The sequence below is a fragment of the Schistocerca cancellata genome, chromosome 3, assembly GCF_023864275.1.
Source record: "Schistocerca cancellata isolate TAMUIC-IGC-003103 chromosome 3, iqSchCanc2.1, whole genome shotgun sequence".
In the NCBI taxonomy this organism is placed as follows: domain Eukaryota; kingdom Metazoa; phylum Arthropoda; class Insecta; order Orthoptera; family Acrididae; genus Schistocerca; species Schistocerca cancellata.
The window spans coordinates 378497834-378642012 of record NC_064628.1 but is presented as its reverse complement, the minus strand read 5'-3'; the positions used below and the strand labels follow the sequence as shown (position 1 = coordinate 378642012).

The window sequence follows — 144179 nt, the reverse complement described above, 5'->3', positions numbered from 1 at the left end:
AGATATATATTTTCGAGCAATTCTTCCTCGATATCATACAGATATCTGATACCAGTAGAGGCCGTTTATCGAAGAAAACTTTTGTCCTATGACGGAATATCACTGCTGCGGAAAATATCCTTGCTTCGACCATCCTGTGTAAGCTTGTTTCCAAGAGAGGAGAATTTATTTATTTCTTCCACTTTTGCGTTGTTGCCAAAATGTTAAATACTTGGTTATTCTTCTTTCCGCTACGCTTGATCATCATCTTTGTCTGAAGTGCAGTATGCTGTTCTCTTGCCATCGGTGCCTGTTTTCGTTGCTCTTCAATTACTCTTCTGAAATTTTCTTTCTGTTACTGCGAGTAATAGAAGTACAGCTTGAACAACAGCAGCGATAAATTGCAAACGTGCCTCGTACCTTACTGAACACAAACTTATCTTCCTTGAACCATTGCTTTTATTATTTGGAGTTGCTTACTGTATATCATTATTTTGCGTATGTGCTTTCCCGTCTATCTTCGTAGGACTGTAAACGTCTTATTCCAGCTTAAAATTGTAAAAGGTCTTCTCTAGATCCATAAACGCTGAGAGCATATCGTGATTTTTCTTCTGTCTCCTATTACTAAGCACATGTCAGAATGCTGTTTTGACGCCTTATCGCTTCAGGAAACCAAAGTGATCTTTGTTCTGTACGTCTTCAGCTTTTTTACTGTTCTTCTGTGTTATTCTTGCCAGTAATTTTGCGAGCGAGACGTGTAAGAGTAATCATCAGAGCCGCAGAAAAGTCAGGTCGCACATCGTCGGACGTAGGTATAGATAATGTCTTCACTACTATTATGTAAACAGATTTTTTTCTCATAAAACAATTGTTGTGAAGCCATCATACAACCGTGAGGACATCAGCACGGAGATAATAACGCAACATATATCGATAATGTGTAATTCACTCGACACATGTTTCTGGACTACATTATCCCATCATAAAGTTTTTAAAATTAATACGCCATCATGTACTGTCGAAACATAATAAATAAGCAGCAAGCATGTCTTTCCAAACACATCTCATGGCGCCAACAGATACGTAGGAAGAGAAGCATTTAGAAGTTGCTAGAACTGAAAAAGGCAGGCTGGATTTTTTCAACAATTCTCACAATGAAGAAAGTATATTTAATGAATGAAGGTCCGTGGACAGCCTGCATTTCGGTTTTTAGATTTTACTTCCGATACGTACCGTAAATGAAATCCAAAATTTAATCTGTTTGTTTTCGGTTTTTTTTGTTTCACTTCCTTGCTTCGGCAATAAAAATTGAAAACCGAAATGCAGTCAGCGGCCTTTTTATTTATAAAATATCTATGTTTTACTCTTTCTATGTGCCACATGAAAACATTAGTGATTCGTTAAAAAACGAAACAAGTGCCTCATTCCTTGTACCTTTATTGCTACGCTCCTCCCACGACGTGCCCCACAAACATCTGCATTCTTCAGACTTCTCCAGAAGATCTTTCAGTAAAGTTTCGTCTCCCTTGCGCTCGTTCACGTTAGCCATATTTGAGCAGCTTTTATTCCGGCGAATTAACGTCGAGCGGTTGGCACGACAATGCCGTTCTGAACACACTCCACAATTTGTTGGGTTTAGTGGTAGTGGGGAGGATGAGGTGTGGTGGTGGTTGGGAGGGGGGGAGAGGGAAGTCGGCTATCGGGTGTCCTTACCCAGCTGACCAACCGACAAGCAAAATGGATCTCGGTCTGTCTGGCCGCACGGCTGATAAATTTATGCAGATGTAGGGCCATTAATCCGATCGCGTATCGATTTTACGAAAGTCAGTTGTTTCATATAAATGGAATCTATAGCTCAACTGTCTGATTTCGTCTGCTCGAAGAAGTAAGCTTGTCAGTAGTTTATTCAAGAACAAGTGTTTGAGAATCTTACTTACGATGATTAATGCTTTAGAAACTTTTATTTAGGCGGAATGTGTAAAAAGAGTTCGACGTGATCGCTGAGGGAAGATTATTCTGTTTCAATTTTTTGAAGTCTTTCAGACGAGTAAAGACACAAAGTATTGATTGTGTCCGAGGTCTTTGCCACTAAAAGAGGGAATGGATACAGCAGTTTACAAATTAGCCAGCTACGAGCAGTGTAGGATTGATGCCAATCATTATTTACATCGCTTCATTCATGCATCCTTTACCACCTAAGGAACGGTAAGTAGTTATCTTCAAACAAATAAAGAAATGAATAACTTCCAGCTCGATTGAATAATCCTTCTTTTCCATCACAGCACATAAAAATTGATTCGTCTGAATTAACTAACATTTCTAAAAGCAAGCTGAACAACGAAGCATGTTTCAAAAACAGTTGAATGCTTAGATGGGAGCGAATATCGATTGTAGAATAGGATAACTGGCAGATAGTATTTCCAGATCGATGTCGGAGTTTTTAAATAACCAGCTAGGAATGGTATTGGGAAATCGGCTGACGAAAATGGATTAGTGAGTTCCACGTAGTAAATGTTAACTGCTGAAGAAATCTGTTAAGTATCAGCTAAGCAGGAAGTACCACCTAACTATCTAACACTTTCACTTACCGCAAGAACTATCTGGATTTCCGTGATGGAAAGCGCGCTTTAGGGCAGTATTGTTAAATTCACGAAGGAAGTATGAGGGGTTGTACTATTCTTGTGGCCAAATGCTTTAAGTGCACAATTTTTCGCACTGAAATTTTGGCGGTTTACGGCTAAACGTATTGTCGCGTCCAGCCGCAATGAAATAGTGCGAACGATTTTACCAAGGCCGCACAAGACGTTGGGAAGTCCAGGCCTTGTACCACGCAATATCCACCTCTTCCGTAAGCTGGAAGAGCTCGCCCGGCTAGCCGCGCGGTCTAACGAGCGGGAAGGAGTGCCGGTCCCCGGCGGATTAGTGTCGAGGTCCGGTGTGTCGGCCACCGTATGGATGGTTTTTAAGGCGGTTTTCCATCTGTCTCGGCGAATTCGGGCTGGTTCCCCTTAATCCGCCTCAGTTACACTATGTCGGCGACTGCTGTGAAAACAGTCTCCACGTATGTGTACACCATAATTACTCCACCACACAAACATTGGAGTTACACTCGTCTGGTATGAGACGTTCCCTGGGCGGGAGGGGGGGGGGGGTGTTTTGTGGGGCCGAACAGCACAATAACCCTGTGTTCGGTGTGGGGCGGCGGTGGGGTGGGTGGACTGCTGAGGCCTGTTGTGGGGTGACCGCGACCGAGGAACGGATTTTTATCGTCGAGGAATTCTATGACTGGTATAAAGTTCCGATCCTTGTTTACAGAGCCTTGGTGACTGTGTTAAAAATAGTGTTATGTATCTGCGTCACTTTGAAGTATTACAACATTCAATACAAGTTATTTGATCTGTCATAATAATGTCTAAATTATTATTTGAAGTCTTCTCGCAGTAATTTGTTTGTCGGCTGGAGAATCCAGAAGGATGTTGCCATCATTCTTAGCTTCTAAACCAGCCAATCTCGTTTAGGCGTTGCGGCTTTCGAGTAGCAATATCTATAGAGTGAGCAATCAGAGGCACAGAACATAGAGTATACTCTATGACACAGAACAGGATTTTCGTCGTCGACATCGAAGGGTAAGTGAGTTTGTGGTACTTGCCTCCGAACTGTCGTACTTCGATTTGTTTTCATGGCCGTGACAATCACTCGCCAGTGCTATTATAATAAATAAACGTGTAATAGCATTACAAATACGTATAATACGACACTTTTTTGTCTTGGAGCAAAATGTAAACAAATGGCGTTACATGAATTTTAAAATTTTCCCGGCGAATTGAATTTTCAGACAAATTTCGGGCCTGCAGCCGGTCGTCGGTCAATACACTCCACAATATCTGAACTGGGTAGCTGCCAGTAAAATCTTCCTTACTTACAATGGCATCATTGTATTGCACATTGAAGGTGTGGCAGTGGGATCTGAAGTGCCGTACCACACACCGATGCTGGGAGTTCAAAGCTCTGCTGGTAGTAAGGGAAGAAGTGACACAGCTACATAGGATAGTGATGATCGTAAGACCAACTGACTGGGTTGCGTCTCTCTCTCTCTCTCTCTCTCTCTTTTTTTTTTTTTTTTTTTTTTTTTTTTTTACACACGCGGTAGAACGACGTGTCATCGTCTACGACGATCCAGACCTCTCATGGTGATAGGTAAGTAGGTGCTTGGGTTCACTATATTCTGGATAAACTTTTGAGATCACCTTCTTAGGGCCTGTACATCGGTCTGTAAGATACTGCCAATTGTTGGAATGGATTAGGATGTCGTAGTACCAAGGAACGTGGTAACTTATATCGATGCCATGGGAGAGGTATTGTACTACCCAGAATTCTTATGTGGTACACCGAGTTTTGCAAAGTGCCTACTTTATTCTGCAGGGTCGTCGTCCGTTTGCGAACTGCTTCAAGTACTGTATCCATATGGAGGACTGTGTGCAAGTCAAAGATGCGAGTATAGCGGCTGGCTCGAAGTATCCATTTGAGTGCCATAGTTTGTAAAACTTGTAGATGGTCAGTTAGTGTTGGACTGGCAAGACCCCAGATGGTTCAAATGGCTCTGAGCACTATGGGACTTAACTTCTAAGGTCATCAGTCCCCTAGAACTTAGAACTACTTAAACGTAACTAACCTAAGGACATCACACACATCCATGTCCGAGGCAGGATTCGAACCTGCGACCGTAGCGGTCGCGTGGTTCCAGACTGTAGCGCCTAGAACCGCTCGGCCACCCCAGCTGGCCAAGACCCCAGACCGAGCTGCCATACAATATCTTAGAGAGAACCGTCGCTTTATATAATCGAAGCATTGCTGTGTTATTGAGATCAGTACACTTGAAAAAAGGGAGGAGTTTCTTGGCCATACTAAAAGGTTTGTTCCTGAGAGAGTCAGTATGTTTATGGAGGAAGAAGAGTTTGTCCAAGGTGGCCCCCAGGTAAGTCACCGTTGCTCTCCTATGCAGTCTCAAGTTCGTAAGGATCGATGAGCGTTTCTTGCTGAAATTGATGGCTGTCGTCTTGGCGGGATTGAGTTTTACTTTATTGGTTTTGCACCAAGCAGCTATGGCATCTAGATGGTACTGAAGGCTTCGAATATTGGCGTGCGTATGTCTTCCGCTGGTGAAAAAGGCCGAATCATCGGCAAACTGTGCAGTTTTGTACCCCTGTGACAGCTGACATTTCATTTACATAGAGATTAAATAGTAAGGGGGATAAAACGGATCCTTGAGGCAATCCCACCTGTGCCAGTTGGGTATCAGACGATTGGCCCTCTACTTTAACAATCATCTTTCTGTCTGTCAAAAAACTAGCGATAAGTTTCACATAACAATTGGATATCGACGACAGTTCATTCAGTTTCCGAATTAGTTGTTCCCTCCATACCTTATTACAGGTCCTTTCAACAGCTAAGAAGACCGCTGAAGTAGCACTAGAAACATCAAAATTTCTGGTAACATGTTCAAACAGACAGAGTTGCAGGTCTGCGGATAGTTTACGTTGGAAATTATACTGTTCTTCCCCGGTTGTACCATCTGGCACCATTTCCAAAATGCGGGCCTGGATGACTCTCTCGAAGGTTTTGCCCAAACCACTAAGAAGACTAACGGATCGGTAATTCGTGGCCAGCGTAACGTTCTTCTAGACGAAGAATTATTTTTTTCCTTATTATCATTTCATTCCCCTGCCCCATGGAAGGAGACGGTGACTGGCAGCGGCAAAATTCGCCGCTCTTCAGCCAAGAGACTACGCAAAATATCATAGAAGAACATTACATGTATAAAATACAGGGATAAATGAAGAAATGTACACATGGGAAGGGGGAAGCAAGTGGAATTAAAATGTTCAAAAAAGGGGTAGTTGGATGAGGTATGTTTATGTAAAATCCACTTAGTTAAAATGGTACTGGAAGAAGATGTAGCACGTTAACACTAGCGGGTGAACAGCATAATTAAAAACGGTGTTCACAGCATGAGACGACTACACTGAACACGCACTGTACTGATGTGATATACACGGCGAACACCATAACATAACAAAGTAACTGCAGTAAAATTTGAAGGGCCTGTCAAAGAAGTAGAGGTCAGAGAGGAGGGAGAGGAAGCAGAGATGAGGGGGTTGATGGAGGAGGGGAGGGGCAGGAATGGGGTGGAGGAACGGAGTCTGTAGCACACCAAGGGGCTGGAGATGGGGAGGGAGCGCTAGGACTGGGAAAGGAGAAGTAGAAGGACAGGGGGGAGGAGGGAGATGACAGCAGAGGGTCAGAGGAAGCCCAAGGGAGGAAAGGAGGGTAAGGGGAGGGTGAGAGTTGGAAGGAAGGATAAATATTGGGGTGAAGCATATCATCCAGGATGGGGAGACAGAGGAAGTTCATTTGTGAAAAGAAGTGGAGAGAGAGGGGGGGGGGACATCGGTAAAGGCGTAGCAGGAAGTGGGGAGTGGAGAGGAATGGTGACACCAAGGGGTGAGGGGATCGAGGCAGTGATTGGTGTAGAGGATACTTATGTGTTAAAGGAAAAGGAGGGAATGTTGGAAGGGGATTATGTCATAGAGCACCGTTGTGAGGCATGGCAGATGGATACAGAAAGTGAGGGGGAGTGCATGGCGTTCCAGAATTTGGAGGGCTTTATAGAATTTAGAAGGAGCAGAGATCCAGCAACACTGGCACAACAAAGGATGGTGTAGATCAGGGATTCGTACAGATGAAGGATGGTGGAAGGGTGCAAGCACCATGTCCAGCCAGACAGGAGTTTCATGAGGTAAAATCTATTGCAGGCTTTGCATTGGTTGGTAAAGAGATGGGGAGTCCCGGTGAGGTTATGGTCAAGGGTGAGGCCAAGGTATTTCTAGATGGGGGTAAGTTGAATAGGGCGGCCATGTAGAAATCATGAAGCCAGAAGAAGGAGCTGGTACATCCTATAATGATTGCTTGGGTTTTGGAAGGATTGATTTGAAGGAGCCACTGGTTGCACCAAGTGGTAAACTGATATTTGTGGGTTTAGAGGGAGCTCTGGGACCGTTGGAGGGTAGGTGAGAGGGGAGGGCAAGGAAGGTGGTATCATCATATTGAAGGAGATGGATGAGTGGGGTGGTTTGAGTATATCACCGGTGTACAGGAGATATAGGAGAGAAGAAAGGATGGAGACCTGGGGCACATCGGCGGTAGAAGGTACCAGAATTGGTATTATAATATTGGTATTATGATTGGTGACATAAGAAGGACGGCAGGAGAAGAAGGAGCAGTGAGACGGATAAAGTTGGTAGGAAAGGTGTAGGTCTGCTGGAGCTTAAAAACGAGCTTGGAATGCCATAGGGTCATAGGCGTTCTGGCGGTCGAAACAAAAACAGCAGAGCGACGGGAATGAAGTACGAGGAAGAGAAGATGGGTGAGGTTAAGGAGCTGCTTGTCAGCAGAGAAGGAGGGCTGGAAACCACTCTGCGTAAGAGGGAGGAAGTGGTGTTGAGTTAGGTTCTGATGGATATGGCAGGGGCAGATGGACTCAAAGACCTTACTGGACACGGAGGTGAGGCAGATGGGGTGACAGGTGGAGGTGTCGGAAGATTAGGATTAAGGAACAATGAGGTATGGCAAGTCTCCCACAAGTCAGGGTAGAAGCCAATGGAGAGGATGGTGTTGTACAGGGTGGCAAGGGTGGCGAGGAAAGAGAGGGCATTCCTTGAGGTGGCGGTAGGTAATACAATCTGGACCAATGTTGCGTTTTGAAAGGGGGATGAGTTTAATGTCACGAAGACGTCCTCCAATCCACAATATATAGCGCGCATGAAGTATTCTGTGCATGCGTCAAAATCATGATGACGGGCAACTACACCTTCCGGCGGCAGCGCCCTCGCTGGTGGAATCGCAAAACTCAGCTGTCCTCTGCGCTACCTCTCGCCGCTGCCGTTGGCGCTGTCTGTTGTCTTCCATTAGAGCAAATCGTGGATTTGATAGGATACCACGCAAGGTCATAGCCAAGATTTTGTCAATGGGGGGTCAGATTTGTTGAAGAGGACCTTAAAAAGACTCATGTTTTTCGTTTTTTCTGAAGATTTCCATAAAGAACGATAAGCCTTTTTATTCGACAATGATCTTGAAGTTTTCACCAAGCAGAGATATAATCTCGTTACTTAGGTGTGTCGTATTTTGGCAAACCACTGAGAAGAAGTCATGCTACAATCTCCCTTCACCCTCAAAGGTCATTTCACACTGAGGCGAGAAAGTGATCTGAAATGGACGAGAACAAGTTTTTCGGGACACCTGCAGGGATTTTGGAATAAGGAGATCTCTGTTCGACAGAGAACAAAGAACAATTTTTGGTGGACAAAATGCAAAGGATCTGGAATCATTCAGTCTTGTACTTTCCCAAATTTCCTCATTTCAGTATGTATTTGCCACTTCTTGCAGTGTAGGTAGATCATTTCCCGGATTAAACAATGTTCCGGCAGACAAATGCATGAGCATAAAAGAGGAGAACTGGGATTATCATCTATTTATCTTATGTTTTTTAGTGTCAGGAGTCTTCAAAGGGATGTTTGGCTCACCTTCGATGCAGATTTTCTCATTTAAGCAGAGAGGCTGCATCTTTAACGGAAATGGAAACTGCCAGGAAAGAAAGGAACTGGCTGCGGCCTATAGTAAGAGACCATCCCCGGCATTTGCCAAAACTGAAAATGGGAAACCACAGAAAACCATTTTCAAGGTTGCCAGCGGATGGATTCAAACCACCTTACCCCCCGAATACAGGTATTGCTACCTCAGCGCCTCAACGCGCAGAGTTGCCTCAAGTGTGGAAAAACTTGTTTTTCCTTTAATTGTGCATGTTTCGTACATGATTTACTTGTGCACTGAGCTGCTGGCTTCGGTTGTTAAAGTATTACAAGGGCATAAATAGATTTTGGATGAAAGGGGGGATTCAGGGCGCAGTCGGATCGGACGAATACAAGCAGCCCGCCAAATAGTGTCTTAGAAACGAATGATCTATAGAATGTGCGGTTATCATACACCCCTTCCGCTCTCCATAAACCTCTCCTCATCGCTCCATATCGCATCTGAGTACCGACCAGGTGACAAGATTGGCGATATTTTGCCATTTGGGCTACTAATGATAGAATACTGAACAATTTTTTTTAAAGAAATGCAACCATCGGCGTTTTGGCAATATCTGTGTTGATCAACGCGAGTTTTGGGTGACACATGCAAATCCAAGTGTATTTTTAAAGACTGATTTTAGTTTAATGTAATTTGTAATGATATTTACCGCTCCGCTGCCTTTTGAAATACTGAAATACTGCAATCCCAAAGCTCTACCTGTCTCTAAATAACGACTTCAGTGATAAAATTAAACTGCTATTGATAGGTATTTAGGTTATTATAGTAGTGCGTACTTACTTTTAACTTACCATAACGCTAGTAGACGAATCAAAATCTCCTTGTTACAAACTTATCCATAATTAGAAACTAGAAACTGTATCACAACAGCACACAGCATAAAAGCAGTAAACGGCAGCACTTACATTAGATTCAACTGATAGTAAGAACTAAGGTGGTTAAGAGGACAACTGACCTCAACCAAGTATGACTGAAAATCACTACACTGCAGCTGGGTCATTTAGGTGTGATTTAGGGGAGGGGGGGGGTTGAGCGTTTCGGGCCTCTTGGATATCCCCCCTTCCACTTTGGTTACATCCTTGTTCCATGCACTGTCAATTGTCACGGATCATCAGATTTTCCGGCAGGAGTATTTCCACGGATTCTTTTACAATGAAATTCCAAGAAGAAGTCGCTACGGTCAGAATCATTGTTTTACCATATCCCACTGAATGCCCAGCGCAAATACAATGTTCAGCCATACCACACTGGCAAGATATTTTGTTAATTCCAGTCTTTCACAATAACAAATTGTCCTCCACTGATGCTAGAATGTCTGCAACCTTAGTTGATTGGTGGAAAACCACTTTCACGTGAAATTTACGGAGGATTCTTTCTATCTTAAGCGAAATGTTGCCTACAAAAGGAAGAAAAGCTGAAGATTTTGCTAGCGTGTTCGCTTTGTCTGGTTTCTCGTTCTTGGTTTTCAGTGGTAGTGTAGTGTTATTCTACCGGATAGAAAATCCATATTCGCCCCAATACTGTCCTTGAGTGGGCGAGCTCAGTTCGTTAAGCTGTTTGGATTAAAAGAGATGTTGATCATATCTGACTGAGTGTTCTACGGTCGCTTAACAGCCCACCAATATGGAGAGATGACAATGTTTACCTTATTCTTGTCGTCTTCAGCCCGAAACTGATATGATGCAGCTCTCCACGCGATTCTATCCATTGTAAACCTCTTCATCACTGCATAAGAACTGCAAACCAACATTATTCTGAAGCTGCTTGCTATCGTCCAGTTTTGGTCTCCCTTTACAATTTTTTCTTAACCCACCACCCCCGTCCTCCACAAACACACTACACTTCTTTATTAAACTGACGATTACTTGATGCCTCAAGATGTGTCTTTTGAACTTATCGCCCCTTTTAGCCAAGTTGTGCCCACAAAATTCTTTTCTTCCCAGTTACATTCAGTATCTCTTCATTAGTTATTGAAACTACCCTTTTAATCTTCGTTGTTCATCTGTAGCACAATACAGGGTGATTTTGAAAGAACAGATTTCAGTTGTTGATCATAGAGAAACTGTGAAAGATAGAAACACATTGCGAATGTCACTGGATAGAGAAACGTTCAGAGTTTTACGTTCGCACAGACACTACACAATACACTCAACACGAGCACCATGCGTTGCTCGAGAAACATCGGAGCAGTAGGGCCTACTCCGTTTCATTCCACACAAGAAGCAACAGGTCTCTGTTTATTGAATCGACAGTTTCAACAATTCGATTTCTCAGGTCGTGAAAAGTTTCACAGGTGGAACAAAGACTGTCTTTTATGTACTCTCAAAGAAAACAAAATCGCAGGTCTGCTGACCTGGGAGGCCAATAATAATGAACAAGATCTTGCTGTCTACCTCTTCCAATACAACGTTGTGGGATGGTGTTGTTAATATAATGGCGCCCATCAAGGTGAAAGTAAAGCGGGACGTCGTCATGCACAAAAATGAAATCATTGGAAACTTCGTGAAGTTGAGAAAAAAAAAACAGTTTTCCAGTATGTCCAAGTACGACATTCTTTCCACATTTTCCTCTGAAAAAAAAAAGAAAAGGAAACGCCGACACAAAATACATTCAGTTTCCTTGAGTCTCTTTCATGTTCGACCTTGACGCCAGTATTCTGTGACCCTAAAATTCTTACATTATCCCTTTCGTGGGCAAAATTATTGAACAGTTTTTTTAATGACTGGAGAGCAGACAGTAGTTAACACATAGGTATATTTATCATACAGAATATCAAATTTGCTCCAACTGTGAAAGTGAGGTCACACAACAAGGTGGGAAGTATTCTTCCCACTGCCCTTCCTTGGAGTTAAATCACAAAAACAACTTTTTCAATATATGTCATATTTATTTGATAAATTTACTTCTCTTGTTACAATGATTGTTCACAAGTACTTGCCATGAAATTTTCTGAAACATGGGTCTATGCAAAGTTGTATTTGACTACATGTACAAACACAGCGAGTGCTCTTTTCTGCAGCTTTGGTACTACAATGACGGCACATCCAGTAGGTTTCTCCTAAAATGGGTTGATGCTCCCCTACAGCCACAAGACGAAAATCTTCAGGTACTTTACCCCTTTTTGCCAGAAAGACAGGTTTTTCTCCACTCCTTTTTTGGGATGAGAAGCCAGCGATCAATTGTCTGGCTAGATAGATCCTGTATGTGAGCTGATCTTGCTGTCCACTTTCTCTTTCACTTATTTTCCACAGGATAAAACTGTTCACTGCAGCAACGTCCACCATTTTACAAAACGTCTGCCAATAGAATACCTTTCTCGTAATTGATCAAACTTATCGACACCACCCATTCATTATTTTGTTGTATTCTGCCACAACTTCAGGACAAGAAATCTCTGTACTAGTACCATCCTCGTTTCTCCTTTTCACTGTGGCTGTTTCTCGTGGGTCATGAATTCAAGACAGGAAAGTGACTGGACGGTTATCCATCCATTTTACTGCAAAAATGGCTCCTTTTGTTTCAAACTGGAATTCTCCTCGTTCCAATTTTACTTTTTCTTCCTTCATAAATTTGGGTAAATCAAAAGTATTTACCTTATACTATAGCTTTGAGGGAAAAAAATCACAAAAGTCACGCAAACAGCACTGAAAGGCTCCTCTACGAGGTGCATTCAAGTTCCAAGGCCTCCGATTTTTTTTTCTAATTAACTACTCACCCGAAATCGATCTGGCGTTACTTCTCGACGTAATCGCCCTGCAGACGTACACATTTTTCACAACGCTGACGCTATGATTCCATGGCAGCGGCGAAGGCTTCTTTAGGAGTCTGTTTTGACCACTGGAAAATCGCTGAGGCAATAGCAGCACGGCTGGTGAATGTGCGGCCACGGAGAGTGTCTTTCATTGTTGGAAAAAGCCAAAAGTCACTAGGAGCCAGGTCAGGTGAGTAGGGAGCATGAGGAATCACTTCAAAGTTGTTATCACGAAGAAACTGTTGCATAACATTAGCTCGATGTGCGGGTGCGTTGTCTTGGTGAAACAGCACACGCGCAGTCCTTCCCGGACGTTTTTGTTGCAGTGCAGGAAGGAATTTGTTCTTCAAAACATTTTCGTAGAATGCACCTGTTACCGTAGTGCCCTTTGGAACGCAATGGGTAAGGATTACGCTCTCGCTGTCCCAGAACATGGGACACCATCATTTCTTCAGAACTGGCGGTTACCCGAAATTTTTTTGGTGGCGCTGAATCTGTGTGCTTCCACTGAGCTGACTGGCGCTTTGTTTGTGGATTGAAAAATGGCATCCACATCTCATCCATTGTCACAACTGACGAAAAGAAAGTCCCATTCATGCTGTCGTTGCGCATCAACATTGCTTGGCAATATGCCACACGGACAGCCGTGTGGTCGCCCATCAGCATTCGTGGCACCCACCTGGATGACACTTTTCACATTTTCAGGTCGTCATGCAGGATTGTGTGCACAGAACCCACAGAAATGCCAACTCTGGAGGCGATCTGTTCAACAGTCATTCGGCGATCCCCCAAAACAATTCTCTCCACTTTCTCGATCATGTCGTCAGACCGGCTTGTGCTAGCCCGAGGTTGTTTCGGTTTGTTGTCACATGATGTTCTGCCTTCATTAAACTGTTGCACCCACGAACGCACTTTCGACACATCCATAACTCCATCACCACATGTCTCCTTCAACTGTCGATGAGTTTCAATTGGTTTCACACCACGCAAATTCAGAAAACGAATGATTGCACGCTGTTCAAGTAAGGAAAACGTCGCCATTTTAAGTATTTAAAACAGTTCTCATTCTCGCCGCTGGCGGTAAAATTCCATCTGCCGTACGGTGCTGCCATCTCTGGGACATATTGACAATGAACGCGGCCTCATTTTAAAACAATGGGCATGTTTCTATCTCTTTCCAGTAAAATTCCATCTGCCGTACGCTGCTGCCATCTCTGGGACGTATTGACAATGAATGCGGCCTCATTTTAAAACAATGGGCATGTTTCTATCTCTTTCCAGTCCGAAGAAAAAAAATCGGAGGCCTTAGAACTTGAATGCATCTCGTACAAAGCAACACTCAGCTATACAATGCCTCTGCGCGAAGGTACAGCAACAACGGCGATAACTTCCGTTTGGAAGTAGTACCTTATACTGTTCACTAGGTACAGTGTGTAAACTTTTAGATGGCAGACCTCTCCCTAGTCCTGAATCGGTAGAAGTCGGTAAACGTCGGGAGGCTTCGGTAGGCACGCAGTTTCGACTGCTGCCAACATTACGTAGCTGACTGTGTTGTACAGGGTAGCCATTGTCGTCTGCTTCGTTATTGTTTTGCGCTGTACTGTTCTGCGTGTTTTTATTGTGCAGTTGTGCTAAACGTTATCAAAGTGAGTGAAGATGCAGTTGCTGGCCCATCTCGGGAGTAGTCAACAACCCCTACCAGTAGGCCTACTGTTACAAGAAGCCTTTCGTCTGCTTTCATGTAAGCATGACGCGCAATTTGTAGTGCCAGCACTGCAACTGGTAGGCGTGCCTTCCCCCCCTCCCCCCCCAAAAAAGGGTCCCCTCCCCTGCCCTCGCGGCCAATGCTTGCTTCCTCCTCTCCCCGCACTCCCCTCACAACTCAGCCGTCTTACAGTTAACACACTGTAGTAGCACCGTGCAGAGGTGGGAACTGTGAATCCCACGGAACTAGGAGCGAGTTCATTGTAGTGGGAAGCATGTTTCCCACGGCTCACGAAAGGGTTATGGCGGTTTGCTTTACGGTCGCCGGTATGCAGTCGTTTGGTGTAGTTGCCATGTTGCTACAAACAGTAGCGCAGCTCTGTCAAAACTCTGAACCTACCTCTATCCAGTGAGATGCGCAATTTCTTTCTATCTTTTACAGTTTGTCTGGAATAAACAACTGAAATCTGTTCTCTCTTTATGAATCACCCAGTATTTAAAAATCTACCCTTCTCTTCTTGTCTGAAGTGCTTCTCGCCCATGTTTTACTTCGTAAAAGACTAGGGCCTCCAGTTGGGTAGACCGTTCGCCGGGTTCAAGTCTTTCGATTCGACGCCACCTCGGCGACTTGCGCGTCGATGGGGTTGAAAAGAGGATGAGGACAACACAACACCCAGTCCCTGAGCAGAGAAAAATCTCCGACCCAGCCGGGAATCGAACCTGGGCTCTTAGGATTGACATTCTGTCGCGCTGACCACTTTTTTTTTTTTTAATCTCATTTTGTTCGCTTTTGTTCGTTGCATCTGCTCAGGACGGACGTCGAAAGACATCCATTGAAGTTCGTTGTTGATCGATTAACTCAGTTTTTTTTTTATTACAGAGGGCACGTAACCCTCTAACCGAACACGCTGAGCTACCGTGCCAGCACCACTCAGCTACCGCAGGCGGACATCCTTCTGCCTCATACCTTAAGATACACTTCCGAGTACTTATACTTCCAAGTCGTTTGCCATCTCTGACAGAATTACGTCATCGGTAAACCACGAACATTCTTGATGTATCCCATGTGACTGTGTGTGTGTGTGGGGGGGGGGGGCGGGGGGGGGGGGAATATCACCACCGAAAAAACATTTCTGGTCTTATAAACCATTGACAACACAGGACATGAGTACATATCGAAGATACATGATGTGGCTGACAACGTGCACAGCGAACAGCCATTAAGGCAAGTATGACGTATTTAGTAGCCAATACGCTGCAGTGACCCTCATTCCTCACATCCATGCATCGTGCCGTGGTTACAGTTTGCGCAGAAAATGCTTACGATTCAACCGTGCAGCTTATGCGTACGCACACTGCCACTTGCACGACCATAAAGAAAGCATTTCGCCTTGCTTTTGCTTTAAGGAATACCCCACGTTTCACAAGCGACTTCCTACTTACCTTGTTGCAATGTTCTCCACTAGCATGCTCCTGTATGAAATGTGTCTCCTTCCTGTACACCACATGCTGTTAACGCCTACAGCCATTAGTGCCATCTGTGTGTTGCATAACGAAACTGGTTTATTTCGGTCTGCTTGTAGGTGGCACAGGCGTCTCCGCAACAGATGTGTCGGCGTGGTACGGTCTTTATCCATGACACTACATTTCGTGAGACGCCTGTATCTCATTACCAGTGAACTACAAAATTTTGTTTCAAGAAAGTAAAAGCTCCCTAACCGACAGGGGTCGGAGACGAGTGTTGTTACGCCTTGTCAACGAAAAACGATTGCCATTCCAAAAGAAATTGCTGCTACAATGAATCTGCAGCAGTTTCGGAGCTAACATTGCTAAAGCAACTGCATGTTATAGACACTTGGAGTCCGGTGTCTGGCAGAAGGACATTTCTCATAGGGGTCCATAAAACTGCCAAATGAGAACTGTACAGATGTTGACTGGAGGCGCATAGTGTGGAGTGTCGAGTCGCCATTTTGCTTCTGTTTAAAAGACGCGAGGTGTCTAGTGCAGCGACAGCCCAATCAAACGTTCAACTTGGTCGGTGTGGATCGCGTAGTTGATTCCAGAAATGGTTCTGTTATGTTTTGGGCGTGTTTTTCATGCCACGACATGGGCCATTCATTCACGTACCGTGAACACGAGACAGGATATACAATGCAAAACAGTTTTTTTTTTCTGATCCTCAGTCCGAACTCTGGTTTAATGCAGCTCTGCATGCTACTCTATCCCGTGCAAGCCTCTTCATCTCTGAATAACTACTGCAGCCTACACACTTCTGAATCTGCTTACTGTATACACCTTTTGGTATCCCTCTGCAATTTTTACCCCCAACCATCACCTACAGTATTAAATTGATGATCCGTTGATGCCTCAGAATGTGTCTTATCAACCGATTCCATCTTCTAATCAGGTTGTGACACAAATTTCTTTTCTCCCCTGTTCTATTCAATACCTCCCCATTAATTACGTGATCTGCCCATCTAATCTTCAGCATTCTTCTGTAGCACCGCATTTCAAAAGCTTCCGTTCTCTTCTTGTCTAAATTGTTTATCGTCCATGTTGCGCATCCATGCATGGCTACACTCCACACAAATACTTTCAAAAAAGTCGTCCTGACACTTAAATCTATATTCGATGTAAATAAATTTCTTTTCTTAAGAAACGATTTTCTGACCATGACCCGTCTACATTCTACATCCTCTCTACCTCGGCCATCATCAGTTATTTTGCTGCCCAAATTGCAACACTCTTTTACTGCTTTAAGCGTCTTGTTTGGTAACCTAAATGCCTAAGCGTTACCTGATTCAGTTCGTCTATATTCCATTATCTTTGTTTTGTTTATATTGATGGTTGATCGTATATCCTCCTTTCAAGACACTGTGCATTCCTTTCAACTGCTATTCCAAGTCCCTTGTTGTCTCTGATAGAATTACAGTGTCATCGGCAAAAACCTCAGTTTTTTTTTTATTTCTTCTCCCTGGACTTTAATTCCTAGCCCAGATTTCTCTTTGGTTTCTTTTAAAGCTTGCTCAGTGTACAGGTTGAATAACATAGGGGGTAGGATACAACCTTGCCTCACTCCCTTCTCAATCACGGCTTTCCTTTCATTCCACTCGCCTCTTGTAACTGCCGTCTGGTTTCTGCGCCATTTGTAAATAACCTTTCGCTCCCTGTATTGTACACCTGCTAACTTCAGAATTTCAGAGGGACTATTCCAGTCAGTACTGCCAAAAATTTTCTTTAAGTCGACAAATGCTGTAGACTTAAGTTTTCAACCTTTTTTCTAAGGGAAGTTGTAGGTAAAAAGAGAGGACCTAGTAGTAATGCTCGTATAACACAAGAGATATTGAATTTAATTGATGAAAAGAGAAAATATAAAAATGCAGTAACTGAAACAGGCGAAGTGGAAAACAAACGTCTAAAAATAAGCTTGACTTCAAAACTATCAGTGATAACGTGTTGTCCTTTCATCTACATCCACATGATGATTATTCCATGGCTACTCCCGTCATCAAAGAAGACTACAGTCGTGTTTATAGGGTTGCAGATACATGTTCACGGTTTGACGAATACCCAAGCATTCTATAACATCTCCAATGGTCCGCTAAATCATAGTGTCTTAATTCCACAGAAAATCTCTGCAAATCCTTGCAATAATGCGTGAATTACATGGCCGTAATTTTTAGTTTTTCTCGATCTAATCATCAATGAGTGGCTTCACCTAGACGTGGTGTACCTGAACAAAGTTGTGGACTCTCTTTCTCACCGAGCTGAGACTGTTACGAAGATAAAGGCAGTGTGGCAGGGTATTAGATTAGCATGGTGTCTCCTAGGCGAGACAAATTTTTGTCCGTGTTCTGAGTTACGCGACTGTATACCCAAAACATGCCACCAACAAATACTTGTTAAATTGAAGGGAATAGTTAGTTACTTAGTTGTTGCGTTGGTCGTTTGACCGATTCTTTCATAGAAATGATATGGAACGAACCAATTTTCAGGATATTTAGGTCTATACATGACTAGAGTTAGTATGTATAATGAATACATCATTTTTTAGCCGTAATCGTTCAACTACTCTGAAAATGACTTCTTTCTCTCTGTTTGCTTACAGGCTACTAGTTTTTAAAGAGAAATTTCTTTAAAGTTGCCCAGGAGAAATGATTTTAGGTTGGACTTAAAACTTCCTTTGCTACCTTTCACATTTTATGGAATTGAGGAAATAATCAAAAACTTTTGTTGCTGCATTTTGAACGCTTTTCTGAGCAGTGGCAGTTGTAATAATGGGTGATAATTGTCTGTTTTTCCTCTGGCATTGTAGGTATAGACGTCACTATTCTTCGCAACGTGTGATTGATTATTTATGGCGACTTTCATTAGCAAACATGTGTATTCTGACGGTGCAGTTAAAACACGCAACTCTTTGAATAGATACATGACGACCGTGTGTAAACACCACATATTATTCTTATTGGTAGCTTTCGTGCAATCAATACCTATTTTCTAAGTGATGAATTACACCAGAAAATTATTTCGTAGAAATATGCCAAATATATCAGGAGGTTAATTCCTTTTTTCCCTAGACTAGCAATTATACAAAGAGCAAAAGTAGTTGAAAAATGGTTCAAATGGCTCTAAGCAGTATGGGACTTGACACATAAGGTCATCAGTCCACTAGACTTAGAACTATGTAAACCTAATTAACGTAAGGACATCACACACATCCATGCCCGAGGTAGGATTCGAACCTGCGACCGTAGCAGCCGCGTGGTTCCGGACTGAAGCGCCTATAACCGCTCTGCCACAGCGGTCGACAAAACTAATTGAAGTTAATAGTTTCAACAGTAGTTCCAATCGTCTTTTGTAGAACATTTTCCCGCAGAACAGAAAGTGTAATTAGATAAGTCGCTCACCCGTGATTTGGAGAAGAAAGGATGCAGCTGAGAACAGCTTTTCGAATCTTTCGCTGCCGCGCAGGAGTCAGCCGGGGTCGCACAGCGGGACCAGCCGCGTGTAGCGCCGTTCCTTATCTGGTATGCCGGCTCAGAGCGACACGTTGGCGTCTGCTATCGGGGCCAAGGAATGCAGCGGCGGATTCTTATTTAGTAAGTCTATGGGCAGCGCCTCTGCTAGTCGTTGTTCTGCTGGAAGGCAGAAGTCTGTACTACACACTGGCTTCCCGGCGCCAGGTGACCTTCTCATTTCTCTAGCGACTTCCTATTATTCGCGTCAGTTTTGTTAATTTGTCCTAACTTCCTTATTTTCTAAGAGTTTTCTTATTTTCGACCAGCTTTCTTATAGACAGATAGACAGATAGTCCCACATCCAAGTAATGAATGTAAAAAGAACCGGAATAACATTGCCGTGGGCGGAACTTGTCTAGTACGCATTCTGCGCTAGGCGTGTATAGGGCAAATCACTGTTTTACGCATTAAGATTTCCTGTCCTTCAGACGCGTTGTAAATAAAGTATTAGTAAATAGTTCAGTGCCGCCTGTGTTGTCGACCTGGCTTTTTCTGTTCATCTGCAGTGATTGATTTTGCTAGCGGTGTTTTGTTCTTGTTGCATTTTTTATGATGGTGAATAGGGACGTGGAAATGGAAATGGATTAATAGTTGCTTGAATAATTGGAAACATTGATTGGAAAAAATAGTTGAGAAAAATTTTGAAGGTAATTTATGAATCTGTGCACAATCTTAGGGTGAACTTTAAGTGATAGCAAGATCGACAGACTTTGAATATCATTCAATAAACATAATCTTCATTACGTACTGCTGCTTCCAGTAGTGTGCGGTACCAAATAATCAACGTAACCATTGAAATTGTCAATCTGTCTGTAAGTTCTTAAGCACACGAAGCACAATATTTTTAGTATAATTAAACCACGTTCAGTAGGTGCCTGTCAGGCCACATTAATTCCAATGTGTTTAGTCTTGAGTGTGACAATGTCGATGCACGAACGCTCCTCCAGATATGGCGCAAATTATTCTTGTCTGCATCGAACCTTTTGATGCAGGATCTCGGGGCCAGTGAAATGGTGAACAGATAGGAGTTGACCTCTTAACCGTGCGAATAAATATTCCTTTTTTCTAATAAGTTTTTATAATACTTTTAATGAACTGTTAAAATACACATTTTTAACAATGCTGGTACGACGGATCCAAGCATACGTCCGTACGGTACGACTTCCCCAAACATTAATTAATAAACTGGAGAGCGTAAATTTTACTTTGTTTCATACAGATATTCACGATGTATTAAAACATTATCCTTGCCACAAAACAACTCGTTAATTTGCTTTTCGCGGTGTCGTTGGTTTATAGTTCATTCAGTCTATATAAAACTTACCTATAACAGAAGGAAAGCAAGAAAAATAATATAATACAATGGCAAGTTTAAGTGAACAACGTGCAGCTGTGAAATTTTGTTCTTTACTCGGCAAAAATGCTACTGACACTGTTTTAATGTTGAAAACAATTTACCAAGATGACACTGTGGGAAAAACTCAAGGGTACGATTGGTTCGCTCGATTTAAAAATGGCGACATGTCGACTGATGAGAAACTTCGTTCTGGACGTCCATCAACTGCCCAAATCGACGAAAATATTGAAAAAATTTGAGAGCTTGTGCAATTGATCGACTGTCACGGATTAGTGGGTTATCTTGGAGATCGGTTCAGCCAATATTAAAGGAAGATTTGGGAATGAAAAGGGATGGTACTAAGCTTGTTCCTCAGGTTCTGACTGACAGTCAACAGCTTGAAACTAGTCCGGATTTTCTGTCAAAGGACATTACCGGTGATGAGTCGTGGTGCAGTGGTTGCGACGCAGAAAGAAAGCAACAGTCAAGCCAGTGGAAGACGTCATCGACATCATCGACACCCCATCCAAAAAAATGTTGTCAGGCCAAATCAAACATCGAAACAATGCTGATTTGCTTCCTCGATGCGAAGGCCGTAGTTCATTCAGGGTTTGTTCCCCCCAGATCAGACCTTCAATCACACATTTTATTTGAAAGTTTTAAGAAGATTGCACAAGAGTGTTCGTCAAAAAAGACCCAATTTGGGGCAAACAACAGACTGGTTTTTCCATCACGACAAAGCACCCACACACTGTCTGTTGGACAGTTTTTGGCTGAAAATGGCATGGTTCCGCTGCCCCACGCACCTTTTCGCCTAACCTGGGTTCGTGCGACTTTTTCTTATTTCCACGTATGACCAGGGGCGTGAAAAGACCCCGATTTGGCAACATTGAAGAAGTCAAGAAAAACACGAGTGAGGAGCTGTCAGCCATTTCTAAAGATGACTGCAAAGAGTGATCCGAACAGTGGAAGCACCGATGGGACAAATGTATTAGTTGTAATTGAGAGTATTTTGAAGGGGATAAGGTTGTTTTGTTAACAATTTCAAAATACGAGTGTTGGAACTTAAATAGTGGCAACTATTTATTCACAACCGATACAAAAGAGTTACATGTTTGCACCTGTTACTGTCCTTCAAAGTAGCCACCAGCGTTGTGTAGAACCCAGCGATGTGGAAGGCGTAGTATACCGTTAGCAGAGCCTGTTCTGCTGATGGTGCGAATGGAGCGGTCTACTGCCTGTCGAATCTCTGGAACAGTTCTGAAGCGAATGCCACGAGGTGGTTCCCTCATCTTCGGAGTCAAATCAAAGTCACAAGAAGTCCGGGGAGTGTGGTGGTTGGTACAGTACTTCCCAGTCCCATCGATCGAAAAGAGCAACCACGGCTAGCGCTGTATGCGCCCGGGCATTGTTGAGCCAAATGATTGTGCACTGACGCCTGCCGAGGAGGAACGTAATGCGTTAGGATAACACTAACACAGCTGTGCACGAAAATCACCATAACTTTCACCATACTGGGGCTCTGACGCACTTTCGAGTTTCACGGCGACCCATAATGGTGCCATTTGTTAGATTGGCGTTTCAGTTTTGGCTCGTACGATGTGGCCCATGTCTCATCCAGTGTTACGATACGGCGTAAGAAAGCCTCTCCTACGCACTCATAGCGCTCCAAGTGTATCTGAGCAGCGTCGTAACGCATCCATTTCTGCATTTCAAATCATGCGGAACCCATCGTGATGCCATTTTTCGCATGCCCAGGAGTTCCTTCAGCATGCAAAGCGCAGTCGTATGCGCTAATCCGGTTTCGTGGGCGGGCTCACCAATCGCATGGCGTCGATCACTGTCCACTAATGCGGCAACAGCATGCACTTCTCCTTCAGAGACGCTAGGACGACCTGACCGATGCATGTCCGCCACAGTTTATCGATCTTCGTTGAAGGCTTTTACCCAACGTGCCACTGTTCTGTACGGCAATGCCGATTCCCCGCACGCCTCTTGAAGACCTTGATGACACTGTCGTGCTGTACGACCTCTGGCACATTCAATCTTGATCCAACTCCGTTGTTCCTATTTCGAAAACATCGTGACACCGTTACGTTAGACGGCTCGCTCACAAGTGACTGTACTTCCCTCGATTGTGCGTACGCCACTGACGTGGGACGGGCGAGCCCATTTGCTCGGAGGTAAGGTAGGTATGTCAACAACGTGTGCTATCAGTGACAATAGTAGACTCCATTGCATAGTGTCTCCACAGCAGTGTTGCCACTATTTAAGTTCTAACCTACGTATATAGCTTTTAAAAAATAATTCTGGCTTTTATTTTGGCTACCATCTCGTATGAGGAGCAGATTCAGGAGTCCTGCACTGCCGCTCATGGCAAGATGCCACTGAGATGGTTTGTTGTTGGCTTTCTTCTACCAGATATGAAGTGAAAAGTGTGTGTCTGTGTGTAGTGTGACGAACGCTTGTACGGTGCAGTGTTGGATTTGCGTTGTTAGGCGTGAAGGAAAGGGACAGAGTCAAACCCGGTGCTGGCAAGTAGCGCAGTCCTCTCGGAAAGCACCAAAGGGGCCGCCGAGCTCAACGTCCCCAGCCGACTTACGAACCACGATCAACAGTGTCAAATGCCCTCACTTCATGAGGCACTGTGCAGAGGTTTGGAATTTAGCCCGGGACACTGACGCAGTGACTGGTGATCATCGGCTTTATGCCACCACCTGTCGTCTCCTCGCCGGCCAAATACAGGCTGTGGAAATTTCATCTACCGCCTGGAGTCGAACCGGCTTATCTGCGAATTGAGCATCACTACAAAGGCGTACCTTAGCGACTTCGGCTACTGAGGTGGGTTCAACTTCCTTACATTTTTAACAATTCTTTACTTTCAATCAACTTACTTATTTTTAATGACCTTTTGCATTTTCCAGCTTTCTTGTTGCTCCCCCCCCCCCCTCCCCTCTCTCTCTCTCTCGCTCTCTCTCCATCCCTCCCTGGCTCTCTCCTTCGATCTTTCTCTGGTTTCTAGAGATTTTTCTAGATACACTCCTGGAAATGGAAAAAAGAACACATTGACACCGGTGTGTCAGACCCACCATACTTGCTCCGGACACTGCGAGAGGGCTGTACAAGCAATGATCACACGCACGGCACAGCGGACACACCAGGAACCGCGGTGTTGGCCGTCGAATGGCGCTAGCTGCGCAGCATTTGTGCACCGCCGCCGTCAGTGTCAGCCAGTTTGCCGTGGCATACGGAGCTCCATCGCAGTCTTCAACACTGGTAGCATGCCGCGACAGCGTGGACGTGAACCGTATGTGCAGTTGACGGACTTTGAGCGAGGGCGTATAGTGGGCATGCGGGAGGCCGGGTGGACGTACCGCCGAATTGCTCAACACGTGGGGCGTGAGGTCTCCACAGTACATCGATGTTGTCGCCAGTGGTCGGCGGAAGGTGCACGTGCCCGTCGACCTGGGACCGGACCGCAGCGACGCACGGATGCACGCCAAGACCGTAGGATCCTACGCAGTGCCGTAGGGGACCGCACCGCCACTTCCCAGCAAATTAGGGACACTGTTGCTCCTGGGGTATCGGCGAGGACCATTCGCAACCGTCTCCATGAAGCTGGGCTACGGTCCCGCACACCGTTAGGCCGTCTTCCGCTCACGCCCCAACATCGTGCAGCCCGCCTCCAGTGGTGTCGCGACAGGCGTGAATGGAGGGACGAATGGAGACGTGTCGTCTTCAGCGATGAGAGTCGCTTCTGCCTTGGTGCCAATGATGGTCGTATGCGTGTTTGGCGCCGTGCAGGTGAGCGCCACAATCAGGACTGCATACGACCGAGGCACACAGGGCCAACACCCGGCATCATGGTGTGGGGAGCGATCTCCTACACTGGCCGTACACCACTGGTGATCGTCGAGGGGACACTGAATAGTGCACGGTACATCCAAACCGTCATCGAACCCATCTTTCTACCATTCCTAGACCGGCAAGGGAACTTGCTGTTCCAACAGGACAATGCACGTCCGCATGTATCCAGTGCCACCCAACGTGCTCTAGAAGGGGTAAGTCAACTACCCTGGCCAGCAAGATCTCCGGATCTGTCCCCCATTGAGCATGTTTGGGACTGGAAGAAGTGTCGTCTCACGCGGTCTGCACGTCCAGCACGAACGCTGGTCCAACTGAGGCACCAGGTGGAAATGGCATGGCAAGCCGTTCCACAGGACTACATCCAGCATCTCTACGATCGTCTCCATGGGAGAATAGCAGCCTGCATTGCTGCGAAAGGTGGATATACACTGTACTAGTGCCGACATTGTGCATGCTCTGTTGCCTTTGTCTATGTGCCTGTGGTTCTGTCAGTGTGATCATGTGATGTATCTGACCCGAGGAATGTGTCAATAAAGTTTCCCCTTCCTGGGACAATGAATTCACGGTGTTCTTATTTCAATTTCCAGGAGTGTATTTTTGGTTTTGATGTCATATTTTCTTTGGTATTCTTTTTCTTGTATATCATAAATTACATTTTATCTTATCACCTTAGACAAGAAGAAGGGAATCTGTGACCTGTTGGCATTAATCATTATTGGGGCCCAGATTTTAATTACCTAAAAAACAGTGAAATACGCAGGTATCTATGACCTAAAACTTACATAAATATGACCTTAAAAAATAAAATAGACTTAATAGAAGTAAAATTTAAAGCATTCTTTTTTGTTTATTTAATTTTTATTCATCATAAAGTAATACAAAATTCACTTCTCAAAATATTGTAAGTATAGTTCTTTCTTTCTGTAGGGTTTGTGGCTAATTTGCACCTATTTTTGAATCTCTGAATGTTTTATTTTCTAAACCAAAGTACAGTGAAAAGATCATCTATCGAAACAGTAAAACAATGTTTTTACTTCTACATAGTCTTTAAAGCGTTCCACATTGTTTAATACCATATGTCAATCTTCAGTATCTGCAAAGTTACACTGAATCACAAGGTACATTTTCAGGTTTTCCATTGTCAAAGATCGAAGGTTGTCGCTGAGGATAGTTTTGTACCTGGAAAAGCTCCTCTCCATTTCACAAGACGTCACTGGAGCGTATTTGAAGGCAGCCAGGTCACTGGAGTTCAGCTTTGTTTCAGTATCTTCAAATGTTGCGACATTCCCTGAAAGACTGTCACTAATTTTGCACAGTGTAGAATATCCAGGATTCCGTTGGAGAATACTTTGCAATTTGGTTGTCACTTTGTCAGCCAAATGACCACGAGCTCGACCCAACTCACTCTGCACATGTTGCACAATACCCAGGGCCTCACATAGCTGAGTGGCAACAGCTTCCAGTCGTTTGATGGCTTTTGATGTCACTGAAAAATTGGCTTTGATGTGTGCCAAGTTTCGAGACAATGTATCTGTAAAAACTTCTTTCACAATTTTGATAGCACTTGATTCATCGCTATCAAGCTCACAGAAGATTGTTTTTATTTGGGTGTAGTTGGTGCAGGAATACTCAGCAGCATTAAGCCAAGAACCCCATCGTGTAAGAACAGGTTTAGGTGGGAGGGGCGTTGAAGGTGCTTGTTCCTTGTATTTCTGCACCCGTAACGGAGCCTTCACATAGATTTTCTTGCCACAGGAAATTAATTTGTCCACGTCAGGGTAATTTGATCGCAACTCTTCGGCAACTCTGTGCAACGCATGTGCAAGGCAAGTGGCGTACACCATACTGGGGTAGAGAATCTGAAGCCCTTTGGCTGCTTTAGCCATATATGAAGCACCATCTGTTACAAGCAGCAAAAGGTTGTCTCTTTTCACACCATCCGGCCACAGTAGCTTCAGACAATTGTCAAACAAAATAGCAATCGTCGAATTGTTTACTCTATCGAGAGCTTCACACGTTAGTAGGAACATATCTCCGGAGCCATCAACTTTTAGAACACTAACAACAACATATGCAACATATGGCCCACTAATATCCGTAGTTTCATCTATCGACAGCCAGATCTTTTGCTCAGCAATAGTAATTGGTATTTTGTTGAGTACATCATTGTAGCATACGGATAAATAGTTCTTTCTCAGTGTAGATTCATCTGGAACTGGATGTGTTGTGTACATCTCCAAGAACCGTCTGAACCGTGGATTCTTCAGCTTTTCCAATGGGATGTTGCAGGACACCATCATCTCACACAAATCCTTGCAGAATGATTGCACGGTTGACGATTGACCTGTTTGTTCTAATAACAGCGTTTGCCTGCTGTTATTTTCAGCACTTCGTTTCACGTAGCTGCTGTGTTTAGCGGTATTACAGTGTTGTTCCACATTAAAGCGCTTTTCTGCACTAACTTCACACAGTTTACAAAATAATATTTTCTCATCGGTACTAAAGAACTTCTCTCCAAATTCTTGAACATATCCTCGCAACTTCACGCTGTCGGAGCACTTTGCTTTAGGCATGTTGAACAAGGCAAAGGCTGTATTCAAACTGGTTACTGGGAACACCTGTGCGACTGCGATGCTTATTACGGCAGAAGCCGCCTTTGTTGGCTCTGAGAGCGTATTGTCGACTCTGCGCAACAACATTTTATGTTCGCGAAACGACTGTTGTATTACACCGATTTTCTGCTACAGTCCTGAGAAATAAAGCTGTGTACTAATTTATCTGTTTATCTTTCATAATAGCACCTTAAATATTGTCTCGTGAGCAACATATTCATTTTCTTATTCGTGTGTCCAGTAAGATAACGAGAAAAACGGTCTATGCATTTTTGGCAAAAGTTGACGGAAATATGACCTATTATATTAAAAGTTAGCCGCAATATGACCTATTACTAAAATTTGTTGAAATATGACTTTATATGTACAATCAAAATACATTTTTCGACACTAAAATGCCTATATTTGTGTATAAACTGTTCTAAAATTCACCCTATAGCTCAGAAAATTAAAATCCGGGCCCTAATCATACTCTTTTCTTAGTCGCCAACAATTTTTCTTTACTTTTAACTTCTCATGGCGAGTTATCCCGTCATAAGATATTGAACATTGACACACAGTACTGTTTCACTTATAAACGTCCCCTTAGAACATCAGTGCCCAGACTAACTGGGGATGAACGAAGTATAGGAAGTATTATTAATATGTTGCAGCTTGTCATCACTGTTATCTAACTCGTATGCTGAAGCGGTAATGCAGGGAGCAGAAGACAATTTCACATGGCAACAGGGATAAAAGGACAAATGTAACAGATTGCAAGAAACTAACTGCGAGAACTTTCGCACAATCTGATGAACAGCTGATGCATCCAAGTATCTGACAAGTATGATAAACAGAAAAATGGAAAAAAATTGAGAATTTCTTAGATGACGATCAGTTTGGCTTACGGAAAGGTGAAGACATCAGAGAGGCAATTTTGACGATCTGACTGATAATGGAAGGAAGACTTACCAAAAATGAAGAGATGTTCATACAATTTGTCTAATGTAAAATGCGTTCAGCAATGTAAAATGCTGCTAGATGTTTGTAATTCTGAGGAAAATATCAGTAAACCATAGAAAAAGGGGGGTAACTACAAGAACCAGGAGGGAAACTAAGACTGAACGACGAAGAACGAAGAGCTCGGAGAAAAAGGGTGTAAGAGAGGGATGAAGTCTATCGAGCCTACGTTGAATCTACACATCGAAGAAGCAATGACGTAAATGAAAGAAAGGTTATGGAGTGAAGTTAAGAGTGAGAGTGTAAGGTTATCAGTGGTGAGATTGGCTGATGACATCGTTATCCCCAGTGAAAGTGAAGCAAAATTACGGACATGTTGAATGGAATGTAATCTAATAGCTACAGACTGAGGACGAAGTACAAGCCGAACAAACAAATAAATAATGTGGAGTAGCAGAAATCTGACTGCGACAAACTTATCATCCATAGTTTGTAAACACGAAATAGACGAAGTTAAGGAATTATTCTACCTTGGAAGTAAAATAAACATGACGAATGAAGAAGGGACATAAAAAGCAGACCAGCACAGAAAAAGAACAGTCTGCTGGCATCAAACATCCTCATAATCTGAGGAAGAAATTTCTGAAAATGTACATTTGGAGCACAGCATGTACGGTATTGAATCATCGACTGCGGGAAAACTGGGAAGGAAGAGGATCTAAGCGTTTGAGATGTGATGTTACAGAAGGACGCTGAAAATTACGTGAGCTGATAAACAATGAAGAGGTTCTCCGCAGAATCGACGAGAAAAGGAATATATGGAAAACAGTGGCAAGAAGAAGGGACAGGATGGTAGGACATCTGTTGAGATATCAGGGAACCACTTCCATGGTACTAGAGGAAACTGTAGAGGAAGACAGAGATCGCAATACATCCAACAAATAGCTGAGGATGCAGGGAGCAAGTGCTTCTCTGAGGTGAAGTTTGCACAAGAGACGAAATAGTGGCGGGTGATGATTCCGAAAAGAAGAAAGGTTCCTCATTGAGGAAAGTGAAGAACACGAAAGAGAACTGTTGCGTGGCATGAACAGCTTACTAACAGGTTAAGGATAAAACAAAGCAGTAACAAAGGAAAACTGTACAAATACGACTGAAGAAGTGAAAAATATTACAGTACGTTGAAAATCAGATTACATAAAGTCGACCAAGTCAAGAGAGTATCTACATTACTGGCCATTAAAATTGCTACACCACGAAGATGATGTGCTACAGACGCGAAATTTAACCAACAGGAGGAAAATGCTGTGACCTTGCACAGGACAGAATAGCATGGAGAGCTGCATCAAACCAGTCTCAGGACTGAAGACCACAACAACAACAACAACAACAACAACAACAACATGCAAATGATTAGCTTTTCAGAGCATTCACACAAGGGTGGCGCCGGTGGCGACACCTACAACGTGCTGACATGAGGAAAGTTTCCAACCGATTTCTCATACACGAACAGCAGTTGACCGGCGTTGCCTGGTGAAACGTTGTCGTGATGCCTCGTGTAAGGGGGAGAAATGCGTACCATCACGTTTCCGACTCTGATAAACGTCGGATTGTAGCCTATCGCGATTGCGGTTTATCGTATCGCGACATTGCTGCTCGCGTTGGTCGAGATCCAATGACTGTTAGCATAATATGGAATCGGTGGGTTCAGGAGGGTAATACGGAACGCCGTGCTGGATCCCAACGGCCTCGTATCGCTAGCAGTCGAGATGACAGGTATCTTATCCGCATGGCTGTAACGGATTGTGCAGCCACGTCTCGTTCCCTGAGTCAACAGATGGGGACGTTTGCAAGACAACAACCATCTGCACGAACAGTTCGACGAAGTTTGCAGCAGCATGGACTGTCAGCTCGGAGACCATGCCTACGGTTACCCTTGACGCTGCATCGCAGATAGGAGCGCCTGCGATGGTATACTCAACGACGAACCTGGGTGCACGAATGGCAAAACGTCATTTTTTCGGATGAATACAGGTTCTGTTTACAGCATCATGATGGTCGCATCCGTGTTTGGCGACATCGCTGTGAACGCACATTGGAAGCGTGTATTCGTCATCGCCATACTGGCGTATCACCCGGCATGTTGGTATAGGGTGCCACTGGTTACACGTCTCGGTCACCTCTTGTTCGCATTGACGGCACTTCGAACAGTGGACGTTACATTTCAGATGTGTTACGACCCGTGGCTCTACCCTTTATTCGATCCCTGCGAAACCGTACATTTCAGCAGGATAATGCACGACCGCATGTTGCAGGTCCTGTACGGGCCTTTCTGGATACAGAAAATGTTCGACTGCTGCCCTGGCCAGCACATTCTCCAGATCTCTCACCAACTGAAAGCGTCTGGTCAATGGTGGCCGAGCAACTGGCTTGTCTCAACACGCCAGTCACTTCTCTTGATGAACTGTGGTATCGTGAGGAAGCTGCATGGGCAGCTGTACCTGTACACGCCATCCAAGCTCTATTTGACTCAATGCCCAGGCGTATCAAGGCCGTTATTACGGCAAGAGGTGGTTGTTCTGGGTACTGATTTCTCAGGATATATGCACCCAAATTGCGTGAAAATGTAATCACAATCCAGTTCTATTATAATATATTTGTCCAATGTATATTCGTTTATCAATTGCATTTCTTCTTGGTGTACCAATTTTAATGGCCAGTAGTGTAGTACAGATTCATCCAGGCGCAGAAAATTTCATCCCAACAAGAACTCCACTGGTATAAAAACTGAAATGGGGTTGAGGAGGAAGTCACACTGCATCGTGTACTAGTGGAGCGCCAGAAAACTGCGTGAGAATAAAGTGGAAGTAATGCGAAGTACTCCAAAAATGTGTTAAGAATTGAGCACAGAGATAAAAAAGGAGTAGCAAGACTAGTATGTAACATCTAGTTGACGGTGCGGAGTCATGCTCTGTAGCTGAACGGTCAATGTGACTGACTGTCATTCGGTTGTCCCGGGTTCAGTACCCGGTATTGCCAGGGATTTTCCCTCGGTAGGAGCCTCTTGCCGCCGCTTGAGGAGCTACTTGACTGAGAAGTAGCGACTCCAAGATCTGCATAGCTAGCAAGACCCGAGATTGCGGTGTATCGACGTCAGGTCCCTCCACGTCGCATTCAAGTGACGCCTTTAGATAAGCATGATGGGCCCATCTTAGGCACGAACGGTGGTAAATAACAATAACGACACTCAACACTCAATAACCAGTCAATTTATCGTAAAAATTGCAACAATTAAAAAGTCGAGAATGACGTTTGTTGTTGTTGTGGTCTTCAGTCCTGAGACTGGTTTGATGCAGCTCTCCATGCTACTCTATCCCGTCCAAGCTTCTACCTCTCCCAGTACTTACTGCAACCTGCATTCTTCTAAATCTGCTTACTGTATTCATCTCTTGGTCTCCCTATACGATTTTTACCCTCCACGCTGCCCTCCAATGCTAAATTTGTGATCCCTTGATGCCTCAGAACATGCCCTACCAACCGGTCCCTTCTTCTTGTCAAGTTGTGCCACAAACTCCTCTTCTCCCCTATTCTATTCAATACCTCCTCATTAGTTATGTGATCTACCCATCTAATCTTCAGCATTCTTCTGTAGCACCAAATTTCGAAAGCTTCTATTCTCTTCCTGTCCAAACTATTTATCGTCCGTGTTTCACTTCCATACATGGCTACACTCCATACAAATACTTTCAGAAACGACTTCCTGGCACTTAAATCTATACTCGATGTTAACAAATTTCTCTTCTTCAGAAACGCTTTCCTTGCCATTGCCAGTCAAAATTTTATATCCTTTTTACTTCGACCATCATCAGTTATTTTGCTCCCCAAATAACAAAACTCATTTACTACTTTAAACGTCTTATTTCCTAATCTAATTCCCTCAGCATCAGCCGACTTAATTCGACTACATTCCATGATCCTCATTTTGCTTTTGTTGATGTTCATCTTATGTCCTCCTTTCAAGACACTGTCCATTCCGTTCAACTGCTCTTCCAAGTCCTTTGCTGTCTCTGACAGAATTACAATGTCATCGGCGAACCTCAAAGTTTATATTTCTTCTCCATGGATTTTAATACCTACACCGAACTTTTCTTTTGTTTCCTTTACTGCTTGCTCAATATACAGATTGAATAACATCGGGGAGAGGCTACAACCCTGTCTCACTCCCTTCCCAACCACTGCTTCCCTTTCATGCCCCTCGACTGTTATAACTGCCATCTGGTTTCTGTACAAATTGTAAATAGCCTTTCGCTCCCTGTATTTTACCCCTGTCACCTTTAGAACTTGAAAGAGAGTATTCCAGTCAACATTGTCAAAAGCTTTCTCTAAGTCTACAAATGCTAGAAACGCAGGTTTGCCTTTCCTTAATCTTTCTTCTAAGATAAGGCGTAAGGTCGGTATTGCCTCACGTGTTCCAACATTTCTACGGAATCCAAACTGATCTTCCCCGAGGTCGACTTCTACCAGTTTTTCCATTCGTCTATAAAGAATCCGCGTTAGTATTTTGCAGCTGTGACTTATTAAACTGATAGTTAGGTAATTTTCACATCTGTCAACACCTGCTTTCTTTGGGATTGGAATTATTATATTATTCTTGAAGTCTGAGGGTATTTCGCCTGTCTCATACATCTTGCTCACGAGATGGTAGAGTTTTGTCATGACTGGCTCTCTCAAGGCCGTCAGTATGTAGTTCCAATGGAATGTTGTCTACTCCCGAGGCCTTGGAGAATGAAGTAGTGTTTCCAAAAGCCGCAGAGCTGTATGAAGGTGCTTTATTCGCAACTAGAAAACGGTTTCACGTCAGTATAGACGCATCTTCAGGTTTATAATGGTTACGTTTCCACACTGTAGATGGACTGTTACGAAGTCCCAGCTTTAAAAAAGATGTCCACGTTAATAATCAAACCACACTGGCGAGTTGTCATAATAAAATTGAGTAAACCCAAAAGATGCTTGTCAAAATGTACAAAGCACTGTTGAATGAGCACGGATAACAACCCAGTGGATATAAGATCCTGTAGACACCAGTTGTATAAAACCACTTAAGTATAACTTAAAATCCCGTGTGATGTGCATACTTCCGCCGTATTGCTAGCCACAATTACCTGCTTATACCACTTCGGTCTCTTAGCAAGACGGCGGAATTACGTACATCACACGGATTCAAATGGTTCAAATGGCTCTGAGCACTATGGGACATAACGTCTGAGGTCATCAGTCCCCTAGAACTTAGAACTACTTAACCCTGACTAACCTAAGGACATCACACACACCCATGCCCGAGGCAGGATTCGAACCTGCGACCGTAGCGGTCGCGCAGTTCCAGACTGTAGCGCCTAGAACCGCTCGGCTACTCCGGCCGGCCATCACACGGAATTTTTAATGTTTCCGTATGATGAGCTTCAACAGCCGTAAAGAATTTTATAAAATGCGCTTTAACCATCAGCTGTTTATTTGTCCCATTAGTCGTTTACCGGTTTCGGTTGTTAACTATCGTCCAGGACTTACGGTACAACAAATTAGTTAAAAGCATCCCATATTCCTTTGAAGCTGAATATAGAGATTATCCAGTGAAATAGTGCATAGCTCATGACTGTCAGTATTCTAAGACAAATTATGTCAGGTGTCTGTACAGTTTCATTGGATAGTTTCGATATTGTTCAGTTTCAAAAGAGTACGGGATACTTTTAACTAATTTATTGTACCGAACATCCTGGACAATGCTTAAGGACCGAAATCGGTAGATGACTAATGGGACAAATAAACAGCTGATGGCTGAAATGCATTTTATAAAACAGGGAATTTTGTTTCATTTATACCAGTTTTATACAGCTGGTGTCTACCAGGTCTTATATTCTTTGGGTTGTTATCAGCGCTCATTAACAGTCATGCTTTGTACATTTTGAGACGCATCTTTTGGATGTACTCGATTTTTTATGACAACCCACCAGCGTGATCTGATTCTTAACATGGACAACTTTTTGAAAGCTGGGACTTACCAACTGTCCATCTACAGTATGAAAATGTAATCATTATAAACCTGAATATGCGCCTATATTGACGTGATGCGAGTAAAGCATCTTCATACAGCTATGCAGCTTTTGGAAACACTTCATCATTCTTCACTATTTAATTATTATAATTATTGTGATAATTTGAATGCTTATTGAGTGCTGAGACTTGTTCACAATGTCTCCGAGTTGTGGTTGTCCTCCCCAGACAGTTCTTTGAATGAAAGGCGGTGCTTTCCTTCCTTCCTCCGGCAAGGGGCTTAGAGAAGGAAAATATGCTTGTAATAGACAAGAACGGGCAAAGAAATCGGCCGTTGTGATTTCAAATCAAAGATCGCAGCACTGGCGTTAACCAGTTTCAGGGAAACCATGGAAAACCCAAATCAGATGGCTGGACGAGGATTATAAACCCTTCTTGTCCCAAACGCATGTCTTGCAACTGAAGGAACGTACCATCCTGCGCTGTCTCGAAATCGTCTTCAAATAAATGAACGAATGTAGAAGCTTGCACTTTTTGAAGGATATGTATTGGTAAATATATAGTCCCAACGACAGAGCCCAGATGACGTACATAAGCTCAGACTGATATAAGGATAGAGAAGGAAACTGGCCTTGTCCTTCCCAAACGACATTTGGTTTACCATTTGAAATCTACGTCAGACTGGGTGGAGGTTTGATTTGAAAAGCCATCCTCCAGAAGGAAAGTCCAGTGTGTTCGCCATCCTCCAGAAGGAGAGTCCAGTGTCTTAACTATCTTGCTCAGTAGCTCTTCCCCTTATTTCGGAGGTAAACAGGGAGAGCACAGACTGATATTCTTAAACTGCGTCCTGGCCGTACGTCTGGGCACGTATTTGTACGAGTAAGTCTATTTTTCGGCCAAAAGGCCGCTATCAAAAAAATGGTTCAAATGGCTCTGAGCACTATGGGACTTAACATCTGTGGTCATCAGCCGCCTAGAACTTAGAACTACTTAAACCTAACTAACCTAAGGACATTACACACATCCATGCCCGAGGCAGGATTCGAACCTGCGACCGTAGCGGTCGCGCGGTTCCAGACTGTAGCGCCTAGAACCGCTCGGCCACTCATGCCGGCAGGCCGCTATCAGCACTGTCTCAACGGACTTCACGATACGTCGCACAATGGACTGAGGTGCTCCTCAGAACTGTGATAAGGAGAGAACGGGCTACTAGATACAGCTACTGTTTGCCAAGACGCTGATAATGAAAGAACTCACACAAATCAGTTCCAAAACACAGATAAAAGGCTGTTGCGCTATACTGCTGCCACCATATTGTTTAAGAGCACATATCAACAAATAAACGCACATACCACATTCATGCTGTCTCTCTCTCTCTCTCTCTCTCTTACACACACACACGCACACACACACACGCACACACAACCACACACATTTCCACGCACGTAGACTTCGTTGTACAAGGCTGTTGATATACTTTCCGGGATGTGAGGTCGTGGTCCAAGAACTTTTCTGCTCCTTCTCTAAGCCCCTTGCCGGAGGAAGGAAGGAAAGCACCGCCTTTCATTCAAAGAACTGTCTGGGGAGGACAACCACAACTCGGAGACATTGTGAACAAGTCTCAGCACTCAATAAGCATTCAAATTATCACAATAATTATAATAATTAAATAGTCAAGAATGATGAAGTGTTTCCAAAAGCTGCATAGCTGTATGAAGATGCTTTACTCGCATCACGAGTCGGCAAGACTCAGCGGAGCAGCGCCTCTGAAGAAGTCCAGCGCAGTCCTGGACGAAACGTAAGGAGCAGAAAAGTTCTTGGACCACGACCTCACATCCCGGAAAGTATATCAACAGCCATGTCACCCGGTCGTGAAGGCCTTCATTCGTTGTACAAATTTGCAGGATGGGGTATTGTTTTCTGACGTTGCAGTTTTCAGTTGCTTGCAGAAAATTCTGAGCGACAACACAAATTTTAAGAAGCTAAGGAGTGCCACAGAATTGATTTCCTCGTTGCAGCAATGTGCACACACTGCTGACCGTCAACGTGCAACTCCACGATGGCGGCACTCAAAAAATGGCAAATTGTGATGAAGAGTACTACATCCGCTGGATATGCAAGTAATTATCATTTCACCACAACACACAAAGGAGCTACGAGTTACTCCACCTACGTTCTGTGTAAATGGTAATATTACGCAACCCGTTTCTCATTCAGAATTCACATTGTAACGTCGATTTTTTTGTGAGATCGTGTTACGTCTGGTTTAAAAAGGAGAAACATCCACCAGACTCAAGTCCCAAGTCCAAACGTGTAGTAGTGCCAGCCGTTGAGTCTCTAGGTTATAGTTTTGTGACGCATCTTTTTGATGTACTCGATTTTTTATGACAACCCACCAGCGTGATCTGATTCTTAACATGGACAACTTTTTGAAAGCTGGGACTTACCAACTGTCCATCTACAGTATGAAAATGTAATCATTATAAACCTGAATATGCGCCTATATTGACGTGAGTTCTTTGTGATTTTGATACATGAGCTGGTCACGCAAATATGTAATAGACGGGCCGGCCGGTGTGGCCGAGCGGTTCTAGGCGCTTCAGTCTGGAACCGCGCGACCGCTTCGGTCGCACGTTCGAATCCTGCCTCGGGCGTGGATGTGTGTGGGATCCTTAGGTTGGTTACGTTTAAGTAGTTCTAAGTTTTAGGGAACTGATGACCTCAGATGTTAACTCCCATAGTGCTCAGAGCCATTTGAACCATTTTTTTGTAATCGACGGAACCAGGCGGACCGTACACGACGCCATGCAGTATCTTAAACGCCCTCGCGCCTGAGTGGACAGATGTATATTGTATGGTCGGCCACGTGGGATCATCCAGTCACGTCACATACCACGAGTCAGGAACTGGGCTTGTTAGCTTCCAGAATTGCTCTTCCATTTGCAGCTGAAGTTTATCTGCATTGGTTCAGCTGTCTCAACGTATTCCATCTTCTTTCCCCCAGGTTAAGGATTTGAATCCTTCCTCTAGGGCTGCTGAGATACCTCAGAGCTTCTTGCCTGAATACTCCCTTAACGGTGAATGCGTTTGGTCCTGGCAAAGGCTAATGGACGTTGTTGCACTGCCGTCTCGTTTCTCAAGGACTGTGAGTGCCAGTTATTGTTGAAGGTAGTTTAAAGTTATTTTGTAAGTAATAGTTCGCATTCATAGCTATATACTATAATTTTATTCACGATTTCCAAGCGGTCATTGTTTCCACGGAAGAGGCTTCCAGAACAGGAAGAGACCGAGGAAAAATGACAGTAAAGTTGCCTTCAGTTGTCTACTTGTCTATAAACACGAGCAGCGTCTGGCTCGCTCTCTCTCTCGATATCTCTCTCCTGAGATCCGGTCTCTATTGATGCCCCCGCTCTTGTCGATCGCTCTCTCTTAATGATCGCTCTCTCGAATGAATTTGTAACAGGCAGTTGTACTAGAAAAATATTTTCAAATTGTGTAAAATATTTATCTATGTAAATGTGTCGTCAATATATGAATAATTGTTAACCAATGTCTCATTTCAACAACATTAACCTTGCCTGCCAACTTTTCTATGTTTCAACTAGGAGAACTGCAAGACTACCGACATATCGTTTGCTGGCCGCTGCCGAACATCATTGATGTTCGAATTTGTAGTAGCCACTCGTGCGTTCCTGAGATGTGTTAAGCCGATCTGTAAACGCACTTTCCGGGCAGCAGTTCTGCGCATAACGCGTAGTATTAATGGTCTACATACAGCCAACAAACGATGTGCGCGGTCAGTCCACTCCACGGTATCAAAGCAGGTTAGAAAAAGTCTTGAATTATTGACTTTCTGTCTTTTAGTGGTAAATTTATTTGTGCTGTGTGATCATTTAAACTTTATTTTTTACTTGGGTGCTTCTTTTATTAACGGCATCCCAGTTAATTTCCTCTTATCTAAATTTATTTTTCAATTACCACTACAGAGGGCCACACAAAATACACTACTGGCCATTAAAAATTGCTACACCAAGAAGAAATGCTAAAGATAAGCGGGTATTCATTGGACAAATATGTTATACTAGAACTGACATGTGATTACATTTACACAAAATTTGGGTGCATAGATCCTGAGAAATCAGTACGCAGAACAACCACCTCTGGCCGTAATAACGGCCTGGATACGCTTGGGCATTGAGTCAAACAGAGCTTGGATGACGTGTACAGGTACAGCTGCCCATGCAGCTTCAACACGATACCACAGTTCATCAAGAGAAGTGACTGGCGTATTGAGACAAGCCAGTTGCTCGGCCACCATTGACCAGACGCTTTCAGTTGGTGAGAGATCTGGAGAATGTGCTGGCCAGGGCAGCAGTCGAACATTTTCTGTATCCAGAAAGGCCCGTACAGGACCTGCAACATGCGGTCGTGCATTATCCTGATGGAAATGTACGGTTTTGCAGGGATCGAATGAAGGGTAGAGCCACGGGTCGTAACACATCTGAAATGTAACGTCCACTGTCCAAGTGCCGTCAATGCGAACAAGAGCTGACCGAGACGTGGGACCCCATACCATCACGCCGGGTGATATGTCAGTATGGCGATGACGAATACACGCTTCCAATGTGCGTTCACTACTATGTGGCTAAACACCGATGTGACCATCATGATGCTGTAAACAGAACCTGTATTCATCCGAAAAAACGACGTTTTGCCATTCGTGCACCCAGGTTCGTCGTCGAGTATACCATCGCAGGCGCTCGTGTCTGTGATGCAGCGTCAGGGGTAACCGGTGCCATGGTCTCTGAGCTGATAGTCCCTGCTGCTGCAAACATCGTGTAACTGTTCGTGCAGATGGTTGTTATCTTGCACACGTTCCCATCTGTTGACTGAGGAATCGAGACGTGGCTGCACGATCCGTTACAGCCATGCGGATAAGATGCCTGCCATCTCGACTGCTAGCGATATGAGGCCGTTGGGATCCAGCACGGCGTTCCGTATTACCCTCCTGAACCCACCGATTCCATATTCTGCTAACAGTCATTGGATCTCGACCAACGCGAGCTGCAATGTCGCGATACGATAAACCGCAACCGCGATAGGCTACAATCCGACCTTTATCAAAGTGGGAAACGTGATGGTACGCATTTCTCCTCCTTACACGAGGCATCACCACAACGTTTCACCAGGCAACGCCGGTCAATTGCTGTTTTTGTATGAGAAATCGGTTGGAAACTTTCCTCATGCCAGCACGTTGTAGGTGTCGCCACCTGCGCCAACCTTGTGTGAATGCTCTGAAAAGCTAATCATTTGCATATCACAGAATCTTCTTCCTGTCGGTTAAATTTCGCGTCTGTAGCACGTCATCTTCGTGGTGTAGTTGTTTTAATGGCCAGTAGTGTAGAGAAAACTTTCTTTTTTAAAATAATAATTCAACTGGTGCCTATCGTGGGACTCGAACTAGAATTCATGAATGTACTAATCTTTTGTTTGTTTCATTTTTCATGAACCAACTGCACCAGTGAGGAAAGAGATGTTGAAGCGGAAACGTAGATGATGAGCTGCAGTTTTGCATAAAAAGTACAGTCGCTTGCATGTTGCCATCGCAGTATATTTCAGTAGTTTTGCCCTGCATAGTCGCATCATTTCGTGGCCAGCAGAATCATTTTATTGTGCCTTCGGCATAGAATACTGTAGCTATTGTTGCACTGCGGTGCAGAATTGGGCTTTCGCTAAGTCGCACCCCAGCTGCAAACAAATTTTCATGTGTTGTTTTAAAGTTACCTTGTTGCTCTGCCTGCTAGGTAATTCATTGTTGCGTATAGAAAGTTTCGTTAGTTATTCAGGTTAGATCGAAGGAGGGTTCCATCTCTAAGTGTAGCTGTTTGTGAAATGATCAAAAAAGAAAAATTCGCAAAAATGGACTGTGCACAAGAAAACTTTCTTTTTTAAAATAATAATTCAAGTTTCTATTATATTTGGAAAGTAGAAGAGGAACTGGCAGATAAGCAGCTGTGTGGGCGAGCCGGGGGTCGCCTCTGGCTGGCACAGCAGGTAAGAGCATTGGCCACTGAAGTTCGAACCCTGGTCCAGCACACACTTTTAACACTTTTCGAGACGAGCGACGTAGCTCCTACGTCGGTCCGACAGTACCCCAAAAAGACGATCGACGTAGCTCCTACGTCGGCCGATATCAGCGATGTTAACGATTCCCAGCGCATGACTTTCATATTCTGTAGGTTTAAAAGTACTCTCTGGTTATCCTAGTACCAAGAAAAAAATATAGATGGCAGCATTTGTCACTGTTGGAGGTGGTACAGCAGTATATTTTGAGTCATTTGCTTTGCCGCGATCACGCTCGACTTACAACAGGCGCGCCGCAGTTCGAAACTTGCTTTGCGATTTATTTTCGTCATGGCCTTGCGAGATAAAGAAATAGAGTTTTTATTGAACAATAGTGGTTCAGAATTAAATGAAGAAATTGCAGATTTTGACATTAGTGATGCTAAGCTATTTTTTGTCCGAATTTTCCGTAATTCTGTGGTTTGATTCCTGGTCACAAAAAAGATAATTTTTACGAATTTTCTTATAGATGAAAACGATCCCTCGGACGGTGAACCGTCGGGAAGACCTGAAGATGAGGCTATTGACATCGTTGTCACAACAAACACAATTGGTCATTGCAATTTGCCATATTGTTCTGGCCAATGGACAGATGACGATACAATCACTCCCCAGCTTCCTGTTTTTTTCTGAATCCTGTGGAATTCAAGATGGGATTGACCAACATTCTTCAGTGTTTGATTGTTTCACGTACTTTTCCGATGAAGATCTGGTGAGACTGATCAAACGAGAGAGAAACCGCTACTCTAGAATGACAATAGAGACACTAAGTGCTACAGGAAAACTGAAGCCTCAGTCAGTGTGGCGTAAGTGGACAACAGTGAAACTCAGTGAACTGTATAAATTTTTTGGTATTATTTTGCATATGTGCCTAGTCAAGAAACCAGAACTGTCTGACTACTGGTCAACAAATCCCGTGTTGCAGTCCTCATTTGCGGCAAAGTGTCTGCCAAGAGGTAGATTTTTGTCAATTCTACGAATGTTACATCTCATAGATAACGCAACATATATTCCTAAAAACCAGGTAGGTCACGATCCTATTCATAAGGTAAGACCTATATTCGACAGATGCTTGACCCAAAGTGGAAAGGCTTACAAGTCAGGCGAAAATATTACTACAGATGAAGGAATTTGCCCTTTTCGTGGTAGACTGAGTTTTAGAGTGTATATGAAAAATAAGCCTAATAAATATGGCGTAAAATTTTTTATGCTCTGTGAAAGTGGAAGTGGGTACGTCCTGAACTGTGAAATTTATTCTGCGAAACAGTCTATTGCCGATAACAGCATTTTACACATTGTAGACAGATTGTGTCATTCGTTTCAAAATAAAGGTCACACATTATACATGGACCGATTTTACACCAACCCTGATTTACTGCATTATTTGTGGGGGAAAAGAACTAAGGCAGTTGGTACTGTGCAGAAAAATAGAAAAGGACTACCAAGGGATCCTGTTGGTCAGAAATTGAAAAAAATGAACTTTCGTTTCGCAGACGAGGTCACTTACTGTTTGTAAAATGGAAGGACAACAGAGACGTTTTTCTTTTGACAACAAAGCATAAAATGACGGCAACAAATGTCAGTGTAAAAACTAAATTAGGACTGGCGGAAAAAATGAAGCCAGACTGTGTTTTGGACTACAATAGTAAAAAAGCTGGTGTGGATCATAGCGACCAGCTAATGGCGTACTATCCTTTTGAACGAAAACAAATAAAGTGGTGGAAAAAAGTTTTCTTTCACATTTTCGTGCTCATGACTATAAATTCATACATCTTGTATAAAACGTCGCAGAATACAAGCAAACATCTGGTTGAATACATTACAGAGTTAGCAGAGAACTTGGTTCACAAAGGTGGCCTGTTAGACTTGTGCACTTCTCAGAATAGTTCATCTATCAACAGACAAGCGGAAGACATTTTCCAAAATTAATTCCACCCACAAAATTGTCTAAGTGACCTCAGAGAAGGTGCAAAGTATGTGCAGAAACAAGCAAGGCAAGATATGGAAAAGTTTCAAGGAAAGACACGCGATATTATTGTGAAACCTGTGACGTAGGGCTTTGTTTTCCAAAATGTTTCGAAATATTTCATACAAAAGCCAATGTAACTGTGTGATTATCAATAAAATAAAAGTTCATATTTCAACAGTTATTCATTTAAAACTAACAACTTCAATCCTATGTCCCTTAGAGGTCCTAAAACCTAAAAAAAAATTTTTTTTCAGTGTGAAAACAGCATACTCTCAAATTAATATACAACCCTTGTCACTAACGTAAATGTTTATTTCTCTGCAGTTCTCTGAAGAGAATGGACGTAGTTTTTTAATGCAAAACAGGCAATCTATTTTCTATGGTATAGAATCTGCTGCAGAAAATTCAGAAAAACTGTGAAGTCGCTCAGTATCAGCCGGTTGAGCGTCCACACTTGCGCTCAGTCCTCAAAGTATAAATTTACTCTTTAAATACACCACATAACGAAAAAAGTGAAGTAGTCCGAAGACATAATGGAATATAAACACAGGTTCGTATACTGACAAGCCGCCCGGAGTGGCCATCGGTTCTAGGCGCTACAGTCTGGAGCCGAGAGACCGCTACGGCCGCAGGTTCGAATCCTGCCTCGGGCATGGATGTGTGTGATGTCCTTAGGTTAGTTAGGTTTAATTAGTTCTACGTTCTAGGCGACTGATGGCCTCAGAAGTTAAGTCGCATAGTGCTCAGAGCCATTTTTGTATACTGACATACCACCGGCGGGTGCGAAAATGATTAGAGTAGCAGTTCTCTGTGACAGACAGAACGGCTACCAGACTGCATTAATGTTCTACGTGTATAACGTTGTTACCTGATCTAGTAGGTTATACAAGGGACGTGAAAAGATATTCAGCGCTCATTGGGAAGGAGATGGGGATGTCACATAATCGTATGGGACAGAGTTATCAGCGCCTGACTGACTTTGAAAATGACCTCATTTGTTAGTCTTCGTTTGACCAGCTGGTCGAATCAAGCAAAATCCAAATTTTTGAGGTATTCGGATAAGACAGAGACCAGGTATTGGACTGCATGTTGAAAGGTGGCTACACTGAGTCACAGCGCCAGAGATTGCACCAAAGATTATTACGAGGTGCAGTCAAGTTCTTATGCCTCCGATTTTTTTTTTTCTAATCAACTACTCACCCGAAATCTATGAAACTGGCATTACTTCTCGACGTAATCGCCCTGCAGACGTACACATTTTTCACAACGCTGACGCCATGATTCCATGGCAGCGGCGAAGGCTTCTTTAGGAGTCTGTTTTGACCACTGGAAAATCGCTGAGGCAATAGCAGCACGGCTGGTGAATGTGCGGCCACGGAGAGTGTCTTTCATTGTTGAAAAAAGCCAAAAGTCACTAGGAGCCAGGTCAGGTGACTAGGGAGCATGAGGAATCACTTCAAAGTTGTTATCACGAAGAAACTGTTGCGTAACGTTAGCTCGATGTGTGGGTGCGTTGTCTTGGTGAAACAGCACACGCGCAGCCCTTCCCGGACGTTTTTGTTGCAGTGCAGAAAGGAATTTGTTCTTCAAAACATTTTCGTAGGATACACCTGTTACCGTAGTGCCCTTTGGAACGCAATGGGTAAGGATTACGCTCTCGCTGTCCCAGAACATGGGACACCATCATTTTTTCAGCACTGGCGGTTACCCGAAATTTGTTTGGTGGCGGTGAATCTGTGTGCCTCCATTGAGCTGACTGGCGCTTTGTTTCTGGATTGAAAAATGGCATCCACGTCTCATCCACTGTCACAACCGACGAAAAGAAAGTCCCATTCATGCTGTCGTTGCGCGTCAACATTGCTTAGCAACATGCCACACGGGCAGCCATGTGGTCGTCCGTCAGCATTCGTGGCACACACTTGGATGACACTTTTCGCATTTTCAGGTCGTCATGCAGGATTGTGTGCACAGAACCCACAGAAATGCCAACTCCGGAGGTGATCTGTTCAACAGTCATTCGACGATCCCCCAAAACAATTCTCTCCACTTTCTCGATCATGTCGTCAGACCGGCTTGTGCGAGCCCGAGGTTATTTCGGTTTGTTGTCACACGATGTTCTGCCTTCATTAAACTGTCGCACCCACGAACGCACTTTCGACACATCCATAACTCCATCACCACATGTCTCCTTCAACTGTTGATGAATTTCAATTGGTTTCACACGACGCAAATTCAGAAAACGAATGATTGCACGCTGTTCAAGCAAGGAAAACGTCGCTATTTTAAGTATTTAAAACAGTTCTCATTCTCGCCGCTGGCGGCAAAATTCCATCTGCCGTATGGTGCTGCCATCTCTGGGACGTATTGACAATGAACGCGGCCTCATTTTAAAACAATGCGCATGTTTCTATCTCTTTCCAGTCCAGAGAAAAAAAATCGGAGGCCTTAGAACTTGAATGCACCTCGTATTCCGCCGCCTCCACTGGTGCAGTAGTAGTTCAGAGGTTGCCGTGACAGTACTTGTTGAGAGGATGTCGAGAACAGTACTAGTTCAGAGGATGTCGAGTGCAGTTGTTGTTCTGTTGGGCGAGAGAGTAGATGCTGTTCGGTTGGTGTAATGTATAGATGGAAGATGTTGCAATGCTCACAGTGTATTTTTCGTCAATATATATTGAGGTAAAAAAAAATATTTCACTTTTCTTTAATGACAATGCCTCTTGGTCACAGGTTCAGTCAACAAAGCATCTGGCTCGTGTTCATGCATTAGACTTGTAATTCAGGTTTCTATGTGCAATTATAGAATTTCTGGTTTTTTAATTAGTTCATTGTAAATGGTGTTTAAAGTATCTTGTCGTATTGAGGGAGAACCGTGCCAGATACATGTACTGTACGTTGAGTCACACTACCATACACAGAACAGTTATACTTGTGCTTTGTTGTTTCGTAGCTTTTATAGTTGCAGGGGACTTAATTAATCAATTGTGTTAACGGAAATTTCTTGTCATTCTTTATTTTTATTTTATACAGTCAGATTGCGTGCTAATATTACTCAGGGCCAACCAGTTACGAGATTTAGTAACCGGACACACAGCTACTAAAATTATTGCATTTTAAATAAGCCCCCATCCAATGTGAACATGAGGGCAGGCATACTCAAGTTTCCAGGCAAATATGTCTGGCCATCACAAGGCAGGATTGCCGTATTGTCCACCAAGTACATCGTAACCCGATCACATCTGCGCCTGCCATCCGAGAACAAGGAATGGACTCCCTGCGGCGTTCTGTGTCATTCCACGCCTGTGGTCGGAGAATAGCAGCAGCTACAATTGAGATTCACTGTTTCATGCAGAGGCTGACGTTAACAGCACAGCACAGACGGCTATGTCTGGAGGCTTACCATGACCAGGAAACATGCAGTATTGATCGATAGTGTCCCACTGTGTTCGGCGATGAACGACGGTTCTGCCCCACCCCAGGTGGCCATCGATGACGAGCATGGTGACGTACTCGAGAGGCACAGCGTTGTTACTCCTGGAGTCATCGTCTATGGACCCTTCGGGTATGATTTCAGATCACGGATGGCAATATTGTTGAACCCTTGGCGAAAAAACGGTGTAAACAGCAACATCCTGTGCCCTGACGTATTGCCACTCATGTGACAGTATGGAGATGCCATTTGTCAACATGACAGTGCTCGTCCACACACGGCGTATGTCTCTTCGAACTGTCTGCGTGGTGTTGACGAACTCCTGTGGCCAGAAGATCCACAGATCTGTCCCCAAGAGAATATGTGTGGGACCAGCTGTAACACCGCAAATGCAGGATGCATGGCTCCTGCTAGCAATATATTAATTTTTTTTTGCTGAATTGTATGTAAATACACTCATGCTCATAAATTAAAGGATGATTGCAGAATGTGGTGCCACACAACGTGGCACTACACAAAACTGGCGCTAATAGCATAGGCACATAGAGAACACACATGACACAGATCTGTAAGTCCACGGTATTGGTGATAAATTGAGAAAACTTTCGCGAAACACGTGTGCTACAAAACACCACTGTTTCCTGCGCATGTACCCCGACATCAATAGGGGATATGATCACCATGCGCACGTACACAGGTCGCACAATGGGTTGGCATACTCTGGATCAGGTTGTCGAGCAGCTTCTGTGGTATAGCCTCCCATTCTTGCACCAGTGCCTGTCGGAGCTCCTGAAGTGACGTACGGGTTTGAAGACGTGCAGCGATGCGTCGTCCGAGAGAATCCCAGACGTGCTCGATAGGTTTTAGGTCTGGAGAGCAGGCTGGCCACTCCATTCGCATGATATCTTCTGTTTCAAGGTACTCCTCTACGATGGCAGAGCGGTGGGGCCGTGCGTTATCATTCATCACGAGGAAGGTGGGACCCACTGCACCCCTGAAAGGGAGGACATACTGGTGCAAAATGACGTCCCGATGAACCTGACCTGTTACAGTTCCTCTGTCAAAGACATGCAGGGGTGTACGTGCACCAATCATAATCCCACCCCACACCATCAAACCATGACCTCCATACAGGTCCCTTTCAAGGACATTAAGGGGTTGGTATCTGGTTCCTGGTTCACGCCAGATGAAAACCCGGCGAGAATCACTGTTCAGACTATACCTGGACTCGTCCATGAACATAGTCTGGGACCACTGTGCCAATGACCATGTACTGTGTTCTTGACACCAGGCTTTACAGTTCTAGGCGCTACAGTCTGGGACGGGCGACCGCTACAGTCGCAGGTTCGAATCCTGCCTCGGGCATGGCTGTGTGTGATTTCCTTAGGTTAGTTAGGTTTAAGTAGTTCTAGGTTCTAGGGGACTACGCCGGCCGGAGTGGCCGTGCGGTTCTAGGCGCTACAGTTTGGAACCGAGCGACCACTACGGTCGCAGGTTCGAATCCTGCCGCGGGCATGGATGTGTGTGATATCCTTAGGTTAGTTAGGTTTAATTAGTTCTAAGCTCTAGGCGACTGATGACATCAGAAGTTAAGTCGCATAGTGCTCAGAGCCATTTTTCTAGGGGACTCATGACCTCAGAAGTTAAGTCCCATAGTGATTAGAGCCATTTTGAACCAGGCTTTACGGGCTCTCCTGTGACCAGGGATCAGTGGAATGCACCTTGCAAGTCTCTGGGTGAATAAACCACGTCTGTTCTGTCATACGTAGACTGTGTGTATGGAGACAACTGTTCCAGTGGCTGCGGTAATGTCCCGAGCAAGGCTACCTGCAGTACTCGGTGGCCGTCTGCGTGCACTGATGGTGATATATCGGTCTTCTTGTGGTGCTGTACACTGTGGACATCCCGTACTGTAGCGTTTGGACACTTTTCCTGTATGCTGCGATCTTGAGATCACATTTTGTGGTACACAGAGGGCCCGTGCTACGACCTGCTGTGTTTGACGATCCTCCAGTCGCCCTAGTATTCTGCCCCTCATACCGTCATCAATATGTGTTATTTGAGCCATTTTCAACACACAGTCAACATTAGCACGTCTGAAAACGTCTGCTCACTTACTCAAAAGTGATCATATGTGTGTGAAATCTTATGGGACTTAACTGCTAAGGTCATCAGTCCCTAAGCTTACACACTACTTAACCTAAATTATCTTAAGGACAAACACACACACCCATGCCCGAGGGAGGACTCGAACCTCCGCCGGGACCAGCCGCACAGCACACTTACTCGCTGCACCGTACTCTGACATGCACCAACACATCTCTGTGTACAGTATGTGGGCTGCTGCCAGCGCCACCGTGTGACGACCGCAGATCAAATACACCGCATGGTCATACCCCGAGGTGATTTAAGCCCGCAAACGGCCCACCAGAGCGTTGTTTCACCATGTATCAGCATTATCCTTAATTTATGAGCATGAGTGTATTTGTAATTAAAATGCTTTCTTTTAATGAGTAAGGACATTGCTTCACTGTATGTGTAAATTTAGATAGAAGTCTGTTAACGTTTCATTGTATTTATCTGTGTCTTACTGTGAAACTTATAAGCTCTGGGGAAAAGCGTAAAGAATTGTTATTTGCATCGACTAGCAACGATAATAGCAGTGCTTGTGCGTTGTAAAATCTTTGGGTAGGGAGTTGTTGCGCGGAGCGCGATGAGAGAGAGAGAGAGAGAGAGAGAGAGAGACGGGTTCCAGCGCTTGTAGTGTGCGGAAGTGTGTTAACGCTCTCGCAGTAGAGAGTAGCATTTTCGGCGGCATCATGTACGCGCACTGGCCAGATGTTTAGTAGCAGTGGACGGGCAGAAGGGACTGTATTGATTACGATTGCCCGTTCCCGTAATTAGCCGTGCTCCACAAGATGCTACCGTCTTCAACAACAGCAGTAGTTCCAGCAACACAGATTCGTCGTCGGCTCCGAGTTTCGCCGTATGCTCAGCACTGAAGTAAGGCTATTCATTGGTAGAAAGTATTAACGGCTAACCCAGCAGCACAACTGAACGAGGTTTGATTGATAAAATTTATTTAAATAATAATCAGTTAAACTCAGAGCGATTGTGTCCTCATGGTCGTCAGACATTGTTACCAAGCGGAAGTTTTATTTATTTTACATATAGCTTGGGGCACACGGCTGTTTGGTTTGGTACGTATTCTATTATTTATTTCTGCTCAAGTCATTAAAAAAGGCTCCGTTGTTCAGACAATAATTTGAAATCCAATTTGCAAAATAACTAACTGCAAAGTAAAGGTGCTTGCTTTCTTTCTAAATTTCTTTGATGACATTACGTTGAGGCCACTGAAAGTCATTGTCCACGTAACGAAGTTCAGTACTAACAAACAGTTTAACTGCATATTTTCAAATCATTAATCGATTGTTTTGTTCAAAATTTAATGACAAACATAACGTAAGAGTGACTTCTCAGTTTTCTTTATTATTGCATACTCAAAATTAGTGTCAAAAAACCTTCAGTTGCCACGTCAGTGTTTAATAATACATATTTTTCTTTCCCTTATTCGTGTACAGGGTTTTTGAATGTAAATTATCCTAGTGGGCTGACGGCCGTTAATTATTTCCTTTTCGTTCATTAGTGTAGCTTTTGGATTCATTATCAGTGGTACCACTTTTCTGTCCAGTGTTGTTCGTGAGTGAATGCACAAAATAACTTCCACTTTTCCAAATTATAACCCTGTTAGGTTTAATTCCTTTTTATTTTTAGTAGACTTTTCCATCAGAAGGGTCTGTTGTACACTCTCCTCCTACTTATCGGTATTATTTCTTCGGCAAAGATAGCCTTATCCATTTAGTAAAAATCCATTAGGCATTCATAGTATCCACGGTCATATTTTACATCAGAAGCAGGATAGGCCGATTAGTAAGGGGGAGGTTGCATAGCTCGCACGTCAACTCGGTCCCAGGGCCAGTAATCAAGGACCAGTTACAAAAGCTGTTGGTCAGCTACCTTCATGAGAGGGTACAACAGCTTTACCAACCAAATCGCTGCATGAAATCAGGGCAATGGGTGCGCAACGTCTTTTTGATAATCTTATAATAAAATTTTTCCTGAGACATTAAAGTCTCATCTTTATTTACGATAATGATGGAAGCTGAAGAAATGAACTAAAATTTGTACAATGCTCATGATTCGAATCCGGGGTCCTTGCTTACTAGGCAGCAATACTAACCAATACATCACCACAGCACTATGGTCAGCACTGCTACAGGGATTACTCAAATCCAGTGTCCTCCCCAAAACAAACAACTCGTATCTTCAGTTTATTTTACCCCAAATCGTCATTATTGACGGGGATCACCGGAATTCGAATAGCGCCTCAGCGCTGGACGTAATGGGGAAGTCCTTTACCTCAGGTAATTATTTAATTTATATGATATAGTTTAATTATGTGATCTATAAGATCACCTGAGTTACGGGACTTCCCCCTTACGTCCAACGCTGTGGTGCTATTCAAACCAAATCACTGCATGAAATCAAAGAAATGGGTGCGCAAAGTCATTCGATTTAGGGGGAAAATAAGCTGAAGATACGAATTGAGGTTCGTTGAGTAGGGCACTGGACTTGGCTAGTCCATGCAGCAGTGGTGCCCATAGTACTGTGTTGGTATAATGGTCAGCCCCCTTGTGTTATAAGCAGGGACAGCTGGGTTCGAGTCCCGACCGTGGCACAAGTTTCAATTCATTTCGTCAACTTCCATCATTATCATTTTGATAAGTCATAGAGTAGAGTGGGGTAAGACTGCGCGGCAGACTGCGCAAGGCTTGTATCTCAGTTTTAGTGATGCAGCGGTTGGCTACTCTACAGGGCACGAAATAGCCTCTGTGGCTGACCCTTTATTGCCGTAGTTTGATTGTCAACGGCTGCGCAATGCGGTAAGAACTGTTTTACGTTATTGTCATATAACATTTCATGTTCCGGATGTAAGCTATAACTCAGGCAATAATTGGATTATCAATTTAAACTTTATTCCAATGTGTACTACGATGCATTGTCAGTCTTGTGGTATATTAACACATCTATATTCCTACAAAGCATTTCAATGTGCAGTCAAAAGCTGCAGTGTCGTAGTGCGGAGTAAGTTTACGCGTTGCAGGTGGGACAAAACAGCGCAGTGCGTAATCTTACCCCATGCGTTATAATTATCAGCTTTTTCATAGACCTAGAAATATTTATGAACGTTGAGGTGGATATTATACATCGACAGTAGTCCTCTAAGAACCCTTTTTTATATTTTAGCGTCTACAAAAGGAAAACCGAACGGAAACCATGCACTCCAGAAATGCTGGAAGCTGCAAAAGAGGGCTTGAAAAATGGCAAGTCTAAAAGACAAACAGCGAGGGAACTTGGAATAAGTGAAGCTGCCCTCAGAAATCGCCTTAAAGAGGTACGAGGCCCTTGCAAGTATACTTTTATCTCTATATTTTTTATTTTGGAAACTTTTGCCTACATATGGATAAGCTTAAAATTAATACTACCACCCCCACTTTTTTCAGCATTTTGGGATAAACAAACTGGGAAGATTCGGAAGAACTTTTAATGATGAACAGGAACTGGAACTCGGCGAACACTGCAGATCTTTGGACAAATGTTATTATGGTATGAAAAAATGGTTCAAATGGCTCTGAGCACTATGGGACTTAACTTCTAAGGTCATCAGTCCCCTAGAACTTAGAACTACTTAAACCTAACTAACCTATGGACAGCACACACATCCATGCCCGAGTCAGGATTCGAACCTGCGACCATACGGTCGCGCGGTTCTAGACTGTAGCGCCTAGAACCGCTCGGTCACCCCGGCCGGCTATTATGGTATGACTGAAAGATTTCAGAAGATTAGTTCATGACTACTCTGAGAGGAATAACATAAAAACAAAATTTTACAAAAACACTAAGATGGCCGGAAAGGACTGGGCTTATGATTTCCTGTAGAGACGAAATCTTAGCCTTCGGATCCCACAGAAAACTAGTCTCGGACGTGTGATCGGGTTCAACAAACAGCAAACGAGCATCTTCTTTGATAATCTTTCGTCGCTGATGGAGAGATATAAATTTTAATCTCATCGCATATATAAAATGCATGAGTCAGGAATTACAACTGTTCCTAACAAAGTTCCGAAAGTGATTGCAACATGCGGCAGGAAGCACATAGGCAAAATAGCATCTGCAGAAAGAGGTCAGCTGATAACCGTTATATGTTGTATGGGAGCTAGGGGAGTTACATCCCTCCAGGAATAATATTTCCTTGGAAAAGGATGAAGGATAGTTTGAGGAACGGTGCCCCTCCTGGGTCACTAATGATGTGTTCGGACACTGGATACATCAACTCAGATTTGTATCTCACATGGCTACAACATTTTGCAAAACATACACAGCCAACAGAAGATAATCCAGTCTTGTTAATTTTGGACAATCACTCGTCACATTTGAGTCTGAACGCCGTTCTTTACTGCAGGGACCATAACATTCACGTGTTTACCGTTCCTCTACACAGCAGCCACAAAATGCAGACACTGGATCGCTGCTTTTTCAAGCCACTGAAGGACTTTTATACACAGGAATGCGACCAGTGGCTCATTAACCACCCTGGATATGTAATTACGCAAGAATGTATCGCTGAATTGTTTGGAAACGCTTATCAAAGGACGGCCACAATGACGAAGGCAACAAAGGCGTTCAAGATATGTGGCATTTATCCAACCGATCGTCACATATTCACAGAGGAAGATTTCCTGCCTTCGACTGTTGCAGACCAAAGCGACAAATTTAATGATGCATCCACAGTTGAAACTGGACCTCCCCAGAGCCAAAGTTCAGAGACATCTACAAATGAACCACAACCAGGACCAAGTACCTACGTTTCCCCAAAAGAAATAATTCCTTTGCCAAGAAGAAAAGATTGCCAAAAAAAGACAGAAGAAAGGAAAGAAGTCAGAAATAGTATCTGGGACCCCATTCAAGAAGCAACTGGAATCCCAATCAACAGAACAAGAAATAAAGAAACCAAAAAGGAAACGGTTTGATTCTGATCAAGCAAACAAAAAAAAAACAAAGCAAAACTTAAATACGTCTAGGGAAAATTCACAAACTTTTCACTGTCGAGGTTGTACTAAAAAATACAATAATCCACCAACAGAAGACTGGATTCAATGTCTCAATTGCGAGGAGTGGTGGCATGAATACTGCTCTTGTTATGATAGTTCTGGACACTTCATTTGTGATCTCTGTTAAAAAGATTTTCGTCCGACAAGAATATTTTTGCATGTTTTTGATGACAGGCCCAGATTTGTTCATTAGGTCAAATATTGTATCAACAGTAACTGTTATATGCTGGGAAACAAGGTATATTACCTCACGGTCGGGTAAGACTGCGCATTTGCATTACTTTTTTTACTAAGTGCGAATTACAGTTTAAATTGCTTCCATGAGTTTCGGACTCTGTCATATAACAGGCAAAATTCTGATGAAATGCCAGTTAAAATATAATTGTAATTTGTGACATTTCCTTCGGTATATCGCTATTTAAACTTTAAGTGCGCAATCTTGCCCCACTTTACTCTACTGGAAAATTATTTGTAAATTTAACTCGATTTCGTAAGCATTGAAATAACATTACGTAGCGTCTCAACCCGTGAAGTTTAGTTTCCCCCTCCCCGTCTAGGTGCTACAGTTTTTTTATTAATATGTTTATTTATTAATAGGAAGCTTAAAGGTGCTGTGCCTACAAAGGTAGAAGAAATCAGGCTGACAGAAATAACTGATGTGTAAGACACAAAGATTCCATTTATTTACAAATTACAAGTTTTAAATAAGACACTGAACGGTAACGTGGCGAAAAAGTGGACAGCTTTACTGGTGATGTACTAGCTCGTCAGCTGCACGGCAGGCAGTACGTGGCAGTGGATCCCCGGTGGGCGATAGCCGCCCACTCGGACGATGTCTGGAGATGTCTGCGGAGCGGGGGCGGCGGCCGCCTCACTCGGAGGGGACGATGATGCGCCCGGCGGGCGGCCAGCCCCCGCCGCCCCCGCGTCACTTGATGTTGACGGCGGGCCCGACGCGCTTGTGCGCCACCGGCGACCAGGGCACGGTGCCGCGCACCATGGGCTCCAGGGGGCTGGCGTACACGTCGCTGGCCAGCTCGTCCAGGCCGATCTCGTGGTCCGCCTTCGCCTTCAGCGTCGCCTCGTCCACCGCCTTCTTCACCCTCGTCTCGATCTCCTGCCGACACAGAAGGGGGCCGTGCAAGGAACACGTCACATCGTCCGACACAACAGCTAACTTCTGAGGTCATCAGTCCCCTAGAACTTAGAACTACTTAAACCTAACTAACCTAAGGACATCACACACATCCATGCCCGAGGCAGGATTCCAACCTGCGACCGTAGCGGTCGCTTGGGTCAAGACTGTAGCGCCTAGAACCACTCGTCCACAGCGGCCGGCAGAATGGCCTCAGTTCGGCGGGAAAATTTCTTCATGCACGCCATATGCATTGAAGCCTGTTGTTGATTATTAGATCTTGTAGAGACACAGAAACAGCGATCTGACTGTTACGTTCTGCCTGCTGTTCTAAATAACCGCCAGACATTTCCTATTGATTTATATTTACTAAGATGGTATCTGTTCTTTCGGACAGGTCCGAAAGAACAGATACCATCTTAGTATATATATAGTTAAGGCTCACCGGCCACTTGACCATCTTCTTCTTCTGTGCGAATGCACAAACAGTGCCCGAACTCTTACGGGAATCGGCAACGCGCCGCGAGTAATGAGTATAATGGGCGGGGGCAGTACGAATTTAGTGCGGGACAATATGTTGAGAACGTGGGTTTCGCAGGAGGCGTGCTAGAGGTAAATCCCTGCAGTCGCACTATCATCTGTGTCCTCGGTGGCTCAGATGGATAGAGCACCTGCCATGTAAGCAGGAGGTCCCGGGTTCGAGTTCCGGTCGGAGCTCACATTTTCATCTGTCCCCGTTGACGTATGTCAACGCCTGTAAGCAGCTAAAGGTGTTCATTTCATTGTAATTTCCTATTGAAATAAGAGTGGATGACATAGCAGGTCACTCAAGATGCAACAGGAAAGTACGCGTATAGGCATGAGAACACGTTCGACGTCTCGGAAGATGAGTGTGTCAACAGCATATGTGTGATTCCTCCTGTTTTTGAACGTATTTTATTTTCTAAGCTTTACCTGTACCAGAACTCACAATATTAATAACATATTCCGTAGAAATATTGGAACACTTGAGGCAATACTGAGCCTACGACTTATCTTAGAAGACAGATTAAAGAAAGCCAAACCTACGTTTCTAGCATTTGTAGACTTAGAGAAAGCTTTTGACAATGTTGACTAGAATACTCTCTTTCAAATTCTAAACGTGGCAGGGGTAAAATACAGGGAGCGAAAGGCTATTTACAATTTGTACAGAAAGCAGATGGCAGTTATAAGAGTCGAGGGACATGAAAGGGAAGCAGTGGTTGGGAAGGGAGTGAGACAGGGTTGTAGCCTATCCACGATGTTATTCAATCTCTACATTGAGCGAGCAGTAAAGGAAACAAAAGAAAAATTCGGAGTAGGTATTACAATTTATGGAGAAGAAATAAAATCTTTGAGGTTCGCCGATGACATTGTAATTCTGTCAGAGACAGTACAGGACCTGGAAGAGCAGTTGAACGGAATGGACAGTGTCTTGAAAGGAGGACATAAGATGAACACCAACTAAAGCAAAACGAGGATAATGGAACGTTGTCGATATAACTCGGGCGATGTTGAGGGAATTAGATTAGGAAATGAGACACTTAAAGTAGTAAAGGAGTTTTGCTATTTGGGGAGAAAAATAACTGATGATGGTCGAACTAAAAAGGATATAAAATGTAGACTGGCAATGGCAAGGAAAGCGTTTCTGAAGAAGAGAAATTTGTTAACATCGAGTATAGATTTAAGTGTCAGGAAGTCGTTTCTGAATGTATTTGTATGGAGTGTAGCCATGTATGGAAGTGAAACATGGACGATAAATAGTTTAGACAAGAAGAAAATAGAAGCTTTCGAAATGTAGTGCTACAGAAGAATGCTGAAGATTAGATGGGTAGATCACGTAACTAATGAGGAGGTATTGAATAGAATTTGGGAAAAGAGTTTGTGTCACAACTTGACAAGAAGAAGGGACTGGTTGGTAGGACATGTTCTGAGGCATCAAGGGATCACAAATTTAGCATTGGAGGGCAGCGTGGACGGTAAAAATCGTAGAGGGAGACCAAGAGATGAATACACTAAGCAGATTCAGAAGGATGTAGGTTGCAGTAAGTACTGGGAGATGAAGAAGCTTGCACAGGATAGGGTAGCATGGAGAGCTGCAGCAAACCAGTCTCAGGACTGAAGACCACAACAAGAACAAGCAAATAGTCGAGGAAATAGCACTCGTGAAGAAACTAGCAAAACATCGAACTGATGCTTCATAGTGTAACACTTTCCATTTCCGCCAGTGTGAACAGACTGCTGATATTGTAAATGTGGTCGGTCTTGGAGACAGATAGGACAGTGGACGGGTAGGTGCGCTCACCTTGAGCTCGTCGGGCTTGACGAGTTCCGAGTTGAGGATCTTCTCCTTGAAGGAGGAGATGGGGTCCCTGGTGGAGCGCACCTCCTGGATCTCCTCGCGCGTCCGGTAGCTGGTGCCAGGGTCGGACATGGAGTGCCCGGAGTAGCGGTAGGTGACCGCCTCCATCAGCAGCGGGCCCTTGCCAGAGGAGCAGTGCTCCACCGCGAACCGCGACGCCTCGCGCACCGCCAGCACGTCCATGCCGTCCACCTGGCGGCACCGTGCAACGCACTCAGTCACCTCAATCGTTTTATTTACTAACAAACTATGAAGAACTGGCGATGATTGTCTTTATACAGTGTGATTCAAACAAAAAGATGGTTCAAATGGCTCTAAGCACTATGGGAGAGGTCATCAGCCCCTAGACTTAGAACTACTTAAACCTACCTAACCTAAGGGCAGCACACACACCCATGCCCGAGGCAGGATACCTGCGACCGTAGCGGTCGCGCGGTTCCAGACTGTAGCGCCTAGAACCGCTCGGCCACCCCGGCCGGCTTGCTCCGTTCAAAACCATCGCCTACCATCAAGGTACGAGGTCTGAAGTGGTCTAAAACAGACCTAAACCGGTAACCTCATTAAAGCAAAAGACGTTTCTTGCGGTTGTTCATGTTCCTTTTAAAGTAGTAAAAAAAACCGCTGTATTCCAAGATAAATGTTCTTAGAAATTGCTATGAAACTTCTTGGCAGATTTAAACTGAGTGGCAGATTGGATCTCGAACTCAGTACCTTGCCTTTCGCGATCAATGCTTGTACCGTCTGAGATAACAAGGCACGTTCAAGATGCACCCTCACAACTTTTCTTTTGCCATTATCTACCCTATCCTTCATACTTTAGAGCAGAAAGTTTCCGAGTTCAGTCTCTGTCCATGGCAGACTTTTAATGTGCCGGAAAGTATTCTGTGCCGTAGAGAAATATCGCGGACGTGGTCCACGGTGTAGCAGAGTGGACTGGGATGTGGTAGACGCGGCACGCACGCACGCACGCACCTTGATGCCGGGCACCACGTCTCCGCGCGTGTAGTAGTCGGTGTTGGCGGAGGCGCGCTCCGCGCTGGTGCCCATGCCGTAGCCGTTGTTCTCGCAGACGAAGATGCAGGGCAGCGCCCACAGCTTGGCCATGTTGTACACTTCGAAGATCTGGCCCTGGTTGGCCGCGCCGTCGCCGTACAGCGCGAAGCACACGCCGCCCGTGCCCTGGTACTGCGCCGCGAACGCCACGCCCACTCCCAGAGGCACCTGCAGGAAGCACGGTCACACAGCAGCTAGTACAGCAGAGGAAGAGGGAAGGGTCACGTAGAGATGGAGGGCTAGCTCGGATTGGGGAAAGGTTGGGAAAGGAAATCGGCCGCGTCCTTTTCTAAGAAACCATCCTGGTATTTGAAAAACGTCATGATTCACTGCCAAGAGCTGCTGACAAGATTTCTTTATTGAACAATCAGTTTCGACCTACGGACCATCATCAGGTATCATAAAATATTTACAACAGCTTGAACATTCATATAAAATCAATGGCGTCAAAAAATATAAATCCATAATTCGGCACTACTGCGATGGATTTTGTATTTTTTGACGGTAATGATTTTATATTGTGTGGTGTGCGTACTGTAAGACCTTCGGTACACACACCATCAGATTATTTGACTTGTCGCTCTAACGAAGTAGGCGAGTGTCAGCAATATGTCTCGTGGTCTTATCGCGGCGTGTTTATCTTCTGCCGTTAGGTCAGACGATAGAAATGCCACTTGCACGCTTAGAGTAGCAGATTGACGGTGACCAACTTTAAACAGAACCTGATTAATTTTCACACACATTTATTAAAATAATAAAAAGCATAGACAGTACGTAACTTGGTTCTGGATGCTATTTACAATTGACAATCTGAAGTTCCTTTGGTATTGGTACGTTAATCATATTCTCACATATATCTCTGATACTTGACAAAGTGTCTATACATTTATCTTCATGGCTATGCACAGGAATATGGTAATCTTATTAGGAGCAGACTGAAACTTGACTATAGACTGGTACAGACAAATGTAGAACTCGTACAGACTGGTACAGACAAATGCAGACTGGTACAGACAAATGCAGACTGGTACAGACTGGTGCAGACAAATGCAGACTGACTAATCGGAGGTCTGTACACTCGTCATAATACCTCGAGCGTTCATGTATCACTGCGCGAGTGTGATCCTCGAGGGGATAAGGTTCTACGTTAGCAGCAATCTCATTGGCTGCGTTACATATTAATACGCGGATCGGCGGAAGCAGAATTTGGTCCGTCTCTAAGGTAGTGCCATCTCGTAGTGCGGAGACGGATGAGCGCTGCGCCTGCGCTGTTGTGCTTAGCAGGGTGCGCTCTAGTGGGAAAGTTGTGTATGTGCTGACTACGCGGAACTATGTACACAACATATTGTCTTGTAAGCTGATATAAATATTTTGTGATACCTGATGATGGTCTGTGAGCCGAAACTGATTACGTAATAAATAAATTATTTTTCAGATAATTTTTTATGGCTGGAAAATTGAAATAATTTTTTCACCATCTTACATTGTTTGACGAATTATGAAGGAGCTATATAAAATGTGCGAATTATTATTATTACTATTATTATCACCACTATTACTATTTGTTTCCGGTCTCGGAAACTGTCATACGGCCGGGAGAGGGGTGTGCTGACCACATGCCCCTCCATATCTGCATCCAGTGACGCGTATGGGCTGAGGATGACACGGCGGCCGGTCGGTACCGTAGGGCCTTCATGGCCTGTTCGGGAGGAGTTCTTAGTTTTTTATTACTATTTGTTAAAGGACATCTTCTAGGCACTATGAGCGGCATTCATAATGTTTATTAGCTAAACCGGTATTAAAGTGTATAAAAGCCAGCCGGAGTGGCCGTGCGGTTCTAGGCGCTACAGTCTGGAACCGCGAGACCGCTACGGTCGCAGGTTCGAATCCTGCCTCGCGCATGGATGTGTGTGATGTCCTTAGGTTAGTTAGGTTTAAGTACTTGTAAGTTCTAGAGGACTGATGACCTCAGAAGTTGAGTCCCATAGTGTTCAGAGCCATTTGAACCATTTTTATATAAAAAAATTAAATGATCATATGGCATTGTCGGCCGGGAGGCCCCATCCGGGGAAGTTCGGCCGCCGAATGCAAGTCTTATTTCAGTCGATGCCATATTGAGCGCCTTGCATGCCGGTTATGAGGATGAAATGATGATAACACAGCACCCAGTCCACGAGCAGAGAAAATCTCCAACCCTGACTGGAATCGAACACGGGCCCGCTGCATGGGAGGCATGCACGTTACCACTCAGCTAAGCAGGCGGACATTCAAGTGTATAGTTCGTCGTCAATAGATATGAGATGTCACTGACGATGAGTGACACACCCGAATACCAGTTTGCCTCCTAATAAACGTTGTAAGTGCCACTCATGGTGTCTAGAAGCGTCATTTAACGAATATCTAAAAGTTGCAGAGCACTAAGTATTCAACATTTTTACATTATTATTATTATTATCGCGTTAATACCTTCTAGGGACTACTTTGCAATTTCAATTCCTAATCCTTTGTTCTTCTTCCCTTTTAGTTGTAATATTCCTTCATCGTTTCACTATGTTTCTTGCTCTTGTCTTCAGACCCCTTTGAGCCGGTTTTGATTTCCATCTTGCCTTGGAATCCTCCCACTTTTAAAACCTTTCCCTAAAAATCTCTCTTTACAACATACCTTCTTCTTGTGTTATTTCTTTTTAAGTCTTTCCTAACGTCTTAAATCCAGGTGTTTCTCACTTTCTTTTCCTCAAGATATTTGAAGATCTGCTTGGAAAACCTATTATGATCTATTATTATTATTATTATTATTATTATTATCATTATTATTATTAATACTATCGTACAACACTCCAGAATATACACATAATACAAACACAATGAAATTAAACAGATGTTTAAATTGGACAACGGCACTTCATGCAACTTTTCCAGACTTCTTTTAAAAGCATGGAGTGGTCAATTCTTAGAATGTAAACAGATATGCTGTACAAACATCGAAAATTTGTCTTATCTGAAAATGTTCGTTTTATGACAAACAAGGACATTTGTAGGAAACGGTGTTTGAAGTTTCAATAACACTTTAATCAAGTTCCGGACCAAAGGATGAATTTTCTGAGTCACTAGCCAACAGCTTCCGTCTTCTGTCTAGCTTGTCTTATCAAATGGTTCTATTTCCTACAATTATCCTCTTCCTCTCATAGGACTTAACTTTCATTTTTCAGACCACACAACAGTGAATAATATTTACTATCTTTTACGTCTCAATATCATCACATAGTCAAATTGTATAGAGTTCAATATGTCTTTCTACTAATATTCAACCTTCACGTGGATCATGTACAACAGATAGTTAGTGCAAATAAATATAGCATGGATGACAGCATGTTAATGCGCATACCCACAGTCTGTCAAAAGCTGCGATGGCAATTATAAAACCAGTTTTTAGAGATTTGTCTGACACAGAATAAGAACGAGAATGCGAACAATCTGATTAGAAACAGTTATAGTCCTCAGATCCACGCGGCTTGTTTCCACTTTCCACTGATCACACATAAGCTCCCTACTGTTAATAGTGTTGCATGGATTATAACAAAAAACTGTCATTATTTTGTTACTTATGCACCTTCCTGGAAGCTTCATCTTTTTAATAAAGCCCATTGCTGAAATGCATCATGTTTGCATAAAACCAACAATGCAATTCATAAAGTAAGGGCAAAGATGTTGCTCTATTCCGGAGCCTCTCGATCTGAATCTGAAACAATAGCAGGTAGTCCCACGTCAGCCACCTGTGGGAAGGTGCTTCTCTGATATATAGGATGTATGGAAATTCTCTTTACAAATTTTACGGACTCGTAGAGGGAAGTGAGTACACAAAGTTTTGTATAAGAACCCATGTCCGGAAACATCATCCAAAGACGCTACAGAGCGTCAAAGTTATAGGCGTCGGCACGTGTAAATTTTGCTATATACAGAATGATTCCGTGATGATATTACAAATTTTCTAGAATGACGGGAAAGGACAAAGCACTTGTAGAATAGAGGAGACGTTTTTCACAGCATCAAAGATGAGCAAGTGCTCTTAGCTCCTCAGGTATGCATTTTAGAGACCATGTTTACAGGATATTTTTTTCTTGTTTTGGTCTACACTACCACCTCTGAAAGTTGCCTATCCTACAATCTTAGCAACAAGAGTACCAGTACATGTAGTCCCGTGTCAGAGGTATCAGAACGGTTTTCGCTTATAACTTTCGGCTCGTTCGTTTCCAGTACAGGGACCCTTACCTCAAATTGATACATTTATCCTTCACCATAATCCTAAAAAGTTCGTAACATCATGACGCAATCACCACGCATATACATACATTTACAGGTGCTGGCACCTACAACTTTGACGCTCTACAGCGTAGTTGGATGAGGTTTCTGGAATGGGTTCCTACAAAAATATTGTGTACTCACTCCACTCTACAAGTCCTAGAAGTTTGTAACGGGAATTTCCGAACATTGTATATAACATGAAGAATATCTGAAAAAATAGGGTACCTAATTCTTTTAGATTGTGATATCATATATCTAAAAAAAACTTTAAGATCAAAGAACATAAAATATACATGCATACTGTACGTTATATTCAAGAGGAAAGTTTCTTCTACTGTAGTACAAAATCCGAAAAATCAAATTTTCCCAATTTCTGGGTAGGTTTCCAGTCAAGATATTTGGGTAAAACTTACTAAAGGCAACTGTCCAGCTGCCGGCTACGAAATATTATTATAATATAATATTTTTTTAATATTCCTAAAAGTTCTTGTACTTTCCGTATTTGCAAAAATGGTTCATATGTGTCTGAGCACTATGGGACTTAACATCTGAGGTATCAATCCCCTAGACTTAGAACTACTTAAACCTAACTAAGGACATCACACATATCCATACCCCAGACAGGATTCGAACCTGCGGCCGTAGCGGTCGCGCGGTTCCGGACTGAAGCGCCTAGAACCGCTCGGCCACAGACCGGCCTCCGTGTTTGCGCTTTCTCGACAGAGGCTCTAACTACTTGTGTTCAAACAAGTAGCCTCGAAGTACCAGTTTCGCTGCTGGTATCTTCAGCTCTGTGAAAATCTTAAATAAACAGCGCCCTGTTATTAGGCTGAAACCTTCAGACCGATGTAATTGGGCAGGTAGACATTACTGCGAATAAAAGCGATGGAATTTCTTAAGTAAAATTGTTTATCCTGACAATCCTAGCATAAAATAAAGCGACAATCTCTACGCAGTTTTAGCTTGCATAGTTTCTAACCTTCTTTAACTAGTAGCACCAAGTTTCCCAGCCGGTGTCCACTCACATTCAGTGAGAAGCCATTACAATATCCACAGCTGTTCAGAGTAGTTTGATCGCCAGTTAAGTGAATTCAGTGTATATCTCATTCACCTTTCCCAAGTATACTTCGCCCTATTGTGATTTTTTAACAATGTATTGTATTCGCCCCCCCCCCACCCCACCCCACCCCACGAACCATGAACCTTGCCGGTGGTGGGGAGGCTTGCGTGCCTCAACGATACAAATGGCCGTACCATATGTGCAACCACAACGGAGGGGTATCTGTTGAGAGGCCAGACAAACGTGTGGTTCCTGAAGAGGGGCAGCAGCCTTTTCAGTAGTTGCAGGGGCAACAGTCTGGATGATTGACTGATCTGGCCTTGTAACACTAACCAAAACGGCCTTGCTGTGTTGGTGCCGCGAATGGCTGAAAGCAAGGGGAAACTACAGCCGTAATTTTTCCCGAGGGCATGCAGCTTTACTGTATGGTTAAATGATGATGGTGTCCTATTGGGTAAAATATACCGGGGGTAAAATAGTCCCCCATTCGGATCTCCGGGCGGGGACTACTCAAGAGGATGTCGTTTTCAGGAGAAAGAAAACTGGCGTTCTATGGATCGGAGCGTGGAACGTCAGATCCCTTAATAGAGCAGGTAGGTTAGAAAATTTAAAAAGGGAAATGGACAGGTTAAAGTTAGGTATAGTGGGAATTAGTGAAGTTCTGTGGCAGGAGGAACAAGACGTTTGGTCAGGTGAATACAGGGTTATAAATACAAAAGCAAATAGGGGTAATGCAGGAGTAGGTTCAATAATTAATAAAAAAAATAGGAGTGCGGGTAAGCTACCACAAACAACATAGTGAACGCATTATTGTGGCCAAGATAGACACGAAGCCCACGCCTACTACAGTAGTACAAGTTTATATGCCAACTAGCTCTGCCGATGTTGAAGAAATTGATGAAAAGTATGATGAGATGAAAGAAATTATTCAGGTAGTGAAGGGAGACGAAACTTTAATAGTCATGGGTGACTGGAATTAGCAGTAGGAAAAGGAAGAGAAGGTAACGTAGTAGGTGAATATGGAATGGGGCTAAGAAATGAAAGAGGAAGCCGCCTGGTAGAATTTTGCACACAGCATAAATCACAGCTAACACTTGGTTCAAGAATCATGAAAGAAGGTTGTATACATGGAAGAATCCTGGAGATACTAAAAGGTTTCAGATAGATTATATAATGGTAAGACAGAGATTTAGGAACCAGGTTTAAAATTGTAAGACATTTCCAGGGGCAGATGTGGACTCTGACCACAATCTATTGGTTATGAACTGTAGATTAAAACTGAAGAAACTGCAAAAAGGTGGGAATTTAAGGAGGTGGGACCTGGATAAACTGAAAGAACCAGAGGTTATAGAGAGTTTCAAGAGAGAGCATTAGGGACCGATTGACGAGAATAGGGGAAAGAAATACAGTAGAAGAAGAATGGGTAGTTTTAAGTGATGAAATAATGAAGGTGGCAGAGGATCAAGTAGGTAAAAGGATGAGGCTTAGTAGAAATCCTTGGGTAACAGAAGATATATTGAGTTTAATTGATGAAAGGAGAAAATATAAACACGCAGTAAATGAAGCAGGCAAAAAGTAATACAAACGTCTCAAAAATGAGATCGACAGGAAATGGAAAATGGATAAGCAGGGATGGCTAGAGGACAAATGTAAGGATGTAGAAGCTTATCTCACTAGGAGTAAGATAGATACTGCCTACAGGAAAATTAAAGAGACATTTGGAGAAAAGAGAGCAACTTGTATGAATATCAAGAGCTCAGATGGAAACCCAGTTCTAAGCAAATAAGGGGAAGGAGAAAGGTGGAAGGAGTATATAGAGGGTCTATACAAGGGGCGTGTACTTGAGGACAATATTATGGAAATGGAAGAGGATGTAGATGAAGATGAAATGGGAGATACGACACTGCGTGAAGAGTTTGACAGAGCACTAAAAGACCTGAGTCCAAACAAGGCCCCGGGAGTAGACAACATTCCATTAGAACTACTGACGGCCTTGGGAGAGCCAGTCCTGACAAAACTCTACCATCTGGTGAGCAAGATGTATGAGACAGGCGAAATACCCTCAGATTTCAAGAAGAATATAATAATTCCAATCCCAAAGAAATCAGGTGTAGACAGATGTGAAAATTACCGAACTATCAGTTTAATAAGGCACAGCTGCAAAATACTAAGATGAATTCTTTACAGACGAATGGAGAAACTGGTAGAAGCCGACCTCGGGGAAGATCAGTTTGGATTCCGTAGAAATGTTGGAACACGTGAGGCAATACTGACCCTACGACTTATCTTAGAAGATAGATTAAGGAAAGGCAAACCTACGTTTTTTAGCATTTGTAGACTTAGAGAAAGCTTTTGACAATGTTGACTGGAATACTCTCTTTCAAATTCTAAAGATGGCAGGGGTAAAATACAGGGAGCGAAAGACTATTTACAATTTGTACAGAAACCAGATGGCAGGTATAAGAGTCGAGGGACATGAAAGGAAAGCAGTGGTTGGGAAGGGAGTGAGACAGGATTGTAGCCTCTTCCCGATGTTATTTAATCTGTATATTGAGCAAGCAGTAAAGGAAACAAAAGAAAAATTCGGAGTAGGTATTACAATTTATAAAGAAGAAATAAAAACTTTGAGGTTCACCGATGACATTGTAATTCTGTCAGAGACAGCATAGGACTTGGAAGAGCACTTGAACGGAATGGACAGCGTCTTGAAAGGATGATATAAGATGAACATCAACAAAAGCAAAACGAGGATAATGGAATGTGGTCGAATTAAGTCGGGTGATGCTGAGGGAATTAGATTAGGAAATGAGACACTTAAAGTAGTAAAGGAGTTTTGCTATTTGGGGAGCAAAATAACTGATGATGGTCGAAGTAGAGAGGATATAAAATGTAGACTGGCAATGGCAAGAAAAGCGTTTCTGAAGAAGAGAAATTTGGTAACATCGAGTATAGATTTAAGTGTCAGGAAGTTGTTTCTGAAAGTATTTGTATGGAAGTGAAACATGTATGGAAGTGAAACATGGACGATAAATAGCATAGACAGGAATAGAATGGAAACTTTCGAAATGTGGTGCTACAGAAGAATGCTGAAGATTAGATGGGTAGATTACATAACTAACGAGGTGGTATTGAATAGAATTGGGGAGAAGAGGAGTTTGTGGCACAACTTGACAAGAAGTAGGGACCGGTTTGTGGGACATGTTCTGAGGCATCAAGGGATCACAAATTTAGCATTGGAGGGCGGAGTGGAGGGTAAAAATCTTAGAGGGAGACCAAGAGATGAATACACTAAGCAGATTCAGAAGGATGTAGGTTGCAGTAAGTACTGCGAGATGAAGAAGCTTGCACAGGATAGAGTAGCATGGAGAGCTGCATCAAACCAGTCTCAGGACTGAAGACCACAACAACAACAACTGTATTCGCTATTACTAGTTCAAATTAATTGCAGAAATTTTCTCCTGTCTAATTCTTGCTATCATGCCCATATCCTCCCACATTCCCACTCTCTGCCCTGTCTTTCTATTTATCACGAATTCTACTCCCATTACACCATTTTCTGTTGGTGATCACATTATCCTGTATTTGTTTGACCAGAAATTCTCATCCTCCTTCCGTTTCACTTACTGACCTCGCACTATATCTAAACTGAGTCCTTCCATTTCCTTTTTTAGATTTTCTGGATTTCCTAACACATTCCCTGTCACATTCAGACTTCGAGAAAGGAATCGCGGAATGTCAAAAGTCTGAGTCGCTAGGTTCCGTCATATTTCTCCTCAAACTTCTTGAATGCTCGTCGTTTAGATCCCTCTGCTGGGTTCTTCTTCAGGATTCCACTGGCGTCCCTGGATGGCTGAACACTGGGGAACTTCGCAGTGGAATATGTAATGAATCTTCCCTCCTTGGAACTTTCACACGCCGGCCGTTGTGGCCGGGCGGTTCTAGGCGTTTCAGTCTGGAACCGCGCGACCGCTACGGTCGCAGGTTCGAATTCTCCCTAGGGCATGGATGTGTGTGATGTCCTTAGGTTAGTTAGGTTTAAGTAGTTGTAAGTTCTAAGGGACTGATAACAGATGTTAAGTCCCATAGTGCTCAGAGCCACTTGAACCATTTTTGAACTTTCGTACATCAATTGAAATGCTCGATCCCACATAAATTTTGGCCAGATTTGGGTTAATTTTCGTACTTATATATTCCACTCCAGAAGACATTTTTTAACATGTTTGATTGCCAAAAGATATTTCTGTGATAAAGTATTTACTATTATTCATATCGCAAGATCTAATCTTGAACCATGAAAATACCTAATCACAATTGTCAACTCAAATGATCTGAAAACTAGTTTACAGTAAAGGCAATATTATTGTGCTTCAGTTTAGACCGCCCGGCTAGCCGCGCAGTTTTCCAGAGCGGGGAGGCGTGCCGCTCCCCTTCACGAATCCGCCCAGCGAATTAGTATCGAGGTCCGGTGTGCCGGCCAGCCTGTGGATGGTTTTTAAGGTGGTTTTCCACCTGCCTGGGAGAATGCGGCCTGGTGTTCGGTGTGAGGCGGCAGCGGGGTGGGTGGACTGCTGTGGCCTGTTGTGAGGTTGTGGACCACTGAGGACTACGGCGGGACGAAGCCTTTCCGTCGTTGCTACGTCCCCGGTTGAATAAACAATACACACAATGCTTCAGTTTTCATGGGAACGAAATTCCTGTCTTAATTTATAATTTTTTCTAATTTTAGCATCGATAATTAAATCGATCCTATAAAATTACAGGGAGCTGCTATTTTTCATATTGTCAAATACTTGCAGTCTTTGTTATTAACAATTAGCCATAGAAATCTTACACAAATAATATTAAATTAAATCTGAAAAGCAATTTCGTTGAAGACAATCATGTTGATACGATTTTGGACTACATCCTGTTCCAGAAAATACTGGAAGCTTGGATCGTATCAGTTACAGAGAATTTTGGCGCGAAGTGCGCCAGAGTGAGTTTAGCACCTATTAACTTTGGTGCATGTTACTCTGTGATCTACCGCGTTCTTTGTCTAGTTCAAGAACGTGGCACAATATTTTTTTTTAAAGAAGTGATGTTGTAGAAAGTGTATCGAGAACGTGGCAATGAATGAAGACCGTGTTTAAAAGAAACATAATATTCCAGCCACTTGTTATTTGAAAAACCCAGGGCCAAATATTATAAGAGTTTATATAGTGAGAAAGAAGCCAGCCGAGTAACTGAGACCGACTTTGCGAAATAAGTAATATTTATCTGCCGGTGTAATATATTTTCTATTATGTAGTAATTTAAACATTGTCAAAACTGCCATATAGTTAGAACAATGTATGCACACAAACATGAATTCTTCGTTGTAAATGAACGTTAAGTATCGGAATTGCGTTGTCAGTAACACGCAGCCTAACGACTCAAACGACTTTGCCAACAGTAACTTGGGTTTGTTTGGTCGCCTGCTTTTCAACGAAAAGTGTAGTCCTTTATAAGAGCTGACCAGGAGGATTGTACTAACACGTTTGCGCACGGATTCCGGCGCCTGTTCTCAGCAGAAAATAAACATGGCAGGAGTTTACTAGTCAACCACAGTATTACTGCCGCCCGGTGTAGCCGATGGGTCTAGGGCGTCTTGTCACGGTCTGGGCGGCTCCCCCCGTCGAAGATTCGAGTCGCCCTCGGGAATGGGTGTGTGTGTTGTCCTTAGTGTAACTTACTTTTAAGTTAGAGTAAGTAGTGTGTAACCTTAGGTACCGATGACCTCAGCAATTTGGTCCCATAAGACTTAACCACAAATTTCCAAAATTTCCGCAGTATTACTGCACTCGGGAGTGAGAGAGCTTAACGTGGGTTAGCACGTAATCGGGGTTGCTGAGCGAAGGAAGGAAGGAAGGTACAACTACAGGTACGCAATGAAAACTGTGCTAACCTTGATGATTAGAGTAATGAAGTGGATGGTCCATCACGGAAAGCACAGACGCAAAGTACGTCATCTGCTGCATCTATTGAAATAGTTTTATCCGCCGTGTCGGTTTCCATATCATTGTCATCATGTGCTGCGTATTAATCTCACTCTGAAGACCAACATTTATTATTAAGTTCTGTGTTGCTTTTTCCATTAACCCACCAGTACGCTAATATTCATTTTCAGTTCCTTTTACATGTTCACAGGCTTTTAATCAGTCATGTTTGGTAATCGTACATAAAGACTCTTTGGTTATTTGTTTTAGCGTAGTTAAATTACTGAAAGAAACTTTTTTGTGTGCAATTTTCTGTTTCATTGTATTCCAGATTACAGACAATCTATAGCATTCAAATTACAGTGGCATGGCGGGAGCCTCAGGACAGCTTTAAAACTGCGTGTGCTTTAAAAACACGCTTCTGCTTATTATGACACATAATTTGTAAAGACTTTAAATTTTGTTAAATGTTAAGCTTAGTTCAAAGCTGATTTTAATCTGAATGACCCACTCAGTTATGTCCTTTTTGCGAGTTGTAGTAGTACGGGCTTTAGTTGTCTGACGAGTATGGTACACTGCGCTATCAAAACCAATAATACTAGCAGCTGGGATGTTGGGATTCAGTTTCTCTTGTAACACTTGCGATAGTTACTTCATTGATTTCATCGTGACTATCTTGGGAATTCGGTATGTCTTCGTACAACCAGCACTTTTTCATGGCGTAACGTGTATGCACCCATTGGTTTATATGGCCCCTTTTAATTTTTTTTTTTTGAGTGCTCTCAAATATTTCCAAAGCTTTGGAACAATGTTGCAACATACTGCTAGAACAGTCTCTTATTTTTACATTTTTAGAAGCGAAATCTCATATATTCCTAAATTTTCCGAAATGCTTCCCTTCCCCCTGAATTTCATTTCAGTTTTTGAAAATGTAATCAACTTCCTCAACGTTGGGATTTACTTCTTCTCCTGATAATACTCCAAAAATTTTCTCCGAATAAATGCTTAACGAAGTCATCTAGAAAAACAACTTTTTTACAACGCCTTCGTTTTATACGATTTTAACTTTTTCTCCGGTTTCTTCTTCTTTCTTATAGTCTTTCAAAACGTGTTATACTGTTCTTCCTGCCATTTTTACCACCGACAAGATTACTCTCTGTAGCGGTATCGATAGCTGATTCTGCTTTTTCTTATTCGTGACAAAACTGCAACACTTTGAAAATAAGCTCTTTTTCACCTGAAAGTGTCCACTTCCACTACATCTTCCTCTGTTTTCCATTCTCAGGAGTGTTAATGGTTATGGATAACACCTCACTACACTACAGACGATATTTCACGAGGACATGCTAAACCACTTGACAGTATGCACAACTGACCCAAAAGCATTGACAGTGCCATATGTTTTCCTAAGATGCCACTGTACTTGCTTACTGTAATGTCACTGCCTGTTTCCGATAGCTGCCACGGGAGGCGAAGTGCAAAAATATCGTGGTTGGGTAGTACCTGTCCAACACACGTCCCTAATGGAACAAGGACGCCCTCTCCTGCTACTGCACAACTCAGTCACGATAGTAGTTCAACATCTGCCTGAGCTGATCAGAGAACACAAGTCGCGGCTTCAGTTTTACAATCGCAGGCAGATTCTAGTAGACCCTAGTTTTCTCAATTTCGGACGATGAAGCCTGTTTTGTCTGCCTGGTAAGCCACCTCCACACTCATCCGGACCTCATCAGTGACTTGCTTCTCTCACTGCCCGCCTCGCACAAGTATTAGACGGCGAAAGCACTGCTCATTGAGCACCTTTCTCACTCTCCGGCAGAGGCTATACACCGCATTATTCACGACGAGCATCTTGACAACCACACTCCTTTGCAGTTTTGGCAGCTCCTACATCCATTAATTTACATCCGACACTGCACCACTCGCTTCAGCGGTGTGATGCCTCTATGCCACAGACATGTCACTGGGCATTCGCTTTCTCGTCGACACTGGCGTCGACATTAGAGTTATCACAGCCAAGCACGCTGGCAACACTCTTTCACCTACTACCTTCGCCTTGATCGCCGACAATCATTCTCCTGTTGCGGTCCATGGCTCCATCAAGATGTCGCCTATCACCTTCCCTTTGACATTCCACGTTGTTGACGTGGATGAACCTGTGATCAGGTTGGATTTTCTACATCAGTACGACCTTTCACCAGATCTGCAAGCTTCCATGCTCTGCCATGTGTCTGGCTCTACTGTTCTGTGCTCACAGGAGCTCAGCACGACTTCACTCTCCGCCTCCTTCATGTTCATCCCTGCTCAAGTGCTCTGACCTGTCGAATGTGCACTCACAAATTGAAGAACTCCACATCCAGAATGCCACCTTATGCACCCACATTGCCTCTACCTCCACTGGGTTGTCACGTGCACGGCCTACAATACATCGGCTATCTGCAGAACCGCAACAAGGCAATCCAACACATGCCTCTACTACGTGTTCTTGCCAACCTGCTCCCGTGTCGAACATTCCAGCACCTGCTGTCGTTTTCGCATCACTGCAGCTGAATCTCCAAGACACACCTTCATGCACCCCTGCTGATTCTCCACACCGTGTGCCTCCTGCATCAAGCCTTTCATTGTCAACTACAGCCAAAGCCCCACCTATGCTGGCTTAGTTCATCAAGGTCAGTGAACCAGCATTGCCTGCGGATCCCTTCTTGACCCCTCTTTCCAACCCCCCTTTGCGAGTATTGGCCATCAGTAATGGCACTTGTCATTGGATTTGTACCAACAATGGCTGACCTGTATGTTATCAGGCCAGGGGCCTTAACGGTTCCAAACTTATGCGTGCCAAGGAGATCGTTCAGGATCTGTTGGCTTCGGGCATCCTCCATCCCTCCGATAGAAACTGACCTTCACCCATTCACCTTGTTCCTAAAAAGGACAGCACCTTACGCATATGTGGGGACTACAGGTCTCTTAACGCTTGTACCATTATCGATAACTATCCCATTCCTCATATAAAGGATTTCACACAATTACTACATGGTTCTAATTTTTTCTCTGTTTTACATTGTTCCAAGGCATACCATCAGGTCCCTATGCATCCACCAGATATTCCGAAGATGGCCATCATCACACCCTTTGGCCTATTTGAATTCTTTTACATGCCTTATAAATTGAAAAATGCTGTGCAAACATGGCAGCAGTTCATTGACTCCATTTTGCTCCCTCTGCCATTTGCTTATGCTTACTTAGATGATGTGCTGATCTTTTCCTCCTCCACTGAGGAGCATCAAGTTCACCTCGATGCAGTTTGTTTGGCCCTCACTGCCAATGATGTGATCATCAATCATGATAAATCTCAACTGTGTTCCACACCATACCATCTCCGCCGACGGCCTCCGACCAACGAGTTCTCATGTCGAAATCAGTTGATCTGCCTCTCCCTGAGAATAATGCTCAGCTCCATCATTTTCTGGGTATGGATAATTTTTATCGCCGCCATATTCCTCAGGCTGCCTCTGTCCAAATGGACCTCTCCGACGCCCTCTCCTGTAAGAACACCATTGGGAAACTGAAGTTGGAGTGGACCAAACCAATGCCCGATGCATTTGGTAACCTTAAAACTGCCCTCGCCAAGGCCATCACACTAGTCCACCCTGATCCTGAGGCCTGTGTCTCGAACACTACTGACGCCAGTGACTTAGCTGTGGGCACTGTTTTACAACAGCACACCGCTGACTCCACCCAACCCCTCTTTTTCTTTTCCAAGAAACCGACTAAATGGTCAGCTTCCTACCGAGAGCTCCTCGCAGTGTAAGAGGCGATTAAATATTTCCCTTGTGACCTCGAGGGGTGGTCTTTCACGATCTATACAAATCACAAGCCACTCGTGAATTCTGTTCGTAATCCTACTACAGACCTGCCACCGAGACATTTCCGCCATATGGACTACATCTGTTAGCACTCTTCCAACGCGTGCTATATCCACAGTGTGGAGTATGTTGTGGCAGACTACCTTTCCTGCATCTGCATGCTAACTGCACTGGTGAATCTGGAAGAGCTCACCCTACTTCAGGCTGAAGACGATGATATACAGCAAATAATATCAGAAAACGAATCATCGCTCTCTATCCAACCCCTTATAGTACACGGGTCGACGATCCCTGTCCTTTGTGACACCACTGCGGCCACACCCCACCTCCTGGTTCTTACCACTCTTCGTCACGGCGTCTTTACTGCCTTGCACATCTTGGCCCATCCTGGAATGAGCCACGACACGGCTGTTTAAGGAGCGCATTGTCTGGACCGGCGTGAAGCACGACTGCCACTCTTGGACCTGTGTGTGCATCCTGTGCCAGTGCAGTAAGATCGACAAGCACGCTCAACCTCCTTGGGTTATGTTTGACATTCTAAAGGGGCGTCTTCAGCACGTCCATAACCACGTCATAGGTCCCCTCACCCCTTCTGAGTGTTACAGATACATCTTATAGATAATTGACCACGTGACTGGCTGGGTCGAGGCGGTCCCTCTTTTTGACATCACGGCAGAGACAATCGCACGCTCTTTCATCTCAGCTTGGGTTACTCGTCTCGGCTGTCTCATGACCGACCAGGGATTCCAGTTTGAGTCCATCCTCTTTGCACAACTCTACGAACTTTGCGATTTCTGTGACGTTGCCAAATTTCACACTATGATTTACCACCCACAGGCGAATGGCCTGGTCGAACTGTGGCACCACACACTCAAGGCTATGCTTATGTGCCACGGTGGCCTATGGTCCGAGGCCCTCCCGTGGGTCATGCTGGGTATTCGCTCAGCCCATAAAGAAGACTTGCTGAGATTCTATACGGCGAACCCCTCCTCCTTCCATCAGCCACTACTGTGGATCTTCCCTCTCTGGTTGAATGGGTTCGTACAAACGTCACATGCCTCTGCACCCCCCCTTCCATGCCCTCACTCCACCCTGCCTGTGTTCGTCCACAAGGACCTTGCTTCGTGTGACTTTGTGACGCTGTGGGACAACACTGTGCGAACAGCCTTGCAACCGCCTTATCCGGGCCCTCACCGCATGCTATGTTGCGGTACGGACACATTCATCATCCACCTACACGGGCGCCCACAGACTGTGTGTGTTAATCGATTGAAACCGGCGTGGTCACTCACCTTCCTGCCTCCCGACGTTGCCCACCTGCCTTCAGCCGATGTCTCTCCACATGCGCAGCCGTTGGAACCACAGGACCCTTGCAGCACAGATTCCGATGCGCATACTTCCCGCGCTGGCACGAAGATTATGAGCTCGTGTGATGAAGCTTCCCTCCGCCGCGCTCCGAACTACCGGGTGAGGGGGGGATGGGGGGCTCTGTGTCGTCTCTGGCGCAGAGTACCCTATCTTTGACTGCTACTTCTTTGGACTGCTTTTGTTCTAGCTTCTTCTCGTCGTGAACTTTTTCTTCTGCCACGTTTGTTCGTTTTGTCTCAGTGATTAATAAATGCAATTTCCATGCTTTGTGTGTGTTATTACCGACCAACCATAGGTGATAACCCCGAGTTCTATAATTCCTTAGTTTTGAGCGAGTTTAACGATGTTGCAGGGAGCAGGGACAAGAATGTCCGTTGTTGCATATATCGCCCCTCTGAATGCGTGGAGCATAAACGCATCAACGTTCTCAACTCTTCCACTATCAGCGTTCACAAAATTCCTTTCTATTGCTACTTAAAAGTTGTAACCTGTTTTTCATTACTAAATAGCTAAACTGTTCACAAAAAAGTACGCGAAAACCTCGTAATTTCGTCTAACGCTCCGCAACACACGTACAGCATCGTCTTGCTCCTAGTCTGTGACGTCGCCAGAACATCAGCCAATAACAGAGCGTTTTCGATCACGTGACCAGAGCTTGATATTTCATGATTTTTAAGCTTTAATTACATGAAAATAACTGATGGTTTGTGAGAATATTAACCGTAAATGTTATTCATATGTCATGATCAATCAGAATAACAACAATCCAAACCATATTTTTAAAATTAGGAAAACAGCCTATTGTTGCCAAATACGAGCCACAAACGGCTAGAATCTTCAAAACATTAGCTTTTGAAGCAAACGTAATTACGAAACTTCCTGGGAGATTAAAACTTTGTGCCCGACCGAGACTCGAACTCGGGACCTTTGCCTTTCGCGGGCAAGTGCTCTACCATCTGAGCTACCGAAGCACGACTCACGCCCGGTACTCATAGCTTTACTTCTGCCAGTATCTCGTCTCCTACCTTCCAAACTTTACAGAAGCTCTCCTGCGAACCTTGCAGAACTAGCACTCCTGAAAGAAAGGATATTGCGGAGACATGGCTTAGCCACATCCTGGGGGATGTTTCCAGAATGAGATTTTCACTCTGCAGCGAAGTGTGCGCTGATATGAAACTTCCTGGCAGATTAAAACTGTGTGCCCAACCGAGACTGACCTTTGCCTTTCGCGGGCAAGTGCTCTACCATCTGAGCTACCGAAGCACGACTCACGCGCGGTGCGACTCACACTGCAGAGTGAAAATCTCATTCTGGAAACATCCCCCAGGCTGTGGCTAAGCCATGTCTCCGCAATATCCTTTCTTTCAGGAGTGCTAGTTCTGCAAGGTTCGCAGGAGAGCTTCTGTAAAGTTTGGAAGGTAGGAGACGAGGTACTGGCAGAAGTAAAGCTGTGAGTACCGGGCGTGAGTCGTGCTTCGGTAGCTCAGATGGCACAGTCTGCCTTCGGCAGTGACACAGTGCGGACCGTGTTGCCTGCCGGCCGCGCTGTGGTGCGCGCGCCGGTTTGTTTACGCCGGAGCAGCTTCGCGTGTGCGGTGTTGTGAGTCTAGAACGAGATGGCACACTCGTACAGAAAAACGACTTTGAAGTTCAGTTTTGCGAACGACTACACACGACCAAAGGCACACGAGATTGAACGTTTCTTAAGAGAAGAGGTAAAACTCGATCCACAGGAAATCGTGGGAATCAATTTATCGATCGTTTCTAGCGTCGTCTATGTCACCCTTGTTGACGAGGCGGCTTGCGAAAGACTTCTACAACGATCACCGAACGGGTATCGTTTCTGTCATGCCAACGGGAATGTTGGTGCGGTTACAGTCGATCACGCGGGAATGGGGATCCGCACTATACGAGTCTTCGAACTTCCGTTTGAGCTCCCGTCTGAACTTGTTACCGACGCCTTTCGACCATACGGTACAGTTCTATCCCATGTGGCCGAAAAATGGACGAGTTTTACCACGTACCCCGTTTTAAATGGGGTGAGACAAATACGGATAGAACTGCGAAAGCACGTCCCCTCTTATTTGTACATAGGAGGTTGTCGCGCGATTATAATCTATGATGGGCAACCTCGCACTTGCTCGGGGTGCGGGAAAGAAAGTCACGTCCGCTCGGAATGCCTCCAGCGACGTTTAGTACAAACTCCACATGATGACGTTCAGGCGCCACAACAGATTACTGTCTTACCGTTGACCTTTGTGGAAGCCCTGAGAGGCGATGTGAGGGAGATTTCCGATGGGCACCAGCAGCTGCCCCCTATAGAGAACATGGACACCAACGGACTGGAACTCCGACCACCGGTTCCACCACAGCAGACACAGGACACCACACAAGATATGCAGCTGACGACCGCTCCAGGCTCATCCGTGGTGGCTGCCAGTGCTTCCACCGAGAGCGTGATAGGCCAGGACCAAGACTGTGTATACGAAACCCAAACAGCCGATGCGGAAGCAAGGCAACGGAAACAGCGTTCGCCGAAGAGAAGAAAGAAGCGTCGACTGACTTCTGCTGACGATAGCCATAGTCCCGAGGGGACAGTGGACGACAACGACAATATCGACCTGAGACCAGTGGATTCAACAGATAACGAGATGACGATGCAGGAATTACACAGCGACGATCACTTGAACTCTCCTTCTGGTGACCGGCAGGCGGAAGTGGAGATGACAACTGTCCAACATCAGAGCGATGACAACGTTACCTCCCATCCTTCGACCAGTTCCGGAAATATGCTGGGGGACTGGGCCCAAGAAATGGACCAACAGGAACAGAATGAAAATACGAACGCGACGATTGAGGATAGTCCTGGCCAGAGGCCGGGAGGGGTCGGGAAATGTTGAACAACTTAGTGTGGTGAGGAGTGCCGGGAGTGCAGATAGACGCTTAATGACACCGCCCTACAACTGATGAACACACGCCAGGCGTACCGCATTGCCACGATAAACATTAATGGCTTTCGGACACCGCTTAAAATTCAAATGCTGAAAGATATGTTACGCGCTGCGGACGTGGATATTGTACTCCTACAAGAAGTGCGTTTCACGTCGCCGCCAGAGTTACGGCTACGAGGCACATTATTCAGTGCACGATGAAAGTGGATGCGGTGTGGCGATCCTCACCAGGGAAGGAATAGGACTGGAGGACGTCATGTCCCTCCCTTCGGCACGTGGCATAGCGATCACTGTCGACGGCGTACGTTTCATCAATTTATACGCGCCATCTGGCTCCACAAAACGCAGAGAAAGGGCGACCTTTTACACTGACGAGATAGCACCGTTGTTCGCTGGACGCTATGATAACTATATAGTGGGCGGCGACTTTAATTGTGTCGTCGACAAAAAGGACAAAGTACCTCATTATGTGCCATGCATGGAACTGCGTGCGTTGATTACCGAAATGGCGCTTCTGGATACCTGGGAACTGCAGCATGGCGACAGACCGGGTTATACGTTTGTAACGGGACATTCGGCGAGTAGACCTGATAGAGTGTATGTGACACGAGCTCTACGGACGGCGATACTGGATGCCGAAATCTGGCCAGCGGCTTTTACGGATCATATGGCGTACGTCTGTACGATTTCACTAACGCGTCAGAAAATATGGCAGAGTAAGGGTCACTGGAAAATGAATTGTGCACTTTTACGTGACACTGAATGTCGCCGGACGATAGAGGCGGCCTGGGAGACCTGCGTTCGCCGCCAACGAGCATACACCTCGGTTCTCCAGTGGTGGATTAAATGCGCAAAACCAACGTTACGGAGAACGTTGATACGACACGGGCAGGACAAATCGCAGTGGAACCGTACGACGGCTGATTTTTATTTTACAGCCCTGAGGGAGCTGATGACCCAACAACCATCGCCTGAAAGGCACACGGCCATGCGCAGGATAAAAGCCAAGTTATTACAGCTGACGAGACTAAGAATGGAAGGTATAATGGTCCGGGCGAGATTGGTGGACACAGTTGCTGCCGAAACCCCCTCCATGCACCACGTAGTATGTGAACGCCAACGACGACGCAGGACATTGATCAGGGAACTAATCTCTGAAACTGGCCAGCAAGTTGTGAACCAGCGTGATATTGCGCATGTGTTTACTGACTATTTCCGCCAGTTATATGGACCTGTACAAGTGAACCACGAGACACTACATGATGTCATCTCGGAAATGCCAGATAGAGGACCACCACTGGATGCGGAGACTTTCATCAGAGCGATAACAGAGGACGAGCTGACAGATGCAATTGCCAGGGGGGCTCCGAACAAGTCCCCAGGACAGGACGGCTTCCCAATTGAATTTTACCGCGCCTTTGCATCCCTCATGGGACGGACCTGGATTCAGATGTACAACGAACTCCTGTTACCGCAGACTGAGATACCTGCCGAATTCACGGAGGGTATCATCATCCCAATACCCAAACCACGCGGTGGCAGAAGGCCAGGAGATTATAGACCACTCACTCTCTTGAACTGCGACTATAAGATTTTCGCGCGCATCCTTGGGGCTCGCCTGCGGTCTTCACTTTCTGATAGACTCCTCATAGATCAAACTTGCCTCGGCGGTAAGAGTAACGTACATAGGCGCTCGGTGACTACCGAGATATCATCGCATTAGCAGCGGCATGCCGAGTGCGTGGGGCACTCGTCGCAATTGACTTCGATCATGCGTTCGACAGAGTGGATCATACCTTTTTGCATGCGGTGATGGGCAGATTGGGAATCCCACAGGTCTTCATTCTAGTGATCATGCGACTGTTGCATGGCGTGCGATCAAGGGTCTCGGTGAATGGACGGGGCACTGACTACATTGTTATTTCAAGGTCAGTTCGTCAAGGTTGCCCCCTTTCGATATTTTTGTATGCAATGGCTTTGGAACCCTGTCTATATGGTCTCCGAAGACGGTTGGAGGGAGTGCCGTTGCCACAACTGACCTTTCATTGCCGCGCTTGTGCTGACGATGTGATGCTGGTGGCAAGGACAGGCGAAGAAGTACGTACGGCGTTGGCATGGATACAGCGATACGGGATGGCGGCAGGAAGCGTGCTCAATCTACAGAAATCACGCTGCATGAATATCGGTCGAGGATTACAACCGGGGGAGGAAGGCCCGCTCATGTTAGTCAAGACCATAAAATGCCTAGGTATTACGTTCCACACGGATGTGCAGCGGACAGCAGCGGATAACTACCGACGCATATTGAAGCTGATGCGGACAATGGTGCTTTTACAGAAATTAAGAGCGTTGGATATGATTCAGAGAGTGACCTATGTTAACGTATACCTAGCACCGAGACTCACTCACGTAGCGCATGTCCTGCCTTTAACGCGCACAATGGCATCACGGATACAAGCAACTTTCGGAACCTACGTGAGTGTGGGACACCTATTTAAGATGCAATACACAACGCTTACGCTACCACCTGGAGAGGGTGGACTTGGTCTAGTGAACGTATATGAAAAGGCACGGGCGTTATTCGTCAGTACGATTTTCCGACAGTGGCGCGGTCAATTTCGCAGTATCTCGGGTGCGTTGGCCGATGTACTAGCGCCGACATCAATGCTGCCCCCAGGTAATGTGGGCCATATTTCACCGAAGCTGTCACATTTCAAGTCTTTTTTTTTTTTTTGGAGCTTAGCTATGTCAGAGATTCCTTCCCAACAACACGACTAACGACGACGCGAGATGTATACCAACTCTTACTGCGCCGGTGTCCCAGGAATACCCTGGAAAAGAAGTACCCAGACAAGAACTGGCGACAGATATGGCGCGTTATACGGAACGTTTACCTCCCAACGTCGGTACGCTCAACATGGTATGTGGTGGTAAATAGGAAGTTCGCAACGAATCAACGGCGGCACGCGATTCATTTGGCAGACACTCTACTATGTTTAGGCTGCGCAACAGTGGACACTGATGAACATCGTTTAGCATGTAGTGGGACGGCTCCAGAGTGGCACTTGGCACAACAGATATTGGCGTTCCTGTTACGCTCCGCCCCTCACACAATTTCATCAGACACACTTTTGTTCCCCCAAGAATCTTATTTTCCGGTCCAAAAAACCAATGCAGTGACATGGGTACGGGGAATGGTGGTGGACTACGTGTATAACGAATCGGAAGAGGACAAAATTGATTTTTGGCATTTTCTCCTGGATGTACACACGAAGCTGCAACAGCATAAGAAATATGGGCAAGACTTCGCTAATTACTTGCGACTTACATTTACCGACACGCCGGCCAGATGGGGTGTGACGGGTGAGAGATGAGATAGACGAAGAAGCCGAGATAGACATCGATCACACTTACGGACCCTTAGTTAATTTCGAGAAGACGACCCAGTCTAACACCAACGTCTGGAGAACGAGTCGATAGATGGCTCTCTTGCTCTATCGAACATCGGGTCGTGAGCAGGTGTCGCCCCCGACACGAATTTCATTTCATTGCTACAGGAGCATGTTTCTTTAACATTTGTACTATCCGCATTGCCTTCATGTCTTTCATTTGGACATTTTCAGTTTTATTCATTTCCTTAATTACTTAATTTCCTAATTAGGCACTATTTGTCAACATATGGACATTGTAGACAAAATGTATGTCAGCAAAGGTGGTAAGCCTGACAAAATAAATAAATAAATAAATAAAAATACAAATAAAAATAAAAATAAAAAGAATGGATAAGGCATCGGTCTCCTAAAATTGTCAATCCTCTGGGCCCGGGTTCGATTCCCGGCTGGAGAATTTTCTCCGCCCAGGGACTGGGTGTTGTGCTGTCATCTTCATCCTATTATCCTCAACGACTGCAGGTCGCCGAAGTGGCGTCAAATTAAAAGACCGCCACCCGGAGAACGGTCTGCCCGATGGGGTGCCCTAGCCATACAGTAAATAAATAAATTAGGATTATGCCAGCCATACGTGGCTGAGAACGTGCAAACTTTCTTTGAAGAACACGAGGTACCACTTGTCCTGAGCCTCTTCAAAAAAAAAAAAATAAAAAAAAAATGGTGGTAGAGCACTTGCCCGCGAAAGGCAAAGGTCCCGAGTTTGAGTCTCGGTCGGGCACACAGCTTTAATTTGCCAGGAAGTTTCATATCAGCGCACACTCCGCTGCAGAGTGAAAATCTCATTCTGGAAACGTAATTACATTTATAAAAATATCCCTGTATTAGAAAGCCGAGCGAAGCATAAGAATGGCTGATTCACTAGAACCGATAAAAATTTTTTTAAGCATCAATGAAAGTGCCTATGATAATAACAACAGACAACAACAGAAATATATGCTTCTCATACATGAAATATTCAGCTGAATAAGCTGCATATCAACACATATTCGAAAGTATTTGCTCAGAAACAAGCTGTAGTTTATGTCATTGAATCATTGTGATTCAGCTCTTTTTAAATGTATTTCACTATAATTCATGTGTCTTGGTAATTTAATTACGCATGTAACGCTAAACTGTAAAATTATTTCGTTCATTAAGTAGAAAATAACTGAAAACAATCATCATCCTTACGACGCATATGACTGCTTTCTCACCGCTTGGAGCGCTAGTATCGCTCCATCTGACTAATGGTAACAACTTTTGCACCAGAGACTGTCGTGACTGTTTATGTTAGGCTGTGACTGTACTCGAAACATCTTGACTTCCGCACCACGTGAAATGGCATCCCATGAAATTCCAGCAAAAGCGGAAGAATACATATTGAAATGTTTACATTAGGTTTATTCTTATGATGAAGGCAGTGACATCAGTTGGTGTTAGTTTGCGGTAGTGTGGTGGAGTGGACAGAGACAGTAGTGGGGAGAATGTTCAGCCGGTTGAGAGTAGGACTGTCGATATTTTTAAAATTTAGCGGTCATCTGATATATTTATATTTAAAAAAATATCATTATTGCCCCCGATATAACTAAAATGTATCGATATATCGACGGAAAAAATAACGATGTAACGGCCTATAAAAACATCGGTTGCACATTGTAAATATACTGCCGGTTTTAGAGCTGTGTATTTAACTATTGATTTATTCTTGGATATTCTGGACATCAACAAGCTATCAGCCTGCTTATTCCCGTTAGAGCAAGAATTGAAAGGAAACCGATCCACGAGAATGCTTGGCTACAACCACTTTGCTAACAATGGTAACTGCCTGTAGGTGGCACGATAAAAGGCGTCCGATGGCTCAACCTTTCGATTCCGTCATATATCGGATTTATCTATAACACTTCTTGTTGGCTGCCCTATTTTTTCATTTCTGAAAACGCTAGCAAACTAGCAGTTGTAGTGTCAAAATTGCGTGGTGAAGTTAAACGTTGCAGTTTGTGTTAGTAGCGCCGAGCGCCGAGTACGTCAGCATTTCCCCTCGCACGTCTCCGTCCACCGTAAAGACCAGTCTTGTCATTTAGATTTTTGTTCGTCATTTTCAGCAACTGTTTTTGAAGAATGCCAGTGTGAAGAAGGAGCATGCTAGTTGCGTTAAAAATTGTTTGTAGCGCAACTGGTGTGCTATTTCTTCACATCGGAAATCTTGTTATTCTATTCACACGGCCACCGCCAGGCGCAGTCGGACGTCTTCTTTGTGCCACCTATACTGGCTTTACACAGTCAAAGAGAAAGACTACTCAAAAAATTGTAAGACTCCTTCAAACAGTGAAGGCAGAATTATGTTTTACTACAGTTTCAAAAGAACAGTTATTTACCGAAAATTTGGTAAAAAATACAATATAAATCAAAAATATCGGCACCCGATATTGCCATTCGACATCGATACACTGTGTAGTATCGACCAATATTTATCGACGTTATTTGGAAAAATATCGATATATCAATATATGAATCTTTCATCAACAGCAGTAGTTGAGACGAGCGGCTGGAGCGACCGACCTGTGCGCCGACGATGCCGTTACCGCCGTAGAAGTTGTGGGCGTACATGTGCATGGAGCCGCCCTTGCCGCGCGCGCAGCCCGAGCGCCGGCCCGTCAGCTCGGCCAACACCCCCAGCAGCGGAACTCCCATCAGGTAGGTCCAGCCGTGCACGCGGTACGCCGAGATGACAGAGTCCTGCGGCCGCATCACACTCCGCATGCCGACCGCCACCGCCTCCTGCAACAGTGCCGCCGAACGCATTGCAATCACTCTGAAAGTGGAGCTTCTCCAGAGGTCTAATCAAAAGCATCCGGACATCTATTAGTGGACATTATTATGGAATTTGTCCGCCATTAGCCTTTACGACGGCTGGAGCTCAGCTACCAACACTTTAATAAAGGCCTCTCAGTGCCTGTGGAGGAATAGTAGCCACTCTTCCTCGGAAGCCAAAACCAGAGAAGGTAGTAATGCTGAACACTGGGATATGGAGCGAAGGCGTTGTTCTGCTTGATCTCAAACGTGTTCCATCGGGTTTAGGTCAGGACTCTGAGCAGGGCAGTCTATTTCAGGAACATTATTGACCATAAACCATTGTCCCACAGTTACTGGAGCGAAGTCAACACACTGCTTCATCCCAAAGGTTTTCCACTGGGTTTAGTTCAGGACTCGGAGCAGGGAAGTCTGTTTCAGGAATATCATTGGCCTTAAACTATTGTCTCAGAGATACTGAAGCTACACCGACGTTTAGCTTCATCCCAAAGGTGTTTCACTGGGTTTTGATCAGGACTCTGAGCAGTACAGTCTGTTTCAGGAATATCATTGGACTTAACCTATTGTCTCAGAGATACTGCAGCTACATCGACGTTCAGCTTCATCCAAAAGGTGTTCCACTGAGTTTAGGTCAGGACTCGGAGTAGGGCAGTCTGTTTCAGGGATAATACTGGCCATAAACCATTGTCTCATAAATACTGGAGCGAAGTCGGCATTCTGCTTCATCCCAAAGGTGTTCCACTGGGATTAAGTCAGGACTCCTAGCAGGGCAGCATACTTCAGGAATATTATTGGCCATAAACCATTTTATCAAAGATCTTGGAGCTAAGTGGAAATTCTGCTTCATCCCAAAGGTGTCCCGTCCCACTAGGCTTAGGTCAGGACTCTAAGCAGGGCACTCTATTTCAGGAATATATTGGCCATAAAACATTGTCTCACAGATATTGGAGCGAATTCGACGTTCTCGTTCATCCCAGAGGTGTTCCACTAGGTTTAGGTCAGGACTCTGAGCAGGGCAGTCTATTTCAGGACTATTATTGGCCGTAAACCATTGTCTCACAGATACTGGAGTGAAGTCGACGTTCTGCTTCAACCCAAAAGTGTTCCACTGGGTTTAGGTCAGGACTCTGACAAGGGAACCTCCCCATCGCACCCCCCCTGAGATTTAGTTATAATTTGGCACAGTGGATAGGCCTTGAAAAACTGAACACAGATCAGTCGAGAAAACAGGAAGAAGTTGTGTGGAACTATGAAAAAATAAGCAAAATATACAAACTGAGTAGTCCATGGGCAACACAGGCAACATCAAGGATAATATGGGCGCAGGAGCGCTGTGGTCCTGTGGTTAGCGTGAGCAGCTGCGGAGCGCGAGGTCCTTGGTTCAAGCCTACCCTCGAGCGAAAGGTTTACTTACTTTATTTTTGCAAAGTTATGATCTGTCCGTTCGTTCATTGACGTCTCTGTTCACTGAAATAAGTTTAGTGTCTGTGTTTTGTGACCGCGCCGCAAAACCGTGCGATTAGTAGACGAAAGGACGTGCCTCTCCAATGGGAACCGAAAACATTTGATCCAGGAAAACACGTCTGATATATTCTATACGACACTGGTGACGGCATGTGCGTCACATGACAGGAATATGCTGTCGACCCACCTAACTTGCACACTTGGCGAATGAGTAAAAGATTCTTCTACCTTGCCCGATTCAGGTTTTCTTTTGGATGTGATAGTCACTCCCAAAAAAGTGATGAAAACATAAGAGTGTATCACATAAACTGCAACAAATGAGTGCAACAGTTTCACAGTCGCACAGTTTTCTCTGTGCTCTGTCAAAACATGTTTTTAACGTTTTCAAATTTTTCCGTAGTAGACCGTCAAATCCTGCATATGTTCAAGCAAATCTGATCATGTCCTGGAAGTTTGGAGAGCGAAATTGATTATGTGTGAGTGCCTGAACTCTGATAATTGTCTGAAAATAAAAATTTAAACTTTCGCTCCTGTACCTATATCATCCTTGATGTTGCCTATGTTACCTATGGACTACTCAGTTTGTATATTTCGCTTATTTTTTCATAGTTCCACACAACTTCTTCCTGTTTTCTCGATTTATCTGTGTTAAGTTTTTCAAGGCCTATCCACTGTGCCAAATTATAACTAAATCTGGGGGGGGGGGGGGGGGGGTGCGATGGGGAGGTTCCCTTGTGAGCAGGGAAGTCTGTTTCAGGAATATCGTTGGCCTTAAACCGTTGTCTCACAGATACTAAAGCGAAGTCGACATTCTGCTCCATCCCAAAGGTGTTCCACTGCGTCTAGGTAAAGATTCTGAGCAGGGCTCCCTATTTCAGGAATATTATTGCCCACAAACCATTGCCTCACATATACTGGAGCGAAGTCGACGTTCTACTTCATCCCAGAGGTGTTCCATTGGATTTAGGTCAAGACTCTGAATAGGGAAGTCTATTTCAGGAATATTACTGGCCATAAGCCATCGTCTCACAGATACTATTTTATGACAGGGTGTATTGTCATGCTGATATAATCATCGTTTCGCAGCTGTTCCTCTACTATACACAGTGCTGTAAAATTTATTTATATCGTTCGAATTTAACGTTTTCTTAAGCGTGTAGTACACGTCTACATTGTATCGTCACCTCCTCTGTACTTCCCTGTTGACAGTATAAATGCTGACAGGTAGCGCTCCCAGGCGTTCGTCAAACCCAAATCCACCCAGCACCTTGCCGTGATACATCACCCCTAAACTACTCGTTTCTAGTCGTCAACTTTCTATTGATATCACTCTTTACACCATTTCACGCACCGCTGAGCACAGAATAGAGAAATCTGTGTATGTTATTGTGCTAGCTGTACTTCTGGTTGCACTTTAGAACTCACAAGTGATCCCTTCTCCTGATTTCATGCGATATTTTTACGACTACCCTTCGCAATGCTCGAAGGTCCCTGTCCGTTTTAGTGCATGAGTTCTTCCTGGTCCCAGTTTAGCTTTCGTTGTTCCCTTGCGTTTCCACTTCTCAATCACACCACCAACACTCGACTTGAAGAGCTTTAGAATGTATGAAATGTCTCTGACAGATCTGTCACTCAGGTGATATCTAAGGATTCAATATTATTGAGCTCGTCTGACCGACTCATACTCCTGTTATTGTTTCTCTACTGGCTACACAATATTCCCTGCCTCCTTTTACACTGATGGGTGGGGGTCTGCCTCTAGTGACATCTAGTGGTCACTTACACATTACGTTGAGGTGTCCACATACTTTTCATCAGATAGCGTACAGCGCTACGTCAAACCTCACTTCGCCCTGGTCGCCGAATTTTATCATTTATCAGTTACCTCAGAAAATAATATTGACAGAAAGTATTAAATATGACAAGTCAGAATTTGCTAGAGCAGAAATACAAAGCTGAAGAAGTATGCATGAGACAGACAGACGCCACCTACATGGAAATTAAAGACGGGTTTTCTTAAAAGAGAATCGTCTCTATGACTACAAACAGCACAGATGGCAAGCCAGTACAAAGCAAAGAAGGGAAACACAGAACTTTGTAATGCGGGCAGCTGCAGTCGTTAACTTTCATATTGAATGGAAGTAAAATGAACCGCAAAACATAAGTAATAGGTGGTTTCTTTATTGTCATAACCGCTTTCTCTGGATTAAAACAGCATCCTCAAGAGAAAACAGTGTCACAATAGCGCATCAAGACACCCCAACGTTCGCAGTCAGAAATCAAACTCTTGAAGAGGGGAAGCCGTCAAAATAAGTAAAACAGGAACATACACCTGACCGCCTTCCGTGCTGTACCCTCGCAACCAGCAAAGGTACGCCACCGCGCTATTCGCCCAGATGTTCGGTTTTACTTATTTATTTTGACGACTTCTGCTCTTCCGAGGTTTGATTTTTGACTATGAGCGTTGGGGACATCTTGGGGCGCTAATGTGACACTGTTTCCGCCTTAGGGTGCTGTTTTAATGCAGCGAAACCGGTTGTGACAATAAAGAAATTACCAGTTACCGATGTCTTGCAGTTCATTTTACTTCCTTTCATTAGAAACAAGGAAAAGCCAAAGAAATCAGTCCTGACATATGTGAATACTACACAATCAATTATTTAATAAGTGATGGTTGCAAAATACTTACACGAATTATTTACAGAAGAATCGAAAAACTAGTAGAAATCGACGTCGTGGAAGATCAGTTTGGGTTCTCGAGAAATATAGGAATTAGGAATATAGGAATTGACTCTACATATTGAACAGAGTGAGGTCATCCACATGAGTGCTAAAAGAAATCCGTTAATCTTCGGTTACACGATAAATCAATCAAATCTAAAGGCCGTAAATTCAACTAGGAATTACAATTACGAACAACTTAAATTGCAAGGAACACATAGAAAATGATGTGAGGAAGGCTAACCAAAAACTGCGTTTTATTGGCAGGACACTTAGAAAATGTGACAGATGCATTAGAGAGACTACCTATACTACGCTTCTACGCTCTTATTTTGAATACTGCTGCACTGGGTGGCATTATTTCCAGATAGGATTGACGGGGTGCATCGAGAAAATTCATAGAAGGGCGGCACGTTTTTACTATTGCGAAACGGGATAGAGAGTGTCACGAACGTGATACAGAATTTGGGATGGACACCATAACATAGGCGTTTTTCGTTGCGGCATAATCTTTTCACGAAATTTCAATCATCAGTTTTCTACTCCGAATGCGAAAATATTTTGTTGACGCCGACCTACACGGGGTGAAACGATCATCATAATACAATAAGGGAAATCAGAGCTCTCGTCTTTTACGCGCGCTGTGCGAGATTGGAACAATAGAGAATTATTGCGAAGGAGGTTCGATGAACCCCCTGCCAGGCACTTATATGTGATTTGCAGAGTATCCATGTTGATATAGATGAGATGTAGATGCACGTTTATTGATTTTTTTAGACACAGAGAAAGCTTTTGACAGTGTTGACTGGAATAGAGCCATTGAAATTCTGAAGGTATAAGGGGTAAAATACAGGAAGCGAAAGGTTAGAAACCCTGTATACAAGTTCTATAGAAATAACATTTATAAGAGTCGAAGGGCACGAAGGAGAAGCAGTGGTTGAGAAGGAAGTGAGACAGGATTGTAACCTATCCACGATGTTATCCAATCTGTATATAGAGCAAGCAGTAAAGATAACCAAAGAAAATTTTGGAGAAGGAATTAAAATCAAGAAGAAGAGATAATAACCTTGAGGTTTGCCGATGGCATTGTAAATAATTCTATAAGAGACAGCAAAGGACTTGAATGAACAGAGGAACGGAATGGACACTGTCTTAAAAACAAGGATGTAAGATAAAAATCAACAAAAACGAGTATAATGGGGTATAGGTGAACGCAATCCAGCTGATGTTGAGAGAATTACATCAGAAAATCTTACATGGATTTTACTTTTTGGGAAAGAAACGATGGCTGAAGTAGAGAGGATATAAAATGTAAACTAGCAATAGCAAGAAAAGCGTTTCTGAAGAACGAAAATTTGTTATTATCAATTGTAAAGTTAAGTGTTGGAAAGTTTTTCTAGGTGTATTTGTCTACAATGTAGACTCGTATGGAAGTGTAACGTGGACGATAAAGATGGTTCAAATGGCTCTGAGCACTATGGGATTTAATATCTGAGGTCATCAGTCCCTTAGAACTACTTAAACCTAACTAACGTAAAGACATCACACATATCCATGCCCGAGGCGGGATTCGAACCCGCGACCGTAACGGTCGCGCGGTTCCAGACTGAAGCGCCTAGAATCGCTCGGCCACAAAGCCGGCGACGATAAAGAGTTCTGGCAAAAAAAGAACAGACGCTTTTGAAATGAGATACTACAAAAGAATGCTGAAGCTTAAATGTGTCTATCGTGTAACTAATGAGGAGTTACTGAATCGAAGTGGGAAGAAAAGAAAATTTTGTGGCACAACTGTACTAAAAGAAGGGATCGTTTGACATGACACATTCTGAGCCATCGATAATGGAGAGAAGTGTTGGTTGTGTGGGTGTGGGTGAAAGGGGGGGGGGATGTAAAAGTTGTAGAGGTATCGTAAAGATTGACTACAGTAAGCACATTCAGATGGGTGTAGGCTGCAGTAGTTATGGAGAGGTGAAGAGGCTTGCGCAGGATAGAGTAGTGTGGAGAGCTGCATCAAAGCTCTCTTTGAACTGAAGGCCACCACATTGACAACAACAACACCCATTATTCGTTTCAGGTTAGCCTAATTGTCAGATCTGAGAGAAAACAATGAGGTTTGTCAGTTACTCAGAGACGCCAAAGAACGGCGAAAAGCAGTTAAGCGCAATGCACAGTGTCTTCAAAACAGATTATAAGATGAATATGAAGAAAGGTAAAAAGTGGTAATGGAATATAGTCCAACTCTGGGAATTAGGTTAAAAAGTGTGACAATGCGAGTAGTAGATGAGAGGAAATATGTCAACATGTCGTTATTATAGATCAGAAATAGCAAACGAGGAGACAGAAAAATATAAAAACAAAATTTGACGCTATACGTGTTCGCAATACCACCATATGATCGCCTGCGATATTATAAGGAAAATAATTTTCGTCTCCAGGTGCTCTAAATGGAAGTTAAAAATCGGAGTACTAGAAATGTTATACTGAAAGTAACCCAGAAAGCTATATTGATTCCTGCTTTAACATAAATTTTCTGGATATGGAGCTTGTAACGGGACATCCTCCTCCAGCATTACCTTTCCTCAACACTAGTTGTCGACACCAATATTATTTTTCGAATTTTGGACAGGTCAGTATAAATTCAGCTGCTTTTCTGGAAACTTTCAAAATGGTTCAAATGGCTCTGAGCACTATGGGACTTAACATCTATGGTCATCAGTCCCCTAGAACTTAGAACTACTTAAACCTAACTAACCTAAGGACAGCACACAACACCCAGTCATCACGAGGCAGAGAAAATCCCTGACCCCGCCGGGAATCGAACCAGGCAACCCGGGCGTGGGAAGCGAGAACGCTACTGCACGACCACGAGCTGCAGACCTGGAAACTTTCATATAATTTTTATACACAATGTGTTGTATTTCAAGCTGAAATTTATGAAAAGGAATTACTTTATTTTCGATGTTACAATCGATAAGTACTAGCTCTGAAGGTATAGTTAAATTTTTTTTGAAACATTTGAAATTAAGAATTAATTGGCACACTTAAAATTTCTGTTATTAATTACGCCATCTAGTACTGTTTAATATGTTTATTTCTGGATTCATTTATGAAATAATAATCGAAATTAATAGAAATTCATTTGTCAAGGAAACTTGTAAACCCTTTGGAATACTGTTATTTCGGCTGAGTGAGATAGTAGTAAGCATGCCTCTGATGTGATCGGACGTAGTTTTGTAATTTCGGCTTTTTTTATGTGAAAATTCGAAAGACTGTATGATATACTAAAATGTGTAACAAAAAAATTCTGCAACAATAATCTTCAAATTTATTTAGATCAGTTTAACCATGAGGACCTAAAATGTCAGAATTTAAGCTTTAAGAATAAGACCCCTAGACAAGAAGAACTGAGCCAACTCTACACGAAAAGCTAAGTATACTAGAAAGTTTATTGTAATCTTCGCTCCTCTCAAATTTTTCATAAAAGACTTTGCTTATTGAGGACAATAGCTGGAATCAGGAAGGAGGGGGGAGATTACAAGCTGCGTCATATCGTAAAGTAAATATCACTGAATGATATCGACATTTCGGCAATGTTACAGCAGCCTTTATCTAAGTCTATTCGGGTATTTTGTTGTCTAGGCGTATTTCGTCGTGACTCAACTTCCGAGCTGCCGGTCACTGCCCGTCATCAGAGCCCAACAGACCTCATAAACAATGTGAAACGCGAGCGTTACCATCGAGTAGCTCACGAGAGCAAAGAGGCCACACCGCATTCGCCGATGACTACCTGTCATGGTCCATTCTCTAAGGAGCAGTTTACAGCAGCAGATCACCATTCCCTCCACGACAGGAAATCAGTTACAACATGATTTTCTGACTGCTTTAATGCGTCTCGTCAAGTTTTCCTCTCCTGTGCCAACCCCTTCATTTCGAAGCAGCATTTGCTCACTACGCACTCAATTACTTTTTGGATATATCCCCAACTCTGTCTTGCCCTACAGTTTTTGCTCTCTGCAGTCACCTCAAGTACCATGGAAGTCACTCCTCGATGTTCTACCACATGCCCTGTTGTCTTCCATACGTTTCTTACCTGGCTGATTCTGTAGAAAATTTCATTTCTCATTTTTTTAATTAGCTTAGTTTTTATCGTCCTCCTGTAGAACGACATCTCAAACGCTTCGACTGTCATCTTTTCCGGTTCTCTTAAACCAGGTCAGAATTGTCTAGTATCAGATAAAGAAGAATGGAAAAGAAAATTCAGGATCTGTTAGATGACATTCAGATCGGCTTTCAAAAAGGTAAGGGCACCAGATGGACAGTTCTGACGTTGCAACTGATGATGGAAGCGGGACTGAGAGAAAAATCAAGAAACATTCGTCGGCTTGGAGGAAACGCTCGACAATGTGCAATTTAACAAGCTGTTCGAAATTCTGAGAAGAATAGCAGTAAACTGTAGGTGAAGACGGGTAACTTACAATATGTACACGAACCAGAAGGGAATATGTTCAAGAAAAGGAGCTACAGTTGTTGTAGATTTTTTATTGAAAGCGCGACTGATTTCTTAGATCACTTTGCATCATCGGGTGTAAATCTGAATAAGAAGAAGAAAAAGACCGTAAACAGTACAGAGACCGTATCACAGTGATAAAAAGTTTCCGCAAGACTGAATACTTACATTACAGTGTTCAAGCCACTTTTAGAGGCCGATCCCAATTCTTTCTTTAAAATTTGGGAAATTTCACAAGGAAAAAGAGATAATTCTGGACTAAAACACGGCAATGAAACTGGAACCTGTGAATAAATGGGATGAGAGAAAAGATTATAAAAAAGCATCGGAAAGAGGGGGAAAGACGAAGTATAGAGTAAACAGTTGAAGCCGCGCCGAGACGGAACGCCTCACTCTGACAGGATAACAAAACAAATAACTGAGGACGTAGCTTGCAAGTGCTACTCTGAGATGAAGAGGTTGGCACAGGAGGCCAATTCGTGGCGGACCGCATCAAATCATCCAGAAGACTGGCGACAAAAATAAAGAAAAGCATATTCGTCGTAACTCAAGTAACATACACAAGTAACGGGTGTCCGAGAAGGAAGGACGAATTTTGAATTTTGCGGTATTTTGTCATATGACGGTTGGCAGGAGTGGTTTTTTTCATGTTTGTTACATGCGATCATTCCCATTAGTAGCGTGATAGCTTTTGTATGGCGAGCATTGTTGTTTGATGTTTATCTGCATCATGGAACAGATGACAACTGAGCAACATATCAAAGTGAGAATAAATTATTACGAAAACGGTGCAAATTCACAGACAACCGTCCGTGAATTGCGCGTGACACTCAGACATAATGCTGCTCCAACCGAATCACCAGTTCGGAAGTTGATCCGGAAGTTTGAGACCACTTTTGGCTCTGAGCACTATGGGACTTAACATCTATGGACATCAGTCCCCTAGAACTTAGAACTACTTAAACCTAACTAACCTAAGGACATCACACAACACCCAATCATCACGAGGCAGAGACCACTTGTGTTTCAAACGTTAAGAAAACAGGACTACTGCTTTCCGTACACAAGAAAACATTGCTGTCGTGCGTGATAGTAAGGCCACGCCCCAGAAAAACGGTTCGCCGATGAACTCAACAATTGAATTTATCGCCAAGTTCACTGAATGAAATCCTTTCAAATGATCTGAAAATACACTCCTGGAAATGGAAAAAAGAACACACCCACCATACTTGCTCCGGACACTGCGAGAGGGCTGTACAAGCAATGATCACACGCACGGCACAGCGGACACACCAGGAACCGCGGTGTTGGCCATCGAATGGCGCTAGCTGCGCAGCATTTGTGCACCGCCGCCGTCAGTGTCAGCCAGTTTGCCGTGGCATACGGAGCTCCATCGCAGTCTTTAACACTGGTAGCATGCCGCGACAGCGTGGACGTGAACCGTATGTGCAGTTGACGAACTTTGAGCGAGGGCGTATAGTGGGCATGCGGGAGGCCGGGTGGACGTACCGCCGAATTGCTCAACACGTGGGGCGTGAGGTCTCCACAGTACATCGATGTTGTCGCCAGTGGTCGGCGGAAGGTGCACGTGCCCGTCGACCTGGGACCGGACCGCAGCGACGCACGGATGCACGCCAAGACCGTAGGATCCTACGCAGTGCCGTAGGGGACCGCACCGCCACTTCCCAGCAAATTAGGGACACTGTTGCTCCTGGGGTATCGGCGAGGACCATTCGCAATCGTCTCCATGAAGCTGGGCTACGGTCCCGCACACCGTTAGGCCGTCTTCCACTCACGCCCCAACATCGTGCAGCCCGCCTCCAGTGGTGTCGCGACAGGCGTGAATGGAGGGACGAATAGAGACGTGTCGTCTTCAGCGATGAGAGTCGCTTCTGCCTTGGTGCCAATGATGGTCGTATGCGTGTTTGGCGCCGTGCAGGTGAGCGCCACAATCAGGACTGCATACGATCGAGGCACACAGGGCCAACACCCGGCATCATGGTGTGGGGAGCGATCTCCTACACTGGCCGTACACCACTGGTGATCGTCGAGGGGACTCTGAATAGTGCACGGTACATCCAAACCGTCATCGAACCCATCGTTCTACTATTCCTAGACCGGCAAGGGAACTTGCTGTTCCAACAGGACAATGCACGTCCGCATGTATCCCGTGCCACCCAACGTGCTCTAGAAGGTGTAAGTCAACTACCCTGGCCAGCAAGATCTCCGGATCTGTCCCCCATTGAGCATGTTTGGGACTGGATGAAGCGTCGTCTCACGCGGTCTGCACGTCCAGCACGAACGCTGGTCCAACTGAGGCGCCAGGTGGAAATGGCATGGCAAGCCGTTCCACAGGACTACATCCAGCATCTCTACGATCGTCTCCATGGGAGAATAGCAGCCTGCATTGCTGCGAAAGGTGGATATACACTGTACTAGTGCCGACATTGTGCATGCTCTGTTGCCTGTGTCTATGTGCCTGTGGTTCTGTCAGTGTGATCATGTGATGTATCTGACCCCAGGAATGTGTCAATAAAGTTTCCCCTTCCTGGGACAATGAATTCACGGTGTTCTTATTTCAATTTCCAGGAGTGTACATGTGTACAAGATTCACCTTACACGAGAGTTGGAACCTGCAGTTCGTGGAAAGAGACATCGATTTGTTCAATGCGCATTGACTCGACAAGCGGAGAATGCGAACCTCACAAAATAATTTTTTTTTTTTAAGATGAGGAGCACTTCCACGTCAGTGGGTACGTCAATAAGCAGAACTGCGGCATTTGGGTAGCGAAAATTCGCTAGTGACTGTGGATGATGAGATGCATCCACAACGCACGACTGTATGGTGCGGCTTCCGGGCAGGAGGAGTGATCGGCTCGTACTTTTTTGAAAATGTTGAGGGAGCTGCCGTCACTGTGAACGGCGACCGTTACCGAAACGTGCTTCCTGATTGGTTTTCCCCTCTTATTGATGAAAATGACGATTTTTGGTATCAGCATTATGGTGTGATATGTTACACATCCCGTGAAACATTTTCTCTACTGACTGTAAAATTTCCTCAAAAAATTATCTCTTTGCGTGGCAACAAGAAATGGCCTGCCAGATCATGCGATCTTACTTCTTGTGACATTTTTGTGGGGATTTGTGAAGTCAAAAGTGTATGTGAACAAACCACAAACGGTACACCAATTGAGAAATGAAATAATTAAAGGGGTTATTAACGGCATCCCACCAGATATTTCTGAACGCGTCATCAAGAACAAGCTCGTGCCGCGCGGCCTTCAGTAGCATACGGAGGATATAATTTTTCATACATAAATGGGAGAAGCTACTTAATGTGTTTGTAAAAAAATTACGTTTTCAATAAATTTTGTATATTCTATAGCACTTTAATATTCGTCCCTTCTTCCCGGACTTCTGGGAATGGCGGTCAGTGACGAGTTGTCCTGACCTGTCCAGAGTAGAGGTGGCAGAACCCCCGGATGATCTTCTCCTTGTAGAGGTTGCCGGCAGCGGTCTCGAGGCGTCGGATTGTCTGCATCTGCTCGAAGTACTGCAGCGCATCTTCCTTCGTCAGCTTCACATTGGTGGACGGGCCCTGGTCCAGGCGGTGCAGCCGGCATTCCTGTGACAAGAATAGCTATGCGTCACTCACCGCGGAAGCACCACGCACAGGAATATAAGCGACACTCTGGCTATAATCTGGAAGTCCAAGGAATCCGAAATACTGTTTATTTACGTAATAGACCACTCAGTCAACCTGTTCAATGGTACTTCTTATCAGAAGGTGAAAAGTTGGACAGTGCTGACCCTAAACAAGAAGGAAATTGTGTATTGTCATGCCTTTCCAGATTTAAGCAAATACCACCACCAATAACAGGAAGTGTTGCTATTTCGTCTCTGTACACATAGACTTTCAGTTTTTAAAGTGAAGTATTCACAAAGTTCAACAGAAATTTTGAGTAGCTTGTTAACTCATGCTGTGATTTTTGTAGTTTCTGTACTTTATAGTATGACTGCTATCCTTCTACAATTTGTCATCTGGAACCATAGTTTTCCCGATAAAGAAAACTTATTTACTTCGAAAATCACTCCCGGGATGTTAAATTGTTGTGAAATATTTTACTCCGTGCGAAAGACGGCTCTGAGCACTATGAGACTTAACTTCTAAGGTCAGCAGTCCCCTAGAACTTAGAACTGCTTAAACCTAACTAACCTAAGGACATCACACACATCCATGCCCGAGGCAGGATTCGAACCTGCGACCGTAGCGGTCACGCGGTTCCAGACTGTAGCGCCTTTAACCGCTTGGCTACACCGGCCGGCCGTGCGAAAGACTGCGTGTCCATATATATATATATATATATATATATATATATATATATATATATGATGCCTTCACTGCACAGGTACGTCAATGTCTCGCCATTTACAAGATACGAAAACGAGATGGTGTTCCCTTATTCGCTCACACACACACCCGCAACACACGCACAGACACCCACCCACCCACCCACACACACACACACACACACACACACACACACACACACAGAGAGAGAGAGAGAGAGAGAGAGAGAGAGAGAGGAAGGGAGAGAGAGAGAGAGAGAGAGAGAGAGAGAGAGAGAGAGAGATGCAGCCTACTGTGAAAACTAGATTCAAGACTCCCACCCAGGGCACAATCAACTGTCCGCCATCTCCTTTTCGTATCTTGTAAAAATGGAGACAGTGTAAGTTACTAGTACAGTTTCAAAGTGAAGACAATGTGCAAACCTGTAAAAGTAGGTATCACCAACTGCATACACCTAAAAAAAACACACACATGGGCATAGAACCTTTCACGTAGTGTGATGTAATGTTAATCACAACAGTTTGACACAACAGACGTAGTTTTCAATGTAAATAAGTTTTCTGTATTAGTTTCTTTATTGCTGCAGATAACAAACTCTCAAGGAGTAACACCTATACTGCAAAGTGCAGGAAACTGCAAAACTACAGCATATGTTAACAAGGTATTAAAAGATTTCTGTTTCAATTTGTGAATACTTTCGAAACTGAAATTTTATGTGTACAAATAACAAAGAGTAATTTTTCTGTTGTTTGGTAGAAATCAAATAAAAACCTACTGAAGTTGCTGTAACTTCAGCGAAACACGTCTGGTTAAAAGGAAGAAAAAACTGTGTTTACTCAAGGCGGAATCCATCGATAAATAAATTTGCTTGTTACGTATACATGTGTACAGTGCGCAGTTACAACGTTTTCATTCTCACCTCGAAAGAGTAAACTTACTTATGTAATTCTTTGTTTGTTTGTTTGTTTTCTGGTAATGACTGCCGACCTGGTACACACTGAAATCCCTGTGCCTCAGTGCCACAGCACACTACTGGAAAACCCAAAACAAAATGGTGCAGCCCATCGATAAGGTAGAGAGTCGGGCTTCAGTGAGCGTCTGGGATGTGATACATCAACTAATGTGAAGTCTGGAGTGCAGAATTCGAATCCACCTTTCAAAATGTTCTAACTGTAAGTTTTTTTGAGTTTTTAAGGATTTACATTGTTTATTTTCTGTATTTCGATGTTTACTGTTCGTTTACCAGGGTTGAAACTTTAATAGTGGCAACTATTTATTTACACCTCGTACAAAATAAATACTTCTTTCAAAGTTTTACTGACCTTCAAAGTAGTCACCAGCATTGTGTTTAACCCGTTGCAGGGATGTGGAGCCGCACGGGATTAGCCGAACGGTCTAGGGCGCTGCAGTCATGGACTGTGCGGCTGGTCACGGCGGAGGTTCGAGTCCTCCCCCGGGCATGGGTGTGTGTGTTTGTCCTTATGATAATTTAGGTTAAGTAGTGTGTAAGCTTAGGGACTGATGACCTTAGCAGTTAAGTCCCATAAGATTTCACACACATTTTTCTTTTTTTTGAACAGGGATGTGGAAGTCTTAGGACACTCTTAGCAGTGCCAGTTGTGTTGACAGTTCGAGCGGCGCGGTCTATTGCCCGGCGAATTTATAGCCGTTCTGAAGCGAATGCCGTGAAGTGTTTCCTTCAGTTCAGAAATCGAGTTGAACTCACGAGGTCCTAAGTCAGGGGAGTGCAGTAGTTGGTATAACACTTAGCAGCCCCATCTGTTAAAAAAATCAGTAACAGCTTGCACTGCACGTGCTTCAACATTGTGCTACAAAATGATGGTCAGGTCCTGCGGAAAGTGTTATCACTTCTGTCTCTAAGATGGACGTTAGTTGTGTTCAAAAAATGAACAGCATTACTTTAAGGGGACGACGAGTTATAACATCTAAAAGAATTAGTACTGAGATTATTATGCACTACTTGTCGAAAATGTGTGATGTATTTAACACAACATGTTTCGGAACGTCGAGGGCTATTCGTAAAACAAGTCCCTATCTGTCGCAAAATGGAAACCACTGTGAAAATAAAAAAAAAGTTTTATTTGCAAGAGATAGCTACATCTTCCAGCCACTTCTATACATAGTCACCACTTCGACTTGGACATCTGTCGTAGCGTTGTACCAACTTTCCAATACCTTCGTCATAGAAGGCAACCGCCTGTTCTTTCCGCGAATTCTCTACGCTGATCTAAAGCTCGTTGTCTGTGACAAAACGTTGTCTTCATAGCCAGCGGTTCATGTGAGCAGAGATGAAACTCAGCGGTAGCCAATTACGGGCTGTATTGTGGGTGATCAAACACTTCCCTTAGCAAAGGCTGCAGGAGCATCTTGATTGCCTTTGCAGACTGCGGCCGAGAATTGTCTTGAAGAAAAGAACCGTATGGCAGTTATGTTATGTGGGCTGCACGACATCAAGCGAAATCTCTCACCAGGCCCTCATACTTGGCGAGCGACACGGTTTCCTAGGGCCCCTCTACGTGCTCACTGTGCGTTCAGAACTGAAAAGAGCGACGTGACGCGATCGACGGGCATACTAGACACTCTGCCCAACACATACACTATGTGATCAAAAGTATCCGGACACCCCCAGAACATACGTTTTTCATATTAGGTGCATTGTGCTGCCACCTACTGCCAGGTACTCAATTTCAGCCACATCAGTAGTCATTAGACATTAGTCATTAGAGAGCAGAAGAGGCCGCTCTGCGGAACTCATGGACTTCGAACGTGGTCAGGTGATTGGGTGTCACTTGTGTCATACGTCTGTATGCGAGATTTCCACACTCCTAAACATCCCTAGGTCCACTGTTTCCGATGTGATAGTGAAGTGGAAACGTGAAGGGACACGTACAGCACAAAAGCGTACAGGCCGACCTCGTCTGTTGACTGACAGTGACCGCGGACAGTCGAAGAGGTTCGTAAAGTGTAATAGGCAGACATCTATGCAGACCATCACACAGGAATTCCAGACTGCATCAGGATCCACTGCAAGTTCTATGACATTTAGACAGGAAGTGAGAAAACTTGGATTTCATGGTCGAGCGGCTGCTCATAAGCCACACATCACGCCGGTAAATGCCAAACGTCCCCTCGCTTGGTATAAAGAGCATAAACATTGGACGATTGAACAGTGGAAAAACGTTGTGTGGAGTGACGAATCACGGTACACAATGTGGCGATCCGATGGCAGGGTGTGGGTATGCCGAATGCCCGGGGTATGTCATAAACCAGAGTGCTCATGCCAACAGTAAAATTCGGAGGCTGTGGTGTTATGTTTGGTCGTGTTTTTCGTGAAGGGGGCTTGCAACCCTTGTTTTTTTGCGTGACACTAACACAACACAGGTCTACATTGATGTTTTAAGCACCTTCTTGCATTCCACTGTTGACGAACAATTCGGAGATGGCGATGGCACCAATCACAATCGAGCACCTGTTCATAATGCACGGCCTGTGGCGGTTACACGACAATAACATCCCTGTAATGGACGGGCCTGTACAGAGTCCTGACCTGAATCCTATGAAATACTTTTGGGATGTTTTGGAACGCCATCTTCGTGCCAGACCTCACCGACCGATATCGATAACTCTTCTCAGTGCAGCGTTCCGTGAATAATGGACTGCCATTCCCCAAGAAATCTTCCAGCACCTGATTGAACGTATGCCTGCGAGAGTGGAAGCTGTCATCAAGACTGAGAGTGGGCCAACACGATATTAAATTCCAGCATTGCCGATGGAGGCCGCCAGGAACTTGTAAGTAATTTTCAACCAGGTGTCCGGATACCTTTGATCACATAGTGCATGTGCAAAGCTTCATCGGATTTTCATAGCAGTTTTATTTCGTGACCAATTGGAACTCACTTTCCGGATAGCCCTCGTATACTATCACATTATCAAGCTATATAAAACAAATAAACACAAACCATTACTTCGTATTTCTACACACACTAACACACATACACTGACATAAAAAAAAACGCAACGACAAGGAGTCGTGCGACATAAACGAAAGTTGGTAGGCGTGTTCCTACATCTGAAAGATGACGGCTATTCAAATTTCGCGGCAGTCGCATAAGAGCGGCGCTAGTAGCGCCATTGTGAGGTTAGGATTTGATGTGAGTTGACTCACAATTGTTCAAACTGTAGCATCGTTGGGGCTTATGATATATACGTAACAAGATAGGTCACCATTTGGTAGCCGAGGGTAGTTATCTTCAGTTAATGAATTGAGCTTTATGATAGTGTAATGCACAAGGAAAAGTCTTGTATGTTTAACAATGCTTGTTTGGTACTTGCTTCTTATTTTTTCTGTACCTAATGGTAGATTAAGTTTACTGTAGGTGATACTAGTGTATAGACAGTGTAGATAGGTTTACTGTCTGTTGTAATGCGAAATAATGATTTGTGTTTGTTTCATTTATATAACTTGATAATGAGAGAATGTAGCCCCGAAATATAACGTGTTAAACAAATCACACATCTTAGACAAGTGGTGCGTAGTAATTTTAGTACTGTTTCCCATGCAGTTGTACGATGGCTTACCAAGAGATAGCATCGAAATGCTTTCGAAAAGTCATGATTATCATAACAGATGTACATCACTCTATTACAAACAACCACTTTCGATCAGACGACAGGCCGTTCCTCAGGTAGATATATACAGTAAAGAAGACCATAATTAGGCCTAGTGTTCACATACAAATATAACCGTCATATATCTATACGACATACGTCATATCAACTATACGTACAAAACATCAGTTACTGGACGTGTTTCAGAGCAATACAACTGCATCTACACCTGTGATCGTCAAATCGTCGATCAAGAGCGCCTAGTAGCTCGTGGGAACAGTTGTGGTAGATCGTGGTAACGCTCAGGTTGGCCCCATTGAGCTCAGACCGCGCTCACGACAATTGCTTGTTTCTCCCGCGCACCCAGTACCTACTCCCCCAACATTAAAAAACTTGTTGATGACAAAAAAGAATGCCATCCTTCTCACTGAAGGTAATGTATGATAAAAATCTGTTCTTACATTTGTAATTTATTATTAACTACGCTTCAATTCTTTCTTATGTGCGATTCGAATTCAGTTTATTTTTTCATATACTGGTTGATAAAAATTCATTTCATATTTGTTAGAAATGTAAGAATATAGACGAAAAACAAATGCAAGATTTTGTATCTTTTGATAGCTAAAATTAGAATTTAAAACCGGTATGGTAGCTCAGAAGTTTCGTTAAGTTTGACGACTGCTGATCCAGACCAATGCTAAAGAACCCCTGTATCAAAACCACAGATTGCAAGAAAAGATCCAACCCACACGTAAGGTAACATGTTAATGGGGGCAAGCGTACAGTCTGACCGAAGTGGCATACGTCCTTCAGTCACAAAAACTATGTCAAAGATTGTAGAACTCATTCAGAGGCAGTTCTTTACAGATAAATTACTAGACATACAAAGCGTATCTCTCGCACTAGCAAAAGGCTCTGAATTATTAATGGATGTTTAACATATAATGATCTATCATCATACCAGTTAAAATTAATGTATCTATACAAATTACAAATATGAGACACATAAGTAAAGTAGCCATTTTGTCCCGTGAGCTATCGTCTGATGCAGTTCGATTTCGAAAATAGGCGTAGCACATGAAATTAAATGATTTATAGACGACATGCTCCAGCATTGGAAAAGTTCTAAAAGTAGTAAGTTCGTTATTTGTTGTGTGTGGAACGTACCTTCGTGTCAAATGTCGCCTCCGTTGCGTAGCCATTGCTGCTCACAGATAAGACCTGCGGTCTCTGGAAAGAGAATAAGACATAAATATTACTCTGCACCACACTAAAACAAAGCTATGTTATATTGTCAAATCCTACGGCAAAGTTTACAGTTTATGGTAGTCGGTGGACGTTGAGACCAGCGTTTTCCTAGGTTACGAAAATCGTCAAAATTACCAGCTACCGATCCGTGAACACAGTAGCGCCACTACACTCAAATACTGTCCCTCACACTGATCTGTTCCTTATCCATATCTTCAAATCAGAACTTGGCCCACATCTCACTTCCCAACGTTAATATCCTTCACAGATTCTCAACATTAAAGCTAAGCAGCAGCCGTCTCAGGACCATTAGGAACCCCTCATCACTTCCCCCCTTCCTGGAAATTTTTCAAGCATCACTACGTCAACGATCCCTCTGTCATCATGGTATGTACCACTTGCTTCAATACAACTAACCAAATGTTATGCAAAATCGTCATTTAATCGCTATTAATTTTTTGTTAAATTCTTCAATAAATTGACACATCTTAAAGTCAGGCAAAGCATTACTTATAGCGAAAATCAAAGAAATTAGAGCTCATATAGACGTTTATCGATGGTCAGTCTCCTTAAAGGCCACTCTCAAATAGAACAGGGAAGAGAGGAAAAGATTGAGGTAACAGAGGTACCGCCTCCTGCCCTAGGTAAGGTGCTTAGATTGCGAGGTATAGATATAGATCTTATTGTAATTTCATTGATGATGATCGTTTTACATCAGTACAAAGAGTGGTTGAAGATTCTACTGATCCATCTGACTGTGGATCTGATATAACAGAAATTGACAGAAAAGGAAGAGTGACTGCATAGGACGTCCAGTGCCCACTACGTTCCTTTCTGGCGCATTTCTTAAGTCTGCTAATGGAAATGCTGCAGTTTGTGCATGAAAGTGTGCAACCAGTACATGAAGCATCGAGATCCCAGCGATGTCTTCCTTCACCTGAATCACTGTTTGAGGTGTTTGTTCAGCTCTCTCCTGTGGCTGTTAGTCGCAAGGGTATAGGGGCACTTAAATGACCTTGAGAAGTGCAAGTGCTAGTGTAGGTTAGCTACATGCCAGGTTCAAACGCATGGCATCATCAACATCACAGTGGTAAGAAATTTGAAAATCCAAGATGGCAATGGCAGGAAATTTAAAAAATGCAACAATGAACTGACGGGTAATTTTTTTAAAAAAAAAATAGGATTATTTAAAGTGAAACAGCTAATCACAGAGCAGTATTTTACCGAGAGGGACAATAAAACGAAACAGCTAATCAATTTGTAGCCTATCATGTTCAAAATTATCCAAATTATCTGTTTTTTTTCTTTCAAAAAATAATATATATATATATATATATATATATATATATATATATATATATATATATATATATATATATACGCACACGCTCACTCAGACGAAAGGTGTTATTCCAATGTTGGAGAGCTGCTGCAATACTGATAAGAGTTAAGAAGGAGAGCATGAAGATGGGCTGAGGTGGGACTGAAATTGTATTCGCATGGGAGACATACTGGGATAACCCATGCACCTATCCTACTTGCAGTGCCAGGACCGTGCAGTGGTTAGTGCATCTGCCTCGTGACCAGAAGACACGGGTTCGAATCTCGGCCTTAGTACAAATTTTAATTAATTATTTCAGCCTGTGTTCATTATCACAAGTTCAGGTTACTTATTGTAATATGTACTAGTAGGTATAATTACAGGTCTCTGATTTCAAACAAAAATTCTGCTTTTGTTCCAAACTACAAATATTTATGAAAATACATAACAATTTGGTAGTACGAAACAAATGTGGCACTGCTATCAAAACTTAATTGTTGTAAACGATTTTTTTATAAATTACACTTTGCTCACAGAGTAGCAGTACTGATAAGATTTACAGTTTAAGGACCACTTGTCGACAGCTAAAGTTCGATAACTGTACCACAATTTGCAAGCACAATGGACCATCAAGTTAAATATTTCTACATCTAAATTGTGTGTATTACTTATCAAATTACTTGCAACTCACTTACTAACACGACTGATATATGGCATAATATGCATTTCTGATGATAAGAGTTTGACTTTGTACCAAATTTAAAGAAAAAATTTTATTCCCAAATCTAGATTCAGAAATCGGTCCTAGTTCCACTAGAACGGATACCCGTCGTACTAGGACATTAAGTTCAGGTTGCAGCATAAAATATTTATTGTCTTCTGCTTATAATGCTAACTCGAACAGTCTCACAGTGGGAACTACATGACACATCGATGCAACATCATACTGGAGAATAGTAATACACAATCATATAGGTAGGAAACGAGGGCTGTTGTGCTTTCAACTAACCACCTACAAAGAAACCCACACATTATAGTGTCTCTGTACTAGGCTATTAACTGTATCTTGCAGTACAAACGTTTATCATCATTTTCATCATCATTGACCCGCAAGTCGCAAGCCGGCACGATAGCTCAGCGTGTTCGGTCAGAGAGCCCGTTGGCCACTGTAATAAAAAAAAAAAACTGAGTAGAAGGATCAACAGACGAACTGGAACGGATGTCATGTGACATCCGCTACGATCAGACACAACGAAAGTGCAAAAAAAAAAAAAAAAAAAAAAAAAAAAAGTAGTCAGTAGAGCAATTGCCAGCGAAAGGCAAAGGTCCCGAGTTCGAGTCTCGGTCCGACACACAGTTTAAATCTGCCAGGAAGTTTCAGTGTTGAAAATAGTTTCTTTGTTTCTATTATTAGCAATTTCACCTGTTACTGGAAAGGTATGCTAAGTCTGTAAATGTCTCGGTAGAGTGCACTAGAATATGGTTGCACAAGCGGTACAATCTAGCGAGAGTTTCACGAATGGTTAGAGAACATAAAAGCGCAACATATTATTCGTTACCTTTAGTTGCTAAAAATTTCCTTCCTTGCTGAAAGCTATAGCGGGATAAAGTACGTTATTAGCAAGCTTTCTGTGAGTGTACTGTGCTTCAGTTCTTGTGAGTTTTTATCTTCTTGAGAATAACTGTAGCATAAGCACGAACTCGGTGCGCTCACGCCCGATCTAAACACAGTCGGAAACAAAAGCGTGCAAATCCAGCCAAAGGACTCTATTTTAGATAATTTCAATAGGGCAATGTACAGTAACGTATTTAGCCATTGACAACAGATTTCTGACGCTTGAGCCCAACAAACCTTGCTAAAAATGACACGTCTAGGATAAATCTATAATGTGGTGTATCACTTAAACTGCATATTTTCGTAATACGCAAGTATAAGTACCAGAAACCAACAAATACGACATGTTAGCTACGCTTATAGTTAAATCGAAAGGGGGGCTTCTCAATTTACTTCTGTCAGCCAATCACTACACAGGACGCATGACGTCACGAAATATCAATGTTTTGTCCCACAAACTCATAAGCGCCACGGAGTGAACCATAATTATGTAAAACATTAAACACGTTTTGAATTGAAAACACGAAAAACATTAAGTACGCAGTGAAGCTAATACACAACGCATTAAACTTCTCTCTAAAACGCCAAAAGGCATCATTTTCAGTACAGTTTGTGGTGATAAAGTGTCGAGGAACTAGTGGCGGCTCTAAAATGTGCTTACCTACTGTTCTTATCTTGGAGTCATCTTTTGTTGTCGTTTAGTAGGTGATTATGTAAAGGAAAGGAGATGCAGTCAGTGAACTTTCTAGAGAGTCCTGGCACCATACTGCTGTTAGGTAAATGTCACAGACTTCCCCAGAGTAGAAACCACGAGCCGAACCTGCACCTGATTACAAACTCTAATCAAAAGTATCCGGACATCGATTAGTGGACGTTGGTAGGCCTTTACGGCAGCTTGAACTGAGCTGGGGACACTTTCAATGATATGTTTGAGTGTCTGTGGACGAATGGTAGCCCATTTTACCTCAATAACTGAAACCAGAGAGGATAGTGATGTTAGATGATGGAGCCTGAAGCCGTTCTAACTCATTACAAAGGTGTTTCATTGGGTTGAGTTCGGGACTATGCGCAGGTCAGTCCATTTCAGGAACGTTATTGTCCACACATCATTACCTTACAGCTACTGCTGTAGAATAGAGTGCATTGGTATGCTGACGCAATCAATCATCCTCTAATGTACACAGTAGGGTAGAACGTGTTGATATCCTTCCACATTTAACGTTTTTTTATACACAATAATGTGCCCACAAACTAACCACGAAAAACAACCTTGCATACCGCAACACAACCACCTCCATACTTCACTGTTGGCACTACACATGATGGATGTCAGGTAACGTTCTCCAGGATTTCTCGAAACCAAAACGCTTCCATCGGATTGCCACAGGCTATAGCGTGACTGATCACCCCATATCACTCGTTCCGTATACCACCTCAAGTGCCACTCAAGACTGACTACATAAATGTGTGGCATATGACGAGGTGTTCGACCATTGTACCCCGTTCTTTTTACGTCCCTATGCACAGTTTTGCGCTCACTGGACTGCTGGTATCTCTTTGGAAATCAAGAGAGATTCCTTCCGCTTTCTTGCAATTTTGTAGAGACAACCTTCGCAATGATCGACATTCACTCTCTGTCACTACATGACTCACACCTAGTCTCGGTTAAGCTGTGCCTGTTCCTTCGCGTTTCCACTTCACAAACTATCACCAGCTGTAGTAGAGTTGAAATGTCCCTGATGTATTTGTTACTCAGACGACATCCAATGAACCTAAGTCACTGACACCTCCTGAACGACCCATTCAGGTGTTATTGCTTCTCTACAATACCCCCTGCATCCCTTTGTAATAGCAGGTCTGTCTCTCGTTGACATCTGGTGGTCAGCTCTACATTACATAGGGGTGTCCAGACACTTTTGATCAGATAGCGTAAGTACACTGCTGGAAAAAATATATAGTGTACCCTTTAGAAGTTTCAAAATCACTCAAGATTTGTTGCAACAATGCATGTGGAGTACGTGAGATGAGTACATTTACAGATCAATGCACAAGCGATTCTAAGGTACCAAGTACCGACCTGTGTTGAAACACCCATGTTAGTAAGTGGTGTAGCCTCCATGGGCGGCAATGCAGGCGTTGACTCTGGCGTCCATTCGACCATACAGACGTCGAATTCGGTCCTGGGATACGTTATTGCACGCTTGCTTGACCTGTTTACGTAGTTCTGTATAAGAGTTGTTGGCTGACAAGTCGCAGGAGTCACTTCACGTGCCATCACAGCCCACACGTACTCGATTGGAGACAAGTCCGGAGGACGTGCTAGCCAGGGAAGTTTCCGCACATCTTACAGAGCACAATGATATTCATGGGCGGTGTGTGGGGGAACATTATCCTGTTGGAACAAAACATCACCTTCCTGTCGCAACAACGGCAAAATGATGGTTCTGACAACATTCTGCACATACCAAGTGCTGGTTAGCGTCCTCTCCAAAACACTAATGGTGAAAGCTGTATCTCATCGCACGCGAGACGAGAGGGGCGTGGATGGGGCCAGTGCTCTTTTTTTTGTGGTTTTAGGGCGCACAACTACAATGGTCATTAGCGCCCAGATTAAGTTAGGAATGCACTGCGAGGTACAAGGTTAAAACAGCAACTAAAAGGGACAACACTATAAAAGACATATTAACAGGCAAGGGATTAAAAGAAAACAGCATAATCAAATGACCTTGGACAGGTTTGTCAAGTGGATAAAACGAAGAACGCGAGCAACTGCTCCTGGGTCATCCGCTAAAATGGCATTCAGAGTACATGGCAGGCCAAGATCAACGCGCAGTGTATTGAAATTCGGACAGGACAAAATGTGGCGTACCGTCAGCAATTGCCCACATGGGCAGAACGGCGCTGGCGCAGCCGTCAGCAGATGGCGATGGCTGAACCGGCAGTGTCAAATCCGTAACCGGGCCAAAACGACCTCCTCCCGCCGAGAAGGGCGTGAAGAGGTCGTCCAAGCCGTGGGAAGAGGTTTCAAGGCCCGAAGCTTGTTGTCCATAAGTGTAGCCCAATCGGCATGCCACAGCGATAAAATGCGCTGACAAATGACACTGCTAAAATCAGATGAAGGCACACAACAAGAAGCTGTCCGAGGCTGGAGGACCGCAGCCTTGGCCGCGGCATCTGCAGCTTCGTTCCCAGGGATACCGACATGGCCAGGAACCCACATAAAGGTAACCGGAGAACCGTCTTCCGCCAGCTGCTGAAGAGAGCGTTGGATCCGGTGCATGAAAGGGTGAACGGGGCCAGTGCGTCTCGGACGAATGCAGTCTACGTGACAGTGCTCAACAGGTCTACATCGTACATGCAAACGACCATCACTTGATCGCAGGCAGAATTTGCTTTCATCGCTGAAGACCACGGGGCGCCATTCCATCTTCCAAGTAATCCCATGATGGCGCCACTCGAGTCTTGCACGTCAAGGCAGTGGCGCCGGCAGGTGTGGCCGTGCGGTGCTAGGCACTTCAGTCTGGAACCACGTGACCGCTACGGTCGCAGGTTCGAATCCTTCCTCGGGCATGGACGTGTGTGATATCCTTAGGTTAGTTAGGTTTAAGTAGTTTTAAGTTCTAGGGGACTGATGACCTCAGCTGTTAAGTCCCATAGCGCTCAGAGCCATTTGAACCATTTTTTGAAAGCAGTGGCGTGAGTGCAAGATCGGCTACGGGTGTGCGTGCCAGTACTGCCACTACAGGTAACCAGCTTGCAACAGTTCGTGTTGACACGTCTGAGCTATCTGCCAATGTTGTCCTTACAGTACAACGATCCTGGCGAGCGTCTGTGCTGCGTGGATGTTCATTACCTAATGTACAAGTGTGAGAGTGTTCATCTGACCACTGATATTAGCATCGTCGCGCAATTGACGCAGCCTGCCCAACTTGTGTCCCAGTTCTCCAAAAGGATATCCCGCCACTCGAAGGGCCACAATTTTACCACTTTCAAACTCACTCAGTTGGCTGCAGGAAGCATGAGTGCGTCTCTGTGGCGTCGTTGCTAGCTTTCTTGTCACGTTTGCACAACACTGAGAGCCTTCTGGCTGTGCGCTTTCGCTATTAACAGGTAGACACAGAACTATAGACCTATATCTCTAACGTCGATCACTTGTGGAATTTTGGAACACGTATTATGTTCGATTATAATGACTTTTCTGGAGACTAGAAATCTACTCTGTAGGAATCAGCATGGGTTTCGAAAATGACGATCGTGTGAAACCCAGCTCGCGCTATTCGTCCACGAGACTCAGAGGGCCATAGACACGGGTTCCCAGGTAGATGCCGCGTTTCTTGACTTCCGCAAGGCGTTCGATACAGTTACCCACAGTCGTTTAATGAACAAAGTAAGAGCATATGGCTATCAGACCAATTGTGTGATTGGATTGAAGAGTTCCTAGATAAAAGAACGCAGCATGTCATTCTCAATGGAGAAAAGTCTTCCGAAGTAAGAGCGATTTCAGGTATGCCGCAGGGGAGTGTCGTAGGACCGTTGCTATTCACAATATACATAAATGACCTTGTGGATGACATCGGAAGTTCACTGAGGCTTTTTGCGGATGATACTGTAGTATATCGAGAGGTTGTAACAGTGGATAATTGTACTGAACTGCAGGAGGATCTGCAGCGAATTGACGCATGGTGCAGGGAATGGAAACTGAATGTCAATGTCGACAAGTGTAATGTGCTGCGAATACATAAAGGAAGATACTTTATCATTTAGCTACAATATAGCAGGTCAGCAACTGGAAGTAGTTAATTCCGTAAATTATCTGGGAGTACGCATTAGGAGTGATTTAAAATGGAATGATCATATAATGTTGATTGTCGGTAAAGCAGATGCCAGACTGAGATTCATTGGAAGAGTCCTAAGGAAATGCAATCCGAAAACAAAGGAGGTAGGTTACAGTACGCTTGTTCGCCCACTGCTTGAATACTGCTCACCAGTGTGGGATCCGTACCAGATAGGGTTGATAGAGGAGATAGAGAAGATCCAATGGAGATCAGCGCGCTTCCTTACAGGATCATTTAGTAATCGCGAAAGCGTTACGGAGATGATAGATGAACTCCAGTGGAAGACTCTGCAGGAGAGACGCTCAGTAGCTCGGTACGGGCTTTTGTTGAAATTTCGAGAACATATCTTCACCGAGGAGTCAAGCAGTATATTGCTCCCTTCTACGTATATCTCGAGAAGAGACCATGAGGATAAAATCAGAGAGATTAGAGCCCACACACGGGCTTACCGATAATCCTTTTTTCCACGAACAATACGAGACTTGAATAGAAGGGAGAACCGATAGAGGTACTCAAGATACCCATCGCCACACACCGTCAGGTGGCTTGCGGAGTATGGATGTAGATGTAGATGGCGCTCTGGTAGCTATGCCACTACGCTATCTGTTGACGGATGACGTTGAAACTACGAGGGTAAGCCCAAACGTAAGATCTCCTATTTTTTTTATAAGTACAGAATTCTGTTTGTGTGGCAGTTGGTCACACGGTTATGATGAGTGCTTCACGCGCTGTGTGTAAACATGCGCACGCCGCGTTGAGGCGCTCAGTCTTGGCTTGGCAGTCGTTGAGAATGGAGCTCTCGTTGGATGTTACCACCAAGTGCGAATTGCGCGCAGTTATTCGGTTTTTGAACGCAAAGGGCACTGCGCCGATTGAAATCCATCGCCAATTGACGGAAGTGTGTGGTGAGTCGTGCATGGATATAAAAAATGTTCGTAAGTGGTGTAGAGAGTTTGCAGTTGGTCGGACCGGAATTTACGACGAACAAAGGAGCGGGAGACCGACAGTTTGTGAGGAGACAGTGTTGAAGGTTGAGCAAAGCATGCGTGAAGATCGGCGGATCACCCTGGGTGATCTCTGCACGTTGGTTCCTGAGGTTCCCGAAGCACCGCTCACAGTAGTTTAACGGAAACATTGAACTACCGCAAGGTGTGCGCAAGATGGGTACCACGCATGCTGACTGAGGACCACATGCAGCAACGAGTTTATGCTTCCCGCTCATTTCGTCACTGCCTTGCAGCCGAACAGGACAAATTTCTGGACTCAACTGTCACGGGTGAAGAAACTTCGGAATACCACTTTACACCTGAGACCAAGCAACAATCACGCCAGTGGCGGCATCCTTCTTCGCCAAAGCTGCGGAAATTCAATTCTCCATGACAACGCTCGCCCACCCATCGCTCGGCAAACCGTTGCTCTCCTGTAACAGTTTCAGTGGAACATAATCACGCAACCCACCCTATAGTCCTGACTTGGCGCCCAGTGACTATCACCTGTTCCCTCAGTTAAAAGAACATTTGGCCGGAAAGCGATTCAGCTCCGACGACGAGGTGAAAGAAGAGGTTCATAACTTTCTGAACAGCATGGCGGCAAGCTGGTATGACATGGGCATACAAAAACTGCTACAGCGCCTACAAAAATGCATCGACAGAAATGGTGATTATGTCGAAAAATAGCTAAATGTTGAAGTTTTAAACTGATGTAAGCCATTGTAGAGATAAACAGGTCTATGTACTTATAAAAAATAGACCTTACTTATGGGACTACCCTCGTATTATTAGTACATCTATTATCCCCTAGGTGGCATAGGCCGTCATCAGATTAAAATCGAAGTCGTCTTTCCAGGTGTAGTAATATTTATCCGTCAGTGTATGTATTACAAGGTGTGTGAAAGATGAGCAAATTCGGTGGCCCGTTGGGTGTGTACTTGGCTCGCGTGCGATGGGAGCGAGACACGCCTGAGATTCCGTGCCAAGTAGTGTGCCCATTGCGCATGCGTCATCTGGGGAGGCCCGGCACATCGGTTGTCTGACGCGTGGCCGGGATCCAGCAAGCCTCGTCTGCCCCTTGTGTCTCCTTTTATACCCGCGGGCTGGCCAACAGCAGCAACTGTGACGCAAAGGCGACATACACCTGCGTCTCCAGGTGCTGTGTCATTGACAAGCACATTTTCTTATCGCTCCTGTAGACACACACACTTTTTACTTGTTAATTCCGTTACGTGATCAAAGATGTGCAGAAACACAAGCTTCAATCGAAGTTTGCTCACTGTCCTGCCTCACGCAGTAGCGTTCCTTTCCGGTATGATAACATGGAGTTTCACGCGAATACTTGTGATCAAGTTCCACAAGGCTGCATGGGGATTTCTGTCCGCTGAGTATAAGAGACACTTGTAAGATGGCTATATTTTTAAGATATTATTCGAAGTGTTAATATTTGTAAAGGAAAACAATATATTTGCAGAACTGTGGTCAGAGAAACAGTTGTTAGGCAACAGTATGAGTGTCTACTACGATAGCATTGTGGTGTCGTATAATCTTTGACAGTCAGTAGTGGAGAGCTGCGGTATGCAGCAGGTGGGGGTTCGTTTGTAACGCCGGAAATGCATATCCTTCTATTTCCATTTATTGTACTATAAATTTGATTTCCTTATTTTTGTTACCTGAATATATAACATTTCTGTGTCTTCGTATATTGTAATTGTTTTACTATTTGTATATATATATATTTATGCATTTATGTCGATATATAATTGGTTTGTTTCGTAAATATTATTTGTATTTTTACGCTGGGTCTTGCCTAGGGAAAACTGCTATCGAACGATTACATCGATAGGTCGTGTGAAGAATCAAAGTGTGTAGGATCTTTATTAGTGTTAACTCTGTCGCGTGGAGCGCGGGCTGAGCAGAGGGGGAGTCTGGCTGGGGTAGTGCAGTGGAGCAGGTATGTTGTGTGACGCTCCCGCGAGTTGCCGCGCTTTCGGGGTTTGGCAGCATGTAATTGCTCTCGACTCGCGATGATAGTTTCTGACATGGTGTCGCGGACGGGAAGCATTAGCTGGCGCATATCAAGAGCCCGTTTCGTCTGGTGACCGTGTCGAGAAGAAGGCGCGCCAACATCCAGCTTCTGCAACAGCGATGGCCGACAATGAGTGACTGTCGCCACCTCCTCGATCGACGGCATCGAACCTTCAATCAACCAACAAGGAAGACTGGAAGCACGTAAAGTTTTAGAACTGTATGGCAGACCTCAGCTTTTCAAACTGTACCATTTTCGTAACTATAATTACAGCAACTTAGCATGAACCTTTGTTGCTCATTGTCCCAATTGCTTTGCCAAGCAGGGTCCCTTCCTTTTCCGAAATGAGCCCGAGTGTCGTTGAAATTCAAACGCCAGCTTCATTTTATTTCACTGCTTTAATTTCAAAGTTCAGTTAAGGTATTCATAGCTGGCTACAATATTTAGATTGCACAAGCACAAATTAAGAGTGCGAGTTTTGTTACCGTATTTTAGTTACCTGTGACTGCAGCTCAGCTTGGTACATACTAAATTTTACTATTGTTAATTGTTCAGAATCGTTTAATTCAAGTTCAAAGTTAAATCTCTTCTTTCTAAATTGCGTAGATTCAAGTAGCTTTAGAAATGATTGTTGAGGTAGTCCAAGACTAACTGTATTTTACTGAATTTCGATGTGCTTCAGAAAGAAAGCTCACTATTAACTTCAGTCACTAAATTAACTTTCAATTTTCCTGTTTTATTAATTCTTTTGCTAAATTAAGTCAGAGTGTAGCGAAATTTATTACTTCTGACAAACTTTCAGTTTTCACACTGCACGTGTCAACCTTCAGTTGGCACGCTTCTAGTGCTAATTATATGTGTAATAATCTTTTTTTTCAGTTACTATAGTAATTGTCCTTAGGACTGGCGACCGTAATTTCCCCCAAATCTCAAATATCTAATTACCGCTAGTTGATTGTTAACGTAACGGCCGCACATTTACTTTCTTTATTAACTTTACCCCTTTTCCAAAATTAATTTCCACCAGTTCCATTTGCATTTTTCCTTTCATTTAGATGTAACTCTTTCCTCCCTCTTTACCGACAGGTTAACTTCGGTGACGATTGCTTTTCCAAAATTCCCATTAGGTTTCATTTTTCACTGTCATTAAGGTCGATAAGTGAGGGGGAGGTTACACGTTCAGTGGACAGTGTAATGCATGGATGCACTTTTGGAACTATGCGAGTTGCAGATTTATTATGAGGAGGAATGATGACTTAGAACTATTGTTGGGCAGCATACGAACATAAAAAAGATTCCACAATGAAGGACAAGGTATTATTTGGTGAGGTAAAAAGTTTAATTTTATTTTTGCGGACTTGAACTGTTGGTCCACTTCACCCGCATCACAGTCGAGTTTTTGATAATTAATTCTATTGATTGATCTTCTTACTTAAGTTACTGTACCATGGAAGTTATTAGATTAAATTAATTTTCATATTAGAGTCTACTGTATGCTTAAATGACGATGACGTCTTCTTGGGTAAAATATTCCGGAGGTAAAATAGTCCCCCATTCGGATCTCCGGGCAGGTACTACTCAGGAGGTCGTCGTTATCGGGAGAAACAAAACTGGCGTTCTACGGATCGGAGTGTGGAATGTCAGATCCCTTAATCGGGCAGGTAGGTTAGAAAATTTAAAAAGGAAAATGAATAGGTTAAAGTTAGATATAGTGGGAATTAGTGAAGTTCGGTGGCAGGAAGAACAAGACTTCTGGTCAGGTGAATACAGGGTTATAAATACAAAATCAAATAGGGGTAATGCAGGAGTAGGTTTAATAATGAATAAAAAATAGGAATGCGGGTAAGCTACTACAAACAGCATAGTGAACGCATTATTGTGGCCAAGATAGATTACGCAACCCACTCCTACTACAGTAATACAACTTTATATGCCAACTAGCTCCGCAGTTGACGAAGAGATTGATGAAATGCATGATGAGATAAAAGAAATTATTCACATAGTGAAGGGAGACGAAAATTTAATAGTCATGGGTGACTGCAATTCGATAGTAGGAAAAGGAAGAGAAGGAAACGTAGTAGGTGAATATGGAATGGGGGTAAGGAATGAAAGACGAAGCCGCCTGGTAGAATTTTGCACAGACCGTAACTAAATCATAACTAACACTTGGTTCAAGAATCACGAAAGAAGGTTGTATACATGGAAGAAGCCTGGAGATACAAGAAGGTATCAGATAGATTATATAATGGTAAGACAGAGATTTAAGAACCAGGTTTAAAATTGTAAGACATTTCCAGGGGCAGATGTGGACTTTGACCACAATCTATTGGTTATGAACTGTGGATTAAAACTGAAGAAACTGCAAAAAGGTGGGAATTTAAGGAGATGGGACCTGGATAAACTGAAAGAACCAGAGGTTGCACAGAGTTTCAGGGAGAGCATAAGGGAACAATTGACAGGAATGAGGGAAAGAAATACAGTAGAAGAAGAATGGGTAGCTTTGAGGGATGAAGTAGTGAAGGCAGCAGAGGATCAAGTAGGTAAAAAGACGAAGGCTAGTAGAAATCCTTGGGTAACAGAAGAATTATTGAGTTTAATTCATGAAAGGAGAAAATATAAAAATGCAGTAAATGAAGCAGGCAAAAAGGTATACAAACGTCTCAAAAATGAGATCGACAGGAAGTCCAAAATGGCTAAGCAGGGATGGCTAGAGGAAAAATGTAAGGATGTAGATGCTTATCTCACTAGGGGTAAGAGAGATACTGCCTACAGGAAAATTAAAGAGACCTCTGGAGAAAAAAGAACCACTTGTATGAATATAGAGAGCTCAGATGGAAAACCAGTTCTAAGCAAAGAAGGGAATGCAGAAAGGTAGAGGGAGTATATAGACGGTCTATAGAAGGGCGATGTACTTGAGGACAATATTATGGAAATGGAAGAGGATGTAGATGAAGATGAAATGGGAGATATGATTAGTTTGACAGAGCACTGAAAGACCTAAGTCGAAACAAGGCCCGGAAGTAGACAACATTCCATTAGAACTACTGATAGCCTCGGGAGAGGCTGACAAAATTCTACCATCTGGTGAGCAAGATGTATGAGACAGGCGAAATACCCTCAGACTTCAAGAAGAATATAATAAGTCCAATCTCAAAGAAAGCAGATGTTGACAGATGTGAAAATGACCGAACTTAATAAGCCACGGCTGCAAAATACTAACACGAATTCTTTACAGACGAATGGAAAAACTGGTAGAAGCCGACCACGGGGAAAGGCAAACCTACGATTCTAGCATTTGTAGATTTAGACAAAGCTTTTGACAATGTTCACTGGAATACTCTCTTTCAAATTCTGAAGGTGGCAGGGATAAAATACGGGGAACGAAAGACTATTTACAATTTGACAGAAACCAGTTAGAAGAGTCGAGGGGCATCAAAGGGAAGCAGTGGTTGGGAAGAGAGTGAAACAGGGTTGTAGCCTATCCCCGATATTACTCAATCTGTATATTGAGCAAGCAGTAAAGGAAACAGAGGAAAAATTGGGAATAGGAATTAAAATTCATGGAGAACAAATAAAAACTTTGAGGTTCGCCGATGACATTGTAAGTCCGTCAGAGACAGCAAAGAACTTGGAAGAGCAGTTGAACGGAATGGGCAGTGTTTTGAAAGGAGGATATAAGATGAACATCAACAAAAGCAAAACGAGGGTAACGGAATGTAATCGAATTAAACCGGGTGATGCTGCGGGAATTATACTAGCAAATGAGACGCTTAGAGTAGTAAATGAGTTTTGCTATTCGGGGAGCAAAATAACTGATGATGGTCGCAGTGAGAGGATATAAAATGTAGACTGGTAATGGCAAGGAAAGCGTATCTGAAGAGGAGAAATTTGTTAACATCGAGTATGGATTTAAGTGTAAGGAAGTCGTTTCTGAAAGTATTTGTATGGAGTGTAGCCATGTATGGAAGTGAGAAGTGGACGATAAATAGTTTAGACAAGATGAGAATAGAAGCTTTCGAAATGTGGTGCTACAGAAGAATGCTGAAGATTAGATGGGTAGATCACATAACTAATGAGCAGGTATTGAATAGAATTGGGGAGAAATTTGTGGTACAACTTGACTAGAAGAATGGATCGGTTGGTAGGTCATGTTCTGAGGCATCAAGGGATCACCAAGTTAGTATTGGAGGGCAGCGTGGAGGGTAAAAATTGTAGAGGGAGACCAAGAGATGAATACACTAAGCATATTCAGAAAGATGTAATCTGCAGTAGGTACTGGGAGATGAAGAAGCTTGCACAGGATAGAGTATTATGGAGAGCTGCATCAGACCAATCTCTGGACTGAAGACCACAACAACAACAACAACAACGACAACAATTGTTTTCTTTGATAAGTTGCTTTCCAACTGAAATTTCGGTACTTAAAGGTTGAGTTATGTGTTTCATTGGCATTCTGTGTCAAGATTATGAATTAGATTTCCCTGGACCAGCTGTAGTCCATTTTTAGCAGTATGTTTTTAGCTGTTGCTGAGTCTTGCTGCTTTTGCTGTTTCTGCCAGTACTTCATTTTGCAGGCGAGATTCATAATACATAATTGTTTCGTTTTCTTTGCGCATGTAGGTTCCGTCAGTTTCTTTATTTTGCCAGGGCCATATGTCAGTGCAGAAAAACTCACCATACCACCTTGGGTCTCCTCTCAGCACCTGCCTTCGAACTGGAATTGTTGTGGTCTTCAGTCCTGAGACTGGTTTGACGCAGCTCTGCATGCTCCTCTATCCTGTGCAAGCTTCTTCATCTCCCAGTACTTACTGCAACCTACATCCTTCTGAATCTGCTTAGTTTATTCATCTCTTGGCCTCACTCCAGGATTTTTACCCTCCACACTGCCCTCCAACGCTAAATTTGTAATCCCTTGATGCCTCAGAACATGTCCTACCAATCGGTCCCTTCTTCTTGTCAAGCTGGGCCACAAACTCCTCTTCTCCCCAATTTTATTCAACACTTGCTCATTAGTTATGTGATCTACCCATCTAATCTTCAGCATTCTTCTGTAGCACCACATTTCGAAAGCTTCTATTCTCATCTTGTCTAAACTATTTATCGTCCACTTCTCACTTCCATACATGGCTACACTCCATACAAATACTTTCAGAAACGACTTCCGTACACTTAAATCTATATTTCATGTTATCAAATTTCTCTTCTTCAGAAACGCTTTCCTTGCCATTGCCAGTCTATATTATATATCCTCTCTACTTCGACCATCATCAGTTATTTTGCTCCCCAAATAGCAAAACTCCTTTACTACTTTAAGTGTCTCATTTCCTAATCTAATTCCCTCAGCATCACCCGACTTATTTCGACTACATTCCATTATCCTCGTTTTGCTATTGTTGATGTTCATCTTATATCCTCCTTTCAAGACTCTGTCCATTCCGTTCAGCTGCTCTTTTAAGTCCTTTGCTATCTCTGACAGAATTACAATGTCATCGGCGAACCTCAAAGTTTTCATTTCTTCTCCATGGATTTTAATACTTACTCCGAACTTTTCAATTCTTTCCTTTACTGCTTGCTCAATATACAGATTGAATAGCATCGGGGATAGGCTACAACCCTGTCTCACTCCGTTCCCAACCACTGCTTCCCTTTGACGCCCCTCGACTCTTATAAGTGCCATCTGGTTTCTGTACAAATTGTAAATAGCCTTTCGCTCCCTGTATTTTACTCCTGCCACCTTCAGAATTTGAAAGAGAGTATTCCAGTCAACATTGTCAACAGCTTTCTCTAAGTCTACAAATGCCTTTCCTTAATCTTTCTTCTAAGATAAGTAGTAAAGTCAGTATTGCCTCACGTGTTCCAGTATTTCTACGGAATCCAAAATGATCTTCCCCGAGGTCGGCTTCTACTAGTTTTTCCATTCGTCTGTAAAGAATTCGTGTTAGTATTTTGCAGCTGTGGCTTATTAAACTGATTGTTCGGCAATTTTCACATCTGTCAACACCTGCTTTCTTTGGGATTGTAATTATTATATTCTTCTTGAAGTCTGAGGGTATTTCGCCTGTTTCATACTTCTTGCTCACCGGATGGTACAGTTTTGTCAGGACTGGCTCTCCCAAGGCTGTCAGTAGTTCTAATGGAATGTTGTCTACTCCCGGGGCCTTGTGTCGACTGAGGTCTTTCAGTGCTCTGTCAAACTCTTCACGCAGTATCATAATAGATAAACACAAGAAAAATGAAGGAATACAAGACGAACATCAGCAAAACCGATAAACTGCGGGGACCGATTCCTGACTGCCAGTGGTGGAAAGGTGCTATGAACATGTGTCTGGAAATGCACCGTTGCCACGGTAGATGCCGCTGATGCATGAAAGTTCGTGTGACCACGTGCCATGTGTTCGTTGCGTGTTGCAGGATGTGTGATTGACGCAGCGTACTGTAAGCATCAGAATGGTCCGGTTTTCACGTCAGAAACAAGCCGAGATGGTGTTTGTATACGGTCAAGCAGATACCAGCAGAGGCAGTACAGTTATACCAAAAAAAGTAACACCCCAGACACCAACCACATCACACAATATTTCAAGCACTTTTTGCGCGTTTGTGTGATCATGGGTCTCAGACAGACGAACGTGCAGCGAGGCGGCGGAGTGTGCATACACCGGATTTGGAGGAGCGGTTTCTGCTTCTGGACTATTTCCATCTGCTTGGCGGTACACAGACGCCATCTCGGATTATTCCGGGCATGAATACCCGACCACTCTGCTGCTTACAGTATGCTGCGTCAACCACACAGCCTGGAACACACAAGGAACACACCGCACGTGGTCAGAGGAACTTTCATTCGTCAGAGCCATCTACCGTAGTAGCGATGCATTTCCAGATGCATGGTCATAGGGCCTTTCTTCCTCAATTTCTAGTCAGGACCCCGTCACCGGCCGCTGTGGCCGACCGGTTCTAGGCGCTTCAGTCCGAAACCGCGCAGCTGCTACGGTCGCAGGTTCGAATCCTGCCTCGGCCATGGATGTGTGTGACGTTGGTTAGGTTTAAGTAGTTCTAAGTCTAGGGGACTGAAGACCTCAGCCATTTGAACCATTTTTTTGAACCCGTCACTGCAGCTGTCGGTTTTATTAATGTTCACCTTGTAGAATGGAGCAGACATGGAGGGAACCATTGGAGAACTGTGAGCATTTTGTGAAATTTAGGTGAGGCGAATTATTGAGCTGTGTTTATTCATTTAATGTTAAATCAGGATTGTGCGCCAAATGTTTGTTGATTTAGGGGCTTCCAAGAAATTACATTTTTGACTTCTGTTTGCTAAAAGGAGGACATTTGACTGTTTCTGGTATCTGTGGCCCTCCCTCAGTACATTCTCAGGTCATAATACAGCAACATCCGTCTGCGTTCTGTCAAGAGTTTCGTAGTGCAAAATGTTCATCAGGCACGTACATCGGTTCAGACACTATCCAGAGAAGCCAAATACATAAAATCTGGACTAATCCACGAATAACTACAGCCTAATGTATACAGGGTATCAAAAATGGTTCAAATGGCACTGAGGACTATGGGACTTAACTTCTGAGGTCATCAGTCCCCTAGAACTTAGAACTACTTAAACCTAACTAACCTAAGGACATCACACACATTCATGCCCGAGGAAGGATTCGAACCTGCGACCGTAGCGGTCATGAGGTTTCAGACTGTAGCGCCTAGAACCGCTCGGCCACTCCGACCGGCGTACGGCAGATATTTGCAATTTCCTTTTTTCAGTCTGTATCTGGAATCAGCCCAAACAAATTCTACTCATCTACATCTACATCTACATGTATACTCCGCAAGCCACCTGACGGTGTGTGGCGGAGGGTACCTTGAGTACCTCTATCGGTTCTCCCTTCTATTCCAGTTTCGTATTGTTCGTGGAAATAAGAATTGTCGGTATGCTTCTGTGTGGGCTCTAATCTCTCTGATTGTATCCTCATGGTCTCTTCGAGAGATATCAGGTCTTTCGTGCTCCACCCAGCGTCGATGGAAAGAGTTGGTTTGTTTCTCGTTACAAACAAAATTATTATTAAAGTGGAATTTGATGGTTGAAGCGGTCACTGTAGCAAATATCTACTAATACCAGAATTGCTGGTTACTGTTTTTATCACAACCGAGGTAGATTCTTCCTACACGTCGGTCAGGGGCCTGAAGCTGTCGTAGTAAAATCCTGAAACTGGTTGCCAAATAAAATAAGGTTGGAAATTTCACGGCTGGAAGCTGTTTAATTTGAAATCCTCTATCGAACAGCCGAGTCCTGCAACCATCTCTAAAAGGATGGAGACCACGTTTTACATTAGCCGTCTTCATAAAGCTGTCTACACAAAGATTTTTGATGATGCCTCACTTTTGATGACTGCAACTAAGGCAGTCTTGTTTCCTTGAGAGCAAAAGGCTTTTAATTTTCATAGTGGCCATAGCTCTTCTCGTTCCGTAACTAGTAACTATAGAACCAGTAATCAAACCTGCAACGAACCAAGTGTTACAACCGACTCACGAACCTACGTCTAGATACTACTCTGACTGGTGACACGTACGTAGGCATCCTGTCTGATCACCTGCATCCGTTCATATCCATTGTGCACTCCGACGGACTTGGGCAATTCCAGCAGGACAATGCGACACCCCACACGTCCACAATTGCTACAGAGTGGCTCCACGAGCACTCTTCTGAGTTTAAACACTTCCATTGTCCACCAAACTCCCCAGACATGAACATTATTGAGCATATCTGAAATGCCTTGCAACGTTCTGTTCAGAAGAGATCACCACGCCCTCGTACTCCTACGAATTTATCGATAGTCCTGCAAGATTCATGTTGTCAATTTCCTCCAGCACTTCCTCAGACACTAATCGAGTCCATGCCACATCGTGTTGTTGCGGCACTTTTGGGTGCCCGCGGGGGGCGCTATACGATATTAGGCAGGTGTACCAGTTTCTTTGGCTCTTCAGTGTAAGATCTAATAACATGTCGAAATTCGTATGCACCTATGGCAATCACTTTCTCACATTAAGGATATGTATCACGAAAGCTCTCATTCTGTTGCCTGAGGTTCAAACCCACGTCCGGCCATCGATATTTATGTTTTCCTAAATCGCTCCAGGCAAATGCCAGGATGGTTCCTTTGAAGGGTCACGGCCGATTTCCTTCCTCATCCTTGACACGATCCGAGCTTGTGCTCGGTCTCTAGTGACCTCGATGTCGACGGGGCGTTAAACCTAATCTTCCTTTCTTTCTTTTTTTGTTGCCTAAATGGCGGGGGAGGATAGACAGGACGTGTTGGCTTGATGACTTGGCTATTTTGTACAAGCCTGGCTCTCCTACCGATCTTCACTACCGTATTGCTATATTCACATCACACAGGTCCTCCACCATGTGCCATGGCTAATGACTCAACAAGACCTACCTCCACTATTCCACAGACAGACCTGTTAATTGTTTTTGATAACCAGTGCGATTTGAACAATGCCACCACAATAAACATAAATTCATATTGCCTGCTGGTGAATCGTGTTGTCGCTGACCTATGTAACTGAGGTGCAACTATCAACTGCAGCAGGTGAAAATGATGTCAAGGGAATTGCTACGTGAAGTATATTTCCAAGTTTTGATGGTCGGACACATCTTGAAGAATGAAGAATAGTTAGTTTGGTAATGGAGGGAAGTGTGCGTTAGGGAGAGGAAGGGGGTGGGGGGGGGGGGGCGGGAGGAGGCCAAATCTTGCACGCAACAAGCAAGTTCACATGGATGTAGGATCTAGTAGTAATGCGTAGCCTATATGAAAAGACTGACACACGACAGACTGCCATGGAGAGATCTATCAAACCAGTCTTCTGAAAGGCAATAACAACAACTGAAATCTGTTAGGTAGCTGTCTAGCACAAAAAAATTCACTCATATCGCTATCGTTACAAATCAAACGTCGAATCTTCGTATGTGTTAGCAAAACTGCATAAAAATCGGTGGCAAAACTGCTCCTGTTTCTGGTTTGTCAGCAGAGGAACAACGCGGGGCACGGTACACCAACAACCCTCCCACCCCCTACTCTTTAAACAATCCAACTTACGTGTATTAAACAGCTTCAAACGCCTGATTACTTCACAGATGAGTTAATGTGTGGATGATTTTGGTCCGGGAAATTTGCGCTCCGTTTTAACAAAAGCTAGTTTACCGCGCCACTCAGTGTTTATGGCGTCATATCTCCCGAAGTGTGCGTAGTACGATGATATAATTTTGCAGGTACATCAATGGTGCATAGGGATACAATTTTGTAGGGAGCACATTGTGCTCATGTGGGAGCGATCTAGATGCTTGTGAAACAGTAAACTGGTAGCCAAGATCGCAGGAGTTCTTTTTATTCCACGATTACCGGTTTCGGTGAAACTAAAGCCGTCATCATCGGATCTTAGGACACATTACCCCTGCTAAAGAGCATATTATGACAAGATTTTAATTTTTAAATTAGTTCAGTAACTATATCAAATGCTGAAAACGAAATTTTTATTACCTCTGTGAGCCGTTACATACTCAACATGAAATGGTGTGTGGTGAGCGTAGAGGCTTAGTAGTAAAGATAAGATATGAAGAGAGAGTACGTGACACCGTTTCAGAACATTGATTCTCCTACCGATGATGTTGTAACCCGTATGTTTCCTAACATCCGATGATGGCGGCTTCAGTTTCGCCGAAACTGGTAATCATGGAATAAAAAGAATTCCTGCGATCTTGGCTACCAGTTTATTGTTTTACAAGCATATGGATACAGTCTGCAGGGTGTTTTGCTAAAACTCTCTGTAGTGATGAGAAAATAAATTAAAACTTCATGCCTGATACTGAAATTTTACTGCACGAACAGCGAATATATAGCGAGCGATAATTTTTTTCCTTTCATTATTTCAAAGGGGATGTTAGCGAGGAAAAGTTTCTAAAATGTTTGAAATTACGCGTAAAGGTCGCTAGTAGTCACTAAATGCTGTCATTTTCAAATGCTGTATGAAAACAGTCTGGATAATTGGCGATGGGAGTTACGCTGCCTCTAGCCACGTACACAGTTTCTAACTTTAATTCTTGACCTAGTGTGCGAAACTTTTAACGTAACATTATACCTCCTAATGAGCATATTATGACAAGATTTTAATTTTTAAATTCGTAATTATAGTATTAGTAATTATATGAAATGCTGAAAACCAATTTTTTATTACCCCTGTGAGACGGTACATACACAACCTGAAATGGCGTTTGGTGAGCGTAGAGGTTTAGTAATAAAGATAAGAGAGAATACGTGATACCGTTTCAGAAAACTGGTTCTCCTACCGTTTACGTCATCACTTTTTTACTTCTACCTTAAGAGCTAAATTATTCTTAATGCGTGAAGAAACGTAACCCTATTCGCTACAGGACGGGACGTCAGTGCTGGCGTACCAGCTGCTGTTAGGTTATTCTTGAACCATTTGCGTCATTGTCGAGCAGAGTTGCACGTAGCTTGTGCTTGGGTAATGTGTTTACACAGCCTAGGCATACAACATTAAGAAAACAGAGTGGCCGTCTTGTAATTTTTTTTAATAATTTATTTTCTTACTCAGGTCACATAACCGTATCATTAACGACTTCGACTTCTTAACAAGTCATCAGATAATATGTTTGAAAGAAAAAATGGGGAGGGTATACTAAAGTACTAGAAAACCAAATTACAAATCAAACAAACTACTTTTCACAACCACACGTATCTGAATTCGTTAGATAGTAACTCGTCAACTGAAGAGACCTAGAGGGGACCTCGCAATGTCTGATCTCTTGTTGTCGACACTGAAGGCTTGAAAGCTGTACATCACAATCACAGCTTTCAGAATTTTTCTTCTGTGTGTTCTAAACCACAAACACCGTGTAAACATGTTTATGTGCCGAACAATCGATCTCTGAAAGTGTCACTGTCTGTGACGAACTCAGTAGGGATATGTGAGGTGAAATACTTTGGCGAGCCGTAACGCTAGCCAGTCAGAGGGAGATGCACGTCATGTTCTCAGCTAGGAACGGACAAAAGGGAATTACAGGCTTGCTTGATGTTCCGGTCGGCTTTTTCGAAGCGCAGAGGAGCTGCTGTGACTGAGTAATCAGTTAAATGGATTTGAAGTCACTTTCTGTTGAACATTCTCAGATCTCGTGTTACAAAAGTTTTGTTCTGCATTGGGCTGCTTCTCGCATTAGTATCTGGAGGAGTTCCAGGCACGCAGCTTGTATTTATCTGTGTTCAAAATTTATCGTTCGTTGTTCTCGAGGCATGTTAACAGAAATCTGGTTTACATTAGCTTATCCGGATGCAAGGGCCGTTGAAATCGTCACACACTCATCTAGCGAGCTGTTTTCAGCGCTCTGTAACGCATATGGAATTATTTCTTTCCTTAGGAGTGGCCTGGTGTACGAAACGTTTCATGTACAGGCAATTGTGTGCTTGATTGTGGGCACGATTAAGCTTTAGACGAAACTTACTCTCTTAAATCAAAGTCTACGTGGTTCACTCGTGATTCCTTGTCACTTTTTAAAGGTGTTAACATCCTTACGATAGATTGTGCACTTTGAAAACTTCATTTAGTTACCTCTCGTAATGTTATCGATTTTCTTTCAACAGAGATACCAGTCTTACTGAGTCACTATTACAATCAGTAAACAAATTTCTCAAAACTGCAGTCAGCAGTACGTTTCGGCTATTTCTTTGCATGCTTCTTAGGCCAGCAAGTAAGTCAGCAGCCTGAGATGCGGGATCATCACTTTATATACGACGTGATTGCTTTGTGTCTTTAAAATTCATATTTCTAGATAGAATAGTGTAGATTAACAGACTGAACCAAGCATGCTCACTGGACATAACATGGCCACAACCTGAAGTACTACACGACCTGAAACGACGTTGTAAGCTTATCACAAAGTAGTGCTATCACAGAAACCCTTCAGATGTTCATTTATTACGTTATGCAAAGTAATCTGTATCCTTTATTCTCTTATCCCATTGCTCTAAAATTTTGTAGTCATATACCGTTATCATATGACTTTTGTAGGTCTAAACATTATGTTGTAGAGGGCATCATTTTAGCTCATACTCAGGATACATATTTGCACGTATTCCGAACGTAACAGAAGAACGGGTAACTTACAGGCTGCCAATGATTATGCTGGTAACTCTTATATCACAAATATGAGATTACAAACATTCACAATGTAAAACTGATTGTAAGAGAAAGTCTTCGCGAAGTGAAAACTGATAAAAATTTACTGCAATTTTGTCAAATAAAGACATGATTGGAGACCGTGACCGTTATATGAGGTAAATTGTTGATAGTGTACAGCAACCAGCCACAAATTGATTTTAGGTTGCTTTATTTAGAAAGTGGCGTTGCCGGTTTCGATTTTATACAGTTCATAATTAGAAGATTTTAATGATTTCGTCAAAACATGTGATGCGTTGGTTAACTGGTAAGCTGCTCTAGGATAAACAATAATTCATTGTATTGCTGCATCTTTGACTTGTGTACTTCGCAAACTCTGTATTGTGTTTCATTGGGTGTGAGTCAGTCACAACATGAGGTCACATTGGAAATTCGTTTTGTGACTAAATGAAAGTGTTGACAATGCCAACAAACGTATGTGATGGTGAAAATACAAACAACATTTCGAATATGATTCGCTGGAAGAAAACTGTGCAAACAAATGCTCCAGACGGACGTTTCACGTAAGTTGCACTGTAATACAAGTCAGTAGCGCAGCCATCTTTGTTACGCGTTTGTAGCTGTGAATTATTATTTACCCTATGGCAATTCATCAGCAAACGAACGCATCTTATGTTTTGACGAAATCATGAAAGCCGTCTGATGATGATGAACTTCACAAATTCTAAACCGCTAACGGAACTTTTTCAATAATGTAACCTAAAACCAATTTGTGGGTGGTTGTTGTACACCATCAATAATTTATTATATAAAAATTACCTAATTGTTGGTATAAATGAGGTAAACATGCACTAGAAGCAAGCTAGTGACCTCCTCTGTACACGTGATCGGAGAACGGCAGATTAGTAGCTGGTAGTGGCGAGTGTACGATAAACAGCCAGTGTGAACTAGCGTACTCTTGCGACCAGCACGCACTAATTTGCTACTCGCAGAACGCTTCCGCAGGCGAGCTTCATCTAGCCTGCTTCTGGTGCACATCTAGCTTATTCGCAACAGCAGTCATGTAATTTTCTAACTAGATTTCGCTTTCAGAACGCTCTATCTTTCAATTGCTTTTATTGTGTACCAAACCGGTATTATTACTGATTCAGTTGTAGTGTTTAGAATTGACAATTAGAGCCCAGATATGTTTAAGTTACGATCCGGCCTCTTCAGTTGACGAGTTACTATGTAAGGTATTAACTATGTATGGTTGCTTATAGAAGTTAGTTGGAAATACTGAAGAATGGAATGCAACTCGTCGACTTTGCCCATAGAGTAAATACAGTATCTCTGGAGCGAGCATTCACATGCGCAGAACAGATTTTGTGTTGTCAACATACATTGCCAGCCTGGTCACGTGTTCTCGGGACGTCGTCTGTTTGTCTGTACGTATAGCGCCCTGTATATTTAGAATGTCACTACATCCCTAGTACTGACGGATTCTTTTCGTACGTGTCGTGAATTATTTATATATGTTACGCAGACATTTTAACAGTATCCATTTGATACGGGGAATAAACCAGCTACGTAACTTTTAAGGGCAAGTGATATTGCATTCTGCTTTTTTGCGATAGGTGTCACAGTTCAGATGCACTCGATTTTTGGTAGTTTTCGGTATGATACGGCACTTTATAGTATTACAGAGCCTGACGTACATTTTTGCAGTAATAGTCTTGCAAAACGACTTGACAGTACGCTAGTACTTTTGCAAGTGTCCGAAATACACCGAATTTGCCACAAATTAGCGATTATATCCCTGCTAATTCGTCCTTTTTTCTGCTATTTCTGCTTATTTATTTTCTCGTTTTTGCGACCTAAAGCACAATTTTTCTTACTGGTGACACTTTGAAGCATTTATTTAACGCATTTTACGTACTTGCTCCCAGTTTATTAAATAAATAGTAGACTGAGTAAGAAGGGGGGAAAAAGGCGATCGGAGAATAAATGTACTGTAAAGCAAATACAGTTGGCCATGTAACAGTCAACCCATATAACATTATTAAGGGAAGTGGAAACTGACACAAATGAAAGAGTTTGGGGACATGTTTACTAATATTTTACGCTCGCCTTTACTTTTTGCACTATTGTCATCACAGTTTGTCAAGGTTTTTGAGTGTAAAGATGAAACAGACATCTCAGTGTACAAACATATGCCAAATAATTCAGAATGGAACACATTTCTCAGTGAAAGAAAGTAGCAAATATGATAACCACAAGTTATATATACGAACCTGACAAATTTCGTTTTACAGGTGGTTTTCGTGTGGGTACTTTTGGTAGTAGGTGCTGTGCAAAATTAAAAATAGTTGGTACAGCATCTACCTTCAGCCACACACATCCAAATTTTTTTCTGCCTAAACATTCCTCTTCAAAGAGTTTTGAACATACTTTGGAATATTTTGTGGGGACAAAATTAATCCTCCTTATTTTCTGGAGCCACATCTTTACTCGTTGTTCATCCTTCGGGAAACTAAAATATAAATCACACATAATCATCATCCATGCCAAAGACACACTTAACATGGTGACCTACTGTAACTTTATAGTAAACAAAAAGGTTTGGACACACGTAATTATACGAAGTCAATTACAGACTCCCACTCTATTGAATTTATCTGTCTCCCGTCTTTCAAATCTATATACATAATCGACAAGTCACTGATAAATGCATGGAGGATAGTATTTGCTGAAACAACTAACCATTCCCTTTCCTGTTCCACTAGAAAATTTACGAGAGGAAGCGATTGTTTGTAAGCTTTTGTACAAGTCGTAATATCTACTGTATAGTCATAAAATCGTAGAAAAATAGGTCTACAGAATCAAGCCTTAATTACAATACGTCTCGAAATTTTTAAACATATACAATGTCTCTTACTAATATGATAACTATAATTAGAGTTAGATGGTATGTACCCATGAAAAGTTACTATCTCTCCTTTCACATATTTTTCTTTGCATCCGTAGCAACAACAGTAATTCACCAATTACACTATCAACAAACGGTGAAAACACAACAAAACTTTTGATATTATCAACTTCAAACTCTGCGGAAAGCACACACGCAGAGCAAAGTCCCGAAAACACATGACAATCCTGGTTTAATGTTGACAACATACGCAGAACGCAATGCTAACTCCAGAGATATTTACTCTATGACTTTGCCCAATGACTTCATAGGTAAGCCACAGATGATAGCTGACAAACATCTGAAAGCATAAACGAATGTTCAGAAACAAAGAAATGTAGCACTGAGTACAGAGATCGAACATGTACATCACGTGAACCCATATTGTAAAAAAGAATCTTATGTAAAGGAAAAATAATGATGCGCGATTTATGGAAGTCCATAAAATAAATCAAATTAAAGAAACAGATGCGGGAATTGGGGAGTTTCGGGCGGATACCACAAAAGAAGATTCTAACAAAAATATCAGAAAACGTATTACGCAAGAGGAAAATTACGACAAACCGAACACTGATATCATGTACGACCGAGGAAGAGGATACCCTTGGAGGAAAAAACACCCGCCAAACATTGGTATTACCAATGGCCAAAAGAACAGGATACCTAGCATCGGTATCCTGTCCTTCAGATAACCTGTACTGGTCAACGGAAAAAGAATAGGGCGGGCCGCTGTGGCCGAGCGGTTGTAGGCGCTCCAGTCCGGAACCGCTGCTGCTGCGGTCGCAGGTTCGAATCCTGCCTCAGGCATGGATGTGTGTGATGTCCTTAGGTTAGTTAGGTTTAAGTAGTTCTAAGTCAAGGGGATTGACCTCAGATGTTAAGTCCCATAGCGCTTAGAGCCATTTGAACCATTCTTTGAAAAACAAGATACTAGTATTACCCACATCCAAATGAACAACATACCTAACATTAGTATTCCGTACTTAAGTTGACCTGTGTAGCATTATTTCAGCTGACATGTATATTACCTAATGCGTAGAAAACGGTACCTCTACATTAGTATCCTGAAGTAAACTGAAAAATAACATACTAGTGTTACCCAATACAAAAAGGACGATAAACCTGACATAGGTATCCTATTCTTTACCAATGGCCGATACAATGGCAAATTAAAACGATTACACAAATTCTTTAATACGACGACCAACAACAAAACGCGTGCACTGTTTCTTTGGTTTAATTCTACATTCATTCACTTATTTAAATTTACGATTTGACGCTTCGTTTCCCAAGATTTGCTATCTAGGACTCATAAATAAACAACTTATCAGCTGTGACTTGAATATGACGTCATTGGTCAAAGACAACGAGTTGTATTCCATTTTTCAGTTGACCCAGTTAATTTGACCTGTAATTCAGTTTACTTGTACTCTGTTATCTTCTTTTTTCTTTCATTTTAAACGCATCATCTGACGATGAGTTGGTACTAATACATTTGTGTGCCTCAGTGGCCGGGTGCTACCACTTCTTAAACAGAAAACCTAACAAACTTAATTGTATGTACAGATAATAGTAATAATAATACTAATAATAATGACAATTCATACCCTTCAATGGCCTGGTACAAGTCTTTCTATTGGACGCCACTTCGGAGGCTGACGTGTCCCTAACCTACCCAGTTGTCCAACTGTGGTAAAGGGACCCACATTTTAACGTGGAATCCGAACCACATGTTGTTTTGGCGACTCCTCGCATCGTTAAGAGACGACGGCTGGGTTAAAACGAACACTGAAAAATCCGTAACCACTCAGTTTCTGTGCTCGCGGTTTGGCGCTGGACCACCAAGACCGATAAGTATATAAATAGTTCATCTACAGGTTAGGATGAGTGAGTTTGCGAGTATCAAAATATGTGACATACATGGTTGTATCTTTTGATTGCATTGAATTAGAAACGTAAATTTTTTATGCTGCCTAGTAGCCGTAGGTCGTAATATCTGACATAAATTTAAACTTGACACAGCTTCCCGTTCCTGAGTAAAATGGGTCTTAACAGTCGAACGGATAGACAACAAAGTAATCCTATAATAGTTCTGTTTTTATCGATTGAAGGAGAAAGCCCTAAGTAATACCGACTTCTGAGCTGTGACACTTCTCGCAAACCAGCTAGATTCTAGTACTTTATCTCTTTAAAGCTTTAGGCCAAGTAGATTCCATACATCGAATGATGACGCCCGCATCTCGTGGTCGTGCGGTAGCGTTCTCGCTTCCCACGCCCGGGTTCCCGGGTTCGATTCCCGGCGGGGTCAGGGATTTTCTCTGCCTCGTGATGGCTGGGTGTTGTGTGCTGTCCTTAGGTTAGTTAGGTTTAAGTAGTTCTAAGTTCTAGGGGACTGATGACCATAGATGTTAAGTCCCATAGTGCTCAGAGCCATTTGAACCATCGAATGATGATGCGAGATGCGAGCACAAAATCGCGGTACTTTTGGACAGCATCTGTCTATGATAGCGACGTAATGGCGTTCAAAATCTGTAGGGTGCTTACGGGCAAATCTTACGCCAACCATAGTCATGTGACTGATGTAGTCGATGTATGTTGCAGACAGAAATTCGGTTCTGCGCATCTGATTGCTCGCTGCATAGATATTCCTACTCAGTGGTTAGGCTAGTACGTGGCAAACAAGGGAAAACAGAAGGAAAGAAGGAATATATAGGATGTCTATACAGGGGAAGAAAAACTTGAGGGCAATATTATAGAAAGCGAAGAAGATGATGAAACGGGAGGTAAGAAACTGTGAGAAAAATTGGACCGAGCACTGAAAGACCTAGGTCGAAACCAGGCCCTTGGAGCTTGCGATATTCACTGAGAATTAATGAGATTGCTGGAAGAACCAGCCATGACAAAAGTATTCCACCTGCTGCGGAAGATGTATGAAACAGGGGAAACACACTCAGACTTAGCCAGAATGTAATAGTACCAGTTAACAAACGAGGCGGTTGCTGACACGTGTGAATACTGCTCAACCACCAGTTTTGTGGTATGGTACAGAGGTCGCATTGCCACACCATAGCTGACAACGAGAATCGATACCACAGATATTAGTGAGGGTTCTATGCAGTCTGCAATGACGTATAAGAGGCGCTCCTGAATATCAGCTCTGCATCGCCCTCAGGTTGTCAGTGTAGTGTCGGACATGTCAGTGTTCGCCCAGTTGCAGACCTCAGCTACAGCAGTCAACATCATCACGTAGGACAGTAACCGTTGAAGTGTCTGATGAAATGTATTTCGTATATGTTCCTTTCTCTACTGCAAAAGAATAGTTTATTAATTAGTGCATCAAGTGATGCTTTGCTGGTCATGACAGTTTAAAGTATTCAGATTACCCAGTAATTCTGTGACAAAGATTTGAGTCAAAGTAAAGTAAACCTTTTATTCATTTATATAATAAAGCGAACTAATATTTCCTGTGTTGTGCTATGATGAGCCTTCTCCCAGAGCAATCAAAGAAAGTAGCTTTGCCTGGTGACAACAAGTTTAATAACAAAAGTGGAAAAACTAGTAGAGGCCAACCTTGGAGAACACGATATGCAGGAACATCAAAGACAATACTGACACTGCGACATACCTTAGATAAGTTGAATGAGGGTAAACCTACGTTTGTAGCATTTGTAGAGTTCGAGAAATCCTTTGACAGTGTTCACTGCACTCTTCCGAATTTTGAATCTAACGGGGATAAAATACAGGAACCGAAAAGTGAATTACAACTCGTACAGAAACAAGACTGGAGTTTTAACAGTCGAAGGACGTTTTGGAAAGGGATTTAAAGCTCAGGGAGACGAAATAAAAATTTGCTAGTTTGCCGATACATTGTAATTCCATCACAGACGGTTAAGAAACTAGAAGAGCAGGTGAACGAAATGAATATTGTGTCGAAAAGAGATTATAAGAGCAACACCAATAAAAGTAAAACAAGGGGAATGGATTGTCGTCGAATTAAATCAGGCCATGACGAGGGAATTAGATTAGAAATATGTGCGCTAAGTGTAGAGCATTAGTAGTTTCCCTATTTAGGCAGCAAAATAACAGATGACGGTCGAATTAGGGAAGATATAAAATGCAGACAGGCAATAGCAAGAAAATAATTTCTGAAAAAGAAGAATTTGTTAACATCGAGTATAAATTTAAGCGTCAGAATTACTTTTCCGAAGATATTTATGTGGTCGTGGTCTTGTATGCGAGGGAAACGTGAACGATAGGTAATTCAGACAACATGAGAGTAGAAATATTTGAAGTGCGGTGCTATAGAAGAATGCTGAAAATTGGATGAGCAGATCCACTAACATATTAGGAAGAACTGAATCGAACGGGGAAAAAGTAATTTATGGCACAACCTGAGCAAAAGAAGGGATCGGTTGATAGGACACGTCCTGAGGCATCAAGGAACTGTCAATTTTGTAATGGAAGGAAGTGTGGGAGATAGAGGCTTGAATACACTAAGCGGGCCGGCCGGGGTGGCCGTGCGGTTCTAAGCGCTTCAGTCTGGAACCGCGTGACCGCTACGGTCGCAGGTTCGAATCCTGCCTCGGGCATGGATGTGTGTCATATCCTTAGGTTAGTCAGGTTTAAGTAATTCTAAGTTCTAGGGGACTGATGACCACAGATGTTAAGTCCCACTGTGCTCAGAGCCATTTGAGCCATTACACTAAGCGGGTTCAAATGAATGTAGGATGCAGTCATTATTCGGGCATGAAGAGGCTCGCACGGGCTAGAGAAGTATAAATTTCTATGGACTGAGCATTCGGATGCGCAGAACGAGAATTCCACCCGCAACCTCTGCTGCAGTTCAAGCCACGTGATTTTGTGACCGCGCATTTAGCCAATATAGCGCTAAGAGTATTTTGAGTGTTAGTTCGCTGCTACTGATACATCATCTTCAGAAGTACGATGAAACTTTGTATATGTTTTTTACAGACTTCCTAACTATTTGATACCAGGCCTAAAGATGTGACGAGCAATAGTATTTTGCTTTTTCGCAACAGTATCGTAGCTCAGCTTTCACTTTACTTAGGTTTTTTTGTAATGGGATAACAATTGACAACCAACATTGTTTTTTACGCTTTTTGTCGCACTTATTCATGTTGTCGAGTCTTTGTTCTAATTAATTACATTAGAATGCCACTGTAGACGGCACCGAAGTGTCACGAAGAAAGAATGCATTGGAATCATGCAACTGTAACAGTAAATACGGTAACCGATTTGCACCATCCGCTTGCCCATTATTGTTTTCAGTTTTCCTTTATTTACCATTCTGCCTCTTATAGACAAGTAAAAGTCTATAACATTTTCCCGTCATTTCATCAGAAAAGAAAAACCATACACTACCCACAAAAAAAAAAATTTACAAGATCAATGCTCTTAAGTTTGGAGCAACAAAAGAAGTGACAGCTAACAATATTCTTTTAATGTTTTCTGTTGCATTGATTGTACTGTGGAATCTGTTCTAATCAACTGCGTTACAATGACATTATACAGGAAACTGTCTCATGAAGAAATACTAAACACACAAGGGTTTGAGAACCTTCATAAATCGGATGAAATTAATCAGACTGTCATGTATCAATTTTATCTCCAAATGAACGTAGCATGAATATGGGAGTTTACACAAACACACTTGCAAATTTATCTAGCACTTGTCTCGTAAACACATACTATAATATCGTGGAAATTATCTCTACAATATAATACTGTGTCTCGCTTTTTTTATAATATAAAGTGCCTCATATCAACATGACATTTGCTATTATACATTTGTTGTACATCCCTATGAAAAGTAACAGGATCTCGTTTCACGTACTTTTCATTAAGTCCGCTGCAATGACAATACTGCACTGTAACTCATACTAGAACTCCAACATGCAGAAACATATATAAGGCAAGGCGAATACGTATAATATTCAAGTCACGATATTACCGGAAATTGTAGATATGCAGCGTTGCCCCAAAATCACGTGATTAGCCCGGTTAGATGTCGAGAAGAAGCGCAGTAGGCTATGCTTACTCCATTGATACATATACTCAGTGGGTTAGAGCGGCGATTATATTATCAGAAAATGCCAGCTTGGATGCGACCATTACTTATGCTCACCCACCTGAGAATCTAATGCACGGCCTGCTTATCTGTTGACGATACAATGAACATAGTTTGCGGACAGCCGCCCTTTTTGTTAGCGATGGACAACCGACTGGTTTTAACAGCCGATTGACCAGTCTGTTGGCTTTTCGTTCAATTGGTTTTTACAGTCGAACGAAACAACTGAACAAAACTAGTCTTTCGCAACTGTCAGCGATTTGAATGTTTTCATTCACCTACACTCCGGGGTTCATTGGTTTCACTTAAAGTAAGACAACCTACTGACAAAAGTACTGATATTTACGGCAGTTATATGAATGTTTTCTCTCATTTTCCTGGTTTGCGTGACTTCATTTACATGAAGCGTGCCATTCGTCCCGTAAAAAACGTTAAGTCCCCTTTTCTGCTCGCGTGTTCCGGGTCCCCAGAATTTTTGTTGGGGCGCGAATAGTTCTCATATTTTCGTGATACTACTCTCTTCGTCCAAACAGACCATAGAAGGCCCAACGGTACCGACCGGCCGGCGTGTCATCCTTAGCCCACACGCGTCACTGGATGCGGATATGGAGGGGCATGTGGTCAGCACACCGCTCTCCCGGCCGTATGTCAGTTTACGAGACCGGAGCCGCCATTTCTCGATCAAGTAGTTCCTGTTTGCCTCACAAGGGCTGAGTGCAACCCGCTCGCCAACAGCGCTCGGCAGACCGGATGGTCACCCATCCAAGTGCTATCCCAGCCCGATAGCGCTTAACTTCGGTGATGTGACGGGGAACCGCTGTTACCGTTGCGGCAAGGCCGTTGACACTTTCGTGATACCGTCTTCCTAAACTAAAAAAAAACCGAATTATTCTGTCATTTATTGACGCGAAAAAAGCTGCATCGACGCTTATTTCACTTATTGTTCTCATTGTTGAAGGCGTTTTGTGAACAGATGAAGTTTGCTTAGTCTTGTGTTCTCAACTGATGCGGTGTGCTGTCATTTGCGTAAACTAAGTTATTGTGCCCAAGCGCAAGTGCACCTTTACTTTCAACTTAAAGGAGGAAGATCCTTTCTTTCAAGAGGCAAAGCTTAGTTGTAAAGTTGCTGTAAAATGTGCAATGCCGCATTTTCGATTGCACGTGGTGGGAACTCGGATATTATTCAGCATGATAAATGTAACAAACATAAGCTAGCTTCTTTTACTGCTGTTGCAACAACCTCCAAAATCAGTTACTTCTTGGGTAAGTTTTTTCACACATCCTAAGAAGTTCTGCTCACGGTGTTTGTATGAAACATGCATTTGGAAATGTAATACATTGCCAGGTTAAAAATTCTTTATTAATGGCCTGTCATTAAATCAAATTCTTGATGTTCAGGATCACAGAACTTTTACGTTAATTATAATAATGAAAGGTATGATATTATCGTTGCGGGTTGACCTGGTACTTGATCGTAACTACTATTAAGACATTTCATTAAAGTCGACTTTATGTAGTGAGAACTATACATGTTAGAGTTGTTAGCTATAATTAGTATCAAGATAGAATGGTCAAATAGTAAAAGCATAATTCGTGAAATTACAGGAAATGAAGAGGCTTCATTGGCTTCAGTTGAGGAAACCTTAGCATACCATACTGTGTGTCATAACCACAGCTACAGTTCCGTGTATTCCACAATCAATGTCATTAAAAAACTGTATGACGTCAAGTTTAGTTGTAAACTAACAAAAACTGAAGCCATTATTAATGGTGTATTAACTCCTTGGTGCAGACAAGTTCTTAGATATCTTGACTGTGTAAATTTTGTTTTGCATTATTATCATTACTCACGAGTCAACAAAGTTCCTTCCAGTATAAGTAAAATATTTCACTTCAGAAAGCGGAGTGCATAAAAACATACTGGAATTATTTTTACTGAAAATGAAACTTCTAACATCTAAAAATGAGGAATCAGTTCTGCATGATCACTGCCTAAAACCAAAGTTTGTTTGTTTATCTGCTGACAGCTTAAACAGTTTTTATGTAAACTGAAGGGGCAGAGAAAATATTTTTGCTAAATTAGAAGCAAGCCTTGGTAGGAATTATTTTATAGGTGTGGGTTGTGTGGAACGTATCATCCACAACAGTGTGGTATCACTCGTTCGAACGTTGTCAATTCGTGTAGATAATGTTATTTGTAAAATTTACATATATTTTCAGATTTATGCTGTAGGGGTGGAATGACTGGGAGAGTTCTTTTATTTTGGAAATGTCAGTTACCATCAATTGCCAGGTTACAGAAGAACGAGATGAGTGACATTGCTTCCTGCTTTTGAAAGAATTTTGAATTTATGTCTTGCTCTAAATTCCTTTTTTCACTTTGAATCACGTTGTCTTTTATCTTTGCAATCAGTTTTTAATAATGAGGAATCTGAAATTATGGTTGTGGTTTGCTGATAGTTGATCCATCTTTTTGAAACAAGCATAAGAGAAATCGAAAAGCAGCATGCCTTCCTTCTAGAGACAATATCTTGTTGTGAATTATTCCTAACAAACATAAAAAACAGGAAAAAATAATTTTGTGAGTTTCAAGATTAATTCTATGTTGAAGGGCTTGTATGACAGTACTCAAGCTGCTCACAGTAGGTGTTATTCCTACGTTCATTCATTCAATAATGTAGTACTTGAATACTTGCTTTCATGGGGGAAGTAATTTTCAGATTATAGTCGACTTTGTTGCGCCAATTTGAAAAAGAAGCTGCAGTGAAGTGATATAGAATCAAGCATACCATTGATTCAAAAAGTAAACAGTGTAAAAATTGGTAGTGCAGAATTGTTTGATGAATATTGTCTTGTCAAAACAACTGGAACAACTCCAAGAAAGAAGTGCGTATTATACGGGTTGTAATATTTAAAGTTTAAAAGAAAATTGCGTAAAAGTAGTAATTTTTCTTGAAATTGTAGAAACTGCTGTGTGCATCCCGGGGTTGAATCTGGGATATAAGTTTTGGTTGTCAAAAATGAATTATTATTGGTCATGTGATAACACAGATGTTTTAAGTAATGCAGTTGCGATTGCAATGTTTCTGAAGTGTAGTCTAACCACTTCATGTGCAGACCTGTATGACAGATTGTTATACAGTAAGTAGTTATGTGAGAAAAATTCACACAGGTGAAAAATACCAAGAAAATTCTAGTAATATGAAGGATTTGTTGGTGCACTTCAAGTAGGGTATTAATAATCATTGTTCTGATGCGTAGTGCATTATTCAGTATCACGTTTCCGTCATCCTAATGGTCTATTAACATTTGCATCAACCACAGCTACGCTTGTCAACTTCTTTTTATACACAAATAGCACATCCTATTTCAAGGAGAGGTGAATAAAAAAAATATTTCTGAAAACGAAATATTTTCAAAGTTTATGTATTTATCTACTTAAACACGAATTTCTGGCATTAAATATGGTTTTTTGGTTGGTTTTAAAATGTTGGTAACTGGTACTACATTATAAACTTGTGTAAATGATTACTTTCTTATCTAAATTTATTGAAGATCTGTCTCTCTCTTCCCACTGGTTTGAGCCCTACACCGATCATTTTACTTCGGTAAATTGCCATGTGTCGTGAACAGAAAGCATATAAGATATATCTTTTTAAATTGTTTACTGACTTTTTCACTTGCCTTTTAAGCATGTACTGTCGCAATTATTTTTAATCATACGTTAATGTTCTTTGAATTTCTTTCATTTAGTTTCATAACCTGAATCATCCATGACGATACTGTATATCACAGTGAATTTATCTTGAGGATCACTTTTCATCCCGTCATACGATTGCTTCCTTTCCCACGCCACCGAGCGTTTTGGCATTCTGACCAGACACAAAGTTCACTATTCAGTAAACGCCTACTCAAAAATGGACGAAAAACGGAACTAAAAGCTACATATTAGCACCCAATAAAAAGCAGATATCGGAAAGACAGCAACAGTAACGACAATTGATAATAAAGTGCAGTAAACAATAATTATTTAACAGTACCAAAACAACCGAATGTTTCCGCCGAGAATTGAATGCGCCGGGTTGTGTCGAATGTTTTCATATGTTTGTACCCGTAGACTGATTTTGCTCGAAGGAAATTAATGAATAATTATCCTATGCATACGTCAAACTACAACCGACTGCATCGACCGTTTCCATTCGGTCGCTCCAGCACACCAGTTTCACGCAAAAGAATAAATCAATAGTTCAACAAACACGTAATTAAATCAGAATTACTACTTTGTCAATGAAATTTGATAAAATATTCATTATGTTTCTTCGAGAAAGATTTTTGGTGTAACGCAAAAGTGGTATTACCCCGTCGTCAAATATCTCGACATAGTTCAATTAGAATGGCTAGCATGTAACAACAGAAGAACCTTGCGATATCAGTAATTTTTGAGAATATTTCGCGCTTAGAAACAGCGGTTTGGCTAAAAGTAGTGACGTTGGTGGCGTTACAACGCCCGCTCTATTCACCGCCTTCGACTGCCATCATGATATGAGGGTCTGAGGACGGTCAAACACTGGCCGAAACCGGTTACCGTCGAAATAAATGTTTTTTAAAATACAAATGATATCAGATGAGAAACTGCTATTTTTAATTCTGTTAGTTCTATAGTTCATATTTACTTATTTTTACAATGCGAAACGAAATGCGATCAAACCAATATCCCACCACCTGTTAATGCTAAGATACATTAAATAAAATCTGAGTGCAATGTATTGTATACAGTTCACAGTATCCGACTCGTAATCTAATCATGGAAGAAATCATTTAACGTGAGAAATGAATTGTAACTCAACGTGTTTTAAGTTCAAAAGGGGCTGATTATGCGTACATCCGCGTGCATGCCAAGTACTTTCTGATGCTTTATGCCGATTGCAGCTCGCTTTCGCGAATTGCTTTACGTATTTCAGGCACATTTTAGTACATTCAAAACTAGACACGATTTTTAGATTATTTCACTTGAGCTGTTGTTTATTCTGATAGAAGACCTTTTGACCTTGTCTTTGCTTTTTCTTTCCCGGCTGTAACATTTAGCTCACTATCATGTCCACCCGTGACGCTGTCTACTTTATGTGCATATGTTATCTTACAGCTAGCGCATGTTCCATTCCATTTAAAACAAAATCGAATTCGTGTTCACTTTCTGCTACAGCTGATGCATCATCAATGAATGGTGTTGTGCTAACTTTCTGTGCTTGACAAACAACAAAAGTACTTTAATTCAGTGAACAAATAAACAACGGTGGTAACAATGAATCTGCTTTATCGCTTTTCCATATTTATTGCGCCCCAATCACCTCCGATATACGACCTCATTTGCGTTTTGAATGTGCTCCATACACTCAACACTTGACCGTCTTGTATTGTGCCGTATACATTCCAGGTGTTTGCAGTAAACAGAAGACGATCGCTTTCTTTGATAAAATCCAAGCTGAGACTCTAGATTTGATCAAATAAATTTGACGAAAGGTGACATGTGACTGAAGTTTCATATTACACTAAGACAAATACACAGACGGAAAAAGAATCGAAACACCAGGAAGGAGCTGTGCAACGTAAGCGAAAGTTGGTAGTCGCGTTTCTACATCTAAAAGATACTGTGTATTCAAATTTGACACCAACCGCATAAGAGTGGCACTATCAGCTCCACTATGAGGATGTAAATCATGTTTGCTTTAAATACACGCTGTAACTGTGGTGAGAGTTAAGTCCCATTTGCCACTGGGCATGATGAGTTGATATTAGTCAAGAATGCCTTTAAAGCGACACCTCACTAAGTTTCATCGAGGTCGTGTAGTAGGGCTACGAGAAACTGGATGTTCCTATTGCAGGAAGACTTCTAGGAATATAGCCACTGTACACGATTACTGGCAGCGGTGCTCACGAGTATGTACAGTCGCCGCCCACTGTGGCCGAGCGGTTCTAGGAGCTTCAGTCCGGAACCGCGCTGCTGCTACTGTCGCAAGTTCGAATCCTGCCTCGGGCATGGATGTCTGTGATGTCCTTAGGTTAGTTAGGTTTAAGTAGCTCTAAGTCTAGGGGACTGATGACCTCAGATGTTAAGTCCCATAGTGCTTAGAGCCAATGTACACTCGCAAGACCATCCGGTTCCGGACGGCTCTCGCACATCGTACTGCATCTGCAGCAGCAATCTGAGCAGCCGTTGGCACCACAGTGACACAACGAACTGTTACAAATCAGTTGCTTGAAGGACAGCCGCGAGCTGGATGCATGGAAGTGTGCATTCCCCTGACCCCAAACCAATGCCATCTGCTCGTGGTCGTGCGGTAGCGTTCTCGCTTCCCACGCCCGGGTTCCCGGGTTCGATTCCCGGCGGGGTCAGGGATTTTCTCTGCCTCGTGATGACTGGGTGTTGTGTGATGTCATTAGGTTAGTTAGGTTTAAGTAGTTCTAAGTTCTAGGGGACTTATGACCACAGCAGTTGAGTCCCATAGTGCTCAGAGCCATTTGAACCATTTGAACCAATGCCATTTCCCACATCAGTGGTGTCAAGGAAGAGGTCATTGGAGGGCAGGGTGGAGGTCTGTCATGCGTTCTGGTGAAATCCGGTTCTGCCTCGGCGTCAGTGATGGCCGTTTCTTGGTTAGGAGGACAGTCGAGGGCTTGCAACCAATCTACCTACACGCTAGACACACTGTACCTCCACCTGGAGATATGGAGAGGTGCAATTTCGTATGACAGCAGGAACACTCTCGTGGTTATCCCGCTAATCCTGACTGCAAATTTGTACGTCAATCTGGTGATTCGGCCTGTTGTGCTGCTATTCATGAACAGCATTCCAGGAGGTGTTTTCCAACACCGTATCGTCCACGTACCGCTGATCTAATCCAACATGTTCTACAGAGCGTCGACATGTTGTCTTGGCCTGCTCGATCACCAGATCTGTCTCCAATCGAGCACATATGGAGCATCTTCGGAGCGCCATCCACAACAAGCGTAAACCATCCCAGGATTGGCCCACCAGATGCGTTAGGCATGGTACAACACAATTGATGCAGGTCTACGTTCTTGCGTTGAACGTTCTGACTGTAACACCGGTTATTAATGTTCCGTTATTTCACATTTGCGACGGCATATCTCACACGTACATTAAACTGTGATCTAGCGATGTTAATCACTTAAATACGTTACCTAGACAAGTGTATATCCTAAATTTCATTACTCTACATTAATTACACTACTGGCCATTAAAATTGCTACACCACGAAGATGATGTGCTACAAACGCGAAATTTAACCGACAGAAGAAGATGCTGTGATATGCAAATGATTAGCTTTTCAGAGCATTCACACAAGGTTAGCGCCGGTGGTGACACCTACCAAGTGCTGACATGAGGAAAGTTTCCAACCGATTTCTCATACACAAACAGCACTTGACCGGCGTTGCCTGGTGAAACGTTGTTGTGATGCCTCGTGTAAGGAGGAGAAATGCGTACCATCACGTTTCCGACTTTGATAAAGGTCGCATTGTAGCCTATCGCGATTGCGGTTTATCGTATCGCGACATTGCTGCTCGCGTTGGTCGAGATCCAATGACTGTTAGCAGAATATGGAATCGGTGGGTTCAGGAGGGTAATACGGAACGCCGTGCTGGATCCCAACGGCCTCGTATCACTAGCAGTCGAGATGACAGGCATCTTATCCGCATGGCTGTAACGGATCGTGCAGCCACGTCTTGATCCCTGAGTTAACAGATGGGGACGTTTGCAAGACAACAACCATCTGCACGAACAGTTCGACGACATTTGCAGCAGCATTGACTATCAGCTCGGAGACCATGGCTGCGGTTACCCTTGACGCTGCATCACAGACAGGAGCGCCTGCAATGGTGTACTCAACGACGAACCTGGGTGCACGAATGGCAAAACGTCATTTTTTCGGATGAATCCAGGTTCTGTTTACAGCATCATGATGATCGCATCCGTGTTTGGCGACATCGCGATGAACGCACATTGGAAGCGTGTATTCGTCGTCGCCATACTGGCGTATCACCCGGCGTGACGGTATGGGGTGCCATTGGTTACACGTCTCGGTCACCTCTTGTTCGCATTGACGGCACTTTAAACAGTGGACGTTACATTTCAGATGTGTTATGACCCGTGGCTCTACCCTTCATTCGATCCCTGCGAAACCCTACATTTCAGCAGGATAATGCACGACCGCATGTTGCAGGTCCTGTACGGGCCCTTCTGGATACAGAAAATGTTCGACTGCTGCTCTGGCCAGCACATTCTCCAGATCTCTCACCAGTTGAAAACGTCTGGCCAGTGGTGGCCGAGCAACTGGCTCGTCACAATACGCCTGTCACTACTCTGTATGAACTGTGGTATCGTGTTGAAGCTTCATGGGCAGTTGTACCTGTACACGACATCCAAGTTCTGTTTGACTCAATGCTCAGGCGTATCAAGGCCGTTATTACGGTCAGAGGTGGTTGTTCTGGGTACTGATTCCTCAGGATCTATCCCAAATTACTTGAAAATGTAATCACATGTCAGTTCTAGTATAATATATTTGTCCAATGAATACCCGTTTATCGTCTGCATTTCTTCTTGGTGTAGCAATTTTAATGGCCAGTAGTGTATTTTTTGGTGTTGCGATTTCTTTCCGACAGTGTACTTCACAAAGCAACTTTATCAAAGAAATTTGATAGTATAATATTGGCCTAGGACTACCCACGATGAAATCGTATGTTTTGATAAGGTTGCTCTCGTCACTACTTGTTGGACGATGTGTCCGTTAACGTTATCCACACTTCCCTGGAGTACTCTGTCTTCTGGGCCTGCGACGTCGTTGCTGAGAGTCGCGGAAGTCACACACGCACACACTGGCACACACGAGACGACACGACACACAGACGCACCGTAGAGCTGCGTAGCGCGGCGCGCAGTCCAGCGGCTAGCATGGTGGGGGTGGGCGCCGTTCTGCGCCCAGGCAGCGACTGAGGGCGCGGCCGTAAGACGGAGCGGCTGGCTGGCGGAGCTGCTGCTGCTGCTGCTGCTGCTTCTGCCGCGGCTATGTTTAAACCTGGCGAGACACGCCCACGGGACGGGATTAGCGCTGGCATTTCGCGGCCGCCTTGGCTCGTCCTCGGCGCTGCACAAACATACGCGCGCACATACACTCGTAACTAGGGGTGGGGGTGGGAGCGGACGAAGCATTTCTGTAGATATTACAAGAAAATGAACACTGGTGCCGTACAGTGGTTTCACTAATCGAGAAAGAGCCAGAAAACCAGTAAGAGTTCGTATACAGGGTGGTCCATTGATCGTGACCGGAC

General features: G+C 43.4%; 1 protein-coding gene across 1 annotated transcript; it reads right to left on the bottom strand.

The window, feature by feature from the left end:
* Positions 1-53247: 53247 nt before the first annotated feature.
* LOC126175072 (pyruvate dehydrogenase E1 component subunit alpha, mitochondrial-like) lies at positions 53248-143902 on the bottom strand. Its single transcript, XM_049921599.1, has 7 exons — positions 143763-143902; positions 101733-101795; positions 95037-95210; positions 82642-82860; positions 57076-57324; positions 56047-56295; positions 53248-53705 (listed from the first exon to the last, which is right to left on the bottom strand). Exons 1-7 carry the CDS (start codon positions 143802-143804, stop codon positions 53517-53519), a joined length of 1185 nt encoding a protein of 394 aa, XP_049777556.1. The 5' UTR covers positions 143805-143902; the 3' UTR covers positions 53248-53516.
* Between the last annotated feature and the right edge of the window lie 277 nt (positions 143903-144179).

Bases quoted from the DNA above. Each gene is read 5' to 3' on its own strand.
- LOC126175072 (XM_049921599.1), bottom strand. From the start codon at position 143,804: ATGCTAGCCGCTGGACTGCGCGCCGCGCTACGCAGCTCTACG. The intron at 95,211-101,732 runs GTACGTTCCACA...TTCTTGTCACAG, and splicing joins AGGCGACATTTGACACGAAG to GAATGCCGGCTGCACCGCCT. The intron at 82,861-95,036 runs GTCAGGACAACT...GCACTGTTGCAG, and splicing joins GCCACCTCTACTCTGGACAG to GAGGCGGTGGCGGTCGGCAT.